Source organism: Apostichopus japonicus, chromosome 15 (genome assembly GCF_037975245.1).
Source record: "Apostichopus japonicus isolate 1M-3 chromosome 15, ASM3797524v1, whole genome shotgun sequence".
In the NCBI taxonomy this organism is placed as follows: Eukaryota; Metazoa; Echinodermata; class Holothuroidea; order Aspidochirotida; family Stichopodidae; genus Apostichopus; species Apostichopus japonicus.
The window spans coordinates 29,153,699-29,282,340 of NC_092575.1; the positions used below are offsets into that span (position 1 = coordinate 29,153,699).

At 38.4% G+C, this 128,642-nt stretch overlaps 4 protein-coding genes and 2 long non-coding RNA genes across 11 annotated transcripts in view; 3 read left to right on the forward strand and 3 right to left on the reverse strand.

Annotated features, from left to right (window-relative positions):
• The first annotated feature begins 5,708 nt into the window (after positions 1 to 5,708).
• Positions 5,709 to 41,417, forward strand: LOC139980847 (beta-1,3-glucosyltransferase-like). 2 transcript variants are annotated; one of them, XM_071992819.1, is made up of 17 exons: positions 5,709 to 5,860; positions 5,995 to 6,038; positions 9,531 to 9,662; positions 11,471 to 11,547; positions 12,067 to 12,175; positions 15,090 to 15,226; positions 16,833 to 16,896; positions 19,151 to 19,291; positions 25,329 to 25,398; positions 29,504 to 29,617; positions 30,702 to 30,804; positions 33,512 to 33,634; positions 36,374 to 36,518; positions 36,656 to 38,016; positions 38,096 to 38,249; positions 38,329 to 38,636; positions 38,716 to 41,417. In XM_071992819.1, exons 1-14 carry the CDS (start codon positions 5,722 to 5,724, stop codon positions 36,827 to 36,829), a joined length of 1,572 nt encoding a protein of 523 aa, XP_071848920.1. In that variant the 5' UTR covers positions 5,709 to 5,721; the 3' UTR covers positions 36,830 to 38,016; positions 38,096 to 38,249; positions 38,329 to 38,636; positions 38,716 to 41,417. The 2 variants fall into 2 exon arrangements, with proteins under 2 accessions (XP_071848920.1, XP_071848921.1); XM_071992820.1 differs by having other exon boundaries at positions 38,329 to 38,482.
• Positions 41,418 to 46,909: 5,492 nt separating this feature from the next.
• Positions 46,910 to 49,267, forward strand: LOC139981432 (uncharacterized). The gene is made up of 2 exons (XM_071993803.1): positions 46,910 to 47,221; positions 48,095 to 49,267. Exons 1-2 carry the CDS (start codon positions 46,910 to 46,912, stop codon positions 49,265 to 49,267), a joined length of 1,485 nt encoding a protein of 494 aa, XP_071849904.1.
• A 13,699-nt stretch (positions 49,268 to 62,966) lies between these two features.
• On the reverse strand, positions 62,967 to 67,768 carry LOC139981115 (uncharacterized). Of its 2 annotated transcripts, XR_011797780.1 has the most exons (5): positions 67,672 to 67,768; positions 66,178 to 66,234; positions 65,785 to 65,861; positions 63,382 to 64,452; positions 62,967 to 63,349 (listed from the first exon to the last, which is right to left on the reverse strand). It is a non-coding gene; the product is annotated as an uncharacterized lncRNA (long non-coding RNA). The 2 variants fall into 2 exon arrangements; XR_011797781.1 differs by lacking the exons at positions 62,967 to 63,349; positions 63,382 to 64,452 and adding an exon at positions 65,236 to 65,274.
• Positions 67,769 to 78,733: 10,965 nt separating this feature from the next.
• Positions 78,734 to 120,053, reverse strand: LOC139981654 (uncharacterized). Of its 3 annotated transcripts, XR_011797905.1 has the most exons (7): positions 118,552 to 120,053; positions 94,724 to 95,132; positions 92,738 to 93,527; positions 91,473 to 91,560; positions 90,085 to 90,163; positions 89,514 to 89,555; positions 78,734 to 79,526 (listed from the first exon to the last, which is right to left on the reverse strand). It is a non-coding gene; the product is annotated as an uncharacterized lncRNA (long non-coding RNA). The 3 variants fall into 3 exon arrangements; XR_011797904.1 differs by lacking the exons at positions 92,738 to 93,527; positions 94,724 to 95,132; positions 118,552 to 120,053 and adding an exon at positions 92,442 to 92,704 and having other exon boundaries at positions 78,737 to 79,526; XR_011797903.1 differs by lacking the exons at positions 92,738 to 93,527; positions 94,724 to 95,132; positions 118,552 to 120,053 and having other exon boundaries at positions 78,738 to 79,526; positions 91,473 to 92,407.
• LOC139981653 (uncharacterized) lies at positions 102,774 to 105,459 on the reverse strand. Its single transcript, XM_071994208.1, has 2 exons — positions 104,493 to 105,459; positions 102,774 to 102,911 (listed from the first exon to the last, which is right to left on the reverse strand). Exon 1 carries the CDS (start codon positions 105,360 to 105,362, stop codon positions 104,520 to 104,522), a length of 843 nt encoding a protein of 280 aa, XP_071850309.1. The 5' UTR covers positions 105,363 to 105,459; the 3' UTR covers positions 102,774 to 102,911; positions 104,493 to 104,519.
• The window catches only part of LOC139981652 (NFX1-type zinc finger-containing protein 1-like), a 28,085-nt gene continuing 6,766 nt past the window's right edge, over positions 107,324 to 128,642 (forward strand). Inside the window, exons 1-3 of one of the 2 annotated variants that reach the window (XM_071994207.1) lie at positions 107,324 to 107,442; positions 120,065 to 120,241; positions 120,952 to 125,271. In XM_071994207.1, coding sequence (XP_071850308.1) covers positions 120,096 to 120,241; positions 120,952 to 125,271 — 4,466 coding nt within the window. In that variant the 5' untranslated portion in view covers positions 107,324 to 107,442; positions 120,065 to 120,095. Of the gene's footprint in view, positions 107,658 to 120,064; positions 120,242 to 120,951; positions 125,272 to 128,642 lie in introns of both variants that reach the window. The other variant, XM_071994206.1, reaches the window with a different exon arrangement.

Sequence of the window (128,642 nt, forward strand, 5' to 3'; positions counted from 1 at the left end):
ACGCCCTTGATGTGATTAACAACGATGGATGTCAAAAAGAAATAATTAAAGCTTATGAGAAACTACAGACTTTGACTTTTAATTATTGACGTAATCCTTGACCAAATAGGTGGCTTTGAAGTACGCCCATATCGGGTCTTGTAAGGGTTATGTCCCGAGTCCCTGGGGTTGTTGTCAGGACTGGTTGATTGGGATCCTGGATTCCCATTGAGGGTCTCATGAGAACATCCTTGTCCGTACGGGTAACCTGGTCAGCGTGTCTTATTTCAGGTGACTGTTCCTGTGGGGTTTGGTTTGTCCCACAAGAAGATGGGTGCACGTCAGTAACCAAAGTTGGAATTTCAGGAACTTGTTCAATTGGTAGGTTCTCGCATTCAGACACATTTGGTTTGTGAGAGACATCTGGTATTAGGGGATCCGCATGAAAATATCTGCGATTATTACATGGTACCCTCACAAGATAAGTGTTTGGCTCCTTGATCTGAACAAAGATACCCGGGATCCATCTTTCCTTCCTTCCCCGCATGTTTTTCAGCCGGACTGGTTGATACAAGTCAAAAACCCGCATTCTTGGGGCAACTCTGTCACGTTGCATTTTGTTTTAACCTGTTGCCTTTCGACATTAAATTTAAGGCTGGGCTTAACCATTAAGAGAGAGTCTTGTTCTGGGGCCCCGCCCTAGAAAAATTTTCGGCAGGGGTTTGCCCGTTGTGGAATAGGGAATATTACGGTAAGGAAACAGTACATTAGCAACCTTATATTGTAGAGACATATTTTCGTCACATTTACTAAACATTCGTTTAAAGGTCTGGACATGTTTTTCAGCTAGCCCATTACTAGCTGGATTGTAGGGAGGACACAAGGTGTGGTCAATTTGACTTTCATGCAAAAATGTCTTAAATCCTGAAGAGCTAAACTGTGGCCCATTGTCTGATACCACCTGTTTTGGAAGACCAAACCTTGGCAGTAATGACCTCATAACTGTAATAGTTGCAGCAGCAATGGTACTCCACATAGGAATGATCTCTAGGCACTTGGAGTGACTACCCATAATAAGCAAAATTGCTGAACACTGATTTCGTCGAAATCAAGGTGTTCCTTGTTTGTTGCCAAGGCTCAGTTGTCCAGGGCCAGAGCAACAATGGAACTTTATTCTGAGTGCTGATGCACTCAAAACACATACGTACTGACGTATCTTCTATATCTTTGTCTAGGCCTGGCCACCAAACATAGCCAGCGAGCAAGAGCCTTCGTGCGTGACATTCCAGGATGGCACTCATGAAGCTCCATAAGCATGCGTTGCTGAAGTTTGCTCAGAATTATAAGTCTGAGACCCCAGACCAAACAGTTAACCATCTTCCAAACTCAGCTCATGTCTGCGCCTAAAATAAGACTGAATTGATTCATTATCACCATAGCTTGGCCAGCCAGCCAAAGTATAATCATACACTTTTGTTAGAATTTCATCCTTGTTAGTGCACTTTGCTATTGCAGTCACAGTGAAAGGCAATGCGTCTACCAACGAAGTATTATGAACTGACTCCGTGTTGGCATCCACCACGCTTGGTAAAGGCGATCGACTTAGCAAGTCCGCATTTGCAGTTTTAGCTGAAGAGCGACTCATAATCATATCTTGCTAGCAGCAAAGCCCAACGCTGCATTCTAGCAGCTGCAAGGGATGGTATCCATGATTTTGGGCCAATATGCGTGTTAGAGGCTGATGATCAGTTACCATAGTGAATTTTGCTCCATATAAATACAGATGAAACTTCTTCACACCATATACTATAGCTAAAGCTTCCTTATCTATCTGCGCATCTTTTTTCCCCTCAGATGTTGTTAAGGTTCGTGAGGCAAATATGCCACTGGTTTCTCCGAACAACCCGCTAGCCTGTGGCTTATTAATACCGCACCTAATCTATACGGACTTGCATCTAAGCTTAGTACCAGAGGTTTAGTTTGATCATAATGAATGAGAACCTGGTGTCCTGAGAGAACTGTTTTGCATACTTGAGAGCATCATCACATTTTTCACTCCAAACCCATTCTGATGAATGATGCAAGAGAGCACTGACAAGGGATTCAATTTGGTTGCCAAATGAGGTACAAACTTCCCATAAGAATTGATCATGCCAAGAAATGATTTCAACTCTGACATGTTAGTTGGTCTCGGTGCCTTTAGGATAGCCACGACCTTATTATAAAAAGGATAGATTCCTTCAGTGCTTAGTCTACGACCTAAATACCGAACCAGGGATTTGTAAAACTGGCACTTGGTAATATTGAGGTGAACATTGTGCTGACTAAATCTCTCAAAAACTAACTGCGAGACTCTCAAATGCTCATTTGCTGTATTGGTAGCAATTAGGATGTCATCGATATAACAAAATACATTGTCAATGCCTGATAGGTTCTTATCCATGGTAGCTGAAAAATAGACGGTGCAGTTTTTACACCGAAACACATTAACGATTTGGCATTAAAAGACCGTGATTGGTATTCATGGTCAACAACTCCGCAGAATCTGAGTCAAGTTTCAACTGATTAAATGCCCCAGTTAAATCTAGAATTGAATATACCCTTGGCTGTATGCCCTTTTGAACAAGCTTTGCAAATAAATTCTGTGCATATAGCGGTTTGTACCCGTTTTCCTCAATGTCCTCGTTTACCTTCTTATAGTCCCCACATTTTGTCCACCCTAATTTGGCCTTGGGATTTCTGGACATATTACATTACTATATTTCACTGGATTCATGATTCCTCTGTCTTTTAATCTCTTATATACTCCTTATTTACCCTTCCCAGGAACGAATATCTAGGTACGTCCAGGATCGACGGGCCTTTTGGTACACTGGTTTAGTCCCCATTTTGAGCTTAAGGGTAGCAGTAAATCCATGTATCCCACTAGAATCTGTTTCAAACAATTCTTCTTAATTGTTGCTCATCCCATCCTCGTCGCCTGTGTTCTCTCCTGGAGAACCTTTCTTTAGGCTTCGGATGATCCAGGATCAAGGAGGATTCGGAGAGAGCTTTATATCATATGCTGCTGGTTTATTCGTTTCTTGTGATGACATAAAGTCCACCCCATTGGGTGGGGCATAAAATGAGTGATACCATTTTATGTTAGAGTTAAAGGAATTGAAGACACGCGCACAAAGAAACGTCTAATGCCAGTAATCTGACCTTGTTTCGAATGAGGTGTAACAGAAGTGTTAGACACCACCATCGATCCCAGGAAATACACACACAGCTTGCTACCGTCGGTAATTAGACACTAGTGAACAGTCAATTCATTCACCTACAGTCAATACCCACAACCAGGGGCAGCGATTTGTTTCATATATTGCGGGGGGGGGGGGGGCATGTGCCACCATTTGCTTGGGTGCAGGCACGTAGCAACTTACATCCCCAATTTGTTCGCGCGCTATGTAATATTTTTTAAATAAATACGTATATATACATACATATATAATTATATATACATATTTATATATAATTATATATATATATATATGTATGTATATATATATATATATATATGTATATATATGTATGTATATATATATATATAAATATATATGTGTATATATATATATTTATATATATATATGTGTGTATATATATATGTATATATATATATATATATATATGTGTATATATATATATATATATATATATATATATATATATATGTATATTTATATATATATACAGGCGCGTATCCAGGATTTTCTAACCCTGGGGCACGAATTACTCTCAAAGCGGAGCGCCACCATTGGTTGGCGTGCAGCGTAGAAGAATATTTCTGGTTTTGATAGCCCGCCAGATCACCGGAAATGACACTTCTCTGGCTTGAAAATGACCAACCAGATGTACACTTTTGCAGTGAGAACCAAGATTTCCCAATAGTTTTTCTTTCATCCATAACCTTTTTCAAAATTGTCACCAGTCACACAACATGTTCGACCTCATCGTATCTCTTGTGGATCATTGCTTTTGTAGGTATTTCTTCGTAACGGCCCACAATACTCGTCAGCCACACTTTTCAAGATTTTAAGCCCATTATTTGTTCAGAATTTAAATAATAAATTCACTTTTCAAATTCACAAAACGTACCCATAATGTTGCACAAAATTTCATTTATGGACAACCAATACAGAAAAACCTTCTTCAACCCCTAACAGACCGGTCAAAACTGCACGAGTAGAGGGAAGTATGATGAAGAATGTTGGTCAGAGAGTTTTCGAAAATTCAGACATAGTTAATTTATTGGTGTACAAATATTAAAACCTCTCGATTATAACGGCTACTACAAAACTTCGATATCATAAAAAAAAAATGCTCGAGGGGGGGGGGGGCGGTCCCCACCACCTCGGGCCCGATCCCCATTGGTTACGCGCCTGCGGTTAGAAATCTTGTAGGAAACAGGCCAAATGGAAACCCAGTGAACCCATATATATCGATGTGGATCATATATATGATAGTAAACGTACTTACACTCATACACAAGAGATATACAGACATTATGATAATAATTATGAGTGACGACATGCTGTACGGTCACAGGTCACAGAAACGACCACGAAGAGTCATTTACCTCTTGCAGCATGTGTTGGATGAAGTTTTAGCCACCGCCAAATATGATTTGGATAAATAATCTCACGCATTATTTTCTATTTATAGCCACACACAAAACTATGCCACCAAATATTTGGGGGACATTAGATACTAGATAGATAGATGGTTTATTCAGCCACATGCATAAAAATACAATGGAAATTGTTCAAAACACAAGAGCTCTAAAACAGACATGAAATTGAAACGCAAAGCGATGAAACACATATAAAAGTGATATTGCATGAGTAATAAATACCGGTAGGCTATCGACAATGGTATAAACACATTGCGATAAAAGTGACGATGTAAAACAGTACGAATGATAAGAAATATGTACGGCAAGAACCATAAAATGTATACTTGTACGATAAACAGAGCGCTAAGTCAAAAAACAGAATTCAGAACAAATAAGACATAAGATACAGGGAGTGATAAATAAGTTAGCGACTATGATGCGCGTTGAAAATCTTCACTGCAGATGGATAAAAACTGTTGGTAAAACGCTTCGAACCTCTAAAAGCTAGTAATCTATTTCCTGAGGGAAGGAAATTGAAATGCACAAATGCTGGGTGGGAATGATCTTTCATAATACAGTCTACACGCCTCAGTGCTCGCTCCTGATATAGTGAATGGAGGGATAAAATCAGACTTACAATTTCGCTTACTATAAGGTGCGTTTTTATCTTGTCCGTACTTAACTAGATCTAGAGACCCACAAAATCTGAACTGTGATATCCGGTTGAAGCAAATGTCTGTGCTGTCATTACTATCATTCGTTTTAGTCAACGCAATTTTTTTAGTGTGTACAACATATTGTCATTCGTTATGTGTAACACAAATTGTCATTCGTTTTAGTAACACCCATGGGGGGTGTTTTGCTGGAGACTGGCATGGGGGAGGTAACCCGCTGCGGGTAGTACCTCCTTCCCTCTGCCACTATGGCGGGTCATCAGTATCAAATCATGGGAGATTGACTTATACCAATTTAAATCTATGATAAGTTAAATAGATCGGTATACGTCAATTTAAATCGATGATAAGTCGAATTAAACTGGTATATGTCGATTTAAATCGGTGGAAGTCGATCCCCCATGATTTGGACTGATGGCCCGCCATACTTCCACAGCTCTCACCATCCCTCACTCCAAGCTAAGCCTCTATAGAGCGCCTCTTCGTGTTGCTACTGTACTTCCGACTTATCACAAAATGGCAGCGCCCTTAGCGCTAGTGATTGCTGCTTTCGGTGAGTCGCTTTTCGTACATTTTTTTCTTTGAATACGAACGTTCTGTTTGAGATTGGTCGATGTTTTTTACAGTCCTTCTTTTAAATAGTTCTATCATGTTTCTTGAAAAGTTTCCTTTTGTCTTTCCTTTCAGTTGTATATTTCTCTTCCTGGACTGACCAAGGCATCGCTGAAAAGGTACAGTTTAGAAGCAATCATTTAGCCTAACTTATCACCAACTATTTGGTTACTGCTAGTGCTACTATTACCTACTAAACTACTACTGTTCCTGTTAGTACTGTTAGTGTTAGGCTTAGTGTAGGCTGGTTACAATAGCTTTCCGGTACTTGCACTGCGTAAACTTAGAGTAGTTAGGAGTATTGAGATGGCTATTTTAAATCGAAGTCTTCGTGCATTGATTAGGAATATACTGTACATTTCATTGCAATCTTGGGAGGAAGAAAATGCTGATAAAATGTCCTTACATTTGACAACAATCCAGGAGAGTTATTTTCAGACGAACAAGTAGGTTATTACTTTATTAACCTAAAATAATTTACTCTCTGCAAAATGGTATTGGAAAGCACCTTTTCATAATAACGACTGTAGATGCAAACTCAAAAAGAGCAGCACACTGTCTTAACATAATGGGTGTGAAGACTTTCGCACAGAGAAACGTCTCATGCCGATAAGCTGACCTAGTTTCGAATGAAGTGTAAAAGAAGTGTGAGACACCACCATTGATCCCAGAAAATACACACACAGCTTGCTACCATCGGTAATTAGACACTAGTGTATAGTCAATAGATACAGCTATGGTCAATACCCACAACACTGTCTGCATTTTGTAGCGACAAGAAGAAAACCTTATTTGCAAGCAATGGAAAGTTAACTTTTTCAGAGCGCGACATGCGCTTTGGGGTGAGTCTTCAATGCCTTTAAACGTCACAAGTATTTTACAGAATTTCCCCGCCTTTTAGAAGGTATCTTTTTCAGGTAGAGTTGCAATCACTGATATTGGTACTTCACAATCACATCTTCTGACTAAAGTTGAAACTACAAATACAACCCAAGGTCAACAAAATAAAGTGGAATACAGAAAAATGCAACAGTATGCAACTATGTCATCACACCTATTGCTTCAAGTTCACTGAAGTGATGGTACAAACTGACATTTTGAATGATCAAAATTTCAATATTGTTCTAGCTATTGAAGACTCCACTGATCTTTGCAGACAACCTTCACAGCTGATTTCCACGGGACAGACAACCTCGGCAACCGACGTCCACGGACGACCACGCAGATCTCTCAGAACTAATTTGCTGAACTTCAATTCTACTCTTTCTAAGTGGACTGATCCACAATTGACCTGTATCAAAATGGTGCTATTATTAGCACAAGAAAAAACTGCTAGTTTCTAAGGCCAGGATTTGGTCATGTGCTAATCCATATTTTTTTAATTTTACTCTGTACTGTAAATCCCTTACAGCCAAACTGGAGATATTTCCCAGATTTAAATGCATCCGATGGGAGATGTACTCCAGTTTCTCATATTCCATGTCTTTGCTTCACTTGTGATTGACCTTTTGGAATGTTAGTGCTGGTAGAAGGTGGCACCCACAGTAAATGCCTTGTTGGGCATAACAGAATCCTCAGTACTTAAAAATGCATAGCTGGAGGGGGAAAAAAAGTTCTTTTTCATTGGCTAATACTTAAGTATTTTAGTACAGAAACAATACTGTAGTTCCCGTTTAATAAAAAGAGAAAGTAATCTAGAGAAATTTGATATCAAAGTTAGCAGATTCTCACTGACCAGAAAGTTGATGCATTAAAGCTCATGAATGTACAGGTCACCATGTGACGTAAATCTGCAGAGTGTACCACGAACGCGAAACAATAACAATGGATTTTCCATGTACTTCTGGTTAGACAGTGAACCTTCTATTAACTTCACTCTTTCAATAAACCTTAAGCTACAAGAGAAATGAATGGTTGTTAGAATTGTTCACACATTTGGTAGCAATTCTTCAATTAAAAGTAAATTATGTTTAAGAAACTGCCTCAACGTCTGGTTATATTTCGTGAGATTAGTTGCTATTTTAGGCCAGTTTACATACTGTGCTCTACTTGCTGCATTTGAAAGGCCTACCTTGTGAACTATGCAGACATCTCAGGTATTTCTTCATTTGTTGTTGCAATTAATCCTGTTTGCAGTTAGTTTCCAGTCAGTATCCAATTCACAAAATATAAAGCTTTGTGTGTGTCTCAGTCGCGCTGCCATTGTAAGTCTTTCAGAAATTCCCAACTCCATGAGAGCAGATACTGTATACCAGTGAAGGGAACACCACGGTAAAAAAAAAACGCCTGATAGATTCCATATACCATGTACTAGTTTCAAAAGTTAAAAAATGCGAAAACTGTTACCATCTCAGTTCAATATATACTGTACATGCCTACAATGCATATGTGTTAGTGTGCAATGTGTCGTGTCGTTGGTTCTGCTAAAGAGAACTAAGTCATGCAGGGCCTATTGTGTAGTAGTGTACAACCTCTGTTTTGTAACCTGATCCCTTTTCCCTACAGTATGTAAATCACGGCTATCTAGATGAAAACTTGAACAATTAGAATAAGTGGTTAATCTGTTAAGGCATATAAATCAAAGACTACCTTAAGAGGGCCTCTGCATAGACTATACTACCAATACGTGTTTGCCTGCAGACGGTGGGAAACCCCTTACAAAAGTAATCCAAAACCTGGGACGATGGTATTTTGATAATAACAGTATGACAGAGTGTCGTATAAACTGCGTAGTGTTAGTGCTGTTACTGCTGCACAACCTTTTAGAAAGTCTTTATCAGATTTACTACTTCAATTCAAAGCCCAATTTTGTACTGTATGTTTACAATATAAGCCATGTACCTTTCACTTTCTTATTATGTCTCCATCTCACTTTTGTGGAAAATGATCAAACCTTTGACAAATTACAACTATTGTACAGTCTGTACTTTTACTAGAAGGTGTCAGAAAGAAGGGAGAAATATCAGACGATGAAAATGGTACTGTACTACCAGGATCAGACATCATTTCAAAGTAACTTTATCAAGATAATGCAAGGCTGTTACTCAACACTAGGACAACATAAGAGTAACATTGACCTTTAGAAGTTAGTTAAATAAAGATTGTTCTATAGGAGTATGAATTTCTTCAACAAAACAGTTAAATATTTCTCAGTTTAGAGGCTGTCAAGTCCTGTTTACAAACAATTGTATGTTCTTTCTTTGTGTGTGTTTGTTGGAGGGGTGTGTGACATTAATGTAAAGCTTTATGTGACAGAGCTCTTGGATTCGGAATACTGTATGGTGGACATGATCCCTTCATGAGTGTGTTCAGGTGAACATACAGTACTGGGAGTCAGTGTGTTTATCAGGATTAAAGGACATGTACAGTGGTGGCTTTCCTAGACACATTTTGTGATGCACACTTTAGGGTAACACAAATGTGACCCTACCATAAATAATTTCCATTTAGTCTGTAAAATGCTTGAGGCATGTGTGATGTAAATTGTACCCATTGTGATTGTAACAGTTTCTGTTGGTTCCAAGAATGCTGAGAAGAATATTTTTAAAGGTTTAAGCAGTATATAATCTAAATAATGTTTCCAAAATGCCAAATACTTATTCTTTCATCAGCTACCTGAGGAGCCAGTTTTGTATGTTGAAGATGTAGTTTTCCTGATTCGCAGCCAGCAAAGCAGTGTTCATCTCAAGAGGGCAGAGAAAACAAAGGAATCAATTGAATCCCAGTGTAGGCAGCTTAGTCAGGTATGACTATCTAGACAGTAATAGTAACATAATACAGTCACAGTGTACAGTAGGCAGCTTAGCCAGGTAATATTGTAGACAGAGAAATAGTCAGATGATACTGTCACAGTGTACTACAATGTAGGCAGCCTACCAGGTATCACTGTAGATCTAGTTATAGTCAGGTATTACAGTCACAATGTAGACAGCCTACCAGGCATCATTGTAGATCTAGTTATAGTCAGGTATTACAGTCACAATGTAGACAGCCTACCAGGTATCATTGTAGATCTAGTTATAGTCAGGTTTTACAGTCACAATGTAGGCAGCCTACCAGGTATCACTGTAGATCTAGTTATAGTCAGGTATTACAGTCACAATGTAGGCAGCCTTCCAAGTATTATTGTAGATCTAGTTATAGTCAGGTATTACAGTCACAATGTAGGCAGCCTACCAGGTATTATTGTAGATCTAGTTATAGTCAGGTATTACAGTCACAATGTAGGCAGCCTACCAGGTATTATTGTAGATCTACAGTAGTTATAGTCAGGTATTACAGTCACAATGTAGACAGCCTACCAGGTATTATTGTAGATCTAGTTATAGTCAGGTTTTACAGTCACAATGTAGACAGCCTACCAGGTATTATTGTAGATCTAGTTATAGTCAGGTATTACAGTCACAATGTAGACAGCCTACCAGGTATTATTGTAGATCTAGTTATAGTCAGGTATTACAGTCACAATGTAGACAGCCTACCAGGTATTATTGTAGATCTAGTTATAGTCAGGTATTACAGTCACAATGTAGACAGCCTACCAGGTATTATTGTAGATCTAGTTATAGTCAGGTATTACAGTCACAATGTAGGCAGCCTACCAGGTATTATTGTAGATCTAGTTATAGTCAGGTTTTACAGTCACAATGTAGACAGCCTACCAGGTATTATTGTAGATCTAGTTATAGTCAGGTATTACAGTCACAATGTAGGCAGCCTACCAGGTATTATTGTAGATCTAGTTATAGTCAGGTATTACAGTCACAATGTAGGCAGCCTACCAGGTATTATTGTAGATCTAGTTATAGTCAGGTATTACAGTCACAATGTAGACAGCCTACCAGGTATTATTGTAGATCTAGTTATAGTCAGGTATTACAGTCACAATGTAGACAGCCTACCAGGTATTATTGTAGATCTAGTTATAGTCAGGTATTACAGTCACAATGTAGGCAGCCTACCAGGTATTATTGTAGATCTAGTTATAGTCAGGTATTACAGTCACAATGTAGACAGCCTACCAGGTATTATTGTAGATCTAGTTATAGTCAGGTTTTACAGTCACAATGTAGACAGCCTACCAAGTATTATTGTAGATCTAGTTATAGTCAGGTATTACAGTCACAATGTAGACAGCCTACCAGGTATTATTGTAGATCTAGTTATAGTCAGGTATTACAGTCACAATGTAGACAGCCTACCAGGTATTATTGTAGATCTAGTTATAGTCAGGTATTACAGTCACAATGTAGACAGCCTACCAGGTATCACTGTAGATCTAGTTATGAAGGTATTACAGTCACAATGTAGGCAGCCTACCAGGTATCATTGTAGATCTAGTTATAGTCAGGTATTACAGTCACAATGTAGACAGCCTACCAGGTATTATTGTAGATCTAGTTATAGTCAGGTATTACAGTCACAATGTAGGCAGCCTACCAGGTATTATTGTAGATCTAGTTATAGTCAGGTATTACAGTCACAGTGAAGGCAGCCTTCCAAGTATTATTGTAGATTGAAGGTATTATATCCTTTGTTCTACCTTTTCCAGAACAGCTGTGATGTGCTTCTGATTCATTCCAAGTACAAGCAAATAGGATCTTGGATAATTTTGTCAATCTTGCCACGGTGGGTAAAAATCCTCGAGAATGTTTTTGGACAATTTTCACATTAAGTTTATTTCTCTCTGTCAAGGGGGGGGGGGGGGATGGGGTTGGAAGTGGTCTACAGGTATGATAAACACAGTTGACCAGTAGTCTTGGCTGATGTTCTGATGGCAACAAAAGGTCAAATTATGTAAAAGCTCATTATTTTGCAAAAAGCTACTTTCAGCTCTAACTCCATAGGTAAGCATTGAAATGACTTGCAATCTTCACAGGTAAATGGGTACAGTATGTCAAGTACCATCAAAATGCGTGGTTACCAAGGTAATATGACTTTCATGAGAAATCATCTGTTGTGATGCACCAAGTCCATATTCAAGTTTAGCATTTGTAATGATAGTGTTATTTACCAACAATACGTCTTTGCGCATACAATTTGTCACATGGCATAGAATGTTATGTTGCAAGTAATAATCAACAAAACTGGCGCTGACACACCGAGTAATTTTTTCATCATATGTACAATTGTTGTTCTCATTTATAGTATAGCAGAAGACTTTCCGTCAAAGAAGTGGTTGTTTTTCTGTGAGGAAGAGACAAAAGTGAATGTTGCTGGTCTCATTCATGTACTAATGAAATATGATTTCTCAGAGGTTTGTTGATTTGCTTTTTTGGTTTTGATGATAATCATAACCTTTGCATTAGTGTTTGCACGAGATATCCGGGTACCCACCCAACGCGATACTACCCGGTTCCTAATTTATTACCCAAATCCTACGCAAACTTGCAAAGTGTGATTTTTTGTTGTTGTGCAAACCGATGGTAAGGCAAGATTTTCCCATGGACTTAGTGTGGTGTTAGGCTACCATGTGGTCGAAGAAAACAGCAATAATGAAAGTATTCCATGGATATCTTATAACTGCATCACAATTGCAGGGAAGAAACAGATGGTTAGGCCAGATTTCCCCATTGACTTAGTGTGGAATTAGGCTACCATTTAGTTGAAGATAACAGCAATAATGAAAGTATTCCATGGTTATCCTACAGTATAACTGTGTCACAATTTCAGCAAATAAACAGATGGTTAGGCTAGATTACGCCTTTGGCTTAGTGTGGTCTTAGGCTACCATGAAATTGAAAGAATTCGCACACTTATTGTTTCATTTGTTTATTTCATAGAAGGAAAGACTGACAAGGAAATTTACGAGATGTTACTAATGGATTGTAGATGGTATAACTAAAAAATATTTATTGCAAGTGCCTTTACATTAATTGTTTATTCTAAATGCGATCAAATTGCCGGAATCGCGCAATCCCGCAGCTTATGCGAACACTGGGGTTGCATAATAGATAGTGCTTAGTGAAAACTGTTTAAGAGCTAAATAGGACATGGTCTAATCAAATAGAGGTGGAGAACAAACATACAGTAATCAGTGGCGGCAGTGTGATGTTAGTTGTGATGTAAATTATATGAAGTTATTAACAAGTTAATGAAAGAAACAAAAGCAAATTGAAATTATTGAGGAACGTTTTTTACCTTATCTTACACCTATGTATTTGAACATGAAAACATCATCAGTGGAATATAAAATTCATTTGGTATAGCATCCTACATGTAATTTCTTGAAAATCACGATACATGAGGGTAAACAATTTTTTCGGGATACCCGATGGGTCACGGCTCTCGGGTACCCGATTCCCGATTTTTGGACCAGTGTAAACACTATTTTGCATTCATAATGCCGTATGGGTGCATGTGTGTGTGTGGGTGCGATTGTGACGCCTAACTTGTAATCATGATATCTCAAGAAGGGAATGTCAGGCCGATTTCATATTAAATGGGTAGAAGTACCACATTGGGTACAAGAAGCCTATAGTTTTTGATGGGGGTCAAATTTCAGGTATGGTCACCAGAGGTCAAATTGTGGAAACCTCGAAAACACCATATCTCAAGAAGGTAAGATTGGGTTGACCTCATATTTGATGTGTAGAAGTACCACATTAAATACAAGAAGCCTATTGTTTTTGGTGGAGATTATAGGTCATTTGGGGTTACCAGGAGTCAAATTATGTAAACCTTGTAAACACAATATCTCAAGAAGAAAACGTCAGACCAATTTCATATTTGGTGTGTACAAGTAAACATATACAGTTTAAGAAGCATATTGTTTTGGTGAAGGTCAATGTCACTTAGGGTCACCAGGGGTCAAATTGTGAAAACCTTGTAAACACGATATCTCAAGAAAGGAATCATGGGCAGACCTCATATTTGGTGTGTAGAAGTACCACATTGCGTTCAATAAGTCTTTAGCTTGTGGTGTATGTCAAAGGTCACTTGGGGTCACCCCGGGCCAAATTGTGAAACCTTGAAAACACGATATCTCAAGAAGTGAAGCTTGGGCAGACCTCATATTTCATGTGTAGAAGTACAACACTTTAAGTACAAGAATATATTTTTGATGGAGGTTGAGGGTCATCAGACATCAAATTGTGAAATCCTTGACATAATTCAAGAAGGGAACCTTGTACAGATCTCATATTTGGTTTGCAGATGTACCATATCAGATTTAAGGAGCCTTGTATTGCTATTGGTGGAGGTCAAGGGCATTTGGAGTCAAATGCCAAACATTTACTTCACTCCCCTCTTACCTGTCTCTCTACACTAACACCTTCCTAAACATAATATCCCAAGGGAAGCTTGGACAGGTCGCATATTTGGTTTGTAATTTTACCACATTGAGTACAATAAGCTTAACGTTGCGGGCTGAGGTCAATGTTTGTTGAGTTCACAAGGCGTCAAATTATGAAAATCATGTTTTACACAATATTTCAACAAGGATAGATATCATATTTAGTATGTTGATGTATCTATTACATTTAGTACAAGAAGCCTGTTTTAAAGGTCATTGGTAATTTCAGGACAGCCTGTGTCATTGTGAATTGATTGTTTGTCACATCAAACTGCTTTTCACTGTATTACTTCAATCAAGTATGTTGTACACCCTCACTATACATTACTTCAGATTCATGAAGGTAGCTGCTCATGTTACATCATCGAATCCACAATGCATTTTTGTGTGTTCTGGTTAATTTTCATGTATACTGTACAACGTGATAGGCATTGGGTCCTAGAACTGGCTATGGGCCCTGTGAAGTGGCAGAGCCCCCTCAGGAGACAGGGGACAAAGCTTTTGTAGAGCTTCAATCACAGTTGTAACATGGTTCCTTTCACATATAAAGGTTGATCAGGTATAAGGTTTTGCAAAAAACATAACAGGACATTTTGATCATGTGCCATGTAATACTGACATGCACACCAATGGCCATAACGACTTTCTTAGTAAAAACTAAAGGAATGCATTCCTTCTGGGTCAAGAATTGATATACAAATTTCATTGGCAAGTCCAAGATATAACTTTTGAGATGGCCTATGCCAGTAATCACACTGAGAGTTGAAAGTGCTTTCTTGTAATGGTGAAGTACTAGTTCTGTGCTGCTTTCTTTGTAATTATTGTCAGAAATTAAGCTGCATGCTGTTGTCTAACTTATAAATATCTCCCTTTATAGCCTTTGTTTTTAGGGAAAGCTCTGGTCGATCAAGTACCCAGTATCATTCATCATTACAAATTTCATGAAGATGTGAGCAGGTTTAAATTCCCTGATTTAGAGGCTGGCTGGGTGATCAGTCAGAGTCTTTTACAGCAGTAAGTATGATTAGTAAGTACCTTCAATGTGTGAATGATTCAGCCAAATATGAATATGCACAGGAGAATGTTATCTGATTAATCACAATAATCAGATTGAGTTTAATATAGCTCAACAAAATATATAGAATCAATATAGATTCAACAGACAGATGAAACCATTCAAAGAAAATATTTTTATGGATTTATCTGCCAGGGTGGCATAGAAAATCGTGCAGTACACTGTTATCTAATGAACAAAGAATCTATTTAGTAAACTTAATAATTCAAAGAACAGTATCAACAGTTGTGGCGATCATTTCTTCTTCCATGATGTGCTTTTCCTTATTAGCTCTATTTTGATGCAACCATCAGTTTGGACCACCAGATTTCTCCTGTAGTAAACCATGTATAAGATGATAGCTCTATTTTGATGCAACCATCAGTTTGGACCACCAGATTTCTCCTGTAGTAAACCATGTATAAGATGATAGCATTTTGATGCAACCATCAGTTTGGACCACCAGATTTCTCCTGTAGTAAACCATGTATAAGATGATATTGCTTTCAACTTAAATAGTGGATTATATATGTAGGGCAGGGTTGTCCAACCTTTTACAGAGGAGGGCCACATGGAATGATTATGATGAAGGAGGGGCCGCATGAACCCTATGCTCGATTTTTCAATTTTTTGCTCGAAGCCTAAGGCAAGAAAATGTAAGCACTGCACTCGGAGCGCACTGATTTATTTTCCTTCCTGATAAAACAGATGAATAAAGTCCAGCCGCTCCCCCCCCCCCCCCCTCAGCTGAGAGAGTGTCACATAAACTGACCTGAAAGCAGTTTTTTGGACCCAGAAGGTTTGAATGATTGATTATATAGCTTCAAATTGTTATCAATAAATCTGCTCGCTAAAATTCGCACAGTAGAGCATCTCTGCGGGCCGAACGCAACCCTTCGGCGGGCTGGACTGTGGCCCGCGGGCCATAGGTTGGACAACCCTGATGTAGGGTATATGTTTTGTCTATTATGTTATTTGTATATGATATTGTTTGTACTTTACATGAGTATGGTGTTATGTTGGCAATTGCATTAAACATATTGTATCATATCATAAAGTTGTATGATAAAATATAAAATTACATTTGTACCGTGTACAGGATATATTTTATCTGCATTGTTTATGTGTGCCATAATGTATACCATTTGACTGCTTCTATTGCTTCAGTTTCCATCAGTAAATCCTATCGAATAAAACTTATGTTCCACACATTTCATGTAATACATTGGACTGTTCGAGAGTCTGATGGGAAAGAGTAGTTTAAGGAATGATAATGGAGTTTACTGTCAAAGAGGAGAATTGTAGTAATAGTACTGCATCTAAAGTGATGCCAGGGTACATATTTGTCCTGTTAAATGAGAAACTTGCCCTATTTAAAACAATTCGTAGTCCTGTGACCGGTTGATATTACACTGAGTTTACAGTTCAGAGCAAAGAGTTAAAACTAAATTAAAAAAATTGATTCAAAATATTTTCTTATTTTCTTATTATTCTACCATAGAAAAAGTTAAACAATCAATATGTTTTAAAACAATATTTTTGTTATTGGTTTAATTATAAATATAGAACAGCTACCAGATGGAAGGAGGAACCAGCTGATGTTAACTTTTCAATTGACATCAAACATGAGGTAAGAAATATGCCAATTGGAGCTACCACAATATACTGGATTAGCCTTAGCTTGTAAGCTGTAGTTGCATGTATGTGTTGTGGAGCTACCACAATATACTGGATTAGACTTAGCTTGTAAGCTGTAGTTGCATGTATGTGTTGTGGAGCTACCACAATATACTGGAATAGCCTTCGCTTGTAAGCTGTAGTTGCATGTAGTTGCATACATTGTGGAGCTTCCACAATATACTGGGATAGCCTTAGCTTGTAAGCTGTAGTTGCATGTATGTGTTGTGGAGCTACCACAATATACTGGAATAGACTTCGCTTGTAAGCTGTAGTTGCATGTAGTTGCATACATTGTGGAGCTTCCACAATATACTGGGATAGCCTTAGCTTGTAAGCTGTAGTTGCATGTATGTGTTGTGGAGCTACCACAATATACTGGAATAGCCTTAGTTGTAAGCTGTAGTTGTATGTAGTTGCATACATTGTGGAGCTTCCACAATATACTGGGATAGCCTTAGCTTGTAAGCTGTAGTTGCATGTATGTGTTGTGGAGCTACCACAATATACTGGAATAGCCTTAGTTGTAAGCTGTAGTTGCATGTAGTTGCATACATTGTGGAGCTTCCACAATATACTGGGATAGCCTTAGCTTGTAAGCTGTAGTTGCATGTATGTGTTGTAGAGCTACCACAATATACTGTAATAGCCTTAGTTGTAAGCTGTAGTTGTATGTAGTTGCATACATTGTGGAGCTACTACATTATACTGGAATAGCCTTAGTTGTAAGCTGTAGTTGCATGTATGTGTTGTAGAGCTACCACAATATACTGTAATAGCCTTAGTTGTAAGCTGTAGTTGTATGTAGTTGCATACATTGTGGAGCTTCCACAATATACTGGAATAGCCGTAGCTTGTAAGCTGTAGTTGCATACATTGTAGAGCTACCACAATATACTGGAATAGGCTTAGCTTGTAAGCTGTAGTTGAATACATTGTAGAGCTACCGCAATATACTGGAATAGCCTTAGCTTGTAAGCTGTAGTTGCATGTATGTATTGTGGAGCTACCACAATATACTGGAATAGCCTTAGTTGTAAGCTGTAGTTGTATGTAGTAGCATACATTGTGGAGCTACCACAATATACTGGAATAGCCGTAGCTTGTAAGCTGTAGTTGCATACATTGTAGAGCTACCACAATATACTGGAATAGCCTTAGCTTGTAAGCTGTAGTTGCATGTATGTATTGTGGAGCTACCACAATATACTGGAATAGCCTTAGTTGTAAGCTGTAGTTGTATGTAGTAGCATACATTGTGGAGCTACCACAATATACTGGAATAGCCGTAGCTTGTAAGCTGTAGTTGCATACATTGTGGAGCTACCACAATATACTGGAATAGCCTTAGCTTGTAAGCTGTAGTTGCATACATTGTAGAGCTACCACAATATACTGGAATAGCCGTAGCTTGTAAGCTGTAGTTGCATACATTGTAGAGCTACCACAATATACTGGAATAGCCTTAATTGTAAGCTGTAGTTGCAAGTATGTGTTGTGGAGCTACCACATAACTGGAATAGCCTTAGCTTGTAAGCTGTAGTTGCATACATTGTAGAGCTACCACAATATACTGGAATTGCCTTAATTGTAAGCTGTAGTTGCATGTACAGTATGTGTTGTGGAGCTACCACAATATATTGGAATGATATGTAGCCCCAACAGCAAGTTAAATGAAGACAAATGTTGGATTGCTAATAAACCCAAGGAAATGTTACCTGCAGCATCTTACAGTAATCAAAAAGGATGTTTGAAGACCCATATTAGGACACCTGGTGAGATTTTACTATCTCTTACCATAAAAGTGATGGTTGCTTTTAGTATTTCTTGGAAGTCTTAGTTACCATATGTAATATGTAGTTATCATATATCATGTGAGGAAAGTCACAGATCTAACATATCAATATCAGTAAAAGACAGTATATCCACCAATTAAACCATCTTTTTTCTTTGTCTGCCTGCGAAGTATACCAATGAAGCAGTGACTCATGTTTAAACCTATTAAGTATACTATTGAAACCCCTATCATTGTGAGTTAACTCTACAAGTGTATACCAATGGAACAATTCTCCTGGTATGTAGATTAAAACAGAAGTACCTACTGTTTTTTTTTCTGTTTTTTTTTCTCCACAAAATCTCAAAAATGAAACTTGCAATATAAATATGGCATTAAAATATGATGACCTACCTGTTTTTTTCTCTGTCAGGTAGCACTATTCATATGGAATGATGGAAATGGACAGAATCTTCACAATGTTCAGGAGTTCTGTGCAGATGGCTCTGACTTACCTCAGTTCTATGTGGAAGGCAAATGTGTAACACAGCATCCTAAACATATATCTGAATGTGTAAGTTGTTCATTATTCTCAACATATCTTTCTGTTTATAAATCACTTAACATCCTTACCAAATACCTTGGTGTTTAACTCACTAATCACTTGAATATATTGTTGAATCTGTTGGTCAGTCAGGCTCAGTGCCAAAATGTATTCCAGTATGTACAGTAAATGCTTCCACATTATAAAGGTATATAAGACTGCATGAGTGATTAAGCACCCTAGACATGAATTCAGCATAACAGTTATATTAGTCAGCATTTGAGTCATTTAGCACTTGAAACATACAGATGAGGTATGTGTAGAGGTCATTAACCACTGTAATAATATTAGTCAGCATTTGAGTCATTCAGCACAGTAAACATACAGATGAGGTATGTGTAGAGGTCATTAACCACTGTAATAATATTAGTCAGCATTTGAGTCATTCAGCACGGTAAACATATAGATGAGGTAAGTGTAGAGGTCATTAACCACTGTAATAATATTAGTCAGCATTTGAGTCATTCAGCACAGTAAACATACAGAGGAGGTATGTGTAGAGGTCATTAACCACTGTAATAATATTAGTCAGCATTTGAGTCATTCAGCACGGTAAACATACAGATGAGGTATGTGTAGAGGTCATTAACCACTGTAATAATATTAGACAGCATTTGAGTCATTCAGCACGGTAAACATACAGATGAGGTATGTGTAGAGGTCATTAACCACTGTAATAATATTAGTCAGCATTTGAGTCATTCAGCACGGTAAACATACAGATGAGGTAAGTGTAGAGGTCATTAACCACTGTAATAATATTAGTCAGCATTTGAGTCATTCAGCACGGTAAACATACAGATGAGGTAAGTGTAGAGGTCATTAACCACTGTAATAATATTAGTCAGCATTTGAGTCATTCAGCACACTAAATATACAGATGAGGTATGTGTAGAAGTCATTAACCACTGTAATAATATTAGTCAGCATTTGAGTCATTCAGCATGGTAAACATACTGATGAGGTATGTGTAGAGGTCATTAACCACTGTAATAATATTAGTCAGCATTTGAGTCATTCAGCACACTAAATATACAGATGAGGTATGTGTAGAAGTCATTAACCACTGTAATAATATTAGTCAGCATTTGAGTCATTCAGCACAGTAAACATACAGAGGAGGTATGTGTAGAGGTCATTAACCACTGTAATAATATTAGTCAGCATTTGAGTCATTCAGCACGGTAAACATACAGATGAGGTAAGTGTAGAGGTCATTAACCACTGTAATAATATTAGTCAGCATTTGAGTCATTCAGCACAGTAAATATACAGATGAGGTATGTGTAGAAGTCATTAACCACTGTAATAATATTAGTCAGCATTTGAGTCATTCAGCATGGTAAACATACTGATGAGGTATGTGTAGAGGTCATTAACCACTGTAATAATATTAGTCAGCATTTAAGTCATTCAGCACTTGAAACATACAGATGAGGTATGTGTAGAAGTCATTAACCACTGTAATAATATTAGTCAGCATTTAAGTCATTCAGCACTTGAAACATACAGATGAGGTATGTGTAGAGGTCATTAACCACTGTAATAATATTAGACAGCATTTGAGTCATTCAGCACGGTAAACATACAGATGAGGTATGTGTAGAAGTCATTAACCACTGTAATAATATTAGTCAGCATTTGAGTCATTCAGCACAGTAAACATACAGATGAGGTATGTGTAGAGGTCATTAACCACTGTAATAATATTAGTCAGCATTTGAGTCATTCAGCACAGTAAATATACAGATGAGGTATGTGTAGAGGTCATTAACCACTGTAATAATATTAGTCAGCATTTGAGTCATTCAGCACAGTAAACATACAGATGAGGTAAGTGTAGAGGTCATTAACCACTGTAATAATATTAGTCAGCATTTGAGTCATTCAGCACAGTAAATATACAGATGAGGTATGTGTAGAGGTCATTAACCACTGTAATAATATGAGTCAGCATTTGAGTCATTCAGCACAGTAAACATACAGATGAGGTATGTGTAGAGGTCATTAACCACTGTAATAATATTAGACAGCATTTGAGTCATTCAGCACAGTAAACATACAGATGAGGTAAGTGTAGAGGTCATTAACCACTGTAATAATATGAGTCAGCATTTGAGTCATTCAGCACAGTAAATATACAGATGAGGTATGTGTAGAGGTCATTAACCACTGTAATACTATTAGTCAGCATTTGAGTCATTCAGCACAGTAAATATACAGATGAGGTATGTGAAGAGGTCATTAACCACTGTAATACTTTTAGTCAGCATTTGAGTCATTCAGCATGGTAAACATACAGATGAGGTATGTGTAGAGTCATTAACCACTGTAATAATATTAGTCAGCATTTGAGTCATTCAGCACGGTAAACATACTGATGAGGTATGTGTAGAGGTCATTAACCACTGTAATAATATTAGTCAGCATTTAAATCATTCAGCACGGTAAACATACTGATGAGATATGTGTAGAGGTCATTAACCACTGTAATAATATTAGACAGCATTTGAGTCATTCGGCACGGTAAACATACAGATGAGGTATGTGTAGAGGTCATTAACCACTGTTATAATATTAGTCAGCATTTGAGTCATTCAGCACGGTAAACATACAGATGAGGTATGTGTAGAGGTCATTAACCACTGTAATAATATTAGTCAGCATTTGAGTCATTCAGCACAGTAAACATACAGATGAGGTATGTGTAGAGGTCATTAACCACTGTAATAATATTAGACAGCATTTGAGTCATTCAGCACAGTAAACATACAGATGAGGTATGTGTAGAAGTCATTTACCACTGTAATAATATTAGACAGCATTTGAGTAATTCAGCACAGTAAACATACAGATGAGGTAAGTGTAGAGGTCATTAACCACTGTAATAATATTAGTCAGCATTTGAGTCATTCAGCACGGTAAACATACAGATGAGGTATGTGTAGAGGTCATTAACCACTGTAATAATATTAGACAGCATTTGAGTCATTCAGCACGGTAAACATACAGATGAGGTATGTGTAGAGGTCATTAACCACTGTAATAATATTAGACAGCATTTGAGTCATTCAGCACAGTAAACATACAGATGAGGTATGTGTAGAAGTCATTTACCACTGTAATAATATTAGACAGCATTTGAGTAATTCAGCACAGTAAACATACAGATGAGGTAAGTGTAGAGGTCATTAACCACTGTAATAATATTAGTCAGCATTTGAGTCATTCAGCACAGTAAATATACAGATGAGGTATGTGTAGAGGTCATTAACCACTGTAATAATATTAGACAGCATTTGAGTCATTCAGCACGGTAAATATACAGATGAGGTATGTGTAGAAGTCATTAACCACTGTAATAATATTAGTCAGCATTTAAGTCATTCAGCACTTGAAACATACAGATGAGGTATGTGTAGAGGTCATTAACCACTGTAATAATATTAGTCAGCATTTGAGTCATTCAGCACGGTAAACATACTGATGAGGTATGTGTAGAGGTCATTAACCACTGTAATAATATTAGTCAGCATTTGAGTCATTCAGCACGGTAAACATACAGATGAGGTATGTGTAGAAGTCATTAACCACTGTAATAATATTAGACAGCATTTGAGTCATTCAGCACAGTAAACATACAGATGAGGTAAGTGTAGAGGTCATTAACCACTGTAATAATATTAGTCAGCATTTGAGTCATTCAGCACGGTAAACATACAGATGAGGTATGTGTAGAGGTCATTAACCACTGTAATAATATTAGTCAGCATTTGAGTCATTCAGCACGGTAAACATACAGATGAGGTATGTGTAGAGGTCATTAACCACTGTAATACTTTTAGTCAGCATTTGAGTCATTCAGCAAGGTAAACATACAGATGAGGTATGTGTAGAGGTCATTAACCACTGTAATAATATTAGTCAGCATTTGAGTCATTCAGCACAGTAAACATACAGATGAGGTAAGTGTAGAGGTCATTAACCACTGTAATAATATTAGTCAGCATTTGAGTCATTCAGCACAGTAAATATACAGATGAGGTATGTGTAGAGGTCATTAACCACTGTAATAATATGAGTCAGCATTTGAGTCATTCAGCACAGTAAACATACAGATGAGGTATGTGTAGAGGTCATTAACCACTGTAATAATATTAGACAGCATTTGAGTCATTCAGCACAGTAAACATACAGATGAGGTAAGTGTAGAGGTCATTAACCACTGTAATAATATTAGTCAGCATTTGAGTCATTCAGCACAGTAAATAAACAGATGAGGTATGTGTAGAGGTCATTAACCACTGTAATACTATTAGTCAGCATTTGAGTCATTCAGCACAGTAAATATACAGATGAGGTATGTGAAGAGGTCATTAACCACTGTAAGCTGCATCAATCAATGCCACTGTAAGCCACATCAATCAATGCCACTGTAAGCCACATATGCCACTGTAAGCCACAATCAATGCCACTTTAAGCCGCATTAGTTGATGCCACTTTTAACCACTTATGCCACTTTAAGCCACATCAATCAATGCCACTGTAAGCCACATCAATCAATTCGACCATATGCAACTTCAAGCCACATCAACCAATGCCACTGTTAACCACATATGCCACTGTTAGCTGCATCAGTCAATGCCACTTTAAGCCGCCTCAATCTATGCCACTGTCAGCCACATCATTTAATGCCAGTATAAACCGCATATGCCTCTGTAAACCACATCAGTCAATGCCACTGTAAGCCACATCAAACAATGCCACTGTTAACCATATATGCCACTGTAAACGGCATCAATTCATGCCACTTTAAGCCACATCAATCAATGCCACTTTAAGCAGCATCAGTCAATGCCACTTTTAGCCACATATGCCACTTAAAACCACATCAGCCAATGTAAGCCACATCAATTAATGCCACTTTTAACCACATATGCCGCTGTTAGCCACATCAACCAATGTCACTGTAAGCCACATCAACCAAGGCCACTGTTAATCACATATGCCACTGTAAACCGCATCAATCAACGCGACATCAATCAATGCCCCTTTTAACCACATATGCTACTTTAAGCCACATTCAACCAATGCCACTGTATGCCAGTGTAAACCACATATGTCACTGTAACCACATCAGTCATAACACTTTAAGCCACATCAGTCAATGCCACTATAAGCCACATCAATCCATGCCACTGTTAGCCACATCAAATAATGCCACTGTAAGCCACATCATTGAATGCCACTGTAAGCCACATCAATCCATGCCACTGTTAGCCACATCAGATAATGCCACTGTAAGCCACATCATTGAATGCCACTATAAGCCACATCAATCCATGCCACTGTAAGCCACATCAAATAATGCCACTGTAAGCCACATCAAATAATGCCACTGTAAGCCACATCAATCCATGCCACTGTTAGCCACATCGAATAATGCCACTGTAAGCCACATCAATCAATGCCACTGTAAGCCACATCAATCCATGCCACTGTAAGCCACATCAATCCATGCCACTATAAGCCACATCAAATAATGCCACTGTTAGCCACATCAAATAATGCCACTGTAAGCCACATCATTGAATGCCACTGTAAGCCACATCAATCCATGCCACTGTTAGCCACATCAAATAATGCCACTGTTAGCCACATCAATTAAAGGCAGGATAAGTTCCTGCTGCACCTTTTCCATGAGTGATCAATCAGTTTACTTATTATGCAAGATTTTCTGCTTTAAGTAAGACTGTAAGCTGTAGTTTTTCATTTTGGCTAGTACATTTTCATATTCTTTACACATTTCCCAATGTATCATATTATCTGCCAGGTTCCTCAAAGTTCTGTGTTTTTTATTAGTCATAATAACATGTACTCATGTCATCTTAGTTCGCCTATTTAAATTTCCTGCTTTTGTTTGTAAAGTGTTTAATTACTAAGGAACTTTCTATCCATCTTCAAATGTCATCATTGCTTCTCTTAACACTTTTGTTCTCTTTGGCAGGGTGATCCCGTATCACAGAAGAAAGTTATCTTTGCAGTAAAAACATGTCACAAATTCCATAATTCAAGAGGTAATGTTACCTGCATTAAACCAGGCATTCATACTATTCATTTTACACATTTCACTAACCAAACACATTGTCTGGTAAACAAAGGTCTTAATTAAGTTTGCTGTCCATAAATATACCACTCACCTTCCTATTCAAACAATTGACAACATTAACATAGATCTACCTTTTTGTACCAGCTCTTGACAACATAACAGCTACCCTAAAATACCTGTCAATATTACCAGCATCAGAAAGCATTAACTTGACAAAATTAACAATTACCACCTATACCTGCAACAGACAAGTTTTATCCATTTTTACTTGCACTTCACAGCCTAAACTGCTACCATATATACCTGCATCAGACAATATTTACAGCTACTGTACCAGCTCTTGACAAAAATTTGCAGCTACCATTTATACCAATGTTATCTATACTGTGCTGTTTTTGTGTACTGAATTCATGTATTGTAAAACCCATTGAGACAGTCAGTATAATGAGCTATATATAAAATTAACTGTTACTATTTATACCTGCACCAGACAACAGTTTTAATTTCCATCTATACCTGCATCAGACAACATTTACAGCTACCATTTATACCTGCACCAGACAAAATAACAGTTACCATCCATACCTGCACGAGACAACAATTTTAACTTCCATCTATGCCTGCATCAGACAACATTTACAGCTACCATTTATACCTGAACCAGACAATTTACTAGTAACCATCTATGCCTGCATCAGACAACATTTTTAACCACCATTTATACCTGCATTAAACAACATTTTTCCATACCACTTATACCTGCACCAGACAAAATAACAGTTACCATCCATATCTGCATCAGACAACATTTTTAACTAGCATCTAAACCTGCATCAGACAACATTAATAGGTACCATTTATACCTGCACCAGACAAATTAACAGTTACCATCTATGCCTGCATCAGACAAGATTTTTAATTACCATCTAAACCTGCATCAAACAACATTTTTTCCATACCATTTATAACTGCACCAGACAACATTTACAGCTACCATTATAACCTGCACCAGACAAATTAACAGTTACCATCTATGCCTGCATCAGACAACATTTTAACCACCATCTATACCTGCATCAAACAACATTTTTCCATACCATTTATACCTGCACCAGACAAAATAACAGTTACCATCCATATCTGCATCAGACAACATTTTTAACTAGCATCTAAACCTGCATCAGACAAATTAACAGTTACCATCTATACCTGCATCAGAGAACATTTTTAACTACTATCTATACCTGCATCAGACAACATTTTAACTACCATTTATGCCTGCATCAGACAACATTAACAGCTACCATTTATACCTGCACCAGACATAAGCAGTTACCATCTATACCTGCATCAAACAACATTTTAACTACCATTTATGCCTGCATCAGACAACATTAACAGCTACCATTTATACCTGCACCAGACATAAGCAGTTACCATCTATACCTGCATCAGACAACATTTTAACTACCATTTATGCCTGCATCAGACAACATGTACAGCTACCATTTATACCTGCACCAGACAATTTACCAGTTACCATCTATACCTGCATCAGACAACATTTACAGCTACCATTTATACCTGCACCAGACATAAGCAGCTACCATTTATACCTGCATCAGGCAACATTTACAGCTACCATTTATACCTGCACCAGACAATTTACCAGTAACCATCTATGCCTGCATCAGACAATTTACAGCTACCATTTATACCTGCACCAGACAATTTACCAGTAACCATCTATACCTGCATCAGACAACATTTACAGCTACCATTTATTCCTGCACCAGACAAAATAACAGTTACCATCCATATCTGCATCAGACAACATTTTTAACTAGCATCTAAACCTGCATCAGACAACATTAATAGGTACCATTTATACCTGCACCAGACAAATTAACAGTTATCATCTATGCCTGCATCAGACAAGATTTTTAATTACCATCTAAACCTGCATCAAACAATATTTTTCCATACCATTTATACCTGCACCAGACAACCTTTACAGCTACCATTATTACCTGCACCAGACATAAGCAGTTACCATCTATACCTGCATCAGACAACATTAATAGGTACCATTTATACCTGCACCAGACAAATTAACAATTACCATGTATGCCTGCATCAGACAACATTTTTAACCACCATCTATACCTGCATCAAACAACATTTTTCCATACCATTTATACCTGCACCAGACAAAATAACAGTTACCATCCATATCTGCATCAGACAACATTTTTAACTACTATCTATACCTGCATCAGACAACATTTTAACTACCATTTATGCCTGCATCAGACAAAATTTACAGCTACCATTTATACCTGCACCAGACATAAGCAGTTACCATCTATACCTGCATCAGACAACATTTTAACTACCATTTATGCCTGCATCAGACATTTACAGCTACCATTTATACCTGCACCAGACAATTTACCAGTTACCATCTATGCCTGCATCAGACGACATTTACAGCTACCATTTATACCTGCACCAGACAATTTACCAGTAACCATCTATACCTGCATCAGACAACATTTACAGCTACCATTTATACCTGCACCAGACATAAGCAACTACCATTTATACCTGCATCAGGTAACATTTACAGCTACCATTTATACCTGCACCAGACAATTTACCAGTAACCATCTATGCCTGCATCAGACAACATTTACAGCTACCATTTATTCCTGCACCAGAAAATTTACCAGTAGCCATCTATGCCTGCATCAGACAACATTTACAGCTACCATTTATACCTGCACCAGACATAAGCAGCTACCATTTATGCCTGCAACAGAAAACATTTACGGCTACCATTTATACCTGCACCAGACAATTTACCAGTAACCATTTATGCCTGCATCAGACAACATTTACAGCTACCATTTATACCTGCACCAGACAACAATTACAGCTACCATCTATGCCTGCACCTGAAACAACATTTTTAACCACCATCTATACCTGCATCAAACAACATTTTTCCATACCATTTATACCTGCACCAGACAAAATAACAGTTACCATCCATATCTGCATCAGACAACATTTTTAACTAGCATCTAAACCTGCATCAGACAGCATTAAAAGGTACCATTTATACCTGCACCAGACAAATTAACAGTTACCATCTTTGCCTACCTCAGACAACATTTTTAATTACCATCTAAATCTGCATCAGACAAATTAACAGTTACCATCTTTACCTGCATCAGAGAACATTTTAACTACTATCTATACCTGCATCAGACAACATTTTAACTACCATTAATGCCTGCATCAGACAACATTTACAGCTACCATTTATACCTACACCAGACATAAGCAGTTACCATCTATACCTGCATCAGACAACATTTTAACTACCATTTATTCCTGCACCAGACAATTTACCAGTAACCATTTATGCCTGCACCAGACAACATTTACAGCTACCATTTATACCTTCACCAGACATAAGCACCTACCATCTATGCCTGCAACACAACATTTACAGCTACCATTTATACCTGCACCAGACAATTTACCAGTAACCATCTATGCCTGCATCAGACAACATTTACAGCTACCATTTATACCTGCACCAGACAACAATTACAGCTACCATTTATACATGCATCAGACAATTTACCAGTAACCATCTATGCCTGCATCAGACAACATTTACAGCTCTATCTTTTATACCTGTACCAGACAAATTAACAGCTATTACCTATACTTGCACCAGACAATTAATAGCTTCCATGAATATCTGTACTTATTCCATCTATATTTGTGTTTGTAACTTCTTAGTGGTATATGCTTTGAGAGGCAGCACATTTAGTGTTAGTGCAAGATTGGAAGTAACAGCAATCAGTGGCTATTATGCTTGAAAGTCTCCATTCACAAAAGAATGTATTGAGATATTTGCCCGTTACAAATTGTAGAGGTGAACCATGCTATTTAGTTTCATTTTCATATCCTTTGTTTTCAACACTTCTCCCTTTGGAGAATACTTGCAAACGCTTTATTGATATAACAAAAAGTAAATGAATGTTTTCTTTGTTCAGTTAAGGTGGTCCTGGACACATGGGGTCATTTTGCTGAAAATGTGTTGTACTACAGTGATGTGCAAGACAGCAGTATTCCTACTGTAGACATTAAGATACCAAATGTGGAAAGAGGTAGGATTTGTAGAGACATACCCACTGTGTATCTAGCTGTTTGCGTGTCTGTCTGTGTGTTAGTGTGTATCTGGCTGGTTGCCTATCTGTCTTTGTGTTAGTGTGTATCTGGCTGTTTGCCTGCATGTTTGCGTGTACGTTAGTGTGTATCTGGCTGTTTGTATGTCTGTCTGTGTGCTAGTGTGTATCTGGCTGTTTGCTTGTGTGTGTGTGTATGTTAGTGTGTATCTGGCTGTTTGCCTGTCTGTCTGTGTGTTAGTGTGTGTCTATATGTTTGTGTGGATGTCTGTGTTAGTGTGTATCTAGCTGTTTGCATGTCTGTCTGTGTGTTAGTGTGTATCTAGCTGTTTGCCTGTATGTGTGTGATATGTGTGTCTGGCTGTTTGCCTGTCCGTCTGTGTGTTAGAACTCAAGCTTGTCATTTGGGATAAATATTTAAGATTTCTTCTGCTATTTGTCTTCACTTAAATCATTAATGATAAAAGTTGATCATTGTACATTAAATAAATGTAGGATGGTTATTAATCAATGCTCCTTTAATTGTATAAATATAACTACAATCTGCAAAGATGTTACACACAATTTTGTAATAATGTTAATAAGTGTTGAGTAGTGATTCAAATGGACTGCCTAGTCATTGGGACAATTTTTGCTGCTTAAGTTACAAGTTAATAATTTATTGCTTTAATTTTGTTCTCATGAACCCTTGATATTAGTTAAAAGTTGATCATTGTACATTAAATTAATGTAGGATGGTTATTAATCAATGCTCCTTTAATTGTATAAATATAACTACAATCTGCAAAGATGTTACACACAAGTTTGTAATAATGTTAATAAGTGTTGAGTAGTGAATCAAATGGACTGCCTAGTTATTGGGACAATTTTTGCTGCTTAAGTTACAAGTTAATAATTTATTGCTTTAATTTTGTTCTCATGAACCCTTGATATTAGTTAAAATTTTGGTTGACATTTATATTGACTTGCTTGCTTGATTCCCATGTGTGTATTGTAATATTCACTTCATGAAGGAAAGATGTATATGACTCTGATATTAGTAAATGTTTTACCTTTTTTTCTACAGGTCACTGCAGTAAAACTTTAGAAATACTAAAAAGGTTTCTTGAAGATGAGAAGCAGGCAGAACATGACTGGTTGGTCGTTGTTGATGATGATACGATACTAAGGTAAGGATACTGACCAGCATTTTTGGTTACAATGCTGATGGCTCGGTAACCTTTCCAATCGTGATGCTATTCCTGCATGTGTGTTTACAACTCTTTTCCTGTGGCAGCTGCCAGTAAATGGAACAAAATGCAAAATCCATGAAAGTATGAATCATTGAACAGTTTTCAGTGTCACCTAAAAACATACTTTTTTAAAATGTATTTTAAAGGAGAATTAAACTCTGTGCTTTTGCAGTACATGCGGTTGGGGATAATTTTCTACTTCCATTTGTGAAATAACTAAGCAAAATAAAGTTTCCCTGAATTTTACGCGAATTTCCCAATTATTTTGTTTACCCATTTGAACAACGGCCATTTTGTTACATTGAGGATTGAGGGCGCTTCAAAAGTGACGTAGGCAAGCCACTTCGTAACTTCAAACCAATGAAGCTTTGCATAAGAATTATAGTCTATTCACACTATGTTCGAGCATCTAGCTTAGCTTATTTCACCGGTTAAAATGCCTGAATGCCAAGCCATTGGTTGTGTTAACAGAAGAGGGGAAGAGGGAGCAGGAAAAGGAAAAAGAAAGTTTGTTATTCCAGATGGAATAAAATATCCGGAAAAGAGGGAACTTTCACTGAGGTGGCTGAACAATATTGGGAACGAACACACGATTGATAAGTTCAGCTTTGGGAAACACAGAGTTGTGTGTGTGGACCATTTTCTGCCAGAATGCTTTGAAGAGGATCTTCGTGCCCGTATTGATTAGAGAAACTCCCCGCAAAACAACTAAAACCAGATGCGGTGCCAGAGGTTTTTGTTCATCGAACACAGAGAGGAGACGCTGCTCGGTCGAATTGAGCCTTCTCACTTTCCAATGGCAAATAGAGCGCACACAGACACCATTCTTCGCAGTGGCTCCTGGAACTGGTACTCGTATCAGCAACAGAATTTGAGCCAGCATCACCAATAGTCGCGGACTGTGATTCTTTGCACAACTCCTCTCGATGTTTCAGTTCTTCCTCTGAATATTCTGGTTTGAAAAGATACGATTCCAATCCAAAGGCTTCTGTTTTCTTTTTCAAGATATTTGCTCGACAGTAACTGATTTAACTTTTGGAGTGCAATGATGGATGTAAGTAATGCTATCGCTAGGACTGAGTATGCGGTAAAAGCAATCTAAACACGGTAACATCAAATCGTTGAATAGATCCAAAAATTTATATTTCCAATGACACTCGTTACAATAATAAATTGTACACACTTTTTAAGCATTTTTACAGATCAATTAAGACAAAAGATATTTTTTTGATCGATATTTTATTCATTACTATTGTTGAAAGTACAATTCTAGTTATTTTAGGGATTGGCAACTATTTTTTTCTTGAAATACGCCAAGTGGCTCGTTTTAGTCACGGTACATCCAGGAACTGGCTCAATTCAAACAAAATGGTGTGACACATGAACCACATTCAAAACGTTTTTTCATCTCAAAGAAGTGATTTTTATGCTTTTCTATTCCTTTTACTGGAAAGACCATCTGTCGAAACATAAGAATGGATGCAAAAAAAGCTAGGGTTTATTTCTCCTTTAAGTTAACTTTTTGTTTACGTGCTCTGAAGATACTCTTTTGTGTGGAATAGCGCTTTATAAATATTCCTATTATTATTATGTAATGGCCAGCTTGTATACAAGATATCTCAAGAAACACAAGTTGGGTCACTGTCATGCTAAATAGGTAAATGCCCCATGATGTATAGATGTACCCTATTGTTTGTCAACATATGTCCAAGTCCAACTCCTTTAACTCCAACAGAAAAACTTGTATGAACTAGAAATTCAGTATGTAGGGCTACTATAGTTGCGTTTTTTCAAAGAGGTCAAAAGTCATTTGAGGTTACCAGATGTCAAAGTCTGAAAACCTTTTAACTTCAAACTCATCAAACTCATAGTTAAGAGTTGGGCACACTTTTTTAAGTAGAAGAACCCTGTTGTCTGTCAGAGAGGTCAAAAGGCATTTGAGATCAACAGAGGTGAAAGTATGAAAACCTTGTAAGCTCTACAATTTCTACAGCAAAGCTTCAAAGAACTTCATACTTGGTATGTGGATCTTACTGAGTGATTAAAAGAACCCTGCTGATTTTCATAGAGTTCAAAGGTCACTTGACATCCTTATTGGTATCTTGAAACCTCGTTATATGTGAAGCTGGAATGAACTTCAAACTTGTTCATAGATGTCAACGGTCACTTGAGATCAACAGAGATGAAAGTTTTGTAAATATAGCTATTATGCTTAGATGAATATCGTAGCTGTTTTTTGGTTCAACCTTATTGAGTATGAGAAGACTAAGTCTGTGGAGTTCAATGGAGCTTTGACTTCAACAGAGGTCAGTCTCAAAGCCTTGTAAACATTATTACTTCAAATGTAACAAATGTAAAGCTTTAACAAACTTCATATGTGGTTTGGATCCACCTTATTTATTACAAGAACCTTCTCAGACATGTGGCAAGGAATCATAAAGCTTCCTGGCTTTCTTGGTTTGGTAGTAGCCACTTCGTTATTACAGTATGTAATTTAATTACAAGTGAGCTCTTACTATTAACTATTAATTTATATTAATTACTATGAATGTGAAAGATATAGCAGAAGATGTGAAGCAGCTAAACTGTGGGTCTACACATATATGGTTTTTCAGGAATACCCATTTGTCTTCTTATGTTACAGTGTTTCCAGGCTTTTAAGGTTGTTATCATGCTATGATGCAATGGAAGAAGTGGTCCTTGGTGAACGGTACGGGTACGGTCATGGAAGAATGATAGGTTATGACTATGTAACAGGAGGTGGTGGGTAAGTTATTTACTATACCAGTGAGAATCTTTCCTACAGCAATGAATGGTAAAATGATTGGCTATGACTATGTAACAGGAGGTGGTGGGTAAGTTATGAACTATACCAGTGAGAATCTTTCCTACAGCAATGAATGGTAGAATGATGGGCTACGACTATGTAACAGGAGGTGGTGGGTAAGTTATGAACTATACCAGTGAGAATCATTCCTACAGCAATGAATGGTAAAATGATTGGCTACGACTATGTAACAGGAGGTGGTGGGTAAGTTATGAACTATACCAGTAAGAATCATTCCTACAGCAATGAATGGTAAAATGATTGGCTACGACTATGTAACAGGAGGTGGTGGGTAAGTTATATACTTTACCAGTGAGAATCGTTCCTACAGCAATGAATGGTAGAATGATTGGCTACGACTATGTAACAGGAGGTGGTGGGTAAGTTATATGCTATACCAGTGAGAATCGTTCCTACAGCAATGAATGGTAGAATGATTGGCTATGACTATGTAACAGGAGGTGGTGGGTAAGTTATGAACTATAGCAGTGAGAATCGTTCCTACAGCAATGAATGGTAGAATGATTGGCTATGACTATGTAACAGGAGGTGGTGGGTAAGTTATTTACTATACCAGTGAGAATCTTTCCTACAGCAATGAATGGTAGAATGATTGGCTATGACTATGTAACAGGAGGTGGTGGGTAAGTTATGAACTATACCAGTGAGAATCGTTCCTACAGCAATGAATGGTAGAATGATTGGCTATGACTATGTAACAGGAGGTGGTGGGTAAGTTATGAACTATACCAGTGAGAATCTTTCCTACAGCAATGAATGGTAGAATGATTGGCTATGACTGTATTATTATGTAAAAGCAGGCACCAGGTATTAAATACAGTACAGCAATGGTATAATGATTGGCTATGTCTGGGAGGCAATAAAGGGCAATAATGAATTCATATACTGGTGTTAATCTTGGGTACAGCAGTGGAAGAATCATTGGCTATGATTACTGTATGTTACAACAGGCACCAGGTAGTGAATACAGTACAGCAATGGTATAATGATTGGCTATGACTGTGTGGCAATAAAGGGTAATAATGAATTCATATACTGGTGTTAATCTTGGATACAGCAGTGGAAGAATCATTGGCTATGATTACTGTATGTCACAGCAGGCACCAGGTAGTGAATACAGTACAGCAATGGTATAATGATTGGCTATGACTGTGTGGCAATAAAGGGCAATAATGAATTCATATACTGGTGTTAATCTTGGGTACAGCAGTGGAAGAATCATTGGCTATGATTACTGTATGTCACAGCAGGCACCAGGTAGTGAATACAGTACAGCAATGGTATAATGATTGGCTATGACTGTGTGGCAATAAAGGGCAATAATGAATTCATATACTGGTGTTAATCTTGGATACAGCAGTGGAAGAATCATTGGCTATGATTACTGTATGTCACAGCAGGCACCAGGTAGTGAATACAGTACAGCAATGGTATAATGATTGGCTATGACTGTGTGGCAATAAAGGGCAATAATGAATTCATATACTGGTGTTAATCTTGGATACAGCAGTGGAAGAATCATTGGCTATGATTACTGTATGTCACAGCAGGCACCAGGTAGTGAATATAGTACAGCAATGGTATAATGATTGGCTATGACTGTGTGGCAATAAAGGGCAATAATGAATTCATATACTGGTGTTAATCTTGGGTACAGCAGTGGAAGAATCATTGGCTATGATTATTGTATGTTACAACAGGCACCAGGTAGTGAATACAGTACAGCAATGGTATAATGATTGGCTATGACTGTGTGGCAATAAAGGGCAATAATGAATTCATATACTGGTGTTAATCTTGGATACAGCAGTGGAAGAATCATTGGCTATGATTACTGTATGTCACAGCAGGCACCAGGTAGTGAATATAGTACAGCAATGGTATAATGATTGGCTATGACTGTGTGGCAATAAAGGGCAATAATGAATTCATATACTGGTGTTAATCTTGGGTACAGCAGTGGAAGAATCATTGGCTATGATTATTGTATGTTACAACAGGCACCAGGTAGTGAATACAGTACAGCAATGGTATAATGATTGGCTATGACTGTGTGGCAATAAAGGGCAATAATGAATTCATATACTGGTGTTAATCTTGGATACAGCAGTGGAAGAATCATTGGCTATGATTACTGTATGTCACAGCAGGCACCAGGTAGTGAATATAGTACAGCAATGGTATAATGATTGGCTATGACTGTGTGGCAATAAAGGGCAATAATGAATTCATATACTGGTGTTAATCTTGGGTACAGCAGTGGAAGAATCATTGGCTATGATTACTGTATGTTACAACAGGCACCAGGTAGTGAATACAATATACTGGTGTTTTGCTTTGATACAGCAATGGAATGTTTGGCTATGATGGTGTTAGCAGGTGATCAGTAGTAAATATAGTATTCTGGTGTTAATCTCACATACATCTTCAGTATAATGACTGGTTACGATGATGGGACGGGTTCTGTGTCAAGATTGTATTTTATTACAGGTGAAGAGACAACAGGAGTCTTACTGTATTGTCTAATGCAGACTGAACAAAGTCTTATTTTGTTAACAGTAGGTGATGTTTATGTACACAAACTATAGGATTGTCAATTCAAAAAGGATATATCATAATGTCAACATCTTTTTGCATTAATTATTTTTGTATTGACAGAATGGTGTTCAGTAGATCAGCCGTCTCATCCTTCATAGACAAAGGAATAAAATGTTCAAGGCACGAGGATCCAGATGACATGATCATTGGAATGTTTGCCAAGTCTTATCAAATTCCAATAACACATTGCCCTCTTTTTCACCAGGTGAGTAATTACTTTCATTGACTTACATCATAGAGGAAGCATTGTGTGAAATTCCTTGTATTGCAAGATGCAAGTTTAAGTATTTTACTACTTTAGAAAAGTAAGAAAAATACCAGCTTCTCCTATTTCTTTCCCAGTCACAACCCCAACAGTATGCTCTTGGTTTCTTGAAACATCAAACACCAATCTCTTTTCACAAGCACACAAATTTGGATCCTTACGAAGTCTACCAAACTTGGTTTTATCGTGACGATGAAGCAGCAAGAAAACATGAAAGCTTGTCAAGAGAAGGACTGAGAGATGAATTGTAATGTACCTTGTCATGTACTGCAAGTAAACATATTGCAGAATAACTGCTGTCAAAGTAACTTGAATTTTGATTTAATGTATCAAAGTGATGAGAATGAATTGGCTGAAATGGAAGTACATCAAAGTCATTGTTTTTCTAAGCACTAATGCCATACCCAGCATAGTGAATAAAGTATTTAAAAACTGAGTTCTGTTGAAGGTTGACATGGTTGTTGGAGGCAAGTTATGGCCAATATGTGTATAGGGTCAGGAGTAACCTACCATGAACATGAGCTGGTATAGCCTCTCACACATTATAATAGTTGGTGTAGTATGCATTGAACTAGGAGCATATTGTAAAAATGCAATCCTTCTCATTTGAGATAAATGGTAAAATATTACCATATCCCTCCTTGGTTGAGCAGAAGATCACCACAGATTGGATTTCATATGTTATTTATAAGCTCTAGTATCAGGTATAACTCCAGAGATGTTGGGTTATCCACAGATGGTAGAGATCAGACTTATTGCTTTGGGTGGAGCATATCAGTGATCTATTTATTAGAGATGTTGGTTTATCCACAGATGGTAGAGGACAGACTTGTTTCTTTGGGTAGAGCATATCAGTGATCTATTTATCAGAGATGTTGGTTTATCCACAGATGGTAGAGGTCAGACTTGTTGCTATGGGTGGAGCATATCAGTGATCTATTTATCAGAGATGTTGGTTTATCCACAGATGGTAGAGGTCAGACTTGTTGCTATGGGTGGAGCATATCAGTGATCTATTTATCAGATATGTTGGTTTATCCACAGATGGTAGAGAACACACTTGTTTCTTTGGGTAGAGCATATCAGTGATCTATTTATCAGAGATGTTGGTTTATCCACAGATGGTAGAGGTCAGACTTGTTGCTATGGGTGGAGCATATCAGTGATCTATTTATCAGAGATGTTGGTTTATCCACAGATGGTAGAGGTCAGACTTGTTGCTTTGGGTAGAGCATATCAGTGATCTATTTATCAGAGATGTTGGTTTATCCACAGATGGTAGAGGACAGACTTGTTTCTTTGGGTAGAGCATATCAGTGATCTATTTATCAGAGATGTTGGTTTATCCACAGATGGTAGAGGTCAGACTTGTTGCTATGGGTGGAGCATATCAGTGATCTATTTATCAGAGATGTTGGTTTATCCACAGATGGTAGAGGTCAGACTTGTTTCTTTGGGTAGAGCATATCAGTGATCTATTTATCAGAGATGTTGGGTTATCCACAGATGGTATAGAGGTCAGACTTGTTGCTTTGGGTAGAGCATATCAGTGATCTATTTATCAGAGATGTTGGTTTATCCACAGATGGTAGAGGTCAGACTTGTTGCTATGGGTGGAGCATATCAGTGATCTATTTATCAGAGATGTTGGTTTATCCACAGATGGTAGAGGTCAGACTTGTTGCTATGGGTGGAGCATATCAGTGATCTATTTATCAGATATGTTGGTTTATCCACAGATGGTATAGAGGTCAGACTTGTTGCTTTGGGTAGAGCATATCAGTGATCTATTTATCAGAGATGTTGGTTTATCCACAGATGGTAGAGGTCAGACTTGTTGCTTTGGGTGGAGCATATCAGTGATCTATTTATCAGAGATGTTGGTTTATCCACAGATGGTAGAGGTCAGACTTGTTGCTATGGGTGGAGCATATCAGTGATCTATTTATCAGAGATGTTGGTTTATCCACAGATGGTAGAGGACAGACTTGTTGCTTTGGGTGGAGCATATCAGTGATCTATTTATCAGAGATGCTGGTTTATCCACAGATGGTAGAGGTCAGACTTGTTGCTATGGGTGGAGCATATCAGTGATCTATTTATCAGATATGTTGGTTTATCCACAGATGGTATAGAGGTCAGACTTGTTGCTTTGGGTAGAGCATATCAGTGATCTATTTATCAGAGATGTTGGTTTATCCACAGATGGTAGAGGTCAGACTTGTTGCTTTGGGTGGAGCATATCAGTGATCTATTTATCAGAGATGTTGGTTTATCCACAGATGGTAGAGGTCAGACTTGTTGCTATGGGTGGAGCATATCAGTGATCTATTTATCAGAGATGTTGGTTTATCCACAGATGGTAGAGGACAGACTTGTTGCTTTGGGTGGAGCATATCAGTGATCTATTTATCAGAGATGCTGGTTTATCCACAGATGGTAGAGGTCAGACTTGTTGCTATGGGTGGAGCATATCAGTGATCTATTTATCAGAGATGTTGGTTTATCCACAGATGGTAGAGGACAGACTTGTTGCTTTGGGTGGAGCATATCAGTGATCTATTTATCAGAGATGCTGGTTTATCCACAGATGGTAGAGGTCAGACTTGTTGCTATGGGTGGAGCATATCAGTGGTCTATTTATTTGTTATATATTTTGATAAAGATAGAAGAGTGCTGAATTTTTGCCTTTCTATGAAATTTGACATTTCAGTAGATGATATCAAAGGTCATTGCTTGAAAGCTTAACATTAATGCTAACCAATGATGCTAGATGTTATCAAGGTTGTTTGGTTTGTGTGAAGCTTTGAATGAGTAAATGATGCTAGATGACATCAATATCAAAGGCTGCCTGTATACTTATCTTTGTCTATGTTCTCAAACATCGTATTTGACTTTTACCAGCAGTATTTATTGTTATCCTACTTTGAATCGCGTACTATGTAATCGCTAATAATATGGTAATAGTATAGTATGTGGTTTTTGCACCCTTTTGTGACGGGTAAATGAAGGTGGGTAAATGAAGGTGGGTAAATGAGGTGAGTGAGAAGCAGCGACGTAGCCAGGAATTTGAAAGGGGGGGAGCACTTTTTGCGATTGATATGGATTTACATAGTTGTATGCACGACTATCTGAGCGGAGCGCCACCATCGGTTGGCGCGGAGCGTACAAGAAAATTTTTGGTTTTACAAACCCCCCAGATGGCCGGAAACAGCCCTTCCCGAGTGTTCATTCTGGTTCCCTGGCCTCTTGCTAACTTGAGACACCTCATTCAATATCACTTGTAAACCCAAAAAACAAACGATTGAAAATAGTACGTAATTCAATACTACATAATGTATTAAAATTAGCAAGGTACATGTACAGAGTATGTCTTACTTTTCAACTTCTGATACTTCTAGATACAAAGATAGGCCAGAAATGTCTTTGATACAACTGTAGCCAGTAATTGTCTTTGATACAACTGTAGCTAGTAAATGTTTAAGTTAGCCTAATAAGAGAAGGCGAGAGCTATCCGACGATTGCCATCTGATGCAAATTTCTCAACTGTTTTCTCAACTGACATATTATCTGCGTAAACGGGTTCTTAACTACATGTTAAAAAACTGACAAGATCGGATCCTAGTCTTTTTCGGCGGATAGAGTGTTGAATGAAACAGCACGCGATAGAAATGACAGCCTAGATGACAGAAGAATAGGTCACCTAATTTAGCCATATTCTTGCTACGTTCATTTCAATAGTTTTTCCTGTCTATAGACTCTTAAACTCGTCCAGCAAGCTTATGGATTTGAATTATGGGTGTTTTAAAAAAAATAAATAACTTGGCCAAAACAAATGTAGGCCCGGGCCTACAGTGCTACATACTGGCTACGCCCCTGATCATATGATATCATTATCAGCAGATTTTGTATCCTGTTTGAATTCTTTTACATGTTCTTTTGCATAATATATCAGAAAGACAAACATATTGCTCTTTTACATTTTTTCCAGTAGGATGATTCTTGTTTATTGTCCAATGTCTGGACTTTAATACATTTGACGAACTTAACTGATGGACAATATAAACTTTCATATTTTGTAATATAGCCAGATATGCAGTGGCCTAAAAACAAATATCGTTATCGCAGTGTATTAGCAGTGTAATAATTATTATAGGAAGTGCGTATCACGTACGATTGCTAGCTAGCTTCATAACATGCTGTTCGTGCAACAACTTATAGGACGAATCATAGAAAGGATGAGAACGAACGTTGTCGACGTTGTTGTGCATACGGTTCGTGACATTCCATAGAGTGCGGTTAGGTAGGCAATATGTATTTTATTACGCAGTGGCCAACTGTATACTTGTAATAGGCTATAGGCTAAATTTAGCTAATTGCATCTGCCAAACTAAGTAAGTAGTTGAATCAGTAGGCGTGAATGTTACTACGATTATAATTGAGTTAACGGAGCTGACGAGTATTCAAGATCAAAAGAGCACTGACAAAATACCATGCTAAAAGAAACGACAGCTTTAAAAAAAAAAAATCGACACTGAAAGGGGGGGGGGGAGCGGTCGCTCCCCCTGCTCCCCCCCTGGCTACGTCCCTGGTGAGAAGGAGTTGTATGAGTTGACGTCTTTATATTCAATTGAGAATTAGACTGATATCGTAACCCCTATCCATCAAAATAAGAGTTTTGGACGTCAATTCTTGGATGATATTTTGTAACAGCAATTCACTGTTGAGTCAAGATTGTTTTTACTGCTAATATTCCCGTGTATTTTTATCACTTTATCACATCTTGAATGCATTTGTTTTTAATAAACATACATCGTCATAAGTTTTTATTAACTTGAAGTCTGCCACGATCATTGAACTTTTTCATTGCATCCTTTTATTATTAAAGGAAAAAAAACTGTTAACAGACAGCATATTCACGAAAGAGCCCGTGTAAGAGAAAGTGTAAAAGTAAGTGGGCCTGACGTTTCGATCCTAGCAGGATCTTCTTCATTCAACCTCTGAAGAAGATCATGCATGCAAGATCGAAACGTCAGGCTCACTTCCTTTTATACTTTTCTTATAGTTACAGTTTAGTTTCGATTCACAAGATATCTACAACGTGTTAAATGTATAAAGTTCCTGTGCCATGTTATAGCATGGTGTATAACGCTTAAGAAGTTAAATGATATGTCTAGAGATTAGGCCTGTATTTCTATTTCTCAAATCTTTACATTTAGTCCAGACTTTCACCTTTGAGAAATTTCACTGGCATCAATGGACGATATATACCCTGCCGTAGGGCAGCCATTGAGTATTTTAAATACCTGAGCCCTGTCAGCCGTGCTCGCCCTGCCTTTCTTCTTGGTTGATGTTGATTTTCAAGTTACACTCGTCAGCGAGCCAGTAGAATCCGTAAAACTGGTAAACGGTGTTTGTGTCTTGACATTAACAATCTACTGGTATACGTTTAAGTCTCACTCGTTTTTCCATATCATTCCATTGATACCTACGAAGCTCAGAGAGGACATGATAACAAATCAATTTATTACGTACGTTTGTACGTGCGTAATAATATTACATATATACGTGATAATTTTACGTTCACTATACATAAAAATTAGCAGTATGTACATACTGTCACATATTGGCCTACGTGAAAGATACGAACCGCATACGAACCGTTTACTGTACTGTCTTACTATATTATTATGGGCCTATAATCCTTACTTTTACCTCACATGTATCATCATCCAACCACAGAAGGCAAGCTTAGTTTAACGCTTGAACCGCGGACTTAAACACGCCGGAGACACACAAGGTACGTTCGTTCGACTAACACTACAGTTATATAACTGAGTCTAAAATATAATACGAACAAGATCATTCCTCTCCAGGGGCGGATCCAGGGGGGGGGCCGACCCGGCCCCGGCCCCCCCTTTTTGGAAATCAGTTGCGATTTTTTTATGTGGGAGTACTTCAAATTCCTAATAGGCATAACTTGGTGAAAGAAAAGCCTAATATATCCAGCTGCTCTTCCCTGAAACGCGATCGTTTTTATTCCAAATTTGAAACTAAGACAATTAGTTTCAAATGAAAGGGGGTGTAGACGGTTTTACACTATCTAACGCAACGTAGTCGCCAAGAACCTGAAGTATTTTTAAGGGAGGGCCCGAGGAACATGAACTTATAGCATGCTCCTCATGGTGAAACATAATTGCACCTATAAGGTGAATTGAGTGTACTGTTAATAGTAGGAGAGACTAGCGTAGGTTCTTATGACCAACTACTCTCAAACTTTATAGGAGGAGCTTCATCAGTAGTAGCCTTTGAATATTTTATATTCGGCCTAGGCGTCTCGTTCTCAAAATGCATCTATTTTCTGTGCACGAGTTTTTATGGACTCATAGTGCAGCTATAAGAGCATCTAAAAGAGCTTCGTGTGAACCTTGAGAGTCAGGTGATTCTTCGTTAGTACGAAACCTTGAGTTAACAAGTAAATCTTTGAGATTTTGGGCCCTTTTGTAGGCTAGAATCGGTTCTTTTGGAAATAGTTTGGATAATTCCGCGTGTTGCGAGATTAAGTGCCAATGTTTCAAAAGTGCTTTTTTTCAAATGCGTTTGTAAACCCTTTTTGCTTTTTGTTTTACATGATGAAGCGGATTCTCATTTTTCTTTTTAGGTCTTTCAATGACTTGAGAAGATCACTTCGTTTAGGGTTTTCTGGAGTTGCTATCAACTTCAGACCTTTTCCCGGCGCAATAAACTCTATATTGGACATGTTTCTGTCTGATAGGTTCTTTACGAACTTTTTTAGTGTTTCTGCTTCTTTTCGAAGACATTGGGCTTTTGAGTGACTACTTGTAGTCTGTAGCTCCCTGTTGCCTGTTGGTGGTGCGGAATTTGTCAGAGCTTTTACTGATCGGACATATTTGCGTTGACTTTTTGGAGGATGGTTGTCAGTAGCCGGTTTGCCTCAGGAGCTTCTACAGTTGACTCTAGGTCGGTCTCGGCTCTTGATTTCTTTTCTAGAAATCTCTCCCGTTGCCTTTTTGCCTGGCGGGATAACTCTTCTCTCCAGATTCTACGGAGTGTTCTGGCTGCCCGTTGGAGTACGTGATGCCAAGAATCAAAGAACTCCTTCGAGTGGTTCAGTTGCCCCGGGAGTCTAGGTGGGTCTCTTTGGACCTTGAGTTGATAGGTGGCGTTTGATCGCCGTCCATCCGGGAGATTTCTTTTGTGAGAGTGATGAGCCTTGACTGGCGCTCCTTCAGCGCATCTGCCTTTAACAAAAAACCCTTGAGCTTAAGTCCATTTTTACGGACGTTGTTCAGTCGGAAACCCTTTGTTTGCCTTTACGGACGTTACGGAGCAGCTGTAAACCCAGGCGCGTAGCCAAGGGGGGTGTTTTGGTTGTTCAAACACCCCCCATGGCCCAAGTGCCCCCATAAATATATGCAGAAAGCACCAGTGACTTGGAGAGATACGCTAATAATAATTATCGCACTAATGGGATTTTAGCTTTACTTTTAGTGAGACTCTAAGAGAACCGTGATACCAAATATGCCAAAATCAATGATGTGAGAGTACCGTTAACTCTTTGGGTTCCCAGTTTGCTTGTCAACAGACTTCTACAGTCCAAACGAAGGGGAACTCTATAGGTCCGCAATTCCCTTGATCTTTTTATCTCTGATTCCCCAAATTATCCTTCTTACAGTTCAAACTTTTGAGTTGAAGTTGAACCTAGTTGCTTGTAAATTACATATATTGAGAAAGGTATCTCTTTAGGTTCGCATTTTCCTTGCATCAATAATTGAGTCTATATAGGATTACATTTTTCTGATGTGAATAGAATTATTCCACAAAATAATTATCAATATTCTTTTGCATGATTTGAGCTCAAACATTGCACCATTTTGCATCTAGAGGCCTTAAAATTCCATTTTTTCGCCAAAGGGGAGGGGGACACCCCCTCCCCTTAGAACCCTCCCCCATGTCAGTCTCCAGCAAAATACCCCCAATGAACAAATCCTGGCTGCGCGCCTGTGTAAACCATTGTTATTTTGGTCAGCTGATCGGTTTGGGAGTAGTTCTTTTGTTATAGAGTTGGGTTCTGGAGGCGGCAGTGAAGTCAAACAGTGAAGGCCTGTGATTGGTCCAAATTCTGTTGTAGAAGCCTTTTTGCAGTGGCGGAGCGTCCATACAGTCAGGGGGCGGATGCCCCCCCCCCTGACGGTCTTAAATGAACTGCTGGCGCCCTTTTCAGCTTTTTACCACTTTTTACTTATTCATGATTATTGACTTTTTTATTGCGCTCTCATCTACCTATTGACATTTGTCACATTTTGTTGGTGTAATTTTCTGACAAAATGCTCTAACGGCTATTTATTCCATGTTTATCTGCAAATTAGCAAGGCTCGGAAAGGGTCATTTCCTGCGATCTAGGGAGTATCTTTACTCAAAAAAATTCTGTACGCTCCGCGCCAACCTGTGGTGGCGCTCCGCTTAGATAGTGTCGGAAGCGCCCCTACAGACCATTCTCGCCCCCTCTGACCGATACCCCTAGCTCCGCCACTGCCTTTTTGCCATAGGATACAATGTGGTGACGCACATACACTCTTATGGTGTAATTTTTAGGTTCAGAGCGACTAAAGTTCTGTGTCTCGCTCTGGTGAGACGATGGAATATTCAGCGTATTTTCCATCCAAGTTTAACATTAGAGATTCCTCGAAAGAATTCTCAGTGGTTATGCAAACCTACGTCTCAATATTCCGAAGAACAGAGAGGCAAATTGAAATGAAAGGGGGTGTTTTTCCTGGGAAAAACAATCACGCGGGCGAAGTGGGGGTTGGGGGAACATTACAGCGCGCCGGGGCGTTGTGGAAAACCTCCGTATTGGCTAAGTATATCATAATTATCTCATTGAATATATCTTGTTTTATGTTTTTTCTTGGGGTGAATCTGGTGTCATAATTTTCGCGCAAAAGAAAAAAAGAATCGACACAATAAAAGTGTATCCATTGTAGTGCTCTACATGCACTGTTGATCGTTGTTAAATATGTGTCTATCGACAAAAAATATGTGCACAAAAAAAAGCGTGTCTGCAACGTTTCTGGTTTTTCTAGTTTTTGGCGAAATGTTTCACCATTTTGCATCTAAGCACTCACAATTAACCAAAAATTTCCAAGGTGGAGGGGGACAACCCCTCCCTCTAGACCCCTCCCCCAGGACGCAGATCACTAAAGTGCTACCATCGGGATGTCGGCCCCCCCTTTCTCAAAATCCTGGATCCGCCCCTGCTCTCCATCTGTGAAATGAAGATGTATCCTGCAGTATATCTCGTACGCTCGCTTTCGTTAGACAATTGATAACATAGGCTATATCACGTAACAAAAACACGTACGTATGTACGTAGGCCTTCTTTTGTTATATTAATTACGTATGTACTATGTACGTAGTAATTGTTACGTACGTTATACATATCACGTACGTAATAAATATCACATACGTAGGCTACATAATACTATTACTTACGTAGGTGATAATTATTACGTACATACGTGATAATTTTTTTACCATGTCCTCTCTGGAGCTTCGTAGGGGTCTGCCCGATATTCATAAAGTCCGCTATTCATAAGGGTCATTGTTCATAAGGTTCGTTATTCGTATCGTTATTTTTTCGATAAAAAGGTTCGCTATTCATAATGGATACAAAAGTTCGATATTCATGATGGGCAAAACGGTTCGATATCCATAATGGATGAAAAGGTTCGTTATTCATAATGGGACAAAGGGTTCGATATTCATAATAGAACAAAGGGTTCGATATTCATAATAGAACAAAGGGTTCGTAATCAATAATAGACAAAAAGATTCATAATAGGAACAATTAATTAATGTATGTATTAATGTATTAATTAGTTATGATTAATTAGTAATGTATGTATTAATGCATGTCATCCAGTTGCAGAGCTGTTGACAATCATTGACGTTAAGCTTGAATGTAAGAGACTTCGGTCAGCTTGCGGCTTTGATAAGCCGCAACACAATACCTGGAATGGCAGCGAGGAAAGTGTTATGCTCTCTTTATTCATGGATTTTTTTATGAATTTTAAATTATACAACGGTATTCTGCAATATTTGAGTGCAATCGTTTTAGTCTTCTCATCATTAAATTTAACTCCGCAATATTGTTTATTCGGAAACCGGATTCATTTGGATGATTTGGTTAACTGCTAACTAAACTGAAGTCAGTAAACTTAGCCTATTCGCACTACCTATACACTTACAGCAGGCCTAGCCTACATTTGCTCGGCTAACGTCAACTTAGCTATAGAGCGGTCAATAACAAGATGGATTCGACCGCCACACCTCAGTGCGTCACACACGGATCAACACAAACTGACCCAGAAGAACTATTGATCACCTATTGTTCTGGATCCTGTGTCAGCCCACATGGCGGTGCAGCAAAAATCGTATCCTGTGACTTCTGTGGTGTTGATTACCAGTACCACATAGGTTCTGTAGGTCTAGACAGAATACCTACTAAGAGTGCTAAATCCAAATGGTTCTGCCAACCCTGCTTGAGACTTCGAAGTAATTTGCTTGAATCCCAAAAGCAACTGACAGAGGCACTTAAACAGATAAACTCACTACAAGCGAAAGTAAGAGAACTCTCCGAACATAACTCGGCCACCACATCTGGTCAAAATTCACAAGAAGCTGAAGATCCCTGTCACTATGGGCGGGGATCATGGGGGGGGGGGCATGTCCCCCAATATTTTAGGTGGGGGATATAGTATCTAATATCCCCTCCAATATTTTGTGGCATAGTTTTTTTTAGCATATTTTTTATTTTTTATTTTTATGATATCGCTAGTAATTTCAAAATAGAAAATGCTTAGATGCAACTTACAAGGCCTGGGAACTGCCATTTCCAGCGATCTGGAAGGCATTTTCGGGCAAAATTTTCTTTTGCGCCTGGCGCCAACTTATGGTGGCGCTACGCTTAGATAGTTTGCCTACAAGCTTCGCCCCTCCCTTGGCAAATCCCTCGCAAGGCGCTTGGTTTGCTGATGAAAAAGGAAAATAGGGCTAAAGCAACAATATATATATATATATATATATAAGCATATAAGCGATTCAAAGTCGTCATCTCGTAGACTGGACAAATCACAGTCTGCTTTGTGGTTGCTAAAGAATTGTCTGGCAACCTTATACACACTGGGTGTTATGTTGTCCATGTCATCCAAAGGGATAGATCCATAGAGGTTGCTAACGTCGAGGCTGCAGAACCCGTGTATATTTTGTCCCTTGATGTTGTCGAGGAACCGAAGGAAATCGTCGCAGTTTCTAAGATGGGCTGGGACTTTGTCTAGCAGTTGGGTGAGGGAATACGCTAAACTTTTAGACAGTTTGGTAGCAGGTGTGTCTGTTGCCGAGTGAATAGGGCGACACTTCAGATGACCTTCTTTGTGGTCCTTGGGTAAACCGTACACAGCGCATGGCATGGTTTCACAGCATATGTTACTTTTCAGTTTTTTCCAGAGATCTGGATCGATTATTCAGATTTGTCCAGTCTACGAGATGACGACTTTGAATCGCTCGTTAGACTATGCTTAACAAGTGACGTCGTTCTCATCGATAACAAGCCATACACACAAAATAATGGTTTAGCCATGGGAAACAACTTAGCCCCCAGTTTAGCCATCATCTACATGAATCAGTCAGACATCCAGCTTCGTCACCAATTTGGAAATAAAATCATGCTAAAACGCTACATCGACGACATTTTCCTTGTTTGGACATCGGCGGATATTAACAGCGATAACATCCTATCCGTCGCTAATAGCCTCAACACGGCTCTTAGATTTACCATAGAAATGCCTGTGGATGACCGATTGCCCTTCCTGGACACAGTTGTAACGCTCAACCGTACAAACAACTCATTCACAACACAACTATATACCAAACCTATACACAGTGGTTGCATTTTGCACTGGGACAGCCATGGTCCCACCTCTGCCAAACGAGCCATTTTGACGGGAGAAACAAGAAGAGCCATATCCAGGTCCACAGACAAACCCTCAACTAAACTATCTCTTAAACAAGTAAAAACGAACTTCATGAGAAACGGATATCCTAAAAAATTCGTGAACTCAACCATGAAACACACAATAATCACCCCTACTAGACCATCTGAAGATCAAAGAATTTACCTAAAAGTACCATTTGTGAACGAGAACATAAAACGACAGACCCTGGCAACAATCAGCAGATCGGGCATTACAAATCTGAGAACACACTTCATGACAGGTAACCCATCAGCGAGTTTGTTTTCCGCGCCACGTGACAAACAGGGTTGCCCACCCAACTGTGACACCTGCAAAATCGCTGTAAAGAAGAATATCTGTTTAGCCAAAAACTGTGTCTACAAGATTAAATGCAATCTTTGCTCGTCTACATACATCGGCGAAACGGGATGCACCATTGGAACGAGAATAAAAGAACATCTACGTATGACTAAACAGACCATATACACACATTTACAAACTGACAATATAGATCCGAAATCTGGAGAAAATATCAATTGGCAAATCCTACATCACAACCTACCCAATACCAGCGAAAGAAAAATAATCGAAGCCCTTACCATTAAAGCCAGTAATAACTTAATGAATGGCTGTGCTGGACGTCAATTGGATATTTAAGCTTTTCACATCTCGCTGGGCCGTCTGTGCGCTCCGAATACAGTTTGTTCGCTGGTGCGTTTCAGCTCAGGGGAATTGTTGTTGTTGGGTTTTTTTTTTTTTTTTTAAGTTTTTACTTATATACACGGAGTCGGTAGTTGCACCTCATTCCTTGATAAAGCCTTAACCCGGCGAAATATTGGAACTTACAACTTTGTATACTTTTCTTACTGTGCTTGTTGAAGTCTCATTTTCTACATTTCATCATATACACCAAGCATGTCAACATCCGCTCTTTCATATATATATATATATATATATATATATATATATATATATATATATATATATATATATATATACCCTAACCCACATAACACAAGCCTGTCTGTCACGAAAAGAACATCACTTACGCACAGATCGCATCATACAAACCACCTAAGAATGGAGTATTAATCATTGGCGACTCAATGATACGAGATTTATCGGATGATGATTTCGATGGAAATAATGTTAGTGTCAAGTGCATTAGTGGGGCTTCGACGGAAACTATAAGAAATGAGATGAAAGCGAATACAACTCTCCAAGCCGTAAGTCACGTCATCATCCATGTGGCCCTAATGACGTTGTTAAAAAATCTGACAACCTTAACGAAATCCTAAATGATTTTGAGGATTTAATCAATATATATATATATATATATGCAGATAATTTCGGCTTGCTAAGGGTGACTCAGTCTGGGTTTAGAGCCAAACATTCATGTGAAACGGCCTTGCTTAATTTGATAGATTGTTGGATGAAAATATTGATGAAGGATATTTAATTGGCTCAATTATGCTAGATTTAAGAAAAGCATTCGACCTATAGTAGATCATGATATCCAATTAGAAAAAATGAAAATTTACCAATGTTCAGATACATCAATTAAATGGTATTAATGGTATAACAGAACACAAAGTGTATTTTCAAGTGGGGAATGATCAATCCCAATGTACGTTACCAGTGGTGTACCACAAGGTCCAATTCTTGGGCCACTCTTATTTTTACTTTATGTTAATGATTTAGATTTATGTCTTGCACATTGTTCTGCGGATATGTATGCAGACGATACTACGTTTCATGTTAGTTATAAGAGTATTGAGGAGCTTTCTATTAAATTAAATGGAGATGCTAAACATATATACAATGGGTGTCAGCAAAATAAGATGGTTATTAATACTGAGCATGTTAATATGTTCTGAACAAAAGCAAATTCCTCTAAATTCCAACAATCTAAATGTGATGATAAATAACGAGCTTCATCAGGAAAGCTTGTAGGTGTCAGGATTGATGCAAATCTTACATGGAATGATCAAATTGATTTTGTTTGTAATACCATAAGTAGTAGAATGCACTCTTAAGAAGAATTATACGATTTATCGACATCCCTACATGTATGTTATACTATAATGGCTATATTCAGCCATTCATGGATTATTGTAATCTCATATGGGGTTCATGCAACCAGGGATATATTGACCGAATAGAAAAGCTTCAAAAATGTGCAGCCCGAATAATACTAGATGCTACACTTATGATGAAAGGTCCAGCGACCTTTCTGAAAGACTTGGATGGCATACTTTCAATGAACGTATGTTAATATGAAAAGGCTGGTTATGGTATATAAATCACTCCACGGACTTTCCCCGTCTTACATGAAAGAAAATGTTTGAGTATACTCATGATGTACATACATATGGCCTACGTTCAACCATGGAGCTATACTCTGTTTATAGCTCCATGGTTCAACTACATCATCTGGGCTCTTTCTAACTGGGGGAAAAACTGAATTCCACAGGAAAAGATTCCCAACATTGCTGCAAAATAATGGAACGCACTACCAAATGAAATAAAAAATGCAAACAGCTTAAGTAGTTTTAAAAGATTAGTCTTATCAAGTAATGACATGTGTTATTGCTCTCTTCGTTTTATTCGAAAGTTTTAGATCAGTAATTGTGTAATTTTGTTTTTATTGATTTTATACACATTGTATAATTTTAATATTAATAATATTCTTATTTCATTTTGATCGTAGTTTAAGAATCTTACTCGTTTATACTCATTCATTATTTCATACTTCATTAAGCATTTTTTAATTTGCAACATTTTTGTTTTATGTATTATATATTTTACTTGGTATTTATCTATTTTGGTATTGTACGAGGGCCTCGTGGAAGATTAGCTTCGGCTAAACGAGTTACCCTCTCAAAATAAAGTTTAATTAATAATAAATAATAATAATAAGCCAATGAGGCTTCTTCGCGAGTTCCTGCTTACAGGGGAATCTAAAATATATACATACATCTTCTCTAAAGCTTTTAAGTAAGGTGCCACGTCTAACACTAATGTACCACATTAAATACAAATCTCACGGTGGACGTGCCCTCTTCACGCCACACGCGTACAGTAGGCGTAGGCGTACTCTTCAGCACTGATGCTGGATTCTTCAAGTCACCTTGGAATGCTGCGAATGGTGGGAGTTCTGTTTGGTTTAAATTTTAATTCATTCGTATGGAAAGAACCCCCTTTTTTTCGTGTGCAGTCATAGGCTTTGAGAAAAGCGGCATATAGTTAACAGCAGGCGCCATGAAGTTGGTAATATTGAGGAATAGCAAATTCTTCGATTTTACGTTCACCACCAACCACGGAAATAATTGTTGTTATACCAGTTAATATCGTAAGAACCGGTTTTGGAATCTTTCACTTGCAGTTTGGTTAGATATGCACTATGTGTTCGTCTAGAAGTGTTTGTAAAATGTGTTGACGAGGCCGGGCATTTTTCACAAGGTTTGACATAACGCGTCAAATTCTTCTTTGTCTGCCTTTAGCAGATATTCTATTTCGCGGATATACGAACCGTAATGTTCTTGCAAGTGAGAAGAACTTCGTTCTGATATTACAGATAGGTAAGACCATGGAGCTATAAACAGTTTATAGCTCCATGGTAAGACCAACCACTCGCGAGTAGTATTTTCCGATCACCATCAGACATGAAACTTTGCGGGTCTTCGTATTCGGGAACATTGCTGCATACGCTCAATCTAAGTGGTATACGTGTATTGCTTCCCACGTGAGCTAACTAACCGCGGACGTATGGCAAGCCGTTTTACTTTTTATTCGATATTTGATGATATCATCAAATATTTGGTGATATCAGCAAATAATTGTTGATATCATCAAATCATTTGATGATATCATCAAATAATTGCTGATATCAACAATTATTTGCTGATATCAGCAAATAATTGTTGATATCAGCAATTCATTTGCTGATATCACCAATTCATTTGCTGATATCACCAATTCATTTGTTGATATCATCAAATAATTGCTGATATCAACAAATAATTGCTGATATCAACAAATATTTGCAGATATCAGCAATTATTTGGTGATATCAGCAAATGAATTGGTGATATCAGCAAATCATTTGATGATATCAGCAAATCATTAGATGATATCAACAATTATTTGCTGATATCATCAAATAATTGGTGATATCAGCAAATCATTTGATGATATCAACAATTCCAACATATCACTTATTCATTTGCTGATATCAACAAATCAATTGGTGATATCAGTAATTGATTTAATGATATCAGCAAATGAACCGTACATATCACTAATGCATGCTTTTGTTGATATCACCAATTCATTTGTTGATATCACCAATTCATTTGATGATATCAACAAATCATTTGCTGATATCAGTAATTCAACCGTGACGATGATATCAGTAATTCAACCGTGGCAGCCCGTCTTACAGGCATGCGCACACGATGTCAGTGTACTAAGCAGTACATGCAAATGACAGTGACGAGACAACAGGGTACGGGTAGTGTTACTTTCACCTTGGCGATTGCGGTAAACTTGATGAAGCACAGATCGTTATTGACAGAAGTTCTCGGATTTTGGGCAATGAGAATGCTTCTGAAGCGAAAGAACGTCTTCTCCAAAGCAAAGAGAAATTTAGAACGGATTAACGCGAGCATCGATGAGCACAGGTTCAATTCAATAGCAGCTGTGCACGATCAGCTCCTTTCCATCGCAGACGCAAAGGCACAGCCAGACGGAACGGAACGTTGCAGCCATGAGCGGCGATCATGGGGGGGGGGACATATTTTAGGTGGGGGATATAGTATCTAATATCCCCCCCAATATTTGTTGGCATAGTGTTTTTGTGTGGCTATAAATAGAAAATAATGCATGAGATTATTTATCCAAATCCTATTTGGCGGTGGCTAAAACTTTATTCAACACATGCGCTATGAGGTAAATGACTCTTCGTGGTCGTTTCTGTGACTTGTGACCGTATAGCATCTTGTCAATCATGATTATTATCATAATGTCTGTACATCTCTCGTGTATGAGTGTACGTACGTACAATCATATATATGATCCACATCGATATGGGTTCACTGGGTTTCCATTTGGCATGTTTCCTACAAGATTTCTAACCGCAGGCACGTAGCCAAGTAGGGGGGGGGGGGTGGGGCGAAGATATTTTTTGTCTTTTTTAACGATATCGAAGTTTTATATTTATAATATTTGTACACAATAAATTAACTGTGTCTGAATTTTCGAAAATTCCCTGACCAACATTCTTCATCATACTTCCCTCTACTCGTGCCATTTTGACCGGTCTGTTAGGGGTTGAAGGTTTTTTTTCTATATTGGTTGACCATAGATGAAATTTTGTGCAACATTTATGAAAAAGGTTATGGATGGAAAAAAAACTATTGGGAAAACTTGATTCTCAGGCCAAAGTGTACAACTTGTTGATGATTTTCAAGCCCGAGAAGTGCCATTTCCTGTGATCTGGGGGGCTATAAAAACCAGAAATTTTCTGTGGCGCTCCCCTTAGATAGTAATTCGATCGCGCCCCGGGTTAGAAAATCCTGGATACACGCCCGTATTTATATATACATATATATATATATATATATATATATATATATATATATATATATATATATATATATATATATATATATGTATGTATGTATGTATATTTATATATATATATATATGTTATATGTATGTATATATAGCCTATATATATATATACAAAATAACGAAGTGCGCGAACAATTTTAATTTGGGGGTTGGGGAATTGTTACGCGTCTGCACCCAAGTTAAAGTCCCCCCACCCCAATATTTGAAACAAATCGCCGCCACTGGTTGCAGCCACCATCGGGGAGCCAGTCTAATGGACACAGTTCCCAGCCTGTTTCTGTCGCCCGCCGACCAGGGTATACTTTTTACATTTTGGTATTTCATATTGAGCTACTTAACCACCCCGATATTATTTTTCATAGGTTTATAGGCCTGGCCTACTCGGTGCTTGCCCAATGTTTGTCTTCCCTGTCACAAGTGCATGAGTAGCCACGGTACCTCTCCCAGTGGCAGTAGTGGTACTGTGTAACTTAGTCCCCTTTCCCCTCCCGTTGATCGCTATAACCAAGGCTGAAATTAACCGCGCACCAGGCGCCTTTCTGTGCCCGCTACCAGCCAAACAGCGCCCTTAAGACCCAAAAAGAATGCCTGTTGATGGCGCTCGTTTCTAATTCCTTTTTGTAGACGTTGGTTCGATACGCTTGAATTACTGATATCAGCAAATGAATTGGTGATATCAGCAAATGAATTGTTGATATCAGCAATTCCAACATATCGCCAATTCAATTGCTGATATCAGCAAATCTTTTAATGATATCACCAAATCATTTCATGATATCAGCAATCCGGTTCCTCATATCACTAATTAATTAGTGATATGTCGGAATTGTTGATATCAGCAAATGATTTGCTGATATCATCAATTCAATTGCTGATATCACCAATTCATTTGCTGATATCAGCAAATATTTGTTGATATCAGCTATTATTTATTGATATCAGCAATTATTTGGTGATATCAGCAAATGAATTGGTGATATCAGCAAATGAATTGGTGATATCAGCAAATGAATTGCTGATATCAACAATTATTTGGTGATATCAGCAAATAATTGTTGATATCAGCAATTATTTGATGATATCATCAAATGATTTGATGATATCAACAATTATTTGCTGATATCACCAAATATTTGATGATATCATCAAATATCGAATAAAAAGTAAAACGGCTTGCCATACGGACGTTTCTCCTTGTACCGTTTAAAAGTAGCATTCGAAATCAAAACCGGCTTGATGAGGGTGATATCTGAGATCTGTGGGAATATGAATGCCTTCTTCCTCCAGTAATCCGAAAGCTGTCTTTGGATGTAAGTAAACACGACCTGCAGGGCATAATGCCTCTGGCCCTTAGATAAAGGTGTCAGTCGGGAAACATTTGAACTTGTCCGACAGATGAAATGCTGTGCACGCCACTGTCCTGCAAGATGTTTGTTTCAATGAGTGACTCTGTGCTCTCGGTCAACTGTTAAAGTAGCCATGACACGAAAATTTCAAAGTCCTATATTTTTGGGATCTATCAAAGAATGTTCTCTAAAACATGTATCAACCATTCTGCCAGTTAAAAACTTGATTTTTCAAGTCGAAAATTGAGAATGAATTTACCCTCTTCGGAGTTTGAAACTTTGTTTGCTCGAAAATTTTCCGATTCGCATGACGTCATCTGACGTCATGTTAGAAACACGATTTGTTGTCGCTTTTTCCGATCCTCCGAACATACCATACATGTACAAATTAGACAAGTACACATACCACTAGTAGTTACTACACAAAACACCGATCACATGTGCGATATCAAATCAAAATCTCCTGTGAAATGGCGGATCCAAACCAATTGCGGCAACCGAAGTCTAAGATTTCTAAGAATATCAAGAATGATTTGAATTATTGTTTGAAAACAAAGTTTAGTGAGTCGAAACATTTTGTAAATTTTGTGGGAAGCTGATTCTGAAAAGGATTTTTCATCTCACAGTATGTTTCTCTCTGCATTGAGACTTGCCAAAATAACATGTGCATTCAATAGCACAGTGATTTCTTCGTTGCAGTTTTTCGCGGTCCCTCAAACCAGGGGCTTCAGTTATTTTTTCCTATTTTTGTGCCACGTTTTACATCGTCAAAAGGAGCCATTCAAGCTCGAGTTTCTTTATCGACATTGTGTAAAAACTTATGTACATACTGTAATGGGAAAGGGGTCAGATCTGGCCGGGGTTGGGCCGACTTGCCTATAGTGGTAGGGGGAAAGGAACTTGGTTTAACTATAATAAAGATCTATTGGGTAACTATTCATGGTAACTTACGATTCAGCTTCATGAAAAAAACAAGTTAGGCGTTTTATGGACGTTCTTATAACATTTCTACACAATTGATGGGGCTCAATAAGTCAAACAATGAGTCCTATACTATTGGCTGAGCATAAAAAAAACTGATACAGTATATAGCCTACCAACAATACAAACAACTTACTCCGTGCACAAAGAATTTATCATAAAGTACAACTATATCAAGCCCTCCTCATTTCTTAATTTAGTTATGCTATATTTTCTATCACTGCTTCCAAAGTGTTAGCTTAACATGATCGCACGTGTGAACTTCACGAAACTGTACCAGTACAGTAACTTAGGCTAATGCTAGCCCTTGCCTATTGCTATTGTCGTAGTGGCAGGTACTGTATAGCTAGCCTTAGCTATACCTTTATATACAAAAGAACATTGGCAATAAGAATTAAGAACCAGGGCCTGCACAATTATAAAAACAACATGACAGGTAAACAATTACCTCTTTCCTTTGTCTTTTTTTTTCTCGAGAAAACCCTTCGACTCTTGCGATTCAGTGCAGGCCTAACGTTATAGTACTAGTAGTCAAATACCTAGTACTACTATTGCTCGGTCCCGCTTCCTCCAAAGGATCGCCAATTAATCCACTGGAGGTTACCTGTTACCTGTTACCCGATCTGATCTTAGAAGTTTTCAATGTGGGGTGCTTGCCAGGAAGAACTCGTTTGTGTCGACCCGTTAGGCCCATTTCTTCTTTCAGTAGAAAGGAGAGATCGTAGTCTGCTTCCGTCAAGTGTTCGCTACATACGGAGCTGTACTGGCTTGACCCAGTGAAATCGGACATGGTGTTTTGCACAAAATTGGTCCATAATCGCCGTGTCGTTTATCGGCCATCGATGAAGGCTAATTGCATTGGTTATGACATTACTGCATCCCCTAACAACACAACGGACCGGCATTTTCGTAAGATATTGTACAAGATTGTAAAATATTGATATAGTTGTAGCGATGTAGCGTATTTCGTGGGTTTTCAATGAGTGTATGTGTATGTGACGGCATGATCGTCGCGCATCCCGTCTGTGGTTAGCACTTGCGTTCCTAACATGACGTCATCGTTGTGTTGTTTGGAAATCACTTTTTTCAGAGGTTTGCATCCGGGTGCGAGTTTTAAAACTTAAATAACTCATTAGTGCTGGGGGTTTTAAGGATGATGAGAACAGTTTTCAACATAGATTTTATCATAGATTTTAAGGGAATTACTCTCGATTCGTTCGATTTTTCGTGTCATGGCCTCTTTAACCTGCAAAGGGCTCATTGACTGAACACCGAGTAATCCATCGGATAGACGGCCAACATGTCTGGAATACTTGAAACTTTGTAATGCACCTGGTTTCACTCATTAGAAATTAAAGGACGAAAGCCTCGATTTTTGAACAATGAAAATGATGCAATAATGTAAGCAAAGGTTACTGGGTGAGGAAGTCAATACATAATATTTAAGTCCAATTCTTACTGACACTCTGTACTCCAATCCCTTTGATAGTAAAGGTTACTGGGTGATGAAATCAATACATAATATTTAAGTCCAATTCTTACTGGCACTCTGTACTCCAGTACCTTTGATAGTAAAGGTTACTGGGTGATGAAGTCAATACATAATATTTAAGTCCAATTCTTACTGGCACTCTGTACTCCAATCCCTTTGATAGTAAAGGTTAATGGGTGATGAAGTCAATACATAATATTTAAGTCCAATTCTTACTGGCACTCTGTACTCCAATACCTTTGATAGTAAAGGTTACTGGGTGATGAAGTCAATACATAATATTTAAGTCCAATTCTTACTGACACTCTGTACTCCAATCCCTTTGATAGTAAAGGTTACTGGGTGAGGAAGTCAATACATAATATTTAAGCCCAATTCTTACTGGTACTCTGTACTCCAATCCCTTTGATAGTAAAATAAAACAACGCACTTCTGTGCCAAAACCGATTAAGAGACAAATATACATCTTATTTTTTTAACAATGTATCTTTAACATTGTACCTGGAACAGTTGCATCTCTATTATTCAGACACAATAATCAGACTACGTCATACTTTTTCGATTGTTAAGCTTACCAAGTGTCTTAAGAGATGCCCCTATCGCAAATTGCTTATTCAGAAAGGGGAAAATCAAGAATACTATTATGACCGTGAGTCAACCTTACTAGTTTAAAAAAAAAAAAAGATAGCCGATTGGTTTGTCGACAGTATGAACAATTCGAAACCAAACAATGTCTGGAGGCCAAAAAATATGAGACTTCATTTAAGATGGATGGGGCTTATCAACACATTTGCATTATTCGGACCGGGTAGTAAATGATACATGGGGTGTGTGTTTTATAGAGGGAGAGAGGCATATGTGGTGTATATTTAATGACCTATGAGGTGCATATTTAAGGGAGCGTGTGATATATTGCGTGTACAGTTGAAATAGTGTGAACCTCTGGAGTGTACATTGAAGGTAGTAAGTGGCGTGCGGGTATATCTAAGATAGCGTGGACCTATCGGGCGTATATTGAAAGTAGCCTGTGACACAAAGAGGAGTATATATAAGGTAGTAAGTGTTCTATAGGGTGCATACGTTACAGAGGTAGAGTGATCTCTGGGGTGTCTATTAATGATAGCGTGCTACTTTTGGTTGTATATGTAACGAAGATATTAAATTAATTCAATATGTTGTTCAGCGTTAGAAAGCATTGCTAACAGTCCTGATGGAGAGGACTACTCGTCTTTGAAAGTCGTTTCACTATTTTGCTGCATTTTAAAACATTTGTAAACTCGGTTTTGATGATAGTATTATTTCCGAATCTTAACTTATCATTTCTATAAGTTCATTAGAATATGTTTGAGTTCCATCTCTGGTTTCCTACTTTGTTTTTACCAGCTTCTTAAAGCTCCTGTATGGTGTTGCATCGTACTGTCAGCTCATTGAAGTCAATGCTGTGAAGCACTGTGGATGAACGCACTGACAAACCGTAGCTTTACACAGGATTGTTACGAATGCATGCTGAAACGCACACTTGTAACATTCATGTAACACAACAAAAAATCGTCTGTTGGCATGATGCTCTGCCATATCATTCTTTAAATCTGTGGAACTGTGTCAATAGAGATATAAGTCGAGTCAAAGTAAGATGTTATTTATTGGTATATGTTACCATCGTCATGCCTAACGCCATCGAAGCGTGTCTCGGTGTGCAAGTAACAAACCTCCTGGTATGTCCCGATTGATATTATTCATATATTACCATGCAAACGCTGTACCAGCTTGGTTTCCAATCTTACTTTCCACGCAAATATTTTCCTCTCTAATGCACCAGTAGGTTTTACTTACTTTTGACGGAGCTTCAGTCATACATATCCCTAGCGAACTGACTTCTTGATAGTCAAGTTAGAAACAAATGGCTGAACATCATAAACTGTTGTCAACATTTAGTTTAATTGATAAAAAAAGAATACTTTCGGAATGCGAAACTCGGAAGACTAAATTCAATACATTGCTAAAGTTCATGTAACATGATGCGCATAGGCTACGTACTAAACGAAACGATATGAAGCTATCCATGGAATCGGTTATGTTTTACCGCTGATAACAGTTTGAAGTCTGTTAAAACAAGGCAATTATAATGGCGAAACAACAATTCTTTGCTCCCTTTTTCTTGAAAAGAAAAGCAACAAATTATTGATATTTCTAAACTCCAACGACGTTGAATTTTATCAGTTTAAAATATGTTAATATCTTTGTTACCAACCCCCCCCCATCCCCTCCCACCCGTCACCCTTCTCGTCCCTTAGAATTGTGTTAAGCATGTATATGTGTACCGATGAGCAGTCTGATTTTCTTTATAAGATCATCAAAATCATCAGTCAAAACTGCTTCTTTTTTTTGCCTTTAATTTTTTTGTTTCGGTGGAGGGGTGGGATTGTGCGTCACGGTTAGGTGGGGGGGGGGGTAGGTGTGGAGGCAATAGGTTGGATTAGGGCCGGAGTAAGGACAAACTAAACGGGCAAGGGACTACTCCAATTAAATTGCCTATATTTATCAGTTCTCGCTCCATGAGTTTGCACTGCATCATAAAATTTGTAGTCTTCACAGAATGTTTGCTTCTCATCACAGCGTTAGATTACATGTTGATATCGTCATCATCCTCGTCAGCGTGAAAGACAGTATTTCGTTTGAGATGCTTCAGTCCTTACCTTGAACCCCCCCCCCCCCCCACAATCTCTCTCTCTCTCTCCGCTAGTGGTACCTTGAAATTAACAAGAAACGCTTCTATATTCAAAGCTCATGATCGTACCCTTTTTCAAAGTATTGTTCAATTTCGTTTATTTTTGGTTCCCGAGAAAACAGCAAACTCATAGACTTCATAGAATGATTAACATTCTCTCATCTTGCCGATTTGTACCATACAGGTCCTGAATTGTGCAACACATGTCACACGTACTTGCTGATAGCTGTATAATTAGACCTCAGGTCTAAATTTCACGTATGAAGTTATCATAGTGACAGCTTCTGCTCTCAAAGACCTTAGAAATCCACCATATAAATCATTCTTTTTGTGCCACAATATATACTTCATCACCTATCCGTTTGACATTTCCCTAAAGGCTAAAATATATAATTAGGGGAAATACATTTCCATCTTAACTACATCACGGGCACAATTTACAAAATAAAGACATACCGCTGGTACAAGGACGTCACTATGGTGTGTGGTTGAGGGGGGCGGGGGGCGGGGGGCGGGGGCGGGGGGGGGGGGAGGGCGGGGGAGAGTTGGCTGGTTGAAACCTCATCGCAGAAGTTGTTTCCCGTCACGCGCCAATGCGACGGTCGTTTGGACAATTTTGCGGTTTGTTTGCAAGGTCATGCTGTTATTTGGAAAAACAGTTGTCGGAATTTCTATATCATCTCATCAAAAAACTAGTATTTTTGCAATAACTTGAGAATCAAATGACCATCGAGGTTCTGATTCTAGGACAGAGTGCACATCATCAAGGGAAACATTTTTGATGAAGACCATTTGGTCATCCAAGGTCATTCAGGGTTGCTTATGTGCAAAAACCTGCCAAATTATGCTACGTTTTGCAACAACTTCTTGTCATAAAGTCTGACATGGCTGATATATTAGGACAAGTTGTGAATGAAGTAGGGACACGTTTTCTAAAGTAACTTTAATGTGATCCAAGGTCACCAAAGGTCATTTATGGGTCAAAATGTGTTTTTTCTCAATAACTTGTGAAACTACCACTGACAGGGTCCGACATGGTTGATATTTCTGGACTAGTTGTGAATGGGGTAAGGGATCGTTTCCAAACATAACGGTAATATGATCCAAGGTCAACAAAGGTCAATCAGGGGTCAAACACTAGTATTTTTGTAATAACTTGAGATCCAAATGTCCATCAAGGTTGGGGTTTTAGGACAGAGTGCACATTATGAAGAGAAACATTTTGACAAAAACCATTAGGTCATTCAAGGTTGGGGCATGAGTTTCCAGCCGGTGAAATGTAACATTATGACCATTACTAGAAAGAGGAAACCATGCTCAATGGGGTTCACTTGGCTAAGGTTGATTGTGTTAAATATCTGGGGATTCATATCACTTCAGATCTCAACTGGGGAATGCATATTCAAAATGTGTGTAACAAAGGCAATAGGATATTGGGAGTTCTTCGTAGAAACCCCCCTTGTTCAAAGGATGCAAAATTGGCTGCGTATAAAGGTCTCCTCCTGCCAGTATTGGAATATGCCAGTTCTGTCTGGGATCCCCACCAAGCTTTCTTGCAACACAACCTCGAAAACATTCAGAGGCGTGCAGCCCGTTTCATCGCTTCATATTATTCAAGAGAGCCTGGCTCTGTCTCATCTCTTTTACGGGACCTAAACCTGGTGCCCTTGGCAGAGAGGCGCAGGCAAAGTAGAATCATCTTATTTGCTAAGGGCATCTATGGTCAGGCTCAGGTCCCTATTGACTGCCTAAGAAAGCCTCTGCGTAGGAGTTGGAACATGCACGATATGCACTTTTGCCAATTGTATGCCAGTACCAATTGCTATAAGTACAGTTTTCTTCCAAATACAATTAGGGATTGGAATAGTCTGCCTTCAGACCTCATTCGTAGATCCAGTGGTTCTGTGAATCCTGTCACTCATATCAGTACTCGGGTCAGATTTAACTAGTTACTCTCTTGACGTGTGTGTGGTGAGATATTGTCCCTTTTTGCGGATGTGTCACCGTATCGAAGACGAAGGTCATTCAAGGTTGCTTATGTGCAAAAACTGCCAAATTATGCTACGTTTTGCAACAACTTCTAGTCACAAAGTCTGTCATGGCTGATATATTAGGACAAGTTGTGAATGAAGTACGGGCACGTTTTCCAAAATAACCATGATGTGATATAAGGTCACCAAAGGTCATTTATGGGTCAAAATGTGTTTTTTGGGCAATAACTTGTGAAACTACCATTGACAGGGTTCAACATGGTTGATATTTCTGGACTAGTTGTGAATGGGGTAAAGGATCGTTTCCAAACATAACAGTCATGTGATCCAAGGTCAAAAAAGGTCAATTAGGGGTCAAAAACTAGTATTTTTGTAATAACTTGAGAACCAAATTTCCATCAAGGTTGGGAGTTACGCTATTGTTATCCAATAGTCGACCTGCATTTGGGTGACCTTTGACCTCAGGTTGACCTCCAGTGACCTGTCTTAGCTTCTTTCAAGTTGATTCTTTGAAGTTTCGTGGGCATATTCCAATCTAAATTGTCCATAAGTTGACTCCTCTGCAACCTTATTGTGCGAAGTTATTAGAGATCAAGAACCCTATTGTTTTTGATGAAGGTGTGTATAACCACGTACAGTAGACTGACCTGTGTTATTATCATGCCATAGCGCTATTGTAAAAGCTAGTTCTCGTTATACTAACAAGCAGAAGTCTAGTGCATTGAAGTCATCGAAACCTCAATGCATTTTGCATTCTGGTTGTCATTATTCCTTTCCTTTTCGAAAGAGGAGCAGCGCCTCTACCTCATTGTAGTTGATGTACGCGCCACTGTATTATTTATATTATGGTAATATAACCAAATGAATCTATGATATCGTAACAAATCTCATGACATATATCTATGGTATAGTGGTTCGATTGCATGAGATAAATCTATGATAAACACGGCATGCAGGCTATTATACTTGAAGCTGAAAGACAGCGTGTCATGAAATGAATCTATGGAAATGATGATGAACCTATGACTTTTATTATGTCATTAAATTGGGCCCATATCTATTAATGGTACTGGTGGTAGGTAATCAAATGAATCTAAGATAGCAGACACCTGTCCTTAATAAATCTCTGATAACGAACCCGTATCACTCAATTAATTTCCCGCAACCAATTTGAGATGGACAAGAGGAGTTTTGGTAGGGTTGGCAAGAATTTGAGATGGACGTAAGGGGTGTTGGTGGGGTTGGCAAGAATTTGAGATGGACGTGAGGGGTGTTGGTGGGGTTGGCAAGAACTTGAGATTGACGGTAGGGGTGTTGATGTGGTTGGCAACAATTCCAGGCTCTTGAAGCTTTCCTCCTTAAATTTATACAAAAGGTGTGATTCGTGCGGTTTTGGAGTTCCGTCTTCATATCTTTACATCTTTGCATAAACCCGTATAGCGGCATTGTTGGATTTTTTTTTTACAATCTCGCTAGGAAAATTGGTAACAAAAAAGTTACAATGAACTAGGGAAACAGATGAGTTTCGACGTGTAAAGGTTTATTGAAATCCAGTATGGGCCTACACCAAAGATTCGTACGATGAAAAGTCCCAACCGATACAAGCTGCAAAGGTTAAGTGTAATCCATGTGCATGATCTATGTTGTAGTACAACTGGACGCCATCTGATCTGTTTACGAAAGAAATTGATACCAGTAAAGTCTAAAGGCAGCCAATGGCAACAGCTAACCCCATAAGTAAGCCAACACTGTAATAAATATCTGTAAGCATACGTAGGGTAAAATGTTATATTCTAACATAGTTTTAACTGTAATTAGTAATTTCCATGTTTGCTTATTGAAAATCTCAGTTTATCATTTAATCCAAAATGGAAATCATAGCATTCTGTAATTTGACGAACTTTTAGGAACTTATGCTTTAAATTATAAGTAGTAACATCCCATACTGCGTAAACTATAAACAGTTCAAAACCAATTGACAGTAGTTATTCAGCTTCATCACCCGGGTCGGGTCTCTATGGCACTGAATATGTAGACGACGCGCTTCGTCAACTTTTGTGATAGGTATGATTTGTTTCCTTCCCGCACATCGGCTTAAAGTATCGTTTGAAATATTAACATTTGGATTAAGAGGTTTTTTGTTATTGAATTTGAAGTGCAGCCTACCATTATTTTTGCAAATAGGATTATAATATTTTTGTTTATGTTAGCTTAATGTTATCGGTAGACTTGTTATGCTCGGTGATAGGCTATAATGTACAGATGTAACTTTAATGCATATTGACTATGTCGTTAGTTGTACTTTACGTACCAATGGTCACTTGCACTTTGCAGGCATAAGAACTGATTTCAATCCAACATCTATTTCTACAGATTTGTATCTTTCTTTGATGAGATTTGTTCATATCGAGTGGTAAAGTTAGTTTTGAAGTGCATCTAGCAACTCACGGTATGTTATTCCCTCACTGATTGGTTGGCCCTCTTTAGTCGGCCTGAAAGTGTTGTTGAAGAAGAAGTCAAATTTTTCAAGAGCCTGCTGCATGATTTTTTTCGAGTGTATGTTAAATAACAGATCATTTCCAATCTCATTAAATAATCTCTGTAAAAGGTACTGGCAAAAAGCTTCACACATATTTTAAAATGGCATTTAATGAGTAACTTTAAAGACTGACCAAATATTAAAAAAACTACAGAATTATGTGAAACTTGCCAGTACTTGTTTTCTTTTCAAATTACAGAAATTTGTACAGTGAATGTACACCATATTAGGTAATAATATATTACCTACGGGTGTTTAAATATAACACAATATATTATATTCGCGTACGGTGGCAACTTGTTTAAGTTGATATATTGCCTCGCGTGACATTCTTTCTTTGCAATTCCTATATAAAGGCTTTTAAGATCATTTGATTCGTTTAAAAAAAAATCGTGAATCAGAATAACGTTGATTTTGTTAGTTTTACTTTTTCTCTTTTTACAAATACAAAATAATTCAATACCTTGTCGTTATAGTTTCAGCCGCCAATTGTAAGATCATCATTCCAGCAGCTGGCACTTACGCAGCCACCGCCTCTACCTGTGACATTAAAAAAGGTATTTTAATCAAACTAATGAACAGTTAGATGTATTTTGATGCCCTTGCAATAACCGTTGCCAACTTCATAATATATGCAGGTAACTGATGTCTGACATCTGGTATCACAATAAGAGGAGATATTCACAGGAAAATTGCAATGACATAAACCACATCTAACATCTACACTCACGTTAAACCGCTACAAGCAAACTATATCCTTTAAACAGAATGCATATAAGTACCACCACGGAACACGTTTGGCATATTTAATAGGTTCTTGCGTTTTATAAGTTGAAAGAAAATGATCAATAGTTACTTGCTAACTCTGGAGATATATCGTTGTCCATATCATTAAGGACTCTCTCTTCATGTTCTAGAGAAAATGGAAAGCAAATACAGGTAAGCGAGAGAAATGCCAGGTTTTCACAACGTTGAAAGGTACGGCCAATTGAGTGGAAGGATTTCTTCTACCAACAACGCCCCTTCCCTTCCCTTCCCCGGAAGTGTTAAAATTACAGACCCTAGAAAAGGTTATACTTCAGGTATCTGCAATCAAGTGTTGTTGTATAGGCTATTTTACTACGCTCAAATGTAATTGTGAAGGCTTTTCCACTACACTCACGTGTAATTGTAAAGGATATTTCGCTAGACTCAAATTTAATTGTATGCTATTTCACCAAACTCAATTCTAAAGACTATTCCACTATTCTCAAGTGTAATTTAATAAGAGCTTTTCCAACACCCTCACTTGTATTGTGAAGGTTATTCCACTACACTCACGTGTGATGTGTAAAGGATATTTCACCTACTCAAGTGTAGGCCTAATTGTAAAAGCTGTTCTACTACACTCACGTGAAATTCTAAAGACTCTTTCACGATTCTCAAATGTAATTTTAATGGCTTTCCATTACACGGTCACTTGTATTGTGAAGGCTATTCCACTGCACTCTAATGCAATTTTAAAAGCTTTTCCATTACACTCACGTGCATTGTGAAGTCTGCGCAACCACAACCAAGTTTAACCATGGATGCTATTGCACTACACTCACGTGCATTGTGAAGTCTGTGCCACTAGAACCGAGTTTAACCATGGATGCTATTGCACTACACTCACGTGCATTGTGAAGTCTGTGCCACTACAACCAAGTTTAACAATAGATGCTTTGGCACTACACTCACGTGCATTGTGAAGTCTGTGCCACTAGAACCGAGTTTAACCATGGATGCTATTGCACTACACTCACGTGCATTGTGAAGTCTGTGCCACTAGAACCAAGTTTAACCATGGATGCTATTGCACCACACTCACGTGCATTGTGCAGTCTGTGCCACTACAACCAAGTTTAACCATGGATGCTATTGCACTACACTCACGTGCATTGTGAAGTCTGTGCCACTAGAACCAAGTTTAACCATGGATGCTATTGCACCACACTCACGTGCATTGTGCAGTCTGTGCCACTACAACCAAGTTTAACCATGGATGCTATTGCACTACACTCACGTGCATTGTGAAGTCTGTGCCACTACAACCAAGTGTAATCATGGATGATATTGCACTTCACTCACGTGCATTGTGAAGTCTGTGCCACGTACTACAACCAAGTGTAATCATGAATGCTGTTCCACTACACTCCGAAAACCGCGTGGTCCTTTTTCATTAAAACTGAAATCATTTTCAGATTTACAGTAAAACTCCTTTTTATCAGAAGCCCAGATTTTCCGAAACATCCAATTAGTTCATTAATAATAACTTTAGATGCATACTGTTATTGATGTACTTTATTTACTGCGGTTTCGTGTAACTTACCATTTTCTGTTGTTGCTGCTAGAGCTGCTACTAGAACTACCAAGATTATCGCTATCACCAAACGGGCATTCATCGTGTATAGTTATTGTATTCTAAAACAAATATAAACGAACTTGTTCAGACATATATGTTAAGCGTCTTGCGACAGCGGGAAAACTTCAATGATCATAGTATTAACATTTAAAAAAATAAATATTGCTGTTCTATTCTTAAGTTACTTCGTCCTTCAAATATTACAATTCGTCTTCACATTTCTATCATTATATTATAATTTGCTTAACCCCTAAAGTAAAAGTAACAGGTATTGACTGATGAATACTGTATTAGTTATTGGTGAATACAATCGATATAGCAATCGTTTAGTACAAACCGTAGAGATCAAGGACGGATCAAGGAGTAAGAAAAAAAGAAGGATGTGGGTCTGTATGTGCAAAGCTGACTAAAGCTGTGGGAGGGGAGGGGGTCTGCGGACCCCAGGGAAATTTAGAAAAAGTTAAGACGTGGAATGGTGCCTTCTGACAACTAATTTTAAGTTCTGGAGAAGTGAAAGGAGAAGGGAGTCTTTACATTTACTCGACCAGCACCTGAATACAATTATTACTTACTAAATAATACTTTGATGAATACAATAAATTGAAACATGGGTAGAACCAGGATTTTAAATAGGGTAAACGTGTCACTATGGTCGTTGAAGCTGACTCCTATTTAGATACCTAAATGTTTAACGATATAAAATCACGCGTTGTAAACCAAATAGTACCTATATCTAATATGTTATATCAAATATTTATCATGTTTTAAACTATGTGCCTTTAAAAAAATGAAATCAAAATGATTATGACAAGCGTGGAAATCAACGTCTTTCCAAGCTATTTTGGAAGATGAGTTTCACATAGGCCACTAAGTTGTAAAACTTTACAGGTGCTAGAAAAAAAGTGCCTGGGCAAAGTTAGGTATAGAACGGTACGGCATAATTACGGATATTATCTTTATGCAGTCAATGAAACAGCTCCACACACACGTAGGTCTTGCAGTGAAATGAAACAGAATAAAAAAAAAACAAAACATATAAGACATGTGTTGGTCACTGTTGAAAATGATGGGGCTATTACATTATAAGAAATTAACGAATTTGAAATTGGTCTGACTATTGTAGTAAGCCGTCATCAAGTACAGTGCCGTTATCAAGTAGGCTACAGTCCCGTCATCAAGTACAGTCCCGTCATCAAGTACAGTGCCGTCATCAAGTACAGTGCCGTCATCAAGTACAGTCCCGTCATCAAATACAGTGCCGTTATCAAGTACAGTCCCGTCATCAAGTAGGCTACAGTCCCGTCATCAAGTACAGTCCCGTCATCAAGTACAGTGCCGTCATCAAGTGCAGTCCCGTCATCAAGTACAGTGCCGTCATCAAGTACAGTCCCGTCATCAAGTACAGTGCCGTCATCAATGCAAGTACAGTGCCGCCATCAAGTACAGTGCCGTCATCAAGTACAGTGCCGTCATCAAGTACAGTCCCGTCATCAAGTACATTCCCGTCATCAAGTAGGCTACAGTCCCGTCATCAAGTACAGTGCCGTCATCAAGTACAGTGCCGTCATCAAGTACAGTGCCGTCATCAAGTACAGTGCCGTCATCAAGTACAGTCCCGTCATCAAGGACAGTCCCGTCATCAAGTATAGTCCCGTCGTCGTCGGTCAGTAATGTTGTCTAAACAACAATTACAACATATGTGAAACAACCGGTAGCATCTGCCATAAGGTTCAAATGTCCAACAATATAAATAATTGATTTTCTTTGTTCATTTTCTCGGATAGACGGCCAACATGTCTGGAATACTTGTAATGCACCTGGTTTCACTCATTAGAAATTAAAGGACGAAAGCCTCGAGTTTTGAACAACGAAAATGATGCAATATTGTAAGCAAAGGTTACTGGGTGAGGAAGTCAATACATAATATTTAAGTCCAATTCTTACTGGCACCCTGTACTCCAATCCCTTTGATAGCAAAATAAAAACAGTACACACTTTAAGCTAAAAGCGATTTACTGACAAAACATACACTTTTTGGTTTCGATGATAACCGTAAACTTTGTAGTCACGCAGGGGTGCGTGCACGCGCGCGTGTGTGTGTGTACGTATAAACACGATTTCACCCGAAGGGAAGCTTGGACCAATCTCATATTGGAGTATACGAGTACCATATTGAGCAGAAGAAGCCTATTGTTTTAAGAGGAAGTCACTTGAGGTCACCAGGGGTCAAATTCAATACCTCACGAAGGGAAGCTCGGACCAATCTCAAATTAAGTACACCCCTTGTGACACGTTGAGATAAAGATCCTATTGTTTTTGTTTGAGGTCAAAGGTCACTTGGGATCACTAGGGGTCACATTGTAAAAGCCTTGTAAACAAGATATCTTAAGAAGGGAAGCCTGGACCAATATCATATTTAGTATTTAGTTGTGACACGTTACGTGCAAGAAGCCTATTGTTTGTAATAGAGGTCAACTGTCATTTGGAGTCACCATGGGTCAAAGTGTGGAAACCTTCTTTAAAATCTACCGTATCTCCCACCGACCAGCCTATAAGATAACATGTGCGTTACACCTCATTAAAACTAGGAAAGGCTGTTGGCATTTGGAAATTAGCTTAAGGGCATCCGTAGATATGAATCAAGAAGTCTCGAACAAATCTCTACTGAAGTGTGTCACTAACTGCATACATTGATGTGCGCAAAGGTGCGTAAAGAGACGTACTGTTTTACTGTTTGTAAATGCTTACTATATCAGACCCGTAGCCAGGGGTGTTCGGGGGGGGGGGTTTGTACGAGCCCCCCCCCCGCCCAGACAATTTTTTTTTTCACAATGGAATTTGGCGCTTTCCAGAGCAAATTGTCATTTTTTACACGAAAATGCATATTTAAATATAAAGCTCGTATAATCACTTTTCAACGACAATGGGTGCCACCAGGACCGTGGAGTACAATATTGACCTACACACGCTCAGCTGAAGGCAACACGGAAACATTGATGTAAAGGGACGTCCACACCTGGCGTGTTTGCATACTCTCTTTCGGACATGCTTCTACTGAAGAGACAGTCTAAAATCTCTGTGTTTCCTTGTATTTCAACTTCACAATAGTAGTAATAGAGACACCACAAGCACGATGGTTGCTAAAATCAATCAATTTCACTGTGTATGTGTTTCTGCACCAACAAGTAATCATTTTGCTATATTTCACTTCTTTAACACCACTTCTATCTAGATTTAAGTTATCTATTCCATATGGGCCAATAGTTGAGTCTCAGTGATTGGCTAATTGATTTTTAAAGCGCCGCAAAATATTCACAGCGCCGTAAAAGTTAAAACTTTCCCGACTCCAGTTTCACGGCGCAGCGTCTGGTGTGGACGTCCCTCTACTCCAAACGTCCCACATTCTACATTCACGACCACTGACATACAGTGCTAATATAGAGACGTCCAGGCACACCAGACGCCGCGCCGCGCTGCGCTGCGACTGAACTTTGCAGCGCTGCAAAGTTCGGCGCGGCGCTGCGAGGGATGTCCACACCGAACGCCGCGCTGCGCCACGCCGTGATTCCAAGCTTCGAAACATGGCCAATCGAGATACTCGACCCTACAGCAAATAGATTGCTCAATTTCGATGTAAAAATTGCACAAACTCCTTGCTCGGGCGCCCTCGAGTTTTGACTCCATGAAATTGCCGAACTCCAGTGGCTGCGATGAAAAAGTGGGGGGTTGAAGGTATGTTCAGCCCCCAAAATTTGTCAAGTGTTCCAAGAAGCGGGAGAGTTTCGAAATGGGGGCCGAACTTCTTCTTGCTTGTAACACTCGGGAAGTGCCGTTTCCGGCCATCTGGGGGGGGGGGGGTTCGAAAAGCTGAAAAAGTTCCGCACCAACCAATGGTGGCGCTCCGCTTAGATAGTCCTACCGCGCATGACGACCCCCTCCCCCTCCCCCCAGGTTAAAGCTGGTTACGGGCCTGCTATATTATGCTTACATCTTTGCTTCCATGTTTTAAGTGTTCCTTCGTATTTCGCACTTGTCGAGATTAAGTGCCAAGTTTAAGGTTTAAACTGATTTTTATCAATGATCAATCTCAATGCGAAATAATTGTGTGAAATGGTTCGCTATCTACACGTGCATTATGTACTGGAAATTTTCATGTGCGGAGATTGTTCACAAACTTCACGAAGCATTAATAAACATGCAGCGAGAAGACCATTTAAAATCTAAAATAACAATATCGGCGAGGTTAGACGCAGGCAACGCCTACACAGTTGAGTAAAGTACTAGCTGGTGCCAGGTAATACACATGTGGACATCCTTATCTGAAATTTAGATATAAAAGCATTATATGTTATATATTTATATAATAAAAAAACTTAAACAAGTTTTAACCACTTTATTCCGAACTTCGCGATATCTAAATTGTATAAGTTAATGACACAAGTCCCCTTTAGAGTTGATCTGCAGTAAACGATTATCTGTCATTTTTGGTAAAACATTTTCGACGACAAAGCATGGAATTGCCGGGTTGGTAACAACGGTTGCAAAAAAATTGGGTTCGTTAAAACTTGAAGAATATACCAATATACCAATACCAAAACACTTGGGGTATCCAAACATCTCCTGAATTATGTCTTAATGCATTTCCTATAAGCCATTAGTCGCAATTCTAAGGAAAAAAGGAGTATTGAGAAAAATTTTCTGTTTTCGCTGCTATGACTTTTGCACACACTTTCACTCAGCACCAGTCGCAGTGAAAGATAGATGCTCTTTCAACCTTAGATTTTCATTGCGTTACAGATCGCTTTGGTTTAGGGAGTGTAATGTAGTATTAGTGAGATATTTTCGCCCACTAATCTGCAGCTAAAAGACAAGATAAATCATTGGGAAAATGTACGAAGTCGCGCTAATCGAGAAGCGGTTCAAAGTAGCAGTGAGGTACTGTGGCTTAGGACTTGTGGCGCAAACGATTTACCGAAATATCACTGCGACCGCCCATGTCAGCATGTTCATTACACAAATATAAACAAATCAGTTTAAACATGCGACCCTATCAAGATTTTAACGCAGTCCTATACTCGTATCATCCACTGTTTACAATTCCACGGAGGAAACGTCTGAAAACACCTGTTGCAACGGAGGAAATGAACAAGCCTATAGGCCTAACGGTCGTAAACAAAAAAGAGAGATTTGATTGGCGCATGATCTGTGGGAGGGGCTTGCAAATTTTGAATGAAGTTTGTGGAATCTACAGACTCGTTAACAAACCTGGCGAATTTTATTCAGCTCAAAATTATTAACGACAGATAACTCAATGAAAATAATGAATATTGATATGAAAAATGCATAGGACGGAACGTTGAGTGCAGTAAGCTGGAAAGGTCGAAGTTTACATTTGGCAAACACGTACTGATGCTTTAAAAATGTATTGGCATTTCCTGTTAACAAATTCACAACAACTTACAACAAGAGCCCAAGGGCACTGTGGTTCCTTGCTTGGGGTATATGACAATACACATCATATTATCAAGCAAGATTGGGCTGAAATAGTCCAAGTCATTGTCCTACATGTTCCCATAAAGTAACCAACACTATAGCCAACACTTTTGTGATCACCGTAAATGTGATCAGATTTTATATCAAAAGGCACTTTTGAGATCTAAATGTGGCGTCGAAAATGTAAGAAATATAAGAGACCTACAAGCGTGTCAACAGATATGATAACAATGGTGACCTCAGATGACATGACCTTGAAGTTTCAAATTGTTCCACCACCCCATTCACAACTTGTCCCAAAATATCAACCATGTCACACCTTGGCATTGAGATTAAATTGCATTAAATGTCAAAAAATTAACTTTTGAACTTGTATGTAACTTTACACACAAAGGTCACCCGGAGGTCAACCAATTGACATTTTTGATCGGTGAGACCTAAATAGAGCATGACTGTAAAAATTCAAACATTTTTTCTTTGCCCATTTTCTCCCCCCATAATACTACTTTTTTAACATTAGCTGACCTTTGGTGACCTTGGATCACATGACCGTTAAGTTTGAAAATATTCCCCTATACCATTTGCAACTTGTCCAAACAAATCAACCTTGTCACACCTTGGCACTGGGAGTTATTGCATTAAATGTGTGAAAATTAACTTTGACCTCAAATAACTTCGCACACGAAGGTCACACGGGGGACAACCCATTGACATTTATGATCAGAAGGTACCTTTAACATCTGAAAATAGCATCGAAACTGTAAAAATCCACAAAACACGAAAAGGTCACCAGAGGTCAAATTGAGGTCAAGGGTCACCCAGATGCGGGTCAACAATTGGATTACATTGGAGCAACTCCCAACCCTAACGGACAATTTGTTCTTAAGTTGTCGCAAAAATACTAGTTTTTTATCATTAATTGACCTTTGGTGACCTTGTATCACATGACCGTTAAGTTTGAAAATATTCCCCTATACCATTTGCAACTACTCCAAAAATATCAACCTTGTCACACCTTGGAACTGGGAGTTATTGCATTAAATGTATGAAAATTAACTTTGACCTCATATAACTTCCCACACCAAGGTCACACAGGGGTCAACCTATTGACATTTATGATCAGAAGGTACCTTTGACATCTGAAAATAGCATCGAAACTGTAAAAAATCCACAAAACACGAAAAGGTCACCAGAGGTCAAATTGAGGTCAAGGGTCACCCAGATGCGGGTCGACAATTGGACTTCATTGAAGCAACTCCCAACTCTAACGGACAATTTGTTCTCAAGTTATCGCAAAAACCCTAGTTTTTTATCATTAATTGACCTTTGGTGACCTTGTATCACATGACCGTTCAGTTTGAAAATATCCCTCTATACCATTTGCAACTACTCCAAAAATATCAACCTTGTCACACCTTGGAACTGGGAGTTATTGCATTAAATGTCTGAAAATTAACTTTGACCTCATATAACTTCCCACACCAAGGTCACACAGGGGTCAACCTATTGACATTTATGATCAGAAGGTACCTTTGACATCTGAAAATAGCATCGAAACTGTAAAAAATCCACAAAACACGAAAAGGTCACCAGAGGTCAAATTGAGGTCAAGGGTCACCCAGGTGCGGGTCGACGATTGGACTTCATTGAAGCAACTCCCAACTCTAACGGACAATTTGTTCTCAAGTTATCGCAAAAACCCTAGTTTTTTATCATTAATTGACCTTTGGTGACCTTGTATCACATAACCGTTCAGTTTGAAAATATCCCTCTATACCATTTGCAACTACTCCAAAAATATCAACCTTGTCACACCTTGGAACTGGGAGTTATTGCATTAAATGTATGAAAATTAACTTTGACCTCATATAACTTCCCACACCAAGGTCACACAGGGGTCAACCTATTGACATTTATGATCAGAAGGTACCTTTGACATCTGAAAATAGCATCGAAACTGTAAAAAATCCACAAAACACGAAAAGGTCACCAGAGGTCAAATTGAGGTCAAGGGTCACCCAGATGCGGGTCGACAATTGGACTTCATTGAAGCAACTCCCAACTCTAACGGACAATTTGTTCTCAAGTTATCGCAAAAATACTAGTTTTTTATCATTAATTGACCTTTGGTGACCTTGTATCACATAACCGTTCAGTTTGAAAATATCCCTCTATACCATTTGCAACTACTCCAAAAATATCAACCTTGTCACACCTTGGAACTGGGAGTTATTGCATTAAATGTCTGAAAATTAACTTTGACCTCATATAACTTCCCACACCAAGGTCACACAGGGGTCAACCTATTGACATTTATGATCAGAAGGTACCTTTGACATCTGAAAATAGCATCGAAACTGTAAAAAATCCACAAAACACGAAAAGGTCACCAGAGGTCAAATTGAGGTCAAGGGTCACCCAGATGCGGGTCGACAATTGGACTTCATTGAAACAACTCCCAACCCTAACGGACAATTTGTTCTCAAGTTATCGCAAAAATACTAGTTTTTTATCATTAATTGACCTTTGGTGACCTTGTATCACATAACCGTTAAGTTTGAAAATATCCCTCTATACCATTTGCAACTACTCCAAAAATATCAACCTTGTCACACCTTGGAACTGGGAGTTATTGCATTAAATGTCTGAAAATTAACTTTGACCTCATATAACTTCCCACACCAAGGTCACACAGGGGTCAACCTATTGACATTTATGATCAGAAGGTACCTTTGACATCTGAAAATAGCATCGAAACTGTAAAAAATCCACAAAACACGAAAAGGTCACCAGAGGTCAAATTGAGGTCAAGGGTCACCCAGATGCGGGTCGACAATTGGACTTCATTGAAACAACTCCCAACCCTAACGGACAATTTGTTCTCAAGTTATCGCAAAAATACTAGTTTTTTATCATTAATTGACCTTTGGTGACCTTGTATCACATGACCGTTAAGTTTGAAAATATTCCCCTATACCATTTGCAACTACTCCAAAAATATCAACCTTGTCACACCTTGGAACTGGGAGTTATTGCATTAAATGTATGAAAATTAACTTTGACCTCATATAACTTCCCACACCAAGGTCACACAGGGGTCAACCTATTGACATTTATGATCAGAAGGTACCTTTGACATCTGAAAATAGCATCGAAACTGTAAAAAATCCACAAAACACGAAAAGGTCACCAGAGGTCAAATTGAGGTCAAGGGTCACCCAGATGCGGGTCGACAATTGGACTTCATTGAAGCAACTCCCAACTCTAACGGACAATTTGTTCTCAAGTTATCGCAAAAATACTAGTTTTTTATCATTAATTGACCTTTGGTGACCTTGTATCACATAACCGTTCAGTTTGAAAATATCCCTCTATACCATTTGCAACTACTCCAAAAATATCAACCTTGTCACACCTTGGAACTGGGAGTTATTGCATTAAATGTCTGAAAATTAACTTTGACCTCATATAACTTCCCACACCAAGGTCACACAGGGGTCAACCTATTGACATTTATGATCAGAAGGTACCTTTGACATCTGAAAATAGCATCGAAACTGTAAAAAATCCACAAAACACGAAAAGGTCACCAGAGGTCAAATTGAGGTCAAGGGTCACCCAGATGCGGGTCGACAATTGGACTTCATTGAAACAACTCCCAACCCTAACGGACAATTTGTTCTCAAGTTATCGCAAAAATACTAGTTTTTTATCATTAATTGACCTTTGGTGACCTTGTATCACATAACCGTTAAGTTTGAAAATATCCCTCTATACCATTTGCAACTACTCCAAAAATATCAACCTTGTCACACCTTGGAACTGGGAGTTATTGCATTAAATGTCTGAAAATTAACTTTGACCTCATATAACTTCCCACACCAAGGTCACACAGGGGTCAACCTATTGACATTTATGATCAGAAGGTACCTTTGACATCTGAAAATAGCATCGAAACTGTAAAAAATCCACAAAACACGAAAAGGTCACCAGAGGTCAAATTGAGGTCAAGGGTCACCAAGATGCGGGTCGACAATTGGACTTCATTGAAACAACTCCCAACCCTAACGGACAATTTGTTCTCAAGTTATCGCAAAAATACTAGTTTTTTATCATTAATTGACCTTTGGTGACCTTGTATCACATGACCGTTAAGTTTGAAAATATTCCCCTATACCATTTGCAACTACTCCAAAAATATCAACCTTGTCACACCTTGGAACTGGGAGTTATTGCATTAAATGTATGAAAATTAACTTTGACCTCATATAACTTCCCACACGAAGGTCACACAGGGGTCAACCTATTGACATTTATGATCAGAAGGTACCTTTGACATCTGAAAATAGCATCGAAACTGTAAAAAATCCACAAAACACGAAAAGGTCACCAGAGGTCAAATTGAGGTCAAGGGTCACCCAGATGCGGGTCGACAATTGGATTACATTGAAGCAACTCCCAACCCTAACGGACAATTTGTTCTCAAGTTATCGCAAAAAATACTAGTTTTTTATCAATAATTGACCTTTGGTGACCTCGGATCACATGACCGGTAAGTTTGAAAATATTCCCCTATACCATTTGCAACTTGTCCAAAAATATCAACCATGTCACACCTTGGAACTGGGAGTTGTTGCATTAAATGTGTGAAAATTAACTTTGACCTCGTATAACTTCGCACACGAAGGTCACACGGGTGTCAACCAATTGACATTTTTGATCGGAAGGTACCTTTGATATCCAAATCTAGCATCAAAACCAAACATTTTCTTTTTTGCTCGTTTCCTCCCAAAATAAGCACATTTTTTCTAATGTGACCTTTGACCTTTTGACCTTGGTTTCAGATGTAGTTTAATCTCCTGATTCCAAAAAACAAAACGAAAAGTCTGTACAACCATCCTAACTCCGACCGAAAAACTTTGACCCCATATAACTTCGCACATAAAGGTCGCACGGGGTCAACCTATTGACATTTATGATCAGAAGGTACCTTTGACATCTGAAAATAGCATCGAAACTGTAAAAATCCCAAAAACACGAAAAGGTCACCAGAGGTCAAATTGAGGTCAAGGGTCACCCAGATGCGGGTCGACAATTGGATCACATTGAGGCAACTCCCAACCCTAACAGACATTTTGTTCTCAAGTTATCGCAAAAATACTAGTTTTTTATCATTAATTGACCTTTGGTGACCTCGGATCACATGACCGTTATGTTTGAAAATGCTCCCCTAACCAGTTCACAACTTGTCCCAAAATATCAATCTTGTCGCACGTTGGCACTGGGAGTTATTGCAGTTTTAATATTTTCGGTTTTTGGACCATAACTGACCTTTGGCGACCTTTGTGGGCACCAGAAACAATAGGGCACACCTTCTCCATATGGCGGATCTATAGTCCAAGTTTGGCCTCAATCCAACATTCCCTTATTGAGATAGAGCGTACCCAAGCAAGTGTCACAGACACACACACGCACATACACACATACATACATACATACATACACACACACGCCAACCTGACTGCATAGGTTGGCACTGGGAGTTATTGCATTAAATGCTCGAAATTAACTTGTGTCAAATTACTGAAAAAAGACAAATACTCAGATATCTCAAATACATGGATATTGTTTATTTTTTTCAAATACTAGATATAAACTGTACTGTTGTTATATAAAATATATGAACTTAAACTACGCAACTATTAACAACTATATATAAAAGGAAAGAGACCATGTAGTGTTGATTGAGGTTTAATGGCAGTAAATGATTATGACTATTTGTTTTAAAATAAATATTGTTGTAATGTAAGCCCCACCACTACCCGCCTGCTATCCATCCCCTCATTTCTTCCATGAACCATAAAAAGCTTGATATATTGTATTAACATATACTGCTTTCCTAACTAAACTTGGTTTTGGACAATTCTGCCAAAAAATGTAGACCAGAAATGAATAAATTATTAGGAACACTTAAAATCTTAAAATCAAGAAATACAGAGTACTTTTATGTTGAACATCGTTGTCAAAACTGCAGGGTCTTTACACCTTGGTTTGAGGTAGAGCTGGATGAAGACATAGAGCTAGCTGAAGTGCTGGCAGATGGTATAGTTTTTGTGATTTTGGTTATTGTGGTTGTTTGTATTCTTCACATCCTTCAGTCTGGAGCTTGTCCTCTATGGTGGCTTCTTCAAGAAAGCTGTGCGTTTTATCGGTTGGGAGGGTCAGCTATTGTAACTAATCTTTATTAAGTATGGTGAATTGTATTCTTTTTGGTCCATTTCTACGCTCACGTTTACTGAAGTTATGAGCCTAGTTTATGGCCCATGAATCTGCAATGAAAAGATTGTAGAAACAAATATTAACATGTTAATTCATTTGAATACCTGCAGTCTCTGAAAAAATAATGAGAAGTTAATGACCTTTTGTGTTTTCCATTGAATGCTCTTTTAGGTTTTCTGTAACTACGAAAAACTGGTTTCATGACAATATACCCACATCAATTATTATAATTCCTGATTATAATGTTATTCGTAAAGATAGGACTGGCAACGGGGTGGGCAGCTGGCCTCTATAACAAGGAGGGGGTATTTTTAAATCTGCCATGACATTAGTTGCCTATTGCCTATATGTAGAACAATTCAGGTTTCTTACGCTTGTGCAGTGTCACAGTGGGCAAGGCGTTAGACTATGGATCATTTTGGTCTGGGTGGCAGAGGTTCGAATGCACTTTCTTTGTTTACACCAAACTACAGATGCATTGTTATTTATAACTAATTTAATGTGCAAATTCAAAACACATATTTCATCTCTTTTAATTTTTGGGCGATTCGGCTGAAAAATTGTTTCATTTTGTACACACAAACTGGGTTTACCTCTAAGTTAGGGTATATCTGAAATTGATGGCTCTGTTCATCACCCTCACTTTAATATACCTGGTGAGAGGCTTGTGAGAAGAGGTGTATAATTTGCACTATAATTAGTGCTGCATTGATTCACTGACATATACAACAATCAAAAAGCCCTTTGTATTCCATGTGTGACCGACAAATGTCTAACTCTTCAAGTTTGCTTTGAGTACTGGAGAAGTTATATGTTGTAAATATGATTGTCATTGATATGCACGGACTTGGATATTTGAAAGTTAACTTTCTGTTGCTTGCAAGTGAAGAATTGTTTGTGTCGCTACAAAATGCAGACAGTAATGAAACGTGATACCTTGTTGTCTTTAGCTTGATGTTGTTCTGGATTGTTAAATTTTGGTTCAAATTTGCAAGGTTAATCAAATTTGGTTGCAGTTTCATCAATTTTGTTCCATTTTTTAAAGAAATTAAAAATATTGTTCAAGTTTTTTCAATTGTTGTTAAAATTGTCAAAGTTATTCGAAGTGGTTAAATTTTTGTTCACGATTTGCTCAACCTTGTTCAAATTTTGGTCAAGGTTTGTTCAACTTTGTTCAAGTATTATTCAAATTTGGTTAAAGTTTATTCAAATTTCGCTCACAGTTATTCAAATTTGGTTCAAGTTTTGGTAAGATTTCTTCAAATTTGGTTAAAGTTTATTCAAATTTCGCTCACAGTTATTCAAATTTGGTTCAAGTTTGTTCAAGTTTTGGTAAGATTTGTTCAAATTGTGTTCAAGTTTGTTCATGATTGTTTAAATTTTGTTCTGGTTTTTTAAATACTTGATCAAATGTGGTTTCAGTTTGATCAATTTTGTTCCATTTTTTTTAAGAAATATCATCAATATGTTCCACTTCTTAAAGAAATATAAAAGTTTCTTCAAGTTACTTCAAAATTGGGTTCAAACTTGAGCACATAAGACATATGGTACACATATTTTGGTTTAACTTGTTGTGTTTTCATGGCAGTTTTGCAGAGAAATCCATGTTGCTTTGTGATCACTGTAATAGCTCTCAAGGACTCCACTACCAATTGTTTTACTTGTAGGAATATTTGTGTAGATATGATCTAAGCATGAGTTATAATCTGTTGTAGGAGTGAGTATGATTTGTTGGTATTTGAATGTTCTTGTGAATAAAGAGAGAAGGCTGTTTTTCTCTGGCGTGTTTTGGAGTACATCAACATTGAAATCACCAATAATCAATGTTTGTTGTGAATGATCTATGTGACTTAGAAAGTTACTCAATGCATCATGGAATTGTTGCATGGGAACCATTTTAGACCTGTAAATTAGTGCAATTTGAATAGTTCCAGCACATGTGTCTTTGGTTGTCAGGGAGATTTCAATATTATTTGTATTCAGAGCATGTTCAGTCAGTGTTTTGATATTATTCTTAGTGTAGATTACAGTGCCATATGGGGAATTTGAGACAGGAGCATGAGATGGGATGTTTTTGAATAGTGTAAATCCTTCAATGAACAGCTCATCATTTGGTATTGCTTCTGATATATGGCATTCAGTGAAAAGTAGAATATCAGCAGATGTGATTGTGCTGTCATGAATTATGTCAGAAATGTGTCTCTTCAGTGATCTTACATTTTGATGAATGATGGTAGTGTTGTCCGTACTTTCAAATGCATGGCTGCATATTTTCAATGATCGTATGGATCGTAGGTTTTCTACTTCCTTGACAACATTTCGATCGACATTAATTTTTTCTGGATTAAGTTCAAGAATGTACAATCCATTTATGGAAGTCACTCTACTTAATGCAACATAGTGGATGTGACATTGTGTTCTAGCACCTGACATATCAACAACTATCTCTTTCATTGTATCTCCTTGACATCTATGGACTGTCTTTGCAGTTGCTGGTCTGAGGGGAAATTGTTTCCGCATAACTTCTGCATTTTTGTTGCGACCAATCCTGAACTGTCGACTACTTCTTGATATTGGTGTCCATGTTGAAGCAAGCTTTGAATGATACAGTTCTCTTTTAGAGTGTCGACATGCTTTACCTACAGTAATGTCATCGAACTGTACCCATATAGTGTGAATGTTCTGATCATGTACATTCTCTATATACTTGATGATACCAGTAGCACCATTTATCATTCCATCTTCAACTGAAACATTGAGACAGAGGTCAACTCTTTGATCAATGCCCAACGATAGTTCAGTGAATAATCCCATTGTCTTTTGAGGATTGTTCGGTATGCAAGTCAGTATTTTCTGTTTGACTGTGTTTGGGACATCACCTACGACAATGTCTTGAGATCTAATTGTGAGCTTTAGAGTGTCTAGTTTGGAAAAAACTTCATCATTGTGTGCATTCACTCTTAGGTTTGTCTGATAAACATGTGTAACATTTGATGGAACATTGTCGACTGTAAACTGTCTAGTGTTCAGCAGCTTCAAATCATCATCTGTTTGTCTATTTTCTCTTAGTCGGTTCAAAAGTTGAGCAAAACTCTGGTCATCTTTTTGTCGCATGATTTCAGTTAGTTCAAAGGCCATAAAATGATCTCTCCATAAATTAGATGCAAGTGGACCATAATCATGAGTTAGATCATTAAATATCCATCCATCAAACACTGGCTTGAGTTGAAAGAGATCACCAACAGCAATAATGCTAACACCTCCAAATATTTTCTTGCTACCCATAATTTGTTGCAGTCTTTTATCTATGTATGTAAACATCCCATTACCAACCATAGATATTTCATCAATGAAAATGATTTTCAAATTTCGGAACTTCACTCGAAGTGAGTTTAACTTGTCTGATGTTAATGCCTTGTAATGAAATCCTTGACTAGCTGGAATGAGTAGAGCACTGTGAATGGTACTGCCTTCGATACCATATGCTGCTTTGCCTGTTGGTGCCATTAGAAGAATGTGAGTATCATCTGGATCACTTCCAGGCTGGCTAGAATAGTATTTCAAAAGTGCATTGTACAGAGCTTTCAATACTTGAGATTTTCCTACACCAGCTCCGCCAGTAAGAAATGTGTACAGTGGTTCTTGTTTTGTTTTGCACCAATGCAGTACATAGTAGAAGAAGTCTTTCTGCTTTTTATTGAGGCTGCGTACTAGAGTTCTATATTCTGAATCTGGCAAGCGAGGTTTTTGCAATTCTTCTATGTTTGCACTATTGACTGCAATCCCAATGTCTTGTCCAATATCATACAATTCAGGTGATTCATTGGAAGGGATTTTCTCTTGTTGTTTATCCTTTTCGTCTCGATGAGCCTTTTCCGTATGTTCTGTATTTGGTGCAATCTCATCATACATCTCAGGGTCTTCATTTTCAATATCATCAATTGCCTGGTCAATGATATCTCCACTGTGGTTATATTCTGCTTCCTTGTCTTTAATCTCGGATTCAACCTGGAGGTATCGTTCTTGGTATGTATCACATGACTCTATGATATTATTCTCAGATCTCCAAGGAAAAAACAACATCAGTTGCTCTCTGTAGTACTTTTCTGCATCATTTTCCTTGTTAAACCGAACATATCTGATGATCTTGGCTTTGTTTCTTTTTCTAAAGTTTAATGCACCAACTGTATAGCATTTGACCTCACCAGTATCCTGCATATCATGGCCATCAGCATTATCATGTGATTCATAGTCTTGGGCAATGCTGTCTTTGTTCAATTTGATAGAAGGGTCATCATCATTTTCATCTAATTCATAATCATTATTAGTACTCTCATTGCTCTTGTTGTCACTAGTGATATCGAACCAAGCTGCAAAGTCTGCAAGGCAATAATGTTGTAGTGCTTTAGGTCGGGCAGCATACTTCCTGATAAGTCCCATACATTCAATATCTGTAGAGTAATCTGGCAACTGTTGAATATATTCCAATGGTTTGATCAGGATTGTTCGATCTTCTAATGGTGAGGTATTTATAAACACAAACTGCCTGGAGGCTTTTCTGAGTGACATTTGTAATACCAAATACACTGCTTCTTGAGCACTCATTTCAACATGATTAAGGAATTTGTTTCCAATGTGTCGTACTTGCTGTTTGATGTCCATGTTCCCTTCTCTTGCTTCTGTTGTTGCACGTTGCATAAGGTTACTCATACCTCTTTGTCCTTTGCTAATGTAAGATACAATGTACATGGCACATGCATATGGGTCCAGCACATATTGAATATCCATATTAGCTCTCCAAGTTTCTAGCAAGACTTTATTGTAACCATTAATCCTGACTTCAGATGGTGATCTTTTGAGAAAGATTTTGTCTGATGTTATTGATGAACGTATAGCAAGAATGTAATCTCTTTCTGTGCTTCCCAACTTTGTCAACATATCTTCAAATGTGTCAGTAATGTCTTCAGCAAGTTTCAAATCATCCAAGTAAGCCTTTATGCACTTGTACAATTCTGTAGTTTTGTCATTGCTTTTATCTTCCAATGGTGTTAGAATCATGGTTTTAGGCATTGGTGGGATAGGAAACCCAAAGCGGCAAACACCTTGTCTCTTTTTCCTGCATGTCTTTGCATGGCTGTGAGATTGCAAGTTAACAGTTTGGTTGACTGTGTCAGGTATGTTACATGTGACATATTGATCAACAAATGATGCTACTTCTGTAGGAGCTGCATTTCCATATAAAGGTGCATCTTTGACCCAAACGAGCATGTGAATGTGTGGAGAACCTCTCTGTTGGAACTCAACTCTGTAGAAATGATCAATGATCTCACCAATTGGATGATATGAACTATACAGGAAATTATTCAAGAACCTACGAAACATGTAATCAAAGTGACGTGCACATGTGACAGGGTCACTCTGGATAAGGTCAGATTTCTCATTCCAATTCATGTTTAAAAGTTCTTCATCTGTGAAATGTTTGTTTTTGATTGTTCTTCCAAGGATTTTGAGTAGGTGAAGCCACCTTGTTTCAGCAGCAGAGAATGACAGAAACCATGTTGGGATTCCAAGTTGTCGAATCATTGCAAACAGTTCCTTCTTGGACCTTTCCCAATAGGGAGGGGATCCTCGTAATGTTCGGAATACTCTAAATCCTTCATCTAGGGTCAAGATTTGCTTGATACTTTCATTTGTTTTGAAATGTTGAGCAGTTAATTTCTTCCCTTGTGTTTTTTTCTTTCTCATACTAAGTGTTACTTTCTGCTGTATTTGGTTTATTTGTAGCTTCCTGGTTTTGTAGAATATGTTTTGGACAGATTTGGCAAATCTTCTATCTTTGTGGCGCAGTTCCCACTTACAAATTGTGCTGTAGTGTACCTTAACTTTGTTGTCACTTCTTGGCTGTCCACCAAATAATGTTGGAAATGCAAGTATTTCAGAAAGACTGTCTTGAAATAAGCCCATAGGTCTATTTCCTTCACCTGGTGCTACGCAATAAGCAAGTTGGCTTTGTTCCTGAAATTCTGGTGTTAGCATAGTATCTAATGTACCTGTAAGTTGCATGTCATCATTTTGAGCTTCTGTCCAATCATCATCTGAATCTGGATTGTCTTCATTGTTGGTTTGAATTGAAGGAGTTGCACCTACTGGTAAGTCAGCATTCTCATTTTTGTCAGATTGTTTTTCAGGAGGTTCTATGAATTCGTGCCAATCATCATCCATCTGCTGTATCGTTTCATTCCAATTCTGATCAATTGAGACTCTTTCATCTTTGTATAATTGACTGTTTGCAACTAGCCATTTTGCAGCATCAATTACTTTATTGGGCCTGACATTTTCACTTTGAACTGAGTGCTTATAAGAAAGTTTTCTCTTAAACTTGACAGGAATAGTCATGCTTTCATTTAGCCTGCGTGGTAATAGTCTACATGTACTTGACACATCAGCTGCAACATTTACCACATTTCCTTTCAGATTCAATTGTCGCCCTCTAGGAAGTTCTCGAATTTGCATAAATGGTATACGAAGAGCTACTAATTTCTCTTCAAGAGAATGCAATTGTAATTCTTTTGGAATTGTCACAAACTTCATGTTATTGTTAAGGCTTAACGGTGGTATCTTATCAGAATTAATATATTCCTTGCAGGTACTACAAATCCACAATTTGTTGTTGATAGAAGGATTGTGTAAAGCAATGCTGAAAGTAGATTTTGCTGTTTTCGTTACAAAGCTAGTGACACTTTCTTTATACCATAACTGTTCACAACAACAGCACACATATTCAGGACCTACTGAAATAGAGTTGAGAAAACCTTCTTGCAATTGTTGAATTGATGAAGTGTTACAGCTGGTTCTCTTGTTGTATTTGGATTTGATTTCATTACCCGCAAACTGTGGATCTGTTCTAGCTTGTGCCATACGTTCTTGATTCTTTTGTTTTTCTGGGACAGAGTAGGTGTCATTTTTGCGAATAGTGTTCATTCGTTTGATGTTTTGTATCTGTTCAATTTGAATATATTCCAGTTTTTGTCTTTTGTCTTTCATTCGTTTGATGTTTTTTTTTCTCTCATTTTGAGAGTACTCCTCATTTTGTCTTTTGTCTTTCACTCTTTTGATGTTTTTTTCCCTCTCATTTTGAGAGTACTCCTCATTTTGTCTTTTGTCTTTCACTCTTTTGATGTTTTTTTCTCTCTCATTTTGAGAGTACTCCTCATTTTGTCTTTTGTCTTTCACTCTTTTGATGTTTTTTTTCCTCTCATTTTGAGAGTACTCCTCATTTTGTCTTTTGTCTTTCACTCTTTTGATGTTTTTTTCCCTCTCATTTTGAGAGTACTCCTCATTTTGTCTTTTGTCTTTCACTCTTTTGATGTTTTTTTCCCTCTCATTTTGAGAGTACTCCTCATTTTGTCTTGTGTCTTTCACTCTTTTGATGTTTTTTTCCCTCTCATTTTGAGAGTACTCCTCATTTTGTCTTGTGTCTTTCACTCTTTTGATGTTTTGTATCTTTTCATTTTGAGAGTACTCCTCATTTTGTCTTGTGTGTTTCATCCGTTTCATGTTTTGTATCTTTTCCTTTTGAGAGTACTCCTCATTTTGTCTTGTGTCTTTCATCCGTTTGATGTTTTGTTTCTGTTCATTTTTAGAGTACTCCTCATTTTGTCTTGTGTCTTTCATCCGTTTGATGTTTTGTTTCTTTTCCTTTTGAGAGTACTCCTCATTTTGTCTTGTGTCTTTCATTCGTTTCCTGTTCTGTCCTTTTTCATTTTGAGAGTAGTCCGGTTGTTGTCTGATATCTTTCATTCGCTTGGTATTTCTTGTTCTTTCATTTTGAGTGTACACACAATCTGTCCTCTTGGCTTTCATTCTTTTTATATTCTTCTGAATTTGTTCTTGACAGTACATCTTGTTTTGTCTTCTAGTTCTTTGGTAAATAATGTCTTTTTTCCTTTCTTGTTCTCTGTATGCACTGTTAGTTGCTCTAAGTTTTTGCATTCGTTTAGTACTGTTTGAACAGCTACTACTGGGAGGTAATTTAGTGATGTTCACTTTCTGTTTCTGTTCATCTTTATTTTGTTGCCACAAGTTTTGTCTGTTCAGTTCTTCTTGTACACGATCTCTTGTTGTTTTTGGTTGTGCAGATTCAAGGTTCTCTGCTACAAGACAGAGATCGGTATTATTGAGTCCATACACAACATCAAAGTGATTTCTATTTGTGTTTTGTATGTAAATTGCACGTTTATTTGTATCTAATCTTTCTGAGAGACTACCACATGCTGGGAATCGTAGCCATTTCCATTCACTACCAGATACAGCATATGTATAAATGTCAGTTTGTAAAAGTTTTGCAGCAGTCATTATTTCCACTTCAGTAGCCCACACTGAATCATCTGACATATGGGATGTTTGAATATAATCCTGAACAGATTTACTAGTAGATGGTAGGTCACATTCCAGAAGAGATTGCACTATCAAGTGTCTTAGGATATGATGATTATTTTCAGACTTTGTTATTATAAATGACAAAGATCTAAAGAAACAATTCCCATCACCTACTATTCTCCAAATATTACATGGTCTTGCAGTATTAGTATACAATATTGGATTGCAAACATTTGGGAAATTTGGATAAGAACTGGTATGAATTTGTTCGTTTTTGTCTGTTATTAACTGCTTTAATATAGCAATCTTTCCATCACGCCATAAGTCATCTGGAGGGAAGAAAGTAAACGTGTCATGAGTGTGTATACTTTGCAAGTTAATATCAGTAATGTTCGATTGACCAACTGAATGTTGCTCTATTGCTTTTTCAGAGAGAGTTTCCTTAGCATATGTTTGTGCCTGGCATGTTTGGTTTGAAGTTATATTTTGCTTTGATTCTCTTCTTGTCTTGTTTCGCTGTCTGTAACTCAATTTTTTTGTTTGTGGCATGACAGAATATTGTGGACAATCTCCTTTCCGACAACAGTTTCTGTGGGATAGTAGTGTGTATATAGAGAGTGATTGACTGTAAATGCTGTTGTGGATTTTGGATATCTATCACAAGCATTTGATCAGAATGTGTGTTATTTTTTCTGGAATGGTTTTCTTTGCAATGCTTGGAATTGAAGTACTTTTTGTATCTCTGTGAAGGTCTTGTTAATATTGTTTAGTTCTTTTTGTGTGCTTAAAATTGATTTATGTCAAAGTATTTGTTGAGTCGCCTAGAAATGATTTCAAGAAGTGATAAGGATTTCTTAAAGTGGGTTTTAATTACTGTCAAGTAGTATGTGGTTTTCTATCAGAACTGTTTAAGAATACCTTTGATATATATGTTTGAAATTTTCCTTTTATTTTTATTATTATTTGCACTATACTTCGTTCTGATTGTCAGTAATTTTGAGCAGTTTTCCGGGTTTTTATTTGAAGTATTTTCAGTGCTTTACATATGCTTTGCTAGTAATTTGTAGCAGTTCTTTTGCTTTATTAGTACTTTTGATATTTTTAGCTTTTTTCAGTGCTTGTCAGCAATTTTTAGACATCAAGTTTGGATAATATTTGGCCTGATAAACTGCTGGTTTGATTGACCAAGTAAATTGTATAGTTATCTTAACATAAAGTGATAGCTAATAATTATCAACTTTAAACCAGTGCTGTAAGCCCTGGGATGGCTTTATAGTTATCAACTTTAAACCAGTACTGTAAGCCCTGGGATGGCTTTATAGTTATCAACTTTAAACCAGTACTGTAAGCCCTGGGATGGCTTTATAGTTATCAACTTTAAACCAGTACTGTAAGCCCTGGGATGGCTTTATAGTTATCAACTTTAAACCAGTACTGTAAGCCCTGGGATGGCTTTATAGTTATCGACTTTGAACCAGTATTGTAAGCCCTGGGATGGCTTAATAAACATCAACTTTGAACCAGTATTGTAAGCCCTGGGATGACTTAATGAAAATCAAGTTTGAACCAGTATTGTAAGCCCTGGGATGACTTAATGAAAATTAAGTTTGAACCAGTATTGTAAGCCCTGGGATGGCTTTTAATAAGATGGAACTTACACAGAACTTCAAGCCCTTGGGTGTTGAACTGGTATAGCTCACCTGCAAAATAAAAATACAGAAAAACAAACATGTTCTCAAGAAAAAAATGACTGTGTCTAGCTTTAAGATCAGCCTACATGGGGTAGCTTACACTTATTGTCGCTCACCCCTACTTTTTCGCACAGCATAGAAAGTGGTGACTTCTGCCTTTCAAACATGTAAACAGAAAACACTGAGAAAAATTAGGCCTAATATTAATGTAATGTATTTCTCCATATCTCATTAACAGACTTCAGCATACTACTGTTGGTATAAGTTACGCCTATTCCAGCCTGATTAATGTGTGGGTTATCTAACTTTAAAGTTAAGCCTATCCTAGACTACATAAATTACCCATGGGCCTAGCCAATTCTGTTCGAGTTAAGAGTGGTCTTGATAAAAATCTAACTAGGTGACAGTTATTTTCGTAAACCACGCCTGGTAATTTCTCTTACATACCATCCAACCTGAAGATTTTATTTGGCACTGAATCTCGAAAATTGCAAAATACCAAGGAAACCTTAAACAACAGAAGGAAAGATATGTATACCTTGATTTGGAACAATATCGTTGACTCTGAAACTAGAACTTGAAGCTCTTGGGTGTTGAACTACTGTAATATAGCTCACCTGCAAAATACAAATAAAGGAAAATAAACATTATCTCAGAAAAAAATGGCTGAGTCTGGCTTTGGGGCCAGCCAACATGGGGTAGCTTACACTTATTTTTCTGATTTTCTCCCACCTTTACTTTCCGCATACTGCTTAGATAATGGTGACTTTCTGGCTTCAAAACATGTAAACAAACAACACTATTCTTGGACCGTTTCGATATTATTTTCATTAATGTAAATGACTGTACGTGCGGAAATTGATGAGAGGAAAGTACCAGGGGCGGAGCACAACTAAAACCTTCTTAAGACTAACAAGAGTAAGACATAGGCTAAGCCTAGATTCAATGAAGTGAACTTGAATTTTACAAACCTAGTAAAGTACTATGGCTTTTCCAAGGTCATTTGATTTCTCATCCACCTGGCTGCTAACATTAGTCAAATAACAAAACAAAAGGCCAAGGCTATTAATAAATACATTTCCTTCCCTGAATATGAATTCTCCTAGTTCTAGGCCTAATCCTGAAAACGTATTCAATATGTTTCTATACCCAACATTGCTGGTTGTTTACCCCAAAATTAACATTTCTATTACTATTTTTTTACTATGGTTGGATTCCCCATTAAATTTTGGTCCTCAATCAACTACAACAAAATTTGTAAAGGACTTTTCTGAAATGTTTGGCTGAACTGAAAGTCTGACAGTGGTACTGATCAAGTATAATTATATAGATTTACATGTTTTCAAAAATTGAAGTAAAGCAATGATCAAATGTGAAAGTAACATATTAGGTGGGATATACAGTACCTTACAAATTTAAGATACAACAAAGGCCAGGTGTAGGTTGTTAATACTACTTTGATCGATATAAAGAGGCTACAACAACTTGGACAAGTACAACTAGCCTAGCAATACTAATAAATTTGTAATAAACTGAAGAAAGTAGATCACCTTTTTCTTTGGTGAGATGGGGGTTAGATTGAAGGGTCAAGGTGTACATGCATACGTTAACTGATCATACTCGTTTATACGTAAGTATATTTAACCAATAGCTGTTTTTTTAAAGTACCATAGAGCCAGTTTTTTAAAGTTTCATAGGCTTCATATATGTAGACCACAGCGTGACTGTGGAGACAGTAATAATATAGTACAGTAGCCTATACAGTACTCAGTACTACTAGCCATTACTTTTAAATGAATAGTAGTGCTACTATAGTCTATACCTATGGTAACCTAGCAAACTGCTCATTGTTTAAATTATAAACAGTAAAATCTTACAAAATGTTACACAATGTGACATGCTATACTAGTACTAGCCTATACATACTTGTATTTATTTTTGGTGGGAATGGTGAGAGTCTGCAAGCAAGAAACTGATCCTAGTGTAACCCTCTTTTGCTGTCATTAGCTATAAACTATAAAAGAGGAAGAAAGAATCCTTGATTAAGAAATCAGTCCAACATGTGTTTTAGCAAGTCACAAGTGTTTATTACTCATATCATCTTCAATGATACATCTTTACAATCCTATCTCATTCGATTTCTGATAATAATCATCTTTACTACCTTCCCATTAACAGATCTTTCAGCAAACTCTTTACACTTTCTATCATAACCCTCATTTCCTCTAACTATGCTTCCTCATCTTAACCATCATCTCATTGTCACAATAACAAATACTATTTAAACCCTCACACACACACACAAACTCACACACACACCTGCAGATATGCAACTCTGAATTAACCTTTACTTCCATCACCTTCCTCCTTTCCATTTCCACTAACCCTCAAATACCTGTTGAGCACACTGTAAACTTAACTAACTTTTATATATATACCCAATGCATTAAACACATGAATCAGAGACATATTATCCTTTCCCCTGTTTCGTGCTCAAAATAGAAAGTACCATCATCTCACTTGGTACCATGGAAACATGTAAATTACTTTTAAATAACCAATCACATGTGTGAACAGATACATAACCCTTGAATAATGGATCAGTCTAACTTAATGACATATGCCAATGACATGGAGGTACAGACAATACACCTCATATGCTCCCTGTGGTGGACCACAGCTTGCCTCCTGGAGTAGCATATATGTGCTAGCTCTACACTGCCTATATAATAACACTGTACAGGTTAAAGGTCCTTAGGGTATGGCAATAACTAGTCATAGAAATACTGAGATTTCTGGTAAAATCTGACCATTTTGATTATACATAAGAATTACAATGGTATCTAGGGTATCTTACCTAACTAGTGTCATACAAATAATATGCAAACAACTCACCTATTAAGTAAAAGAGGAAGAAAGAATCCTTGATTAAGAAATCAGTCTAACATGTGTTTTAGCAAGTCACAAGTGTTGGCCTCCTTCCTGCTGGGTTCTTCCATTTCGGATAGGTAAACAAAATTACATATAACTACAAAAATTAAATAGGGGGGGGGGGGCAGCTTTCCCAAGCTCCACACTAGCAATCACAAAATTAGTCTGTACTTACTATCTATTTACAATGAGTATCCAGTATTACATTACCAAAGAAAATAAAGTACGTACTTATTTGAAAATAATTAAAAGTTAGATACCTTTAATACTGTAGCCAAGACTGTCTTCTAGTAATAGTAGTGTTGCAATACAAATCTTCTTCAAACTATAAAGCAAAGTCGCTGTAAGTCATCAAAGCTGATTGCAATATGTTTCGATCGATCCAGATAGAGTGAAAGAATGGTTTTGAATGCTGCAGGCCTGAAATGCTGTTAATTATCTGATTCTGAACTCCGTGTCAAGATGGAGAAATATCCTCTGTACCATTACGCTCATGCATGCATTCTATCAGTCATCACTGCTGACAATAATCTGAAGTGAAGACTGCTGCTTGACCTCTCCATGACAAAAGTTAGCAAATTGTGCAAAAGCTAAGCTCAATGTTTGGATAAAGCATGAAGTATCTCACCAGTGGTGGTATCAGCCTAAGTAAGCAGGGAGGGGGAGAGATAACATAGATTATTGGGTGTGTAAATATCTATTTACCTCACAATGACAAAAGTTGGCAAATTGTCCAAAAGCTGAGGTAAGGTTTGGATAAAGCATGGAGTATCACACCATTGGTGACACCAGACTAAGTAAACCGGGATCGGGGAGGGGGGACGGGGGTAACCTGGAGGCAACATAGATTCTTGAGGGTGTCAAAATGTATCAATTGGACAACTTTTACATATCTAACCTCTGAAAATATTGCAATTTTAACCTGATTAGAGAAGTAGGGTCACCCAGATGCGAGTCGACAATTGGATTACATTGAAGCAACTCCCAACCCTAATGGACAATTTGTTCTCAAGTTGTCGCAAAAATACTAGTTTTTTATCATTAATTGACCTTGGTGACCTTGTATCACATGACCGTTATGTTTGAAAATATTCCCCTATACCATTTGCAACTACTCCAAAAATATCAACCTTGTCACACCTTGGAACAGGGAGTTATTGCATTAAATGTCTGAAAATTAACTTTGACCTCATATAACTTCGCACACGAAGGTCAAATGGGGGTCAACCTATTGACATTTATGATCAGAAGTTACCTTTAACATCTGAAAATAGCATCGAAACTGTAAAAAATTCACAAAACACGAAAAGGTCACCAGAGGTCAAATTGAGGTCAAGGGTCACCCAGATGCGGGTGGACAATTGGATTTCATTGAAGTAACTCCCAACTCTAATGGACAATTTGTTCTCAAGTTATCGCAAAAATACTAGTTTTTTATCATTAATTGACCTTTGGTGACCTTGTATCACATAACCGTTAAGTTTGAAAATATTCCCCTATACCATTTGCAACTTGTCCAAAAAAATCAACCTTGTCACACCTTGGCACTGGGAGTTATTGCATTAAATGTCTGAAAATTAACTTTGACCTCAAATAACTTTGCACACGAAGGTCAAATGGGGGTCAACCCATTGACATTTATGATCAGAAGGTACCTTTAACATCTGAAAATAGCATCGAAACTGTAAAAATCCACAAAACACGATAAGGTCACCAGAGGTCAAATTGAGGTCAAGGGTCAGCCAGATGCGTGTCGACAATTGGATTACATTGAAACAACTCCCAACCCTAACCGACAATTTGTTCTCAAGTTGTCACAAAAATACTAGTTTTTTATCATTAATTGACCTTTGGTGACCTTGTATCACATGACCGTTAAATTTGAAAATATTCTCCTATACCATTTGCAACTACTCCAAAAATATCAACCTTGTCACACCTTGGAACTGGGTGTTATTGCATTAAATGTCTGAAAATTAACTTTGACCTCATATAACTTCGCACACAAAGGTCACACAGGGGTCAACCTATTGACATTTATGATCAGAAGGTACCTTTAACATCTGAAAATAGCATCGAAACTGTAAAAATCCACAAAACACGATAAGGTCACCAGAGGTCAAATTGAGGTCAAGGGTCAGCCAGATGCGTGTGGACAATTGGATTACATTGAAAAAACTTCCAACCCTAACCGACAATTTGTTCTCAAGTTGTCGCAAAAATACTACTTTTTATCATTAATTGACCTTTGGTGACCTTGTATCACATGACCGTTAAGTTTGAAAATAATCCCCTATACCATTTGCAACTACTCCAAAAAAATCAACCTTGTCACACCTTGGCACTGGGAGTTATTGCATTAAATGTCTGAAAATTAACTTTGACCTCAAATAACTTTGCACACGAAGGTCAAATGGGGGTCAACCCATTGACATTTATGATCAGAAGGTACCTTTAACATCTGAAAATAGCATCGAAACTGTAAAAATCCACAAAACACGATAAGGTCACCAGAGGTCAAATTGAGGTCAAGGGTCAGCCAGATGCGTGTCGACAATTGGATTACATTGAAACAACTCCCAACCCTAACCGACAATTTGTTCTCAAGTTGTCGCAAAAATACTAGTTTTTTATCATTAATTGACCTTTGGTGACCTTGTATCACATGACCGTTAAATTTGAAAATATTCTCCTATACCATTTGCAACTACTCCAAAAATATCAACCTTGTCACACCTTGGAACTGGGTGTTATTGCATTAAATGTCTGAAAATTAACTTTGACCTCATATAACTTCGCACACAAAGGTCACACAGGGGTCAACCTATTGACATTTATGATCAGAAGGTACCTTTAACATCTGAAAATAGCATCGAAACTGTAAAAATCCACAAAACACGATAAGGTCACCAGAGGTCAAATTGAGGTCAAGGGTCAGCCAGATGCGTGTTGACAATTGGATTACATTGAAACAACTTCCAACCCTAACCGACAATTTGTTCTCAAGTTGTCGCAAAAATACTACTTTTTATCATTAATTGACCTTTGGTGACCTTGTATCACATGACCGTTAAGTTTGAAAATAATCCCCTATACCATTTGCAACTACTCCAAAAATATCAACCTTGTCACACCTTGGAACTGGGAGTTATTGCATTAAATGTCTGAAAATTAACTTTGACCTCATATAACTTCGCACACGAAGGTCACACAGGGGTCAACCCATTGACATTTATGATCAGAAGGTACCTTTAACATCTGAAAATAGCATCGAAACTGTAAAAAATCCACAAAACAGGAAAAGGTCACCAGAGGTCAAATTGAGGTCAAGGGTCACCCAGATGGGGGTCGACAATTGGATTACATTGAAGCAACTCCCAACCCTAACGGACAATTTGTTCTCAAGTTATCGCAAAAAATACTAGTTTTCTATCATTAATTGACCTTTGGTGACCTCGGATCACATGACCGTTAAGTTTGAAAATATTCCCCTATACCATTTGCAACTTGTCTCAAAATATCAACTGTGTAACACCTTGGCACTGGGAGTTATTACACTAAATGTCTGAAAATTAACTTTGACCTCATATAACTTAACATACAAAGGTCACCTTGGGTCAACTTATTGACATTTTTGATTGATGAGACCTAAATTAGAGCATCAAACTATAAAAATTCAAACATTTTTTTCTTTGCCCATTTTCTAACCCCAAAATACTAGTTTTTTGACATTAATTGACCTTTGGTGACCTCGGATCACATGACCGGTAAGTTTGAAAATATTCCCCTATACCATTTGCAACTTGTCCAGAAATATCAATCATGTCACACCTTGGACCTGGGAGTTGTTGCATTAAATGTCTGAAAATTAACTTTGACCTCGTATAACTTCGCACACGAAGGTCACACGGGTGTCAACCAATTGACATTTTTGATCGGAAGGTACCTTTGATATCCAAATCTAGCATCAAAACCAAACATTTTCTTTTTTGCTCGTTTCCTCCCAAAATAAGCACATTTTTTCTAATGTGACCTTTGACCTTTTGACCTTGGTTTCAGATGTAGTTTAATCTCCTGATTCCAAAAAACAAAACGAAAAGTCTGTACAACCATCCTAACTCTGACCGAAAAACTTTGACCTCATATAACTTCGCACATAAAGGTCACACGGGGTTCAACCCATTGACATTTATGATCAGAAGGTACCTTTAACATCTGAAAATAGCATCGAAACTGTAAAAATCCACAAAACACTAATAAGGTCACCAGAGGTCAAAGTGAGGTCAAGGGTCACCCAGATGCGGGTCGACAATTGGACTTCATTGAAACAACTCCCAACCGTAACGGACAATTTGTTCTCAAGTTATCGCAAAAATACTAGTATTTTATCATTAATTGACCTTTGGTGACCTTGTATCACATGACCGTTAAGTTTGAAAATATTCCCCTATACCATTTGCAACTACTCCAAAAATATCAACCTTGTCACACCTTGGAACAGGGAGTTATTGCATTAAATGTCTGAAAATTAACTTTGACCTCATATAACTTCGCACACGAAGGTCACACAGGGGTCAACCTATTGACATTTATGATCAGAAGGTACCTTTGACATCTGAAAATAGCATCGAAACTGTAAAAAACCCACAAAACACGAAAAGGTCACCAGAGGTCAAATTGAGGTCAAGGGTCACCCAGATGCGGGTGGACAATTGGATTTCATTGAAGTAACTCCCAACTCTAATGGACAATTTGTTCTCAAGTTATCACAAAAATACTACTTTTTATCATTAATTGACCTTTGGTGACCTCGGATCACATGACCGTTAAGTTTGAAAATATTCCCCTATACCATTTGCAACTTGTCTCAAAATATCAACTGTGTAACACCTTGGCAATGGGAGTTATTACACTAAATGTCTGAAAATTAACTTTGACCTCATATAACTTAACATACAAAGGTCACCTTGGGTCAACTTATTGACATTTTTGATTGATGAGACCTAAATTAGAGCATCAAACTATAAAAATTCAAACATTTTTTTCTTTGCCCATTTTCTAACCCCAAAATACTAGTTTTTTGACATTAATTGACCTTTGGTGACCTAGGATCACATGACCGGTAAGTTTGAAAATATTCCCCTATACCATTTGCAACTTGTCCAAAAATATCAACCATGTCACACCTTGGAACTGGGAGTTGTTGCATTAAATGTCTGAAAATTAACTTTGACCTCGTATAACTTCGCACACGAAGGTCACACGGGTGTCAACCAATTGACATTTTTGATCGGAAGGTACCTTTGATATCCAAATCTAGCATCAAAACCAAACATTTTCTTTTTTGCTCGTTTCCTCCCAAAATAAGCACATTTTTTCTAATGTGACCTTTGACCTTTTGACCTTGGTTTCAGATGTAGTTTAATCTCCTGATTCCAAAAAACAAAACGAAAAGTCTGTACAACCATCTTAACTCCGACCGAAAAACTTTGACCCCATATAACTTCGCACATAAAGGTCACACGGGGTCAACCTATTGACATTTATGATCAGAAGGTACCTTTGACATCTGAAAATAGCATCGAAACTGTAAAAATCCCAAAAACACGAAAAGGTCACCAGAGGTCAAATTGAGGTCAAGGGTCACCCAGATGCGGGTCGACAATTGGATCACATTGAGGCAACTCCCAACCCTAACAGACATTTCGTTCTCAAGTTATCGCAAAAATACTAGTTTTTTATCATTAATTGACCTTTGGTGACCTCGGATCACATGACCGTTATGTTTGAAAATGCTCCCCTAACCAGTTCACAACTTGTCCCAAAATATCAATCTTGTCGCACATTGGCAGTGGGAGTTATTGCAGTTTTAATATTTTCGGTTTTTGGACCATAACTGACCTTTGGTGACCTTTGTGGGCACCAAAAACAATAGGGCACACCTTCTCCATATGGCGGATCTATAGTCCAAGTTTGGCCTCAATCCAACATTCCCTTATTGAGATAGAGCGTACCCAAGCAAGTGTCACAGACACACACACACACACACACACACACACATACATACATACATACATACATACATACACACACACACACGCCAACCTGACTGCATAGGTTCCTTTTGCTAAAGCAAGGAACCAAAAACAACAGGGATTGTAACAGTTGAGACTATCTTATAAGAAGCAACATCAAGTCATTCCGAGAGGGAATTCTCAACCTTCCAATAAAAACAAAGATGCTTCTAACTTCAAGAAATATCAATTAATAAAAGCAGACACTTCAATATCAGTGGAAAAGGCTTAAGGTAAATATAGGCATAAGGAAACTCTGTAGTTCTTCAGGGATTGGGAATGATTCCCATTACAATATTGTGCAGCAGCAATGATAGGTTACTGAAACAGCATTTTTAGTTTGAATGAAGAGAGCCCACAAATGTCTGTATTTCTGATGACATTTGTGTTTATATGTGAAAAGTCAGCTATTGAGGCAGGACATTGCATGGAGATGATCACTTGTAGTCAGTTGTATTCATTCTTTGTTTTGTTCTTTCTTGTTATTTATTAGCCGTTCATTTTTATTCTTCTTTTCATTCCTTTGAAGAAAAAAGTTTTTTTTTTGTTAACTTTTGTTTTAATTTGATGATAATATTCAATTTCCATTCATCACCAGTAAGGTATTGTCGTAACAATGGGTCTTACAAAGCTTTTTATCTCTTAAGCTTCCTGGTCCATGCATTGAATCCCCATTATGCATTTGATTTAAGCCAACTCCAGGGAAACCAAGTCATCTTTTACATTGGTGATAGGTAGCCTGCAAGCACCATCAAATTGATGTACTCCTTTCAAAAAATTAAACAAAATTTACTTGTTTTATTTGTTAAAAGTTAAATTGACATTCAAACTAGCCATATGTTCAGAATTCTTGACTAATTACCACCACCTGGTCCTGTTGACCATTGGTGACATCGTTACATGATCATGACCATGCGGGATGATCATGGTGTTGAGATTGTTTATCATCGAATGCCAGGTTTAGATATATATGTGCCTTTGATTAAAATTGGCACTCCCAGATTTGTTTTAAACTTCATTTTTTTTAAATCTGAAACATGTAACTCTTACTACATTATGCAATTGCCCCTTGTAAAATGTATCACATATATCCTTTATGTCCTCTCACTTATGGAACATGCACAAATCTTAGTCTTCTAACCTGGTAATTGTTACCAAGAATATTGAGTTGGTTATCATTGATTTGACTAACAGCGTTTCAATTGAAGATTACTTTCATTCTTTTTGTACTTGTTCTTCTTGTTTCACGACAATGATATACTTAGTTAAACAGATTAAATCACACACATCTTTCTCTTCATTCTGGCTGTTTTTGCTCCTCTTCAGAACTCATTTTTACCACCTTATGAATACAAAACGAAAAAGCGTGTAATATTTGGGACAAATGCATAACCGAAAGATGTGAGTAAGTGTACACAGATGTATTGAGCAGAATTGTGATGCACACCTCCCCCTCGTACACCTCCCCACCCTCGTACACCTCCCCACCCCTCGTACACCTCCCCCTCGTACACCTCCCCACCCCTCGTACACCTCCCCCTCGTATACCTCCATTTCCATGGTCAATAAATAGCTATTACCGATTATTATCTATTGCTCGTGTGGTATACCATGGAGCTATCTGTTTATAGCTCCATGGGTATACCGAAAGCTATAACCTATCTTATATACAAGCGGTATGTTGTATTCCGTGTTGATGATGTCTTGAAGCTACTTGTTTGGTGTAATTGCCCCCGTCGCGTCGCACCTTATACCTTCAAGCCCAAGGAGGCTCGAGTGAGCATTATTATGTTTAGATTGCGTCTATATGGACGACTTAGACGCGGATTTCGGTGATACTTTGTAAATTTGTATAATGAAATACACTAGGGTAGCCATTTCTATGGTCAATAAATAGCTATTAGGCATCGGCTATAAGCAATTGCAGTGATAACGTCATCTATTTCTCGTGTGGTATACCAGTAGCTATTACCTGTTGGCTGGAGGCCAAATAAATATGTAAATAAGTGAATATGATCTAAATATTCTGGCTGAGATGGTGCGACACTGAGAGCGTATTCTTTTGGCGGGTTTAATACATATAAACTCACCTTTTTTTCTTCACAGCCAGGATGAAGTTCTCTACACTGTTCTCTCTAACCGGTCCCAATTATTATACGAAAGGTGTCGCTGGGGCCTGGCGCAGAACAGCGATAATATCTTCCACATAGAATATATCATAAATATCTATCCGTACACAAATAATAATGGTATTATATAGTTAATGTTCCTCGAACAAAATAAGGAAAGCGAAACATTAGTCAGTTAACTCCCAAATACTCTTGTAACTACTAATCCAATCGATACGTCGTTAAATAATAAATCGTGAAAGTCGTGATCCTCAGAATGAAATCAAAGAAGAATTCCGTGTTTCAATATGCGCGTACTGATACATTAATGGTATATCCCAGACTAATTAATATGAATTAACAGCGGAACATCCAATATAAAATGATCGTAGATGCAATAAATGAAAAACACTTGTTGTTGAGTGTGCATTCGATGTGAGAATGATATCGTGGGAAGAACTCCTCTTTTTGGCCAAAGACTCGTTCCTAACGGTTGAGTCACACAACCCGGGGTCATGGGTTAATCGCTTATGTCCATTTGCCCGAGAGTAATGACTAATGAGATATTTAGTAAAAACCGACAATGACTGAAATTCCAAAGTAGGTCGCTACATAGCCCCCTCCTAGATCACGAAATAAAATAGCGAGTGATCGATAAACAGAAAGAAGGCGAATGTAAAATAATACTGAAATGTATCATTTTCGTACAACAAGCTAGCGATAACGGGCAGGCCAATGTACGTGTCTACCTGAACGTGTTACTGCGCGCGGTAGGCTTGCACTGGACTGCGAAGCGGCGGTTGACGTATGCGTTGATGCAGCTGATTCTGATGACGTCGATGCATCGGCAGGTGTGTCGTTTGCTTGCATAGAGTCCGCAGGTTCCTCTAGGTAAGCCACTTTGAGCCTATCAATGGACACTGAGTCATGTCGATCGTGTAAATCCAAGACATATGACTTACCATTTCGTTTGAGGACTCGGTAAGGACCTCGATACGGAGGCTGCAGCGGTCGTTTCACGCGGTCGTCTCGTACCCAAACATGCGTGCATGTATTTAGATCAGGATGCATTTGGGCCTTACGTACAGCCGGCCTCGACGTAGCCGGTTGAAGGTTGGACATATGTTTCCTGATGCGGTCTACATACTTGGCAGGGTCAGCTAGAGCGTCGTCAGACGTGGTTGTAATCATGTCACAGGGAAGTCGGAGCGTGGAACCGAAAACCATCTCAGCGGCTGTACAACCGATGTCGGGCTTCAACGTGGTTCTGATGCTCAAGAGGCTCAGTGGCAAAACTTCGGACCATCGTGTTGGGTCGTCAGAAGCTTTGAGTGCGTCTTTCAATTGGCGATGGAAACGCTCCACGAGGCCATTCGCAATCGGATGATAGGCAGTAGTGCGTACGCGAGTACTGCCAAGTAGTGCAGTCAGCTGTTTGAAGAGGTCGGATTCGAACTGGCCGCCTCTGTCAGTTGTAACTATCGATGGGGTTCCGAATATAGCGATCCATCGCGAAACGAAAGCTTTGGCGACTGTCTCCGCTGTTATATTAGATAAACATATAGCTTCCGGCCATCTTGTGAACCTATCAATGATGGTCAACAGATATGTAAAGCCGTTCGAAGGAGGAAGTGGACCGACTAGATCAATATGTACGTGATCAAAGCGCGCATCCGGATTGGCGAATGTTCCGAGTGGCGCGATAGTGTGACGATGAACTTTTGAACGCTGACATTGCAGACATGTTTTTGCCCAGTGCCTGACATCCGTGTTGATGCCGGTCCAGACAAAACGGTCTGTGATTAAACGTTGCGTAGCGCGAATTCCCGGGTGTGACATAGAATGAAGCTTGTCAAATATCAGTCGTCGAAACTTCTCCGGTACGAATGGTCGAGGATGTCCCTTAGAAGTGTCGCAAATTAGAGTACCGGCGGAAGATGGGAGTGGAACTTCTTTGAATCTTTCTGGCGAAGAGGATTGTAGTCGCAAAAGTTCACTGTCGTTCTTCTGTTCAGTCGCTATCTGCTCAAGGTCGACAGGAGTGTCACTCGCTGACATGTCAAGTCCGCTAATATCTGCTCGCGAAAGAGCATCAGCTACGACGTTATTCTTACCGCTGATGTGGCGAATATCACTCGTAAATTGCGAAACGAAATCTAAATGGCGGATTTCGCGTGGCGAATAGCGATCTGAACTAGACTTCAGTGCGTAAGTAAGCGGTTTATGATCCGTCATTATGTAGAATGCGCGGCCTTCCAATGAGTGTCTAAAATATCGTATAGACAAATATATTGCAAATAGCTCACGACGGAAGGTACTGTAACGTTTTTCGGTAGCGCTAAGTTTCTTGGAAAAGAATGCAATAGCGTGCCAACAACCATTCTGGTACTGTTGCAGTGCACCGCCTACACCGGTATCTGAAGCGTCGACTACGAGCGAAAGAGGTTTGGTATGGTCAGGGTGAACCAACAGTGTAGCATTGGCAAGCTCGGTTTTACTGTTACGAAACGCCTGAGACGCCGAATCATTCAACACTACAGGAGCAGTCTTTGGTTTCTTTCCAGACAACAGGTCAGTCAATGGTTGTAACAATTCGGAACATCGTGGAATGAACCGACGGTAGAAATTGAGAAGACCAAGGTACTCTCGAAGTTCGCGTACGGTAGTTGGTGCTGGAAAGTCGTGGATGGCTTTAACCTTCTCGGGTAAAGGACGAATTCCCCCGGCGTCGACTCTGTGCCCAAGGAAATCCAACGATGTCGCACCATATTGGCATTTAGCGGGGTTAATTACTACTCCGTAGTCGTGCAATCTTCTTAAAAGTTGCCTCATATGTTGCTTATGCTGGTCAAGTGATTCGCTAGCGATAAGTATGTCATCGATGTAGACATAGCAGAATGGTAAGCCTCGTGTTACCTCGTCGATAAACCTCTGGAAGGTTTGGGCTGCATTGCGGAGACCAAAAGGCATGCGGGTGAATTCGTACAGACCGAAAGGCGTTGTGACGGCTGTCTTACAGATATCAGACTCCTCCACTGGGATTTGATGGTACGCTCGGACTAAGTCGATCTTCGAGAATATTTTGGCACCATGAAGTGACGCTGAAAAATCATGGATATGCGGGATCGGGTACAGGTCGGGTACGGTAATATTATTTAAGGCCCTATAATCTCCACATGGTCTCCAATCTCCAGACGCTTTCGGGACCATATGTAGCGGTGACGCCCAATTACTATCAGAGGGTCTGATAATTCCCAGTTGTAACATGTGGTCGAATTCATGTCGTGCTATTTTAAGTCTGTCTGGTGCCATACGTCTAGTTCGCGATGTAACCGATGGGCCAGTGGTTGTTATATGATGAGTAATATTGTGTTTTACAGGTCGTTCGTTGAAATTCGGACTTGCGATGGATGGAAACTCGCTAAGAGGTTTTTCAAAGATGGCGTTGGCGTTTGACGTGGCGAAAGTGGGAGAAAGGGTTCTCTCTGTAGTTGTTGTCCCGGTTATTGTGAGGTGAGTAAGGGCGTCGATCAGGCGATTTCCCTTTACATCTACCAGTAGAGAAAAATGTCTCAAGAAATCACACCCCAGGATAGCTTTACGTACATCTGCAATGACAAATATCCACTGAAAACGCCGTCTGAGCCCGATTTCTAGGGTGAAGGATCTGTAGCCAAATGTTGCGATAGGCGTACCGTTTATGGCGTTTAACGATGGTCCCTTACCGTGATTACGTAAGTCAGTGTGCGTTGGGGGTATAACACTGACTGCCGCCCCGGTATCGATGAGAAAACGCGTGTTATTGATTCGATCTCGCGCGTAAAACAGGCGACCTGGGTCCTGGCCAACGTTTGCCGCCACTATGCGTTGGCCTGAGCGTTTTCCGAATTATTAGCTACGCTAGAAAAATTGCATGGTGCTCTGCAGTTTTGCGCAGCAGTGCCGTATTTCTGATGATACCAGCACATGCCTGGCGAGTCGCTTGTCGCGTTTCCTACATGTTGTCGATTAGTAGAAGTGTTGCGCAATACTCGACCGCGGCTCCTACTACGCTGTCTTACTTCCGTTTTCAGCGCGGCAACTTGAGCGGTGAGTTCTGAGATCAGCCCACGCAATTGTTGAATCTCAGTGGGTGCGGAATGTGGTGGCGCTGGTTCGATTGCAGAAATTGGCGATGTATTTGGGTTGACCTCCAAAATTTTGTCCGCTATAGCCGCCAACTGGTCGAGTCCAACCGTGGCACTTGTCGAAGCCAAGATTAATTGGGCGTTTACTGGTAAACGCTGCAGGAAAAGCTGACGGAGGATACTAACTTCCAGGGTCCGATCCCCCAGAAGCTGTCGCATTCTTCGGAGCAATTGGGAAGGTTTGCGGTCTCCCAGTTCCTCGGCCGTTAACAGTTGATGGAGACGTTTTTGCTCCGACTCTGACGTACGCCTTATTAATTCCCTCTTAATCACCTCGTACGGGTCTTTTTCGGGAGGCTTTAACAGAAGGTCACGAACTTCTGCCGCTATCTCCGATTGAAGGGAAGGAATCACATAAGCGTATTTTGTTTGTTGTGTCTTAATCCCACGGGTCGTGAACTGCGCTTCAACTTGGCAAAACCAGAGCGCAGGGTCATGAGACCAGAACGGTGGTAGCTTCAGACTGACTGACGCCATAGGAACTTCAGGTCTGGGCGTGGTGTTACCATTATCCATTGTGAATAACGCGCACAATAGTAGGAATATAATACTTAGCGATAATACGATAATTGAGCACCATATGATATTGACAAATTTCCCTAACTAACGAAATGCGAAAAGAGAATGAAATACAGTTAGGCTCAAAAAGTGAATGCAAAGAGAGTTTTTATGCTGGCTGATCACGTCGGGGTCACCACTTTGGCGGGTTTAATACATATAAACTCACCTTTTTTTCTTCACAGCCAGGATGAAGTTCTCTACACTGTTCTCTCTAACCGGTCCCAATTTTTATACGAAAGGTGTCGCTGGGGCCTGGCGCAGAACAGCGATAATATCTTCCACATAGAATATATCATAAATATCTATCCGTACACAAATAATAATGGTATTATATAGTTAATGTTCCTCGAACAAAATAAGGAAAGCGAAACATTAGTCAGTTAACTCCCAAATACTCTTGTAACTACTAATCCAATCGATACGTCGTTAAATAATAAATCGTGAAAGTCGTGATCCTCAGAATGAAATCAAAGAAGAATTCCGTGTTTCAATATGCGCGTACTGATACATTAATGGTATATCCCAGACTAATTAATATGAATTAACAGCGGAACATCCAATATAAAATGATCGTAGATGCAATAAATGAAAAACACTTGTTGTTGAGTGTGCATTCGATGTGAGAATGATATCGTGGGAAGAACTCCTCTTTTTGGCCAAAGACTCGTTCCTAACGGTTGAGTCACACAACCCGGGGTCATGGGTTAATCGCTTATGTCCATTTGCCCGAGAGTAATGACTAATGAGATATTTAGTAAAAACCGACAATGACTGAAATTCCAAAGTAGGTCGCTACATTCTCACCATAATTGCTCCTTTCCTGGGACGAGTAACCGTTCTCTTTGTCAAGATATTGTCAAAGTTAGTTTCTCTCAAGTGAATTGTAAACTATTAAGTCGAATCAGCCGATACAAATTTCCTATTTTAGAGGTTTACCACTTTTGTCAACCTGAGGTGCCGTGTCTTGCGAAACAGGCAAACACTTTGTTACGTTGGAATGAGTTGCGCCAGACCTGTTTAAAAGGAGAAAATGACAACTTGAAATCTAGCCAGCCCCTAGGCTATATATGTCGCAAACTGAGAGAGGAAAGAACAGTGTGAAAATATTGGACTATGAATTTATCGCTCAAGATGTAATAAATGCAATTTCGGAAGATGTCGGAGGGCATATTAACATACTGGGTTGTGTAAAATCGGGGGTCAATGGATTATTACTTTGATGAACGGAGCAATTGCAGACAAGCTGCAAGAAATGGGAATAACAATTTGGATATGAACTATGTGATGCCATGGTGTTACAAAACATATCTTCAACGTCCCAGCATACATAAATGACGAAGAACTTTCCAATAAATTTGAAGAATATGGCTGACATATTAGAACAAACTGGACCCACAAATATTACTCAAAATTGCCCAACGTTGGAAACGGAATTAGATTCGTACGACTTGAGCTGCCAGTCAAAAAAGACAGGCCTCCAACACGCAATACAGATACATAGTAATCACCTTAGACTGAAACACAACGGTCAAAGCAGTGTTTCCAACCTGTCTCGCCCAAGCCCATATAACACAAGTACAGGTATTCAAACTCTCACGGACACACACACACACATGCATCCGCTGCATGACTATCATTATCATCTAAACCAATAAGTATAACGCCGTACACCGCCAAACAATATGCAACGTAGCAGCTGTGATCTGTGACATATTCTCATTTCGACACCAACAAAATTACCGTATGTAAACAATTGCGCAATCGCAAACCGATATAGATTGCCAAGTGTCCCTATTGCAACACGCGGTATTTTCCAGTACGGTGTTCGCTACGGGTCATCGTGGTATCATACCGTGTTAAATAAGAATAAGCCATTGCAAGGTCGATACAAACGTTTTGTCGAAAGCGCATTTGAAGTTATGGGATTCCGTAACAAATGTTCTATTGCGCATAATGACACATCTTTGTCTATGGGCTGGAATGGACATTAGCTTACAAGTTATAATGGAATTATTGCGAATAGTTGAAACAGTGGGTACTGATTATTATTATTTTACAAGATCATTTACTTTTCGTATATTCCAGTTACTTTCCTATTTTGATAGGGCCAGTGAAAGACTAAAGTTTTGAAGATATTGTCGATCTCAATTGGATTCTATTTCTATGTATGTTGCTTGTTGTTAAATTGGACGCCATAGTAAAGTAAGTTCTGCTGTCTTTCACCCACCAAAGGGCTGACCATCCGAGCTGGTGAGTGTCTCTTTTCTTCAGATCGAGCATGAGGCGTAAAGAGGTTAATTAGATAATTGCAAATTCCATCCACATTAGCCAGGGGTTAGTAGGGATTAGTAGCCAGGGGTTAGTAGGGGCAAGTGCCCCTCCAGCAGATATTGTCATAGACGAATCGGGAACGGCAAAAAATATACAATACAGAATTAAATATAACTATGACGTATCTGTTACTAGATAGGATACTCATAGAACAGTGTGATCTGCTTTCTCAGAAGGTTTTCCTCATTACTGTTAGCACAAACGAGCTTACTCTGAAAATGTTCACCTTGATTGATCAGCGTTTGACACTGTTATTCAAAGTGCCGTGCGTAGTATAAAACTTCGATTGGTTTCTTCCATAAAAACTGCACTTGGGTCAATATAGAAATATTAGATACCTGCGCATACACACCTACACGTAATACTATAGGCTATGTATTGGTACGCATACACACCTACACGTAATACTATAGGCTATGTATTGGTACGCATACACACCTACACGTAATACTAGGCTATGTATTTGGTACTGCTTGACATCGTCTATCTAAACAGTGCCGTATCCACTAGGAGCAAATGGGGAATCCCAAAACGTCCAAGTTGCTTACCGACTCTGTTACAAACGAATGCAAATTCGTATATAGGCCTACAGATGAAGTTAAAATCATGGAAATATAGCTCCATTTTGCATCAACGCCCCACCACGATAAAAATGTTTGCTTATAGGGTTCCCTTTGAGATGTTGTTAGACCACTCCCAAACGGACTACAGCCAAATTTTGTATCCCTCTTTCCTAAACTCCAAATTTATGTAAGAGAAGATATTACCTAAATGGTATCATGAATAGCCTTATCAATATTACATGCAAGCAGGGGCGGCGATTTGTTTCAAATATTGGGGGGGGGGGGACATTTGCTTGGGTGCAGGCGCGTAGCAACTTCAAGATTTTCTAATCCGGGGGTGGGGGCGAATTACTATCAAAGCGAAGCGCCACCATTGGTTGGCGCGCAGTGTACAAGAAAATTTCTGGTTTTGATAGCCTCCCAGATCACCGGAAATAGCACTTCTCGGGCTTGAAAATGACCAACCAGGTGTAAACTTTTGCCTGAGAACTAAGTTTTCCCAAACAGTTTTTTATCATCCATAACCTTTTACAAGATTGTCACCAGTCACACATCATGTTCGACGTCATCGCATCTCCTGTGGATCATTGCTTTTGTAGGTAATACTATACGTAACGGCCCACATACCCGTCAGCCCCACTTTTCAAGGTTTGAAGACCATTATTTGGTCAGTATTTGAATAATAAATTCACTTCAAAACATACCCTTAATGTTGCACAAAATTTCATCTATGGACAACCAATATAACAGACCGGTCAAAATTGCACGAGTAGAGGGAAGTATGATGAAGAATGTTGGTCAGGGAATTTTCAAAAATTCAGACACAGTTAATTCATTGCTGTACAAATATTTAAACCTCTTATAACGGCTACTATAAAACTTCGATATCATTAAAAATACAAATAATATGCTCGAGGGGGCGGTCTCCCACCTTCGCCCGCCCCCCCCCCCCCTTGGCTACTCGCCTGTGGTTTGAAATTTTGTAGGAAACAGGCAAAATGGAAAACCAGTGAACCTATATATATCGATGTGGATCATATATATATGATAGTATAAAACTTACACTCATACACAAGAGATATACAGACATTATGATAATAATCACGAGTGACGACATGCTGTACGGTCACAGGTCACAGAAACAAACACGAAGAGTCATTTACCTCTTGCAGCATACGTTGGATGTATAGTTTTAGCCACCGCCAAATATGATTTGGATAAATAATCTCACGCATTATTTTCTATTTATAGCCACACAAAAAACTATGCCACCAAATATTGGGGGGATATAAGATACTATATCCCCCACTTAAAGTATTTGGGGGCCACATGTCCCCCCGTCCCCCCATAATCGCCGCCCTTGCATGCAAGTGTCATTTATTATTGAATTTCCTGAATGTCAAATGACAATGTATTGTATAAGTATTGTGTGTAATAGGATAAATCGAACAGTCGCTTACAAACGTTTTCACTCCTACTTAACCGTGAGATGAAAATGAATTTGAAATTAAGGTAACAAGGTGACGAATCATAAACTTTTCTTATGAATAGCTTACTGGTGCTGAAGGACAAACTTCATTTAACACAAAACAGTGGTGTGCGCAAAGGAATGGGGAAGGGAATGGTTTAGTCAAGGGATTTTGCATTCAGCCTGGGAAGAATTGGACCCTATCACCCCGCCTCTTTTTTTCAACCTTACACATTGTATTTGAGAGGATTGTTTTCAGATTTTCTGTATAGTTAAGCAATCCAAGATATTTCGTAATCTGCCTGGCACACTGCTAGGGCGTATCACAGTGAAAATCATGCTCAAACATTCTGTCGTCATAGTCAGAAAGATTGTGGGAATCTGGATAAAGGTATTTACTTGTTGCTGTTTGCGACAAGGTGAGTTGAATTAATCCATATAGTCACGAAATTTGAGGACCTATATAAATAAATTAATAAATAAGAAGGTTGATTGTTAGAATCAACCGCTGAAGCTAATGTCACAGATTATCACAAGATTGCCTAAAACATCCACTTTTGCCAAATGACAATTCGAATTAGCAGTTGTGGTTGCCATAAATCGCAATCACCCTGCTATAAGGATCGATTTGCTAGCATGGACTGAACATGTCAGTATGTAGAATCAAAGTACTTTTATTATCATGAAGGTATTCTACCGTGCATGACTTTATAAATGTACTCAGCATGGAGACGCTTCGCTAATGCTTTGCTCTGATGGGCTACCTTTGAAAACTTTGCACATTAAAATGTGAACAATTGATTTGTAATTTTTAAATAATTTTCCACAGAGGAACATCATATTTGTGCAACGATAGGTACATAGGCCCATAGATAAAATTCTACCAGGAACACAGACAGGTATTCAAGCATTCCAATTATATAAGATTTCAAGAATGAATTAACAACAAAGGAACATTCATGGGGTAAGGTTTGTAATCTCATGCAGGGGCGTATCCAGGATTTTATAACCCGGGGGGCGCGAATGACTATCTAAGCGGAGCGCCACTATCGGTTGGCGCGCAGCGTACAAAAAAACATTCTGGTTTTGATACCCACCAGATCACCGGAAATGGCACTTCTCGGGCTTGAAAATGACCAACTAGATGTTCACTTTTGCCTGAGTAAACCAAGAATTTTCCCAATATTTTATTTTCCATCCTGACCTTTTTGAAGATTTTCACCAGTCACACATCATGTTCTACCTCATCGCATCTCCTGTGGATCATTGCTTTTGTAGTTGATTCTACGTCGCGGCCCACAATACCCGTCAGCCCCACTTTTCAAGGTTTTAAGCCCATTATTCGTTCAGAATTTGAAAATTCACACTTCTCGTGAAATAAATTCACTTCAAAACATTCCCATAATGTTGCACAAAATTTCATCTATGGACAGCCAATACAGAAAAACCTCCTTCAACCTCTTACAGACCGGTCAAAATTGCACGAGAAGAGGGAAGAATGTTTAGGAATGTTGGTCAGGGAAATTTCGAAAATTCAGACAGTTAATTTATTGGGCGCAGATCAATCTTGGATAATGGCGGGGACGCGTGTCTGTTTTCTGCTACTATCTATGCCGATCGCGACCATGGGTTCGCGCGTAGCGTACAAGATTTTTTTTGGCAAATATACCTCCCAGATCACCGGAAATAACACCCAGACCCTATGATGCTCCCAAACCTCCTTAAGTTTTTTAGTTCTCATGGCTTAGAAATTGAGTTTGGGGAAATGTATGGGCATCTGCAGAACAAAATCAGGGGACAAATAATCCAAGCAGACTTTTGTATATACGATGGGTCTGGTTTCGTAACTCATCGGGAAGCGATTAGATGGGTGGGCGTAGGGTTGTGAGGCACGCGTTTTCATGCAGGTGTGAACAATCTCAAGAAGTGATGTGTGCGCCCCCCCCAGTGGCGGCGGAACCGGGGGGGGGGGGGGCTTGGGGGGGCTCAGTCCCCCCAATGAAAAAGTTGAGGGGGCAAATGCATGATAAGCCTCCCCAATATTTACCAAGGCTCCGAAACGTGCATCTGCCCATTTTTCAATGCATACTTGTCGATCTGTCCGATGCACACGTATACTATATAGGTGTAATAATTTTAGTAATTGCTGGGGGACCCTCGGCCCGTCCCCTTGCTATAGACCACATTGTCACCCCAACCGCGTCTCCACGCCCCGTGAAAAGTGGAAGCAGTGAGTGTGAGTACCAGTAAGCGTAACACAACTTCGTCTTAGGCCAATGACTTGCCTCATTTCAGCCAGTTCTCCAACATCCCCTTACTTAGTGGCGGAGCGCCCATATATACAGTCAGGGGGCGGATGCCCCCCCCCCCGACAGCCTAATGGACTGCTGGCGCCTTTTTCAGCTTTTCACTGTACTTTTTACTTATTCGCTATTATTGACTATTTTATTGAGCTCTCATATACCTATTGACATTTGTCATATTCTGTTGGTGTAATTTTCCGACAAAATGGCGACGACACCTATTTATTCTCCGTTTATCTGAAAATTAGCAAGGCCCGGAAAGGGTCATTTCCTGGTGAATCTAGGGAGTATCTTTACTCAAAATTTTTCTGTACGCTCCGCGCCAACCTGTGGTGGCGCTCCGCTTAGATAGTGTCGAAAGCGCCCCTACAGACCATTCTTGCCCACCCCCCGACCAATACCCCTAGCTCCGCCACTGCCCTTACTACACTCAAAAACGTCTTTGCGAGTACACTACGAGTATAATAGCTACTCTCTTAAAACACCATCGAATATACAAATTACAATGTTTATACAGACTTTTACGTGCAATCTGAGAAATTGCAGACTTGAGACCCATATTTAAGGTCTAGGTATTCGCAGCATAAAACACACGGGAAGCGCCGTTTCCGGCCATCTGGGGGTTTGAAATAACCCAAAATTTTCTTGTACGCTCCGCGCCAACTGATGGTGGCGCTCCGCTTAGATAGTCTCCACACATTAGCCCCCCCAATAATTTTTCCGTTCCGCCGCGCCTGTCCCCCCCCCCCCGGCCGGCAATGATAGTTCGCGTTGTATAACATTTTATCTCTGGATGGCAGTGTTGCATCGAAGCACATATGTCTAATGCATGCAGTTCGCATATAGATCCTGGGGCTAATACCGAAATGCGTCATGTTCCCCAACGATACGGTCGAGTTCAAGACCAGCCACAGTTGGTTTCATAGCACAATTCTACAATTGTTTAAAGCGTCCATGCACACATACGCGTCATGATATACTATATATAGTATATATATATATATATATATATATATATATATATATATATATATATATATATATGTATATATATATATATATATATATATATATATATATACATATATATATATATATATCTATATATATATATATATATATATATATATATCTATCTATATCTGTATATATATATATCTATATCTATCTATATCTATATATATATATATATACATATATATATATATATATATATATATATATATATATATATATTCATATATATATATATATATATATAAGGTCAATTCCGTAGTGACTCGCGTGACATTTTTACTAAAATTCCTCTCTATTTGATATTATTAAACAAATAAAGAAATTACCTGGGAGAAAAGCATTCATATGGTCAGTGAAGGTAAGCCTCAATGCTTACAACAGTAGAGAAAAAATATTTATACCTCAAGTATTGGGGGTGAAAGTGGCGAAAAACTCTCTCGTGACAGTTACTATTAGCAAAAATCAGAATGCACACACAAATGTTCGATTTCTTATGTCTTATTAAAATTTTTCCAATCACTTTTTATAATCATACCGAATTTGAAAAACACCTCTACCTCAATTGCTGTGCAGCTTCGCAAATATGTTGTAACGCATGAAAATAACGATGAAAATGTATTGTGACTCGCGTGACAAGAAAACGTGACTCGCGTGACAAGTTCACTTTTCGGATAGTTCTAGACCAAATGCAGTAGTGAATCGAAGGTATAGATCTTGCATAGTGAAATATAACATTCATTGGTCTAGAAAGTGTCCAAAAGGTACTTCCGTGTTGTCCAGATGATATTAATGTCCCGAGTTACCTTCATGACTGCAGACAGTAGGTAATATAATGTATGGGTACAGTAGTACAGTTGTTCAGGCAATATATCTTGTCAATTAATATTTATAACAATATTTAGTCTGTTGAAGTCACTCATTTGAAAGTTAAAGAAGAAACAGGTCTTTCAAAATATGATTCAAATTACCATTCTCATTTGTCATATTTGAATAAACCAAAAGTGTAATATTTGAGAAGATACATTCGCTCATAGGATATTGGGAATGATTGAGCAGTTAAAACCTTAAGGTTGTCAAGTCAAAGCACATGGCATTGCCAGATACAAATATAGATTATATTTTTGTATATTACTAAAAAATCAATGACATGTGCTAACTTTCCAAATGTGGTGATAAAATAGGCATTATATTGCAAATAAATAGTCATGATTTTAAATTCTGATATTTCAAATGAAATTATTATAATTAGTTGCATTATGTGTGCCCATATTATTCAAGTTGCCTAATTAAAGGGGAATGCATCTATGATATCTTTAATCAGTGATTCATTCATCAAACTATAACATCCCTGTAATTTTCACACAGTATAGGTAAAAACACTATCTTCATTTGACGTGACTCGCGTGACGTGACTCGCGTGACATTCCTAAAGGGTGATTTTCTGCAAAATTTGAATATCTTCTGGAAAGGAAAATTCAGTAATCCTTTTGGTATCTATGTGAAGACTTGATAGTCATTGTTTGGATTAAAACTATTATGCAGGCAAGTAGAAAAAAAAAAAAAAACAGTCAATTTTGTGACTCTCGTGACAGTAAATCGAGGGTGTTTACTGTTTTCAATTTACCACTGTTGTCTAATGCCTTGATGTCAAAATAAAATTAAAGCTATTAAGTGAGCACCATACTATAGCAAATATAATTAGTCCAACACACAGTAATTAGGTAAAAACACTATCTTGAATTGACGTGACTCGCGTGACGTGACTCGCGTGACATTCGTAAAGGGTGATTTTCTGCAAAATTTGAATATCTTCTGGAAAGGAAAATTCAGTAATCCTTTTGGTATCTATGTGAAGACTTGATATTCATTATTTGGATTAAAACTATTATGCAGACAAGGAGAAAAAAACAAAAACAGTCAGTTTTGTGACTCTCGTGACAGTAAATCGAGGGTGTTTACTGTTTTCAATTTACCACTGTTGTCTAATGCCTTGATGTCAAAATAAAATTAAAGCTATTAAGTGAGCACCATACTATAGCAAATATAATTAGTCCAACACACAGTAAATAGGTAAAAACACTATCTTGAATTGACGTGACTCGCGTGACGTGACTCGCGTGACATTCGTAAAGGGTGATTTTCCGCAAAATTTGAATATCTTCTGGAAAGGAAAATTCAGTAATCCTTTTGGTATCTATGTGAAGACTTGATATTCATTGTTTGGATTAAAACTATTATGCAGGCAAGTAGAAAAAAAACAAAAACAGTCAATTTTGTGACTCTCGTGACAGTAAATCGAGGGTGTTTACTGTTTTCAATTTACCACTGTTGTCTAATGTCTTGATGTCGAAAAACATTGAAGCTTTTAAGTGAGCACCATACTATAGCAAATATAATTAGTCCAACACACAGTAAATAGGTAAACACACTATCTTGAATTGACGTGACTCGCGTGACGTGACTCGCGTGACATTCGTAAAGGGTGATTTTCTGCAAAATTTGAATATCTTCTGGAAAGGAAAAGTCAGTAATCCTTTTGGTATCTATGTGAAGACTTGATATGATACCTATGATTACTATGTACAAATCTGCACAAAATGAATTTTTTTTTTTTTTTATAATTTAGTCACTACGGGAATCATTTGTTATTACCGACCCCATAATCAAACAAATGATGTTTTGGGGGTGGAAAAAATATTTTTAGTAACTTCAAGTATTCTATTTATTGGAAACTTATACAATTTTAATGTACAATGATTTTAAATTTTTGGGTATGATGTTGACCTTATCATAGAATTGACCATATATATAAATATATATATATATATATATATATATATATATATATATATATATATATATATATATATATATATATATATATATATATATATATATATATATATATATATATATATATATATATCAGGCATGAGACTCTTCCGCGGAAACGCGGATTTCCGATTTTTGTTTTTCATTTTCGCGTTTTTTCTCGTAATTCGCGTTTTTTATTCTTTTTTATTTATTTTTTTTATTTATTAATTTATTTATTTAATTTTTTTTTTTTTTTTGCCGAACATGCTGGACTGTGAAGGGAAGGAACACCGAATTTGACCAGTGGTGGAATCAAGTAGCACAAAGCAAGCAAAAAAGCCTTTTTTTTTGTTTCAAAAAAGCTAATGGGTAAATTATACAAGCAGAAATTCCACACTTTTTTGGCGAGTTACGTGATGTGATAGATTCCATCTAGAGTCCACCATTTCGCATCTAAGCCCTCCTTACCTGACAAAAAATTTCTAAAGGGGAGGGGCACACCCCCTCCCCTTAAACCCCTCCCCCAGGACGGCGATCGATAAATTTCAGATTTTTTTCCCGGGCTCAGTCTCATCCCTGATATATATATATATATATATATATATATATTTATATAAATTAGTGAGAGAGGAAAATTGGTAACGAAAAAAATGGAGTTTTCGTTGTAAAGGGTAGGCTGAGGCGCACCTTGATCCTCGATCCGTCACTGGCTAAGCTGTGTATATAATAGGGACCCGCGCTGTAATTATGCCACTGTTCCTCTTTCTCTTCCCGATGTCTTGGCGTTTTTCTTCTGTTCCCTCCTTTTTCTCCTGTTTCTCTTTCTTCGTTTTCTTTTCCCTTCCTTCCTCTCCTTCCTCCTCATTCCCACCCTCTTTTCCCTTTTTTCTTCTTCTCTTTTTTCTCTCCTCTTTTTCTTACCCGGGGGGGGGGCGCGCCCCAACGCCCCCCTCTGGATACGCACCTTTCATGTTCATAACATTATTAAGGAACAAGCAAGCCAGAAGGCTCCGTCATTCCTTGTCCTTAATATGCGTTTAAATATAAATGGAATCACCTGAGTTATAGAGCAGCTGAAGAAAATGTGTCCTAAAGTAAATTACCAGGACTTCAGAAAAGAGTTCCAGATAACTTGACCATTGCAAAGGTAATTTCCCTTCTGATAGTTTATGACATATGGTAGTCATTACTGGACGTAGAAAATAATCTCAGCCACTTAAAAGAGCAAAGGTCAATTCCTGTGGCAGTTAGTGATCAAGAGACATAGTTTGCGTTTGAGCGCGTACAAGGTCTTCAGACCTTGACCTCTTTAACCCTTTGTTGAGCGACACCTATCTACACTTTGTACAATTTAAAAAAAAAAAGTTAAATATATGACACTGACTGTTTTCACGCCACATGCAAAACGCCTAAACCCTTACCCTATTTATCATAACATTTTAACCGTTAGTTTGTGCCATCAATCAGACTTTGACGTTTTACATTTTTTATTTCGATGATAATCGTAACATAATTATGTAGTCATGCAGGCGAAAGAGTGCGTGTGTGTGTGTGTATGTGTGTGTGTGCGTCTGTGACACTTGCTTGGGTACGCTCTATCTCAATAAGGGAATGTTGGTTTGAGGCCAAACTTGGACTATAGATCCGCCATATGGAGAAGGTGTGCCCTATTGTTTTTGGTGCTCACAAAGGTCACCAAAGGTCAGTTATGGTCCAAGAACCGAAAATATTAAAACTGCAATAACTCCCAGTGCCAATGTGCGACAAGGTTGATATTTTGGGACAAGTTGTGAACTGGTTAGGGGAACATTTACAAACTTAACGGTCATGTGATCCGAGGTCACCAAAGGTCAATTAATGATAAAAAAAACTAGTATTTTTGCGATAACTTGAGAACGAATTGTCCGTTTGGGTTGGGAGTTGCCTCAATGTCATCCAATTGTCGACCCGCATCTTGGCGACCCTTGACCTCAATTTGACCTCTGGTGACCTTTTCGTGTTTTGGGGATTTTTACAGTTTCGATGCTATTTTCAGATGTCAAAGGTACCTTCTGATCATAAATGTCAATAGGTTGACCCCGTGTGACCTTTATGTGCGAAGTTATATGGGGTCAAAGTTTTTCGGTCGGAGTTAGGACGGTTGTACAGACTTTTCGTTTTGTTTTTTGATATCAGGAGATTAAACTACATCTGAAACCAAGGTCAAAAGGTCAAAGGTCACATTAGAAAAAATGTGCTTATTTTGGGAGGAAACGAGCAAAAAAGAAAATGTTTGGTTTTGATGCTAGATTTGGATATCAAAGGTACCTTCCGATCAAAAATGTCAATTGGTTGACACCCGTGTGACCTTCGTGTGCGAAGTTATACGAGGTCAAAGTTAATTTTCAGACATTTAATGCAACAACTCCCAGTTCCAAGGTGTGACAAGGTTGATATTTTGGGAGTAGTTGCAAATGGTATAGGGGAATATTTTCAAACTTAACGGTTATGTGATACAAGGTCACCAAAGTTCAATTAATGATAAAAAACTAGTATTTTTGCGATAACTTGAGAACAAATTGTCCGTTAGAGTTGGGAGTTGCTTCAATGAAATCCAATTGCCGACCCGCATCTGGGTGACCCTTGACCTCAATTTGACCTCTGGTGACCTTTTCGTGTTTTGTGGATTTTTTACAGTTTCGATGCTATTTTCAGATGTTAAAGGTACCTTCTGATCATAAATGTCAATAGGTTGACCCCTGTGTGACCTTCGTGTGCGAAGTTATATGAGGTCAAAGTTAATTTTCAGACATTTAATGCAATAACTCCCAGTTCCAAGGTGTGACAAGGTTGATATTTTTGGAGTAGTTGCAAATGGTATAGGGGAATATTTTCAAACTTAACGGTCATGTGATACAAGGTCACCAAAGGTCAACTAATGATAAAAAACTAGTATTTTTGCGACAACTTGAGAACAAATTGTCCGTTAGGGTTGGGAGTTGCTTCAATGTAATCCAATTGTCGACCCGCATCTGGGTGACCCTTGACCTCAATTTGACCTCTGGTGACCTTTTCGTGTTTTGGGGATTTTTACAGTTTCGATGCTATTTTCAGATGTTAAAGGTACCTTCTGATCATAAATGTCAATGGGTTGACCCCCATTTGACCTTCGTGTGCAAAGTTATTTGAGGTCAAAGTTAATTTTCACACATTTAATGCAATAACTCCCAGTTCCAAGGTGTGACAAGGTTGATTTTTTTGGACAAGTTGCAAATGGTATTGGGGAATATTTTCAAACTTAACGGTCATGTGATCCAAGGTCACCAAAGGTCAGCTAATGTTAAAAAAGTAGTATTATGGGGGGAGAAAATGGGCAAAGAAAACTGTTTGAAATTTTTATAGTTTGATGCTATATTCACGTCTCACCGATCAAAAATGTCAACATGTTGACCTCAGGGTGACCTTTGTGTTTTAAGTTACATACAAGTTCAAAGTTAATATTTTGACATTTAATGCAATTAAATCTCAATGCCAAGGTGTGACATGGTTGATATTTTGGGACAAGTTGTGAATGGGGTGGTGGAACATTTTAAAACTTAAAGGTCATGTCATCTGAGGTCACCATTGTTATCATATCTGTTGACACGCTTGTAGGTCTCTTATATTTCTTACATTTTCGACGCCATATTTAGATCTCAAAAGTGCCTTTTGATAAAAAAATCCGATCACATTTTGTGATCACAAAAGTGTTGGCTATAGTGTTGGTTACTTTATGGGAACATGTAGGACCACAATTACTTGGACTTTTTCAGCCCAATCTTGCTTGATAATATTATGTGTATTGTCATATACCCCAAGCAAGGAACCACAGTGCCCTTGGGCTCTTGTTTTAATTTCCATTGCAACATTTTGATGTTTCAGCTCGAAATTTGGAAGTTCAATTTATCTCGACATCTTGACATTTACTTCGTAAAGTTTCACATACAGCCTAGTTCTGACGTTTAAGCACTCGACATTTGACCGCAAAATGTTGATGGTTTTTGTGACAAATTCACTCCATTGATATTTGGAATTAAAAATTGTGCTAGTTTTGGTATATTGGTGGTATATAAGTTTTATATAAGTTGTAAACTATTCTCTTCCGTTTGTTCCCTTTTCCCTTTCACTTGCCTTCCTCTACAGTCTGAACGTTTGAATGGAAGAATAGAAAACTATGGCAGACAGCGATGACAGAACGAGACAGCGTAGTGGGAATGAACGAGGGCGCTATACACACAATGACGTACACTCCCGACGAAGGGGAGGAAATTCAGGCAGGGGATCACATTCTCGAGGAAGAGGTCGCGGTGAAGCACATGGGTAACTCACCCTTTCAGTGATTCCTATGAAGCCTATATAGTTAACTATATAAAGTCAATTAAAGAAGAGGACATATATCATGTGTGGTGGTAGCCTGTTGTTGAGAATGTACTAGCTCTGTTATTTGTTTTCTTTGTTTTGTGTCTACAATGTCATGTTTACTGGTGGTTCAAAAAATGTTAATAAAAAAAACATTTTTTTTTCTAAAAAAGAAGGAGTCTGAAGTCTGTCTCCTCTGTGTCCCTATCACGAAGTTTACATCGTTGGGCATTTTTACGTTAATAGCATAACAAATTATCAAAAATGTTTTCTTTAACAAACTTACTGATCGTTTTCGTACAATGTGTACATTACCCTTGAAAACGTTGTTGTGCTTCAAGAAGTGCACTTGCTTGGTGATTTATCATTACAGCTTGTTTGCTGGCCCACAGCTGTTCTGCACTTTAAAGATGCGTCCATGAAAGAACATGAAACATATCCCGTCCAAGAGTCTTGTATAATTTGCTATCCACCACACAAATGTAAATTTCTAGACTCGATTATTGGGTTCATCATCATCATCATATGGATTCTCACGAGGTAGTACTCCATAACAGTCAAGTCTAATTATCAATTCTATTCAGGAAAAGTATCAGTACTGATAACATTTGTCATAAATGTTCCATTTTAGCATCTTCACTATAGTATAATGTTGTTATTTTTAATAACAGGACACCGGTCAGGGGTCAAAGAGGAACTATTCCAATGGGCATGCCTATGTTGAAGAGACTTGAAAATGAAACATCCGACGAGATAGCACGGTTACTTCATCAGAATAAAAGACCCCTTGAGAAACTTCTTGAAGGAAAAATAGACGACGCAAAAATTGAATTACTTGTCGCTGCTGTGGCTCGTGCATGCAATGGAAGCGAAAGAATTAAGGATATATTACTACTTCTTCATGATAAGTCTTTCATTGATACAAAATTGACCTACTGGATAACTAAATGGCCTGCTTTGTATTTGTTCAAAGATGAATGCGAAAGTGTAGTGAGTACGACCGTGGAACTGCTCAGTCAGATGCTTCATTTAGTTCCGGACGTAATAACGTCATTAGGAGTAGCCCTTTTCGTCTTAAAGGGAGTCATTAAAGAATTCGAGCAAAAGGACATCTTCATTTCTCCAGAAGTTGGGTCAAAACTTTGTAAATTAACTGAAAAACATTCCAATTACCTACGAGACAGTGGCGAAGTAACTTCTCGCAGGGGGCGGAGAATACCAGACAATTCAAGCGAAACACCACCTGACAACTTTAGGGATCTACCAGTACTTCCAACTCCTATAGAACTTCGCAAAGACTATGAACCTTTCCTGCGTAGAAACATCGTAAACGGCAGGTATAGTGATGTTAATCATTACTTAGACATTCATTTTCGTCTTTTGAGGGAGGATTTTGTGCAACCCTTACGTGAGGGAATTGCCGAGTACACAGCTGAAGTAGCCAAAAGAGGAGCACAGGCTAAAAAGCGCTACCAAAATTTTCGTTTATATAACAATGTTCGTGCCGTTGGCATTGACCCATCTAAAGGGGGGCTTTTGTACATATTGAAGTTTGATGTGGACAACAGCCTTCAGCGAGTGAAATGGGAGCTTAGCAAAAGACTCATATTTGGGTCTTTAATATGCCTTTCGCGAGACGATTTCAAGACCCTGATATTTGGGGTCGTTGCCAACAGAGACCCAAAGCAATTGAAACAAGGATTTTTAAGTGTGACATTCGATATTGAACCTAGACAATCACAAGAAATATTCTCTTATTCCTTCAAGATGGCGGAATCTTCCTCTTACTTTGAAGCTTATCGGCATGTACTGGGATGTCTGCAAGCAATAGATACGCACAACTTTCCCTTTACACGATATATCATCAGTGCTAACCGTGAACCGCACCTGCCAAGATATATTAAGAATGATCCCGATTGTACATTCAATTTAGCGACGACAGCAACTTCGTGGGTCAATGACGAACCTGACACAAGCATCAGGCTGTCACTTAGCAGGCAGCGACATGAGGCATCTTCTCAAAGTGCGCATTTAGAGGAAGTTTGTGTTAGTGCAAACGCAGGTTGGCCAAGCGCAGAATTGATGGGATTTGATGAATCTCAAATGATTGCTTATAAAGCAGCACTTCAAGAGGAAGTTTGTCTCATTCAAGGACCACCTGGTACTGGGAAAACATATGTTGGGCTAAAAATCGTTCAAACCCTATTGAAAAACAAAAGTGTTTGGGGTAGGAATAAACCATTGCTTGTGGTTTGCTACACCAACCATGCACTTGACCAATTCCTTGAAGGTATCCTTGAGTTTCAAAAAACAGGGATCGTAAGGATTGGTGGGAGAAGTGTCAGCGAGAAGATAAAAGACCTTAATCTTAATCAAGTTAAGCGGCGATGTCAGAAGTCAGGAAGATGGCAGTATGGAATGGTTATGGGAGAGATGACAGAATGTGCAAAGGAGATACAAAAATACAAGTCAATAATTGATGCAGTTAGTAAAAAGCCATTGAAAACCGAGATTCTTGAAGATGTAATGACTGAAAATCAACGAGAAAGTTTTCAAGCATACAAGAACTATTGCACAACCGACGTTATTGTTGTTTGGCTTTGCCTTTCCGATGAAAGAGGATGGATGATTGGTGCAAACGAAAGAGTGAATGATTTCAGAGAAGGCAACGATTATGACTACAGAGAGCACCAAGGAGTAGAAATGGAGCAAGTGAAGGACGGAGAGCATGATTTCGAAGGTGAGGAAGAAAATGAAATGGATGATGTTGAGGACGAAGAACTCGAAAGAAGATTTATTGATGACGAAGATGACTTCCTGCAGTCCCTTGGTTCTCTTGCAGAACACACCCCTGAAAATGTTACTGTGTCTCTCCCATCGCATGAAAATGAGGTTATACACGACAGAAGTGGATGGACCACCAAAGTCTCAAAGAAAAGTCGTAAGATTGATCGAGTTATCCTTAAAAAACTTGCGGAACCCGACCATATGACTCAAGAAGAAGCTACAAACATTACAGATATTTGGTCTTTAGATGAAAGGCAAAGATGGAGGCTGTACCGATTCTGGGTGCAAATCTATATTCGAAAAATTCATCAGAAGCTTCGCCAATTGTTTGTTGAATATGATAGAAAAGCGGCCATTTTAAAGGAACTGAGAGTAGATGATGACTTTGAAGCATTGAGAAATCAGGATGTCATTGGTATAACAACAACTGGTGCTGCAAAGTACAACAAACTATTGAGAAAAGTAGGACCGCCGATTATCGTGGTAGAAGAGGCTGCAGAAATTTTAGAAGCACATGTCATCACCTCACTTAGTGAACATACTCAGCATTTAATTCTTATAGGTGACCACCAACAGCTGAGACCTAACCCTACTGTCTTTAAACTGTGTAAGGACTACAAGCTGGATGTATCCCTTTTTGAGCGACTGATGAGAAATGGCATTCCTTGCCATCGCCTATCTCTACAGCATCGAATGAGACCGGAGATATCACATATTCTCAAAATTCACAGCGATTTCTATCCGGGGCTTCTTGACCATGAAATGGTAAATAAGTACGACAATATACTCGGTGTATCGAAGAATTTATATTTTATCGAACATAACATCCAAGAAATACACGATGAAGAAAACAAAAGCCGATCCAACCTACACGAAGCACGCTTTCTCACATCGCTCTGTAAATATTTACTGCAACAAGGCTACAGTCCCTTTCAAATAACGATTCTTACAGCTTACAAGGGACAAGTTTTCATTTTCAAACAAATTATGGACAAAAAGACATTTGAAGGTGTCCGTGTCTGCCCTGTTGACAATTTTCAAGGAGAAGAAAATGACATAATTCTCCTTTCATTCGTTAGGAGTAATGTGGAAGGCAATATCGGATTTCTAAAAGTATCCAACAGAATTTGCGTAGCATTGTCGAGAGCCAAGAAAGGCTTATACTGTATTGGGAACTTTACATTGATGTCTCGGGAAAGTAAAGTCTGGACAGCAATTACATCCGACCTGCAGAAAAGAAATCTCATTGGCCCAAGTTTAAAATTGTTCTGTCGCAATCACCCAACACGTCCGTTGGAAGTCTCTACTTCCGAAGATTTTAAGGGAGCACCAGATGGAGGATGCAAGTTGCCATGTGCGGCAAGGTTAGATTGCGGACACACCTGCCAAATGAAATGCCATCCTTCAGATAAAGAGCATAGGGACATCTTGTGTAAAAGACCTTGTGAGAGAGATGTGTGTGTTTTACAACACCCGTGCCCATTGAAATGCTTTCAGCAGTGTCACGAGAATTGTCAGAAACCTGTGCAAAAGTTGTTACCCTGTTCACATAAACAGTGGGTCCAGTGTTACCAGAAAACAGGTGATGTTAACTGCAGTAGCAAGTGCAACAGATTGTTGCCATGTGGTCACCAATGCAAAAACCGCTGCGGGCAAGATTGCTCAACATTTTGTACTAAAATGATCCTGAAGACATTTCATCCTTGTGGTCACAAATCGGAAGTACAGTGTTCTGAAATATCTTGCCCCGAGGAATGTAAGGTTCTTCTAAAATGTGAGCATCGTTGTCAAGGGACTTGCGGTAAATGTGAAAACGGGAAATATCACGTAAGATGCACACAAAAGTGTAAGCGGATACTACTGTGCGGACATACTTGTAATCAAGCGTGTTCCAGAAGCTGTCCTCCGTGTTCCAGACCTTGTGAAAATCGATGTAGGCATAACAAATGCCAGAAAACATGCGGTGAAAGCTGTGCGGTGTGCAAGGAGAAATGTAAATGGAGTTGCAGTCACAAAGTCTGTTATAAAGCCTGTGGAGATGAGTGTGATCGTGAGCCATGTAATTTACCATGCAAAAACAGACTCCGGTGTGGACACCCATGTATTGGGCTATGCGGTGAGCGTTGTCCCACACTATGTCGCCATTGTAACAAGGCAGATGTAACAACCATCTTATTTGGATATGAGGATGAGCCGCGTGCCAGGTGAGTGTCTCAGTGAATTTTGGGGTCAAATGCCTTTTATTGTTCTCTTTTTTATTACTACTATACTTTTATATTATGACACCTAGGTAGGCAAAATATATACAATGAATACAAGGAAAAGAACTGGCAGGTAACAACATATTAACAAAAAGTATCTTTAATTGCATATAACGATCATTGAGTGATTAATAAATACATAAAGTTACTGTTAACTGGGAAACTACTGCTTATAAAGTTCTGTATGACTCCAGTACATTTAGGATACTTAGATCAGGCTACACTAAAAGCTCTCAAAGAACAACTATGTATGTAGGGACAGAAAACAGCACTGCTAGCCTGGGCTTTCGATTTCGAGTAAGTGATCCATAGACGACTACACTTAGAACCACCTGAAGCTGTGCGTATGTGTGCGTGTGTGATGACGAGAGCTTGTGAGCGAATACATCAGATTAGGGTACATCAGCTGATCTCATATTTGACATGTGGCGTACGTAGCATGAGTTCAAGAACTTTATCTTTGGGCAAGTAGATGAAAGGTCATTTAAGGTCACCAGAGTTCAAACTGTGGAAATCTTTTATATGTTAAACTTTGCATTGTATTTGTATTTGTACTTGTATTTTAATTGTTTTGTTTCAGTTTTCCATTTTCTATTTGTCATTTACTCATCCCGCTGTTTTCATATGTCTTCACAATTTTTTTCTTCAGAAGCTCACTCAATTGATGCAGAAATCCCAGCGCTATTCTTTTCATCGACAAGATTACATCAAGGAAGCCAATCGTCATCTGTCCAACAGCGATAATTACACCCTCCTTGATTCTGGTCCCACCGATATTTCTTTCCTTTCCCACACAAACTGTACGGCAGCCATGTTTTATCTTCTGCCCAAAATTCACAACCCTGCTAACCATGGTAGGTCTATTATCTCAGGCAATGGCTACCCACCGAGCGGTTTCCTTGTTTATGGAACACTTCATCAAACCTCTTGTTCCTAAGATTAATTCTTACATCCATGACATTCCAGATTTCCTCAGGAAAATTGAGGATGTCAAGAAAACAATCCCCAGTACAACCATCGTAGGTACGTTCGACGTCACTTCTCTTTACACTTACATCCCTCATGCTGAATGTATCACAGTAACCTGTGCAGCCTTGTCCAATAATGGCCACCCTTGTCCACCCAATTCGTGCAACAGGTTCTCACCAAAAACAACTTCAAAGACACGGGCCTTTCATGGGTACCAGATTGGCGCATTCAATTGCTTGCCTGTTTATGCCTCTCCTAGAAAAACGCACGTTCCACGCAGCTCCCTGCCGTCCTCTTATCTGGTGGCGCTAAATTGATGACATCTTCTTCGTTTGGACCAGTAATCAAGATAACCTGCTCACCTTCATTAATCACATTAAATCCTTTAACAGCACTATTACATTCACCTCTGATTACTTTCATCAACAGTTTAACTTCCCCAATGTGACTGTTTGCAAGGAAAACGGCTCTCTCTCTCTACTGACTTATACACCAAGCCCTCAGACACACAACAGTATCCACATTCTACTAGCTGCCATCCCCGCCACTGCAAGTCTGGAATTGCCTTACAGTCAAGCATTTCGTCTCCGTCGTAGTTGCTCTAATGTTTCCTCTTCCATTCGTCATATAGATGTTTAAAACAACACCTTATTGCCAGGAGTTATAGTGCTAGAAGATTTCTTGGAGCCCTTCAGAGCCCGCTCTCTATCCAGATCATCTACATTGCCAGTGAAGGTCAAAAAGGGAAGATATTGCAATGACAAGCCTCCTCTGGTTGTTACTGTCCACCTAAACCTTCCTCCTCTTCAGCAAATCACCACTAACAACCACAACATTCTCCTTCAGATAGTCTCCGACGAACCGTTCCTCAAAAAATTCATTGTTTCCTATTGACGTCCACGCAACCTTTGGGACTGCTGCTGTTTCACTTTTAACTTCCAACCCCACACACATTTAGCATGGTACTTTCAAATGTGATCATACTTCGAGATGCATCGTCTGCATGCAGCCACCACATTCTTGACTCCTTTCTATCACCAGCCACAGCACCCAACTCACACACAATGATATTGGTCAAATCACTTGCACAACCACTAATGTCATCTATCTGATCTCTTGTAGAGTTTGTGGCATTCAATATGTTGGTGAAACCAAAAACTTCCTCAAGAAGCGGATGTATGGTCACAGATCGACAGTCAATACCATGAAGACTTAGACCCCGATTTAAAAACACTTTAACATTCCCAACCATACCGTTAATGACATGTCCCTGCAGGGGGTTGCATCCTTAGGTAGCCGTCCTAATCTAGTACGACAACCCCCCCCCCCCCTCTTCATCTCCCTTTCCCCTTCTGTCACCCCTCTTCTCCTAGCTTTGTTCCACCTCTTTTCTCTACACTTTCTTGTTATTCAGTTTATCTCCTACCTCTCCTCTTCCCCCTGTTGGTTTCTTTCTTCTCTCCACCCTTTGTCTACTAATCCTCTGACTTCAGTCTCTTTTGTTTTTACCCGCTCATTAACCTATCTGTAATCTGTGCTTGTATTTTGTCCCTTGAATTTTCTGTTACTTGTCATTCAGCCTCTGGAGAAGAGCTATATAAAAAAGCAACATGCACTCAAGCCAATGGCTACAACCAGAGCATTACATATATGTCTTATCTGTATGGCAGCAGGTGTGAAGAAGAACTGCTACCCCATGACATTAACTATATATATATACATAATAATGTTTGACTGGGCAAGGCCAAAGTCCGAACAGGGGTGTTGAAACTGCCAGAACAATGGCTTGGGTCACAACAAGTTAACGTTGGTCACACTGAAACCAATGTCATCATTCGGTTTTATTAAGAGCTTCAGTATGTAACATTCAGCATCATTAAAACCCATCTCCCGTGCAAATAATAAGCATCGTAATAATTAAAAGAACAAAATACAAACATATGATGCACGTGTAGCTTGATAATATCATATTTAGATTTCGTTATATCTCCAGCCTTAATATGTATGAAAGAAAATTAAACATGTACGTGATATCTATCAAATGGATTTAAGATTTTCGTACATGTTTGGGAAAGATGTTTGCTATAGCCTATTCTATCACATTAACCAATGATAAAGGTTGTGCGTGAGTCTCCTTCGATGCTGGTATTTAACTTTTCAGGCATAACAAGCAACCAATGAGAGGGTCCCACTCTGGGTTTATTCATGTAAAAGTAATATGTGCATGGCAAGAAATGAATTGTATGTATGTGTGTGTCACGACCTTGTGTGTAAACAAATTAAATAAAAACGTACACGATGTATTTAATTCATGGTACTATTACGGTTAAGCAGTAGTTATTATA

Excerpts from the sequence above, each read along its gene's own strand:
- LOC139980847 (XM_071992819.1), top strand. The coding sequence starts at position 5,722 with ATGGCCCGCCATACTTCCACAGCTCTCACCATCCCTCACTCCAAGCTA. Across the intron at positions 9,663-11,470 it reads AGTGTAGGCAGCTTAGTCAG|AACAGCTGTGATGTGCTTCT; the intron begins GTATGACTATCT and ends TACCTTTTCCAG. Across the intron at positions 30,805-33,511 it reads GATGATGATACGATACTAAG|TGTTTCCAGGCTTTTAAGGT; the intron begins GTAAGGATACTG and ends CTTATGTTACAG.
- LOC139981432 (XM_071993803.1), top strand. The coding sequence starts at position 46,910 with ATGGATTCGACCGCCACACCTCAGTGCGTCACACACGGATCAACACAA. Across the intron at positions 47,222-48,094 it reads TAAACTCACTACAAGCGAAA|TTTTTTCCAGAGATCTGGAT; the intron begins GTAAGAGAACTC and ends GTTACTTTTCAG.
- LOC139981653 (XM_071994208.1), bottom strand. The coding sequence starts at position 105,362 with ATGGATAATGGTAACACCACGCCCAGACCTGAAGTTCCTATGGCGTCA.